Raw genomic sequence first — 144,179 nt, 5'->3', positions numbered from 1 at the left:
AGACTAGGAAAGACATTTCTGCCCTTCATGAGCACAACTCGAGCTCTGCACTTCCATCTAAGGGGTGCAAGCCTCTGATAATTCAAACACATCATCTCAGCGAGAGGAGGACGGCTTTAACGTAATAAACCCGACTCTTTATTGTCATAAAGCATTGGCATTTGTACTGTGTGCTCCGTTTGACATTTCTGGATGACTCAAAGCAAGGCAAGCCAGTGTTTTATCCTGACAGGGAAGGACAAGAACAAATTAAGCATGATAATGACATTTGAGGTATGACTAAATAATGTTTCAGATAGAAAAAAACTCCTGATGAGCAGGATTAACATCATAATGTTAATAATTAATCTCCTTCCACCAAAGTATCATGGAAAAATTCGGGGTAGCAACTAAGGGAACTGATCTGTTTGTTGACTTCACACATCTCACTCACACACGCACTTTAATAAGCTATGCCTTGCGTTTCCATACTCCTCCTACAAGTTTGTGTAAATAAATGACTCGTGGGTCAGTATAAGGTCGCGGGCCTTCGTTTCAGGGTTAAATAACCCACCTCCCGTCCTCGCATGTGTCCAAGCTTTTGTAAATCTCTAACCCCAGGATGCATTACTGGGATTGCTTTATGTAATATCTGCCTGCGCTGTGTGATAAAGCCCATAAAGCACGGCCTGTAATAGAGCGGCTTTGATTTCAGCTGGAATCCAATCTAAATGCAAAAGCAGCTATTAATCATACGGCCTTGTGTAACCGCACACCCAGTAGCCAAATGTAGCACGCATGAACATCAGCACACATTTAGTAGTGAAGGTGAAGTGTAGAGTTCATATATCTTTATCAACAACATACAGTATGCAGTAAACAGTAAACAAGGCCTGAACTGCTGAACAACAATCTGATTTACAGGAATAAAGTACTCTACAAAAAGGTCTGATCTCATTTTAGATATTAATGAATTTATTTTTCGGATGCTCTTCTTTGATATATGCTATAGCAGAAAATTCAATTCATTTTTATTTGCTTAACAATGGACATTGTCTCAAAGCAGCTTTACAGAGATAAATTGTTGATATATCATGTAATCGAGTGTATAAGATCGGTGCCTATATATTTGTTCCATAATTGTAAGTTTGTCACTAATGAACGAGCCAGTGGTGACTGTGGCAAGGAAGAACTCTCTGAGATGGCATGAGAAAGAAACCTTGAGAGGAACCAAACTCTAAGGGAACCTCTCTGTGCTGTTCAGTGATACGAGCTTAAATGCAAAACTGTTCAACCTATCGTCCTGAGCCATTGTCTGAGATTGAGGATATGAATTACACTCCAAATTCTCAAAATTCCTGAGTTGCTCAGAAGCTTCATGGATCTTTAGGCTGTTGAGGTAGAACCATCCCTGCACAGAGTGGTGTCTAATGGAAAATAACTCCATCCAGGGGTAGGACATTAGGATGAATCAGGCTGATTCAAAGAGGAGAAAAGGACAGGAATACCTGTCAACACCTGTTTTTCCCGGGAGTCGCCCTATCCCTAAGCCCTATATTATTTCTCCCAGGAAACTCTTGTAATTTGTATGCCCCAAACCTTGTTATATGAATAGTTACATTAATATTTTATTACAAGGTTGTCCAGTTGCCAGATCTGGTATAAAACGCATTCACCTCACACAATACACAAATTTCATCCTCAACCTGGCAACCCAGTTGTGCTGTTGATATCTATAGTATGCAGGTAGTAGACGCTAAAAGTCAAGCATTAGTGGTAGAAGTTGAAGGAGGCGAGTCTGGTGCTAAAGATTACAGGTGTAAATTCGAAAACAGCTGGGCGGAAAAACTGAATTTGTTATCTCGAAGCCACGTAAACAATGCACACGCCTTTTAAAAAATTACGCAACACAGCAGATTATATCCCCCCACCCCTCGCTCAAAGGTCTCCCTGGTACCTACATGAATTTATGCACATAGGATGGGGCTTTACATAAGTTTAATCCTGCATATTTGTGTTTAAAATGAAAGGGTGGTCTCCTTTCCTTATCTGAAAGCCAAATTGCCAACTCCATATACATAAAGGGATTGTGTGCCTTTAAGAGTATCCTGCATTACATTACAAAGCAATGATGCTATATAGTTATTTGCTCAGCATGTAATAAATCAAATATACACCCCTGCTAATACCACCATCACCATTATATTCCAAACTACTCTACGTCCTGGTCGCAACATGAACAGAACAACTTAGTGTTTCCATTTGCATTGTTGGGGCAGGTAAGCCGAGCCGCACTGCTGAAGTGCAACCCAGTTACCTTAATATTAAAGAGGCTTTGGCGTGTTACACTGCCGCCCCTGACACCCGAGCTGACTGCTCTATTTTCTGCCGCCTCATGCACACGGGCTGCAGTACGTTCTACTGAATAAACATTGGCTAAGAGATAATCTGGTGGGGGGAAGGAAAGGGAGCTTTATCTTCTAAGCTTGGTTAACAGCACAACCTCGGGTCTGCTTTTATTCTGGCAGTGTGCTGAAGCAGCCGGCAGTGATACTGCACACTAAAAGCAAAGCCAATGACGTGTGAAGGTCAGTGGCTCACTCGCTCTGTGAATTATCCTCTTTTTTCTCCGCACGAGACCTGTTGCCCTCAGGCTAGGTGCCAGTCATATAGCCATGTGACATGCCTTAAGAAGAGATAGTGAGATTAGGGCCCAGAGCAGGACGCCTGTGTGTGTGGATGTGTGTGTTCCAGAACAAAGCTAGAAAAAAAGGCAGTTTTATTACAGTAATACACAACTCAATGGGAAAACCCTTTACAAAGAAAGAATTACAAGTGTGTGTGTGCACGGCTGGGTTAATCGGGGGAGTCTGGATCAGGTCAAGGCATGACCAACCTTATAAGACAATGTGCTAAGTGCTCTAAGTTGATTACCCAGCCTATCACTATCAGTTAATTGTACATAATTCCCTCTCCCTCCCTTCATGCTCTGTGCTGTGATAATAGGCTACTTCAGGATTGGATGAGAGAGAGCCTCTAGATCCTTTTCAAGGTTAGAGAGAATGTCCCTGTGCCTGGGAGCTTGGTCCTTTTTGTATCTGATAAGAACAAACACACACACACACTCACACATTTACACTCGTGCAGTGAGCATTTAAAACAACTGACACAAAGTTCAGAGATACTGCTGAAGCATGCGGACTATAAGTACGAACTACCGTTGTCATAAAACTTGTAGAAATTTGGCTCGAATGTTGTTTTCTGTTATTTATCGCAAGATTTGTATATTTGATTCCGTCATGTCGTCTTGTCTTGTACTGTATGTCTTTTAGAAATGCAGAGGTCTATTTAGGAAGGGTGAAAAGGCCTGAGGGATAAGAAGTCTACTCTCTGGGGATGTCACATGACCACATTGTAGTGTATTGCAGCCAAAGTGCACTAATGCCCTGCTCTCTGTACACGTTGACTTTATCAGTTATACTGCTGAGATTGTTATCGATTACGCTGAATTGCATATCATTCTAGCACTGTGTGTTTACTTGTTAATAACTAGGACCTCTAGGTTATAAATCCTGATTGTAAACTTCTTCTGGACACATATCCACTAAACCATCACCAATTTAGTCCCCTACATGCGTGCATGTGCAGCCCAGTCTCACGGATTTCGTGATATATTTATAAAATAGAATCTATTGATTTGTGTTCATAGACACGAATTTCCCTCTTTTTTATGTCACAGAAGACGACTTTCTATGTAATGTAATTTTATAGAAAGTACTTTTAGTGCCTTCGCCAAAGTTTTCTTTCTGCCACTGGATACCACAAACGCTGTATTCTTTGTTTCTTGTTTATTATTGATTTTTTTCATCTTCAAGCACCGTTACTCAACATTTAAACAGAAGATTTTATCCTTGTTTGTATTGCTTTATATTCGGTAAGCTACTTAACCCAGCCATTAGCATTGCACAAGCCAGTGCACTCGTAGTGCCGGTCCTAAGCCCCAGGATAAATGGGGAGGGTTGCGTTAGGAAGGGCATCCAGCGTAAAAACATCAAATCGAACATGCGGATCACGAATACGGATGATCCGCTGTGGCGACCCCTAATAGGAGAAGCCGAAAGAAAGTTTTATTCAGTATACTACTTGGTTTTATAAACCATCGTCAGTGGTTTCTTCGAGTCAAAATACAGTAAATATATTCTCCAGGTTAGTTAAGTAAACTGCGTTAATTTGAGACAGACATTAATTACAGTATAGCCCTAACCCTTACCCTAACCTTAACCGAATTTTTTTTTGCCTTATTCTCTGATAAAAAAGGGAAAAAAAGATTACCTATGGCATTTCTGTCATTACCCATGATCATCTACCTCTGTTGCTATGGAGACTAAGCCAGATGGTGGTGATCGTGCTCAGTGACACGAAAAAAAAGGGGAAATCAATAGATTGAAATTTCATGACTATCACAAAATGCTGTGAGACTGTGTTGGCATGTTCGTGTCTATATAGTCTGATTACAGACCTACTGAGCAACACAAGAACTCTGAGGATGGATTTTGACTGTATTTATTATAGATATAAATACAGTCAAAATCCATCCTCAGAGTTCTTGTCTACTACAATGCCTCAGAACTTACAATTATTAGAAACCAGTGGTGGAAAAAGTACACAAACTACATACTTGAATTAAAGTAGAGATACAAAAGGTCAAATTTTACTCCAGTAAATGTAAAAGTGTCCCTTTAAACATTCACTTGAGTAAAAGTACAAAAGTATTTGCCTTTAATTTTACCTGAGTATCCAAAGTACTATGATTTATTATGGCTATAATGTTTCTATCTTTTATCACAAGATCTTTCGCTTAATCAACTCATGTGAAAAGACTCTAATGTTACTCTCAGCACACCAGTCAATTAATAGAATGATTTGAATGACTCAAACACTGATTGATATCTATTCAAATGATCATGAGCCCAAAACCTTCTTTTCAACTACTTAAAAAAATCGTGCAATTGAGGTCACGGGTGTTGTGGCGAGTTCGAGTCAGGAGTTTCTTCCATCATTTATTCCTCTCCACATGTTCTGCTTGCTGTTGAACTGACGCTGAACTGTTCGTGCTAAGTAGATACGACCAAGCAGCAATCAAAACAGAGTTCAACACAGAGCGTGTGCTCTACCCTGATTTTTGTTTTCGCTTGCTGTGTGTTTGACCAGTTGAGTTTTTATCCAGTCATAAATAAAAAGGAACTACTGATTTTGGCAAAATGTAGTTGAGTAAAAAGGAAGATATTTCACTTTGAAATGTAGCGAAGTAAAAGTAAAATGGAAATATTTCAGTCAAGTACGGAAAAAAGCTGCTTAACTAAAGTAATGAATTACATTTACTTTGTTACTGTCCACCACTGTAAGGAACAAACATCATATGTTATTTATTATTATGGTACCGTATCATCTGTGTAAAGATGCATTGAGACAATGCCCATTGTTAAAATCGCTATACAAATTAAAATGAATTGAATTGAATTACTGCAGAGTTCTAGGCTACTTTTTTGGAAAACTGAGGTACAGGAGTTACTTTCATGGTCATGTTTTTTTTAACTGGCATCCCTTCTAGGGTGTATTTCTGTCCCCTTTCATACCTAATAATAAGAGGGAAAATATATTACTGAGACAATGCAAAGCACTGTGGAAAATGTCTCATTGTTGAAATTGTGTCATTGTTAGAAAGTGCAGATGCTGTAGACACCTTCAGTAAATGTAAAATAAATCTGAAAAGTCTCCTTAACAAAAACTTTAATAATAATAACCTTATCAATAATTTAATTTTTCTTATTAAGAACAGCAATTTTTAAAACTGTATATTGTTACTCTTAGGATATATTGACCACCGTATACAGTATACAGTACATACAGTATACATATACAAGTCCTCTGGAAGACCTATTCCTATAGAAACTATAACATTATTATAAAAGAAAAAATTCATACAAACCTGCAATTTCTTCAACAAATGTGGGAGGTGTGTTGTTTTAGAAAGTGGATACATTTTTCCCAACCAATCAGATTTGAGAATTTAGCATCACAGGGTTCTATATTTCACTAATATTATAAGTGTTTTAGGAATATGTGAACGTTTGGCGCAAAAATGCCACAAGGTTCCCTTATTAAAATTGCTCATTTGAGTTGAATGAACAAGCTAGCTTTGAGTGTCTGAGACAAACCGTACACTGTTCTATTCTGGAATCTTCTCACATTAAGAGATTGTTTAAAGCAGGAAAAAGGAAAGTACAGTACATGTGATATTCTTGTGAGTTTGCCAGCAGGTGCCTGGAAAAGTCTTGCGCCAATCAAAAGTCCTCATCTTGTTAAAGTAGACATTTCTAGGACAGGTATTGTGACATAAAGTACCACACTGTCTTGCAAGACTAGAATCTCATTTGGGGAAGGAATTAGAAAATTATTACTAAATAGAAGTACTTATAGTTTTTACCCAGATGACAAAATGCAAATTCCATGATAAAATTAACACCTTTTTGTGTAGGTTGTAATCATTTTGCAAAAAAAAAAAGATTTCTGAGTCACTGGCTAATTAAAATGCAATTGACATATTGGCTGAGCGTAACAAAGCACACACTTACCGTTCTGGGCAGTTGCCAGCAACTTCCAATATTACTCATTAGTCAGTTTTAAGTAACAGCGTGCACAATAAGTGATGACGTTAGCCGTTTGTCTTTTGTAACACTAAGGGAGACATTAAGCTTTGAGTGACTCCATGCTTCATTTATGTGCCTCCTCTTTTTTTTTAAGCTGTTTGTCTAAAAGCCTGGAGATAAACTCCAAAAATAGAGAAGAGTGGCAACAGAAGGAGTGTGAGTCATCTATATCTATCTGCTCTACTGTTCTCTGGCCTCGTGGTTGTCTTAATGTAATCTCTACACCGAATATAACTGAGAAAATAATCAAATAACACTAACCCAAAACACACAATGTTAATATTTTATGTGTCGTGACCTTTAAAAAAATTGATATTTAAAGGAAAACCATCTGAATATAATATCGTAGAAAAAACATGTACCAGATTATCCAGTTATGAAGCAGTAGTGAAGTAACAAGTCATGATCTTTGCCCCTGTTATTGGTGTGGTAATCTCTTGAGCTGATGCTATGACGTGTCCATTGTGTTACTCTGACAGCAGTGTTACAGTGCATATGCACAACAAAAGCAAAGGATGGCGAGGGACAACCGCTCTATGTGTGTGTGTGTGTGTTTGTGTGTGTGTTGTGTGTGTAGGCATAAGTACAAAAGCAATCCATCTGTTGTTTGGGAGGTGATCGAATGCATATAGTGAAAAGACTCTTACAAGCCTGAGCGTCCTTGTGTATTTTAATAGATGTTTTTCCCAGCTGTTTACAGAAGCATAATGGTTGATGATTTTAACCCTTGCAAGGCCTGGTGTGATCAGGAGTGATGTTTCTCCACTAGGTTTATGTCGTAGTGTTTCCATGTTCATGTACTGTGGTCAAAAACAAGTTCTGATCATGGGATTATAGAACAAAGTTCAGAAGGCAACTAGTTCTGGGAAAGGGCAGTGCAGTGGTTAAAATGTTAGACTTTTGATCAGAGGGTTGTGAATTCAAATCCCAGGACCACTAAGCTGCCACAGCTGGGCCCTTGAGCAAGGCCCTTGAGCAAGGCCCTTGACCCTCAACTGCCCAGTTGTGTAAATGAGATAAAAGTTGCTCTGGATAGAAGCGTCTGCCAAATCCTTGCAAATTGCTTATGTAAATCAACAAAAGTGCCGCTGACCCAGGCTTGGTGTTATTTATACTTACCCATACTTACATTTACAGTGAGGAAAATAAGTATTTGGACACCCTGCTATTTTGCAAGTTCTCCCACTTAGAAATCATGGAGGGGTCTGAAATTGTCATCGTAGGTGCATGTCCACTGTGAGAGACATAATCTAAAAAAAAAAAAAATCCAGAAATCACAATATATGATTTTTAAACTATTTATTTGTATGATACAGCTGCAAATAAGTATTTGAACACCTGTCTATCAGCTAGAATTCTGACCCTCAAAGACCTGTTAGTCTGCCTTTAAAATGTCCACCTTCACTACATTTATTATCCTAAATTAGATGCACCTGTTTGAGGTCGTTAGCTGCATAAAGACACCTGTCCACCCCATACAATCAGTAAGAATCCAACTACTAACATGGCCAAGACCAAAGAGCTGTCCAAAGACACTAGAGACAAAATTGTACACCTCCACAAGGCTGGAAAGGGCTACGGGGAAATTGCCAAGCAGCAGTATATTTTTGCCATCTGTCAGCTGCTTTTATCCAGAGAATTATCTCATATATACACGTGAGCACTAGAGGGCATAGTTTTGAGTTCGAGTCCCAGCATTGACAGCTTGGCAGTGCTAGGCTTTGAACTAACAACCTTCCAATCAAAAATCCGTATGTAACACGTACTTGCCCTCCCCATTTCTCTGTCACATGGAACCACAAAACCAGTGGTGGGCAAAGTACACAAACCATGTACTTGAGTAAAAGTAGAGATAAAGTAGGTAGAATATAACTCTAGTAAAAGTGCTTCCTTTAAACTTTCACTTGAATAAATGTACTTGATTGTCCAAAGTACTATGATTTATTAAGGCTATAATGGTCCTACTGTATTATCATTTTTGTCACAAGACTCTTCCTTAATCAACTCAGTTGACGTGAAAAGACTCCAATGTCCCTCTCAGCACACCGAACCATTAATAGAATGATATTAATGAATGATTTCCCAAAATGTAGTTGAGTAAAAAAGTAAGATATTTGACTTTAAAATGTAGCGAAAAAAAAAAGTAAAAGTCTCCTCAAATGGAAATACTTCAGTATTGAACTCAACATAACCAAAAATCTATAGACAATAAATTCAGCAAATCAAAAACACAGAGGCATAAACTCAAAATGGAAAAAGTAGGACTTCATTGAACATCACATGCATGTTGGCTGCACAAGTATAACTATCACAAGGAAAAGGTAGTTCTTAGGCTGTTATCAATGTAGTTAGCGTAGCAAAAGCAATTTAATGCAAACTGTACTTATATTTTATAACAACATGCTCAAAAATGTAACATTAATGCTGTGCAATGTCAGAATGATCGGCACAGCTATTATTGTAAAGCTCTACCAGCTCTCTAATTTCCACTGATGTGAGCCTTAGCAGAAACAAGTGCTCGATTTTTCGTTTCTGTTTTTAGCTAATTTTGTCGAATTTTTGATCTCGGTGTCATGCTTCCTGATTTGCTGTCATGCGTCTGAATTTGTTTTAGTGTCAATTTTTTAAAAAGTTTTTGTTGTTCGGGTCGTCCGCTTTGTCCATCAGTTTATCCGTGATGTTCTGGGGTATCTACGGAAATAAGCGGTTGCACTATTTCTATGAAACAATCCCAATCTTTGGATCATTTCCAGAATTCGATCAGAAACAATGCCAGAGGTCAAAGCAAGGTCAAAAAAGGGGGGATTTGCAGCAAAAGCATCCCTATTGACATCAATGGTGTACTTGCAAATGTCTATTGAAAATATTTGACCTTGCAATGACCTTTGACATTGTCTCTGATCTGGTTTTGAAATTGATCCAAAGATCAATTAAAGAAAAAAAAGTGATTATTCCAAATAAATACTACCAACATTCAAATTCTGTTGCTTTCTTAGCTTTGCTGTTGGGTTTTTGAATTTGTAATCTGTTGCAATTTCTTTATTGTGTTATTAATTTTGTGTAAAAAATATTGTGCAAATATAGTTTTTTTTTCCAAAGTGCCTTATTCTAACTGATCAGCTTTATTAATGATCTGTGTTGAAAAGTGCTTACAGATGCCAATGTCTTCATCCACAGTGCACAAGGATTTACTGAATGGTTTGATAAGTATGACATTAGTGTAAATCCTATGCTATGACCTTTGAAATCACCAGATGCCAACATGAGAGATATTTACAAGAGTAAATATCCCTGTGCACCCTGTGATTATTAAAACCCCAAACCAGGGAAAACCCACTACAGAGACTGAGTGGTGAACTTAGTGATGGTGGTCTGACACTTTATGATGACAGTATGTTGGTTTTTCCCTTTGTCATATGTTTCTAGACTGAATGATAGGGGCTTGTTGCTAAGGGGACGGGTTTGGTTTGGTTGAGAGGATTAAAATGTCGCTCTGTGATGACTGTCTGGAACTCTCCTCCCACCAGAGTGCTTAAGATCCTCTCCAGAAATTGTTCTTTTGTACCAGGCTCTGAGCTTAGACAAGAGGCTCTGATTCAGACAGTGGGCTGCAGTAGTCTGGTTTTGTCTCAAGAAGCCGAGGTGAGCTCCAGTGTCCCAGCTCTCTGACAGCTGAGCTGAATGCTCTTTGTGTCTCACTGAAGGCCTGGAGTGCTCACAATGTACTGAGGGACAATTTTCCTGGCCTGTGTTCAGCCACCAGGGCTTGTATGCTGCAGTGGACTAGGGCAACATGACTTTGTGCATTTCCTCCCTTTAGGCTTTTCTGCATTTTTTTTCTTTTTTTCTTCTCTCCCACTCTTCCTCTCTGAAAGAATTCGACCTGATTTTATGTGGATATTTCTCTTGAATTGTAATTACAATTGTATCAAGCTCTCAAAGTTCCAGCACATTTGTGTAAGACTTTCACAGTATCATTTCTGGGCCACTGTAGCTGCCTCTAGAAGAGGATTGTGGGCCATGAGAGATTGTGACTGCAAATCAACAAGGGAAATCAGGGTTTAGCAGGATTTGCAACACTATAAATAAGCAAATAATTCGGATCCTGCCATTAGTGAAATGGAACAAATGTCACGTTAGCATTAAAAAAACCTTCCTGATCCTGAACACATATTATGTATTATGTATCTATGAGGTGGATGAAATCTTGCATTGTCCTACATAATCAAAAATGTTTTTACTAACATTTACTTTTATACTTCCATGATGTCAAAGTGCAAGCTACATGCAGGGGGGAAACGTGTTAAACATTAAGCCAAACCGTTTCTCAATAATCTGCCTGGCTAAAAATAGTGTCCATAACTCCTGCGCTTGAGAAACATGGCCATTAAAAGTTGCTGAGGTAAAGAAAAGGATGTTCTGCGACACTGTTCCAAATTTAGCCTCCTGCTCCTCCGGCTCAGCTCCTGCACTAGATCTGTACGAGTAGCATTTTCAACACTGCGACACACAACCGACAAACAGTTATAGAGGCAATCAGGAAAAGCTGCTGAATAAAAAAATATATTTACGCAGAAGGACAGATGCTTCTGGATGGTTAACCTGAGAACCACAATCTGAACTTAAAATAGCAAGATGAGCTAACTGTAAGAGCATCTGTGTTATAATGGTAAAAATGTCAATCAAACGATGTAATATCAGAGCTGTGGCTGGATAAAAGAGATCAACTGCATGTGTTTAGATTTTGATACAAAGCCGAGAGCAGATCATTTGGTAGATTTTTGCAGGTTGGGATTTTGCCCTTTTTGGCTGTTGATATTTTAAAACGTAAAGATATTGGGCTAATTTAATGTGTAGTATATGAACTAGGACACCAGACCACACACACAGAACAATCCAGAGCAACCAATCTCCTTCTGCCATGTTTCCAGGTGGTAACAGGAAACCAGAGGACCCCACATGGACACAGGGAGAACACAAAACACTCCACACTAACTTTAAACCATGCTGTTAAACTGGGATATAGAATAATATGGTACTGTGTGCAAATAAAACAATGATAAAATGCATTATTTATTGAATAATTCTCTGATAATATCCAATTCTATTACAAATACATTTCCAAACAAAATCAGGGAATGATTTGTTGTTTAGTAAATCACTTATTTATCTGTAAAATATGGACCATCATTGCGACGCTAAACACTGCACCAGTGGCAATGATAAGGCAATAGCCAGGTTTCTCATTTTGTTACAGGATGACCAGGAATTCAAAAAAATAAAAATTCAGTTAAATGCTCTTTTAGCTGGAGACAAATAGTTCATGAACCACAAAGGAAAATCACCAGGTGATGCCGACTCAATCCAACGTTTTTGCTTTGGAAAGTGGTGTCGATTGGAGCCTGTTCTATAGGAACACAGTGGGTGGCACCTTAGCAAAACCATCTAATGGAGCACACTTTCTTTGTTCTCTGTCAATCTGGTCATATTATTTTCACAACCTGAAGAAAAACCAATGGAAGCAACCAAAAGCAATACGAATGGTCGTATGATCTGTGTTAATTTAATAATCATTCATTTTCTTTTTTTCTTCTTTTTTTTTGCACAAACTACATTATATAGACAAAAGTTTGTGGACATAATATTTGCATGTGTTTTTGAACATCCCAGTCCCTATTTGCTGTTATAATTCCCTCCACTCTTCTGGGAAGATGTTACACTAGATTTGGTGCCTGTGGATATTTGTGCTCATTCAGACACAGGAGTGATGGTAAAGCTTACGTACTGATGTAGGTGAGATGAGAAGGCCTGGGGTACAGTCACTGTTCACTGTTCACTTTCATCCCAGAGGTGTTCAGTAGGGTTGAGGGGTCAGAGCTCTATATCTCAAGATCTTCCACTCCAACGCATGTAAAGCAAACCTTAATGGCTTTGTGCACGGGGGTATTGTCATGATGGAACACATTTGGGTTAAACAAGGGTGTTAGTAAAGGCAGGTACTGATGTAGAGTGAGGAGGCCTGAGGAGCAGTCAGCGTTCTAATTCAGCATGAGGTCAGAGCTCTGTAGCAGGCCACTCAAGATCTTAAACTACAAGACCTGTGAGTTATTTTAGACAGCAACTTGTCTTTCAAAAATCACATCAACCAAGTTACAAAAACAGCCTTGTTTCACCTTAGAAATATTTCTAAGCTAAGAAACATGTTATCTATATCTGATGCAGAGAAGCTCGTCCATGTGTTCATGACCTCCAGAATAGACTATTGTAATGCATTACTAGGTGGATGTCCTGCATCATTAATAAACAAGCTTCAGTTAGTTCAGAATGCAGCAGCCAGAGTTCTTACAAGGTCAAGAAAATATGATTTATATAACCCCAATCTTATCATCCCTGCACTGGCTTCCTGTTAAGTTTCGAACAGATTACAAACTACCACTTCTTACTTATAAAACACTAAATGGTTTGGCTCCCATGTATCTCTCCAGTCTTTTAACACGCTACAATCCGTCACGTTCCCTGAGATCTCAAAACTCTGGACTTCTAGTAGTTTCTAGAATAGCAAAGTCCACTAAAGGCGGTAGATCATTTTCACGTTTAGCTCCTAAACTTTGGAATAGTCTTCCTGACAGTGTTCGGGGCTCAGACACACTCTCCCAGTTTAAGTGCAGATTAAAAATGTATCTGCTCATCAGGGATAAATACACACCATTCACCTTAACTGTTGATTTCTGTAAAGCTGCTTTGAGACAATGTCTGTTGTGAAAAGCGCTATAGAAATAAACTTGACTTGACTTGACTTGACTTGACTACAACCCATGTAAAGCATACCTTGATGGAGTTTTGCTTTGTGCACAGAGGCACAGAGGTTTGGACACAACTGTGTCCTCAAACAAGGTGGAAAAGATATATGGCTGGAAAAATCAGGTCCCAATATGTTTGTCCATGTAGTATATCATGTATTGAATGGGCTTATTAGTGTATGTAGTTTTCATCCATGCTAAACTTGTGACTATGTTTCTCTTAGCCTACATCTGAGATCATTTAGCTTTGTACACCAAGAGCACCAAATATGTGTTGGCTGATCAAGTACTTAGATCATGGAGACAAATGTGTAGACTTGATTTTTTGGCCAAAATGTTCCTTTTTTTGTATTTTTTCATTTTTTTTTACAGCTGCTAGAAAAGGGGCAGTGGAGATGTGGAGCACCTCATTACTGCTACACTGTCGTCTCTCCACTCTGAGCCTAATGGGATTCAGGTTGCAGAGAGAGAGAAAGAGAGAGAGGGAGGGAGAGAGGGAGAGAGAAGTAAAAACAACCACAGGCCACTTACTAACCTGCATATGAACATACTAGGGCAAAACAGCATACTGCCACAAGGAACTGTGTTGGAGTTGCAGTATTCATAGTTCACCTATCAAGTCAAACCACAGACCGCAGGTTAATAAATATAAAAGTTTACTGTTTTGACATATTATGAGCTACGCCAGCAATTGATTTGACCTTCATAAACAATGTAGAAGTCGTCTTGGTGACAACTGTGAATGTGCCTTTTCTTGACGATATTGCTTTACTAATATCTATTAGTAATATTTAAAATATCTTTCAGCCACGGTATCTTGATCAGGGTGTGAGCAGGAAATACACAATGGATGGGGCGCCATGTCATTTCAAAATACCACTCATTCATACCTGTTTGCACTTTAGAAGATGAACTACGTGCATGATTTTGGGTGGTAGAAGGAAACTTAGGAACCCAAAGGAAGCCTATGTGCACATGGGAAAACTCCACACCGACAGTATCTCTTGCTCAGTACTGAAAAGAGGCTCGATCAGCCTGCACAGAGAATAAACGTGATAAAATGTTGAGATACAAAGAAGTAAATCAAGTGTATGTATGATGCGTGTAAAACGAAAGATCAAGCAACGTTCGCTTTTTTTGTGTGCGTTATGTAAATATATCCTGTTCGGATTGGGCAGTTAGTGAAAGGTCGGCATGGTCGTGTGTTTTGCACTTCGTTTTGGAACCGTTTTATTGTACATCACACAAAGAGCAAATTGATCGAGCAAATGCAGTAATTGCAATGATTACTGACGTGATCGTGAAAGCTGCTCCAGAGAGGAGGCAATCAGTCCACTTGGACGCGCTTTCATTTTGACCACGGTGAAAGTGTGAGTGATGTCCCTGAAATAAACACATGCTCACACTCACACACACAGTTGTGTTTTGTTGACGTCAAGCTAATAAAGCATGAACATAAACAGCGCTGCAGCTTCGTGGAGGAGAACACAAGCTCCACCTATTGGCAAAACATTGCTATAGCAGCAGCAGCAATAATAATAATAATAATAATAATAATAATAATAATAATAATAATAATAATAATAAGGACATTCTAATTATATTTTGTTTTACTGAATGATATTCAGTCCCTTAGTCTCAGCCCCTGCTGGAGTCAAGTTTAAGAGGTGGTTCTGGTTTACTGATTATAAGTTTCAAATATCAGCACTGCAAGCTGCCCCTCTTGGGCCCTTGAGCAAGGCCCTTAACTGTTTGTACCCCAGGGGTGCTGAATCATGGCTGACCCTGCAGTTTGAAATTTAAAATCCTAAGAAGTAGTAACTGAGTGGTTAAGGCGCTAGGTTACTGATGAGAAGGTAGGGGTTCAAGAATCAGTATCGCAAGTCTTGGGCCCTTGAGCAAGGCCCTTAACCGTCTGTGCCTCAGGGGCACTGTATGACTCTGATGAAGCTTCATAACAAGGACAAAAATGACCCCTGAAGTCACATGACCAAGTTGTTCAGGTTTTCTAGTCCAGTTTTCATCATTGCTTTTTATATTGATCAAACGAGGTATTTCGTTTAAATGCTTAAAACTTTAAATGCTCAAAGTATTATTGTCTCATTAGTCATTTGTCGTATGTATGGAGTTTTTGAGAGATTGTGCTTTCTGAAATTCCCCCCCTGTGGGTAAGTAAAGACACTGTTGGGTTACAGAAACACAGCCTGTCCAATGCTGACACCTAGTGGCTGTAAATTTCGTTATTAAAACGTACTGCAATTGTTCTTTTAAAAAACTAGCATGTACTGGCACTGTTATAACCACTGCAGAAATCATGATGGATTTGAAATGAAGTTGGAGTCGATCTATCTAATGTGCCAACATTGCTAACAAATAAAATCCTAACAGGCAAAGCAAACAATTCGACCTCAAAAAACCCAAATGTACTCTGAGGATCTCCACGCTAACAACATTTTTACCAAAACATCAGTGGTTCTCTAAAGTGCAATCTATATAAAATTAAGGCAAACATAGCAGCGTATTCAGAGTCTCCACTCGACGCTTATCCGTGCGCCCAATGCCACATACATATTTACTGTATAGTTTATAATGTGCGGTAATTTTAATTGCTCTGTTTTGCTAAATCGTACTGTAATTTGATAACAAATTACATGATACTACCCCATGCTGGCTGTGGGTCCTGGGTAGGCTAGGTCATGTCTCTACGATATTTTCATGCTGCTATGGACTCATCCAAGCACATCTCCACCATAAGTACATATGTACATATATTTGCCTATTAAGCTGCGCTTATACGTTTGCACTTTTGCTATTATTTGCACTTCTGGTAGATGTTATACTGCATTGCTGTATATACACAGAAAAATCAAGGTACAGGATTGTACCTAAAATAGTACACATGCTTCAGATGCGCCCTATCAGAGAACAGCAATCTGTTTCATAGCATTTCTGCACGCTGAACATCAGTGAAATGCTACGGAAAAATATCAGGATGTCATTTTAATCCAGGACACAAAGGTACATTTCTATTTTAGGGGTGCATAAATGTTCTTTTATAGGTACAAACAATAAGGTACAAAAATGTACCTCTATGAGAAAATGCATGAAATATGAATGTCTAATATCAGAATCGTAATTAAAAAATGATACAAGAGTCAAAACACATATTGCAATTACAAAGTACACTTTATGGACACCTGACTTTTCCAGTCATGTGTAGTTCTTTCCCAAACTGTTACCACAAACATGGAGGTTTACAACTGTATAGGATGTGGTCTCATGACATTTTCCCTTTACTTGAACTATGAGATTCATAGTTGATCCAAACCTGTGACAATGCCTTTGTGTACAAAGCCAGCTCCATGAAGATCTGCTTTACATGGTGTGTAGTGCAATAACCTGAACCTTATTGAACTAGAATGTGAACGCAATTCCTTCTGACTCGTGTAACTTGAGGGTCCATTTTTAGATCCGTTCACTGAGTGATTCAGAAGGATTTAAATCTGTAAATGGATTCGGATTTCTTATCTCTAGTATATACTGTGTAATTAGGAAACAGCTGTGAGGTAAGAATACTCTGTGAGAGAGGGCGACCTCTGGGGGTGAGTAGGTGGAATAAACCTGTCAAAAAATATCCTGTTTGTATTTAAAATGGTGTTTAGTTGTTTAATATTCATATGGGAAATATGAACTTATCTAATTTTTTCTTACCAAATAAACAAGTTACCACTAACCAAAAGAAATCTGGGCTATCCTTCGCATCCATCATTCTTTTAGTGGGTTGGCTTTTCTGTCCAGTGACTTGCTCACATTTATTCTGACTTCTGCTTCAGTTTTATTAGAAAAGTGTTCATATATCGCTATAGCAAAAGGACCAAAAGCGTAAACAGGCCATGCCCCCCAGGCTCAGCCAATCCAAAGTTATCCGAAGGCTAGTTGATCCACACCATGAATATACAAACAGCAAAGTCACTTCTTTATTTATTTATTTTTTTGTTAGGACTGTTTTTCAGTCCATCAATGGGCATCTATACACCATTCATTCCCATAAACCCCTTTACTTTTGTGCAAGGCAAATAATCTTTAATGCAGATGAACCTGGTTTTAGGAGGACAAAAAAAAAGTCACATTCAGAATGATCAAGGATTGCTGTTGTAGCGTTGATGGTTCTTGAATGAATTCTTGAAAGGATTGATCCTTGGTTTACATATAAATCTTTCTTTGAACTATTTACAGAACCGTAGGCAATAAATCACTTTTGAGTTTCGGAAATTACTTTTCAGCAACTGTACCATCATCCTTAACTGTAGATCATGTTTTCCCTGTCTGCTGCAGAACATCATCACTCATAGTACATCACTCATTTATGTAACCCCCCCAAACAACCAAATGTTGTAGTTGAGGAGGTCATCAATAGACACTTGGATTATCAATAAAACTGTTGAACAAATGATTTTAAGTATTTGGGGTTAATGTACAGCAATGAACTTGAAAAAATTTTTAATTTTAACATTTTCTTGCTTATTTTCTCAAACACACACACACACACACACACACACACACACACACACACACAGAGAGAGAGATATAGAGCACAGTGGCTTCTACAGTAAGTGAAAGATAGATATGTCTGCTCTGGACTGCCTGTGTCCTCCGGTGTCTGTGTGGGCTAAATGGGAGGAACAGAAATTGGTGGACAGGAACTGCCAAGCTTAATCCTTAGAACAAGGTTTACATAACCTTACATGCACTCGGCAGATCACAAGAGAAGTACTTCTGGCTCCCATAAAGCAGAGCTGGCAAGGTACACAGACGGCTATAAATTTAATTTTATGATGCCAGCAGGATTTGTTGGTATAATGAATCATTTCAGCTTAACGATATTGGAGAGTTTCAAGTAGAATAGGAAGCGAACATGTTGGATTCACTTGGACGACGGTATTCCCCAGTCCGTTTAACTCTACAATGTTGTACTGACCTGCTCGGCTCATTTTTTTTTTCCAGTTACTTACTAGGAATTAGGAGGTCTGTTTATGTCCTAATATCTCACAGCATGCGATAGATAAAGGCATTCCTTTTTACCTTTTTCTTTCTGACTAGAGTCATGCTTTTTTTTTTTCGGGTTTTTTTGTCTGCCACTCCTCGCCGTAAGGTCACACATTTGCTTTCCACCACCTGCAGTAGCTGTCTTTTGAAGCCCGCCCTTGAAAACTCTACGAAAACCAGCTGGTGGGATGTTCGATCTCCCAAATGTTCAAGCTTTGTATCCAAACATGCTTCCCCCTACATAAGCCTCCACAGCATGACCATCCACTTGGTGTGTGGTGATCTGGTACAATTAAGCAGAGGCTTATTCTGTAAGAAAGCAGCAAATGATACTTGGAATATCATTGTAGTCAAAAACGCAATCAAGGACAAGTGGTCATTATTGAGTCATTATTCCTGAAACTTAAAAATACACCATTATTGCTCGTGCATTTACATTACATGCGTGGCATTTAGCAGGAGCCCTTGTCCAGAGCAATGCAGAAAAATGCTTTAAGTCTCTATTAATGAATTAATCTACAGTGGTACGCTGGATTACAACTTAAGATGCTCATGGCATTATCTCAAGATTGTCTTTGCCATTTTAATTTGATTTTCTTTTGCCATGTGTTTTGATAATGTTCGTAAGAGAATGCGGTACTGTCAGTCTGGATTTGGAGTAATGTATACCCATCATGTATACATCATTATACAGAACTCCCAGAATAACTCAAAAGGCAGGTACTAACAAAGGAAAAGAAAAAAAGAATGATAGTCAAACAATAAGACTTATTTATTTATTCATTCAGTGACATTTTGTACAAATATGATTTCAAAATTAAAAAACGTGAACGTGCTTACAGGAAATGAATGTTTGGCGCGAACAAAATACGTTAAAATAAATAAAAGGGAAACAAAATCACTTCAAGATTGTCCTCGCTGCGAAAATATCCAGCTGTACATCAAAAGGTCGTCGTGGCAGAAATTGCGGGCAGGATGGAAACGCAGATATATCCGAAAGCAAACTTCAGAGTAAATATAATACAAGTGTGCATTTTACGGTATATTACGACCGTTTTTTTTTTTTTTTTGAGACATTGTCATTCACCTCCAGTAATAGTCCTAGAATTTCAGACATGAAACGAAACAGATACCTTGAATGAACCACCTTAAATCGTTATCATTTTGAAGCTGGGGTGCAGTTTGGATGTGGTCTAGCAGATGGGTCTGATTAATGCTTTCCTATGCCTACAAATGTGTTCTTTCACTTTAACCTACGAGGCATTTTAGCAGGTTTCCTATGAAGACGTTGAAAGTTGACACTGTCTCATGGGTGAACAGCTGTGTCTCATACTGTATATACAACCTTGTCAAAGCAAACATCTTAACTGGCCTGGAATTTTGTGGATGTTAGACGACTCACTACTCATACACAAGAGTACAATATATAATCAACAAAGGGAAAAAAAGAAAGAAAAAATTAAATCAGGTATGCGGTAAGTTAAGGAAAAGGATTTAAAAAAAGAAGTAAACAAAAAAAAATGTCATTTTGGAACGGAAGAGTTCTCCAATAGATACTTTGCATAGTTTTTACATTGATAAATGTCATTGTCCGTGTGAGTTTGCAAAAGAATAGCAGTCATCTTGGGCTAAGAGCACTGCCCTATTCCCGGAACTCTTTCAGAATTTCGCATGTGTTTTTGTTGATCACCTCACGCAGCCTGCGGAGTCGCCGTACGCTCAACTGGCTGACGAAACTGTCTGGCTGGAGCACGGCCATTCCGTTTTGCACATCACCCATGATTATGATCTGACCGTCCGAGAGAGTTACATTGGGACACGGGCAGTTCCAGTCCATGTTCTGCAACGTCACCTCCAAGGGTTGGTTCTGCATGAACTTAAGCCCCATCTTCTCATCCTTAAGGATCTCGTCCACGCTGATCTGCGCCCGGCCCGAGCTTTCCTCTTCCGTCAGCTCGGTCATGCGGCCCAGGATCACAAAGTCACTCTTGCAGAAGCTGGACACCATCTTGTGCTGCGATTTGCATGGCTTACAGCGGTGGTTCTTAGGATACGGGCACAAGTCCTCGCATGACTCTTTGGTTTCAAAGTTGTTGTCGTTGCCTCCACAACCCCCGTAGATGAAGGGCTGGCACTGATTGAGAGTGCTGCTGTAGGCCCAGCGTGGTTTGTAGAATTTGCAGGGACCCTGAAGGCTGGGGAGACCACACGGGGCGGGCAGTTCGGCCTGGCAGGACAGCATGCAAGAGTCAAAGCTGTCGAAGTGGTTCTGGTTCTGATTGCAGTTACCGTAGGTGAATGTGAAGCAACTGTTCCTCTTGCTGTCAAAATACCAACTGAGCTCCTCAACACCGCAATTACCTGCATCTGGCTCCTTCTTGCACTCCTCAGCAGGGAAAGAAGACAGGTTCTTTGGTTTCTCCAACTCAAATGGGTCTCTTTGTTTCACAGAGAGTGGAAAATGGGCTTGGATTGAACCCCCTGAGTTTGTAGCTGTGCAGGTGTAAACACCGATATCTTCGAGTTGAGCACTATAGATTACCAGCTGTCCAACATTAGTGACAACCACATTTCCCAGCACGTGATTGGGTTTCATAACAGTGTTCTCTTTTCCCTCCAGTTGCTTCTCCCAGGTGATCTCAGGCTTTGGCCAGCCAGTCACCTCACATAGGAAGCTTGCTGTGTCACCCACAAATACAGACTGCTCTATTGGGCTGCCGCTAATAACCGGGGGCTGCACATCTAACAGAGTGGTGAGCAGTAGGGTGGTCGTCAGGAGGGCAGTCGTTCCTGGAGGTAGAGGACTCGTGTTTACAGGGTGCGACCTGCAGGTCACTACGGACAGCGTGATGCCTTTGGAGCAGGCTTCAGCATCCATGTAGCACTTGTTGTAGTAGGTCATTCCGTCCGACGCACAGGTGAAATGCGGCTCTTTTTCACACCGGTCTCTGCACTTGCACGTAGGCTGCCCGTTCCAGATGTGACACTCGGAGCCCTGCTGGGTGCACAGGAACTTATCGCAGGTCACTTTTTTCGGTATGCCGTCAGCTCCCTTCTTTGCTGTCGCATCCATGTAGCGGGCCGCCACACAGCTCCTGCTCCCACAAACATTCGAGCAGCACTTTTCAAAAGTCTCACATTCCTACAGAGGGAGATTTTAATCAGACATAATAATAATCAGGCATAATCAGACATTGAGGGTTTTGTCCATTATTATTATTAGTAGTAGTAGTGATCGTAGTAGTTGTTGTTGTAGTGGTCCTAGTGGTACATCACATTCTGTGAAAGCATTCCAGTATTTATTCTATCAATACATTTATTATTAAAGCATATTCTTCAAAATACCTACATATATTTTTTTCTACTTCGGTTCTATTTGTGACTGAATGCTTATTAAAAAAAGGACTCATAAGTTATAAATTAACAGCCGCTTATTGTTTAGAACGAACCCTCGAGGAATTTTTTTTTCTAATAATTCTTTAATATTTTTTAATATGACAGTGATTCCACAGTTTGGACCTGGTTATGTCTTAGATTCTCTTAGAACTTCTTATATTGCTCTGCAGTTGTTCTGCATGACTCAAATGTGTTCTAAAGAAATGGATCTGCAAAAGAAGACGTTGGTTTTCTAGAAAAGATCTTAGAAGCACTCACCTGGTCGGACTCGCACTCCCGGGTACAGGTGCTCATTGCGTCCACCCACAGGTTGGGGTTCACATCGTTAGGGCAGAGCCCGGCGTGCGAGAACGCGGCTTTCTGCAAAGCCATGCCTCTGACGCGCAGCATTACCAACTCCCTGACCAAAAACAACCACATCCAGCGACGCATGGCTTTACTGGAGCGTGTTATTCTCGGGAAAATCAGGATCGCTGTGATCTCGGTGCGCCTTCAGCGGTGCCAGATATCCTTGTCAGAACCGGACCTGCTCCAATCAAGCGTGTAGAGAAAAGAAAAGGAAAGAGAAGAAAAGTCCTTGTAGTTCTATTGGGTGGTAACAGAAACCGTTTAGATCCGACGCCGATGCCTGGATCTCTCCTTTTACGCGCACATGACAGTTCTGAATTGCTCCGAGGTTTATTATAGAGGCTTCACAAAACATCTGGCTGTAAGTTGGGGTTGGTACTGGGATACCTGCCTACGTGAGAAACGCGTGGAGCCCGTGTTAACCCTTCAGAGGGAAACCTGAGATGTGTCAAACTCATGCGCAAAGAGCGCATACAGTACAGCACCAATAACACTGCTTTCCTGACTCTGACAGTACATTTCACTCCAAGTTGGTGACTTTTTTGGGGGGTTTGATAGCTATGGATCTGTTCAATAAAGAAGAGGAGGACTGAAGGACTGAAGAAATAAAAGAGAAAAAGCAAGGTGCGCGCATATAACTGCGTTCACAACCCAGGAGAAAACGTATTAGGGGAGACCTGGGTACATTCAAACACTAAATGCTCCATTCAGGTGACACTCACTCTGAACTTGTTTGCATCCTCTGCAGAAAGCATATTTTTCTCATTCTTATTTGATAAATATATAAAAATGTAATAAATATTTTCACTTATAATACGATTGCTCTATCCTCTTTTCTGGACATGGCTTATGTGCATATACTATATTGGGGAAAAAAGTATTGGCACACCTGACTTTTTCAGTTATATGTGGTTCTTTCCCAAGCGTTTACTACAAAGTTGAAGGCGAACAATTTCTTTAGATGCAGTAGTATGACATTTTCCCAATACTTGGACTAGAAGATCCAAACCTGTTCCAGCATGACAGTTCTTCTGTGTACAAAGTAAACACAATAAAGATATGATTTACATGGGATTAGGTATTTATTTTATGTGTAAGCAAACCCCAAAAGGCTAGTTGTTATCAGGTGCATTTAACTTTAACATCATAATGCTGAAAAAACAAATATGTGTAACTATTGCATTTGACATGTACACACCCATTTAAGGATACATTTACTACACGTCTACTAGATTATCAGCATGTTCCTGTATGGATTTTTGCTTGTTTAGCCATAGGAGCATTAGTGAGGTCAGACAGTGGTGCCATGTTAAAAAAAAAAAAAAAAACCTGCTTACAGGAGGTGTAGAGAGTTGGGTGGGGAACAGTTTGTCTGGGAATCACTTCAGTTTGTTCACATCAACCATTTCTAGGCACTTGTGTGCTTCCAGTGTTGGAGTGGATGTTTGGGGAAGGCACATATGATCAAGGTGACGATCAGGTGTCAGCATACTTTCGAACATAAAGTGTATACTTACACTATATGAACAAAAAAAATTAAGACCTCTGACTTTTCCAGCCATATGTGATTTGTGACTAAAATGTTACCACAAAGTTGTAGGCAATGGTGTTAAATGGTGTAGCATTTAAATCTCCCCTTCACTTGAACTAGGAGACACAAACCTGTATGGCAATGAACCTGTGTACAAAGTCAGCTCCATGAAGCTCCATCTGCTTTACATGGGGTAAAGTGAAAGATTTTGTGTGGCCTACTATTGAGCTCTGACCTCAATCCTATAGTGAATTTCGACTAAATGTTCAATGTGATGCTCAAAAAGCAAATACCATACTTATGACCAGGTGTCTGTAAAATTTGGCAATATAGTGTATTTAGAGGTTCTTCCAAACATTGCCCCAAAGCTCTTGAATAGTGATCCAGTGGAACTTAGGAGCATAAACTCTATAAATACAAAAAAATCCTAATTCAGTATATAACAGTATATAAAATATGGAGTGTTATAAAGTCTTGAGAAGCCTGACTTTCCCAGCCATATGTGGTTCTTTCCCAAACTGTTACCACAAAGTTGGAGGCACACATTTGTAAAGGATGTCTTTTACAAACCCGATTCCAAAAAAGTTGGGACACTGAACAAATTTTGAATAAAAACAGAATGCAATGATGTGGAAGTTTCAAATTTTAATATTTTATTCAGAATACAACATAGATGACATATCAAATGTTCAAACTGAGAAAATGTATAATTTTAGTGTGAAAAATAAGTTGATTTTAAATTTAATGGCATCAACACCTCAAAAAAGTAGGGACAAAGCCATGTTTACCACTGTGTTGCATCCACTCTTCTTTTTATAACAGTCTGCAAACGTCTGGGGACTGAGGAGAAGTTGCTCAAGTTTAGGAATAGGAATGTTGTCCCATTCTTGTATAATACAGGCTTTTATCTGCTTAACTGTCTTAGGTCTTCTTTGTCGCATCTTCCTCTTTATGATGCGCCAAATGTTTTCTATGGGTGAAAGATCTGGACTGCAGCCATTTCAGTACCTGGATCCTTCTTCTATGCAGCCATGATGTTGTAATTGATGCAGTATGTGGTCTAGCATTGTCATGTTGGAAAATGCAAGGTCTTCCCTGAAAGAGACGACGTCTGGATGGGGCATATGTTGTTCTAGAACTTATATATACCTTTATATATAAGTTCTTTATAGATACCTTTCAGCATTGATGGTGCCTTTCCAGATGCAAGCCCATACCATCAGAGATGCAGGCTTCTGAACTGAGCGCTAATAACAACTTGGGATGTCCTTATCCTCTTTAGTCCGGATGACAAGGCATCCCAGTTTTCCAAAAATAACTTTAAATTTTGATTCGTCTGACCACAGAACAGTTTTCCACTTTGCCATTTTAAATGAGCCTTGGCCCAGAGAAAACGCCTGTTATTCTGGATGATGTTTGGCTTCTTTTTTTGACCTATGGAGTTTTAGCCGGCCAAGGCAAATGGCATGGTGGATTGTGTTCACCGACAATGTTTTCTGTAGTGTATTCCTGAGCCCATGTTGTGATTTCCATTACAGTAGCATTCCTGTATGTGATGCAGTGCCGTCTAAGGGGCCGAAGATCACGGGCAATAAGTATGGTTTTCCAACCTTGACCCTTATGCACAGAAATTGTTCCAGATTCTCGGAATCTTTGGATGATATTATGCACTGTAGATGATGATGATAACTTCAAACCTTTTGTAATTTTTCTCTGAGAAACTCCTTTCTGTTGTTGCTCCACTATGTTTTGCCGCAGCATTGGGGGAATTGGTGATCCTTTGTCCATCTTGACTTCTGAGAGACACTGCCACTCTGAGAGGCTCTTTTTATACCCAATCATGTTGCCAATTGACCTAATAAGTTACAAATTGGTCCTCCAGCTGTTCCTTATGTGTACATTTAACTTTTCCGGCCTCTTATTGCTACCTGTCCCAACTTTTTTGGAATGTGTAGCTCTCATGAAATCCAAAATGAGCCAATATTTGGCATGACATTTCAAAATGTCTCATTTTCAAAATTTGGTATTTTATCTACAGTAAGGAAAATAAGTATTTGAACACCCTGCTATTTTGCAAGTTCTCCCACTTAGAAATCATGGAGGGGTCTGAAATTGTCATCGTAGGTGCATGTCCACTGTGAGAGACATAATCTAAAAAAAATCCAGAAATCACAATGTATGATTTTTTTAACTATTTATTTGTATGATACAGCTGCAAATAAGTATTTGAACACCTGTCTATCAGCTAGAATTCTGACCCTCAAAGACCTGTAAGTCTGCCTTTAAAATGTCCACCTCCACTACATTTATTATACTAAATTAGATGCACCTGTTTGAGGTCGTTAGCTGCATAAAGACACCTGTCCACCCCATACAATCAGTAAGAATCCAACTACTAACATGGCCAAGACCAAAGAGCTGTCCAAAGACACTAGAGACAAAATTGTACACCTCCACAAGGCTGGAAAGGGCTACGGGAAATTGCCAAGCAGCTTGGTGAAAAAAGGTCCACTGTTGGAGCAATCATTAGAAAATGGAAGAAGCTAAACATGACTGTCAATCTCCCTCGGACTGGGGCTCCATGCAAGATCTCACCTCGTGGGGTCTCAATGATCCTAAGGAAGGTGAGAAATCAGCCCAGAACTACATGGGAGGAGCTGGTCAATGACCTGAAAAGAGCTGGGACCACCGTTTCCAAGGTTACTGTTGGTAATACACTAAGGCGTCATGGTTTGAAATCATGCATGGCACGGAAGGTTCCCTGCTTAAACCAGCACATGTCCAGGCACGTCTTAAGTTTGCCAATGACCATTTGGATGATCCAGAGGAGTCATGGGAGAAAGTCATGTGGTCAGATGAGACCAAAATAGAACTTTTGGGTCATAATTCCACTAAATGTGTTTGGAGGAAGAAGAATGATGAGTACCATCCAAGAACACCATCCCTACTGTGAAGCATGGGGTGGTAGCATCATGCTTTGGGGTGTTTTTCTGCACATGGGACAGGGCGACTGCACTGTATTAAGGAGAGGATGACTGGGGCCATGTATTGGGAGATTTTGGGGAACAACCTCCTTCCCTCAGTTAGAGCATTGAAGATGGGTCGAGGCTGGGTCTTCCAACATGACAATGACCCGAAGCACACAGCCAGGATAACCAAGGAGTGGCTCTGTAAGAAGCATATCAAGGTTCTGGCGTGGCCTAGCCAGTCTCCAGACCTAAACCCAATAGAGAATCTTTGAAGGGAGCTCAAACTCCGTGTTTCTCAGCGACAGGCCAGAAACCTGACTGATCTAGAGAAGATCTGTGTGGAGGAGTGGGCCAAAATCCCTCCTGCAGTGTGTGCAAACCTGGTGAAAAACTACAGGAAACGTTTGACCTCTGTAATTGCAAACAAAGGCTACTGTACCAAATATTAAAATTGACTTTCTCAGATGTTCAATTACTTATTTGCAGCTGTATCATACAAATAAATAGTTTAAAAATCATACATTGTGATTTCTGGATTTTTTCTTTAGATCTCTCACAGTGGACATGCACCTACGATGACAATTTCAGACCCCTCCATGATTTCTATTTGGGAGAACTTGCAAAATAGCAGGGTGTTCAAATACTTATTTTCCTCATTGTATATTCTATTGTGAAAAAAGTATAAGTTTATGAGATTTGTAAATTATTGCATTTCTTTTTTATTCACAATTTGTACAGTGTCCCAACTTTTTTGGAATCGGGTTTGTAAATGCCATAGCGTTAAATTTTCTGCTTCACTTAACCTAGGAGACCCAAACCTATTCCAGCATGACAATGTCTCTGTGCACAAGTCCAGCACCATGAAGATCTGCTTTACATTGGTTGGAGTTGAAGATTTTAAATGGCCTTCAACAGAGACCTGACCTTAACCCTAATGAACACTTTTGGGATGAATTGGAATGTTGACTGCACCCCAGGCCTCCTCACCTCACCTACATCAGTACCTGACTTTACTAACATCCATGTGGCTGAATGAGCACAAGTCTCCACAAGCACACTCCAAAATCTAGTGGAACATCTTCCTAGAGGGGTGGAGGTTATGATAACAGGAAATGGTGACAAAATGTGGAATAGGATGTTCAACAAGCTCATACCAAACTTACAGGCAGGTGTTCTCAAGCCTTTGTCTACTGTATATTGTGCACATTAATGAACTGAGATGAAACGACTGGGCCCACACCCCATCTGAACCCCATCATTAGGAATTTAGTTTGGTCCTAAATTTCACTTTGGATATTTGTTAACATTAAAATAGTATTTGTTCGAAGCAACATTTACCACACAAGTGCAACTAGTGTTATTTTTTATAATTTACTCAAAAATTTAACAGACTCCACTCTTTTTTATAAAAGACAGTGTCTGTGATTTGCACCACATTACAGCAAACTAACACAGATTTATTATGCTTATTTATTATGCATTTTTTCACCAATAGTTCATTTAAAACATTTCAATATTTAAATAAATGTAAAAAGATATTCAGTTAAACAAAACTTTAAATATTTTATGAATTCCATTTAATAAAAATTCATATTATATAATTTTTATTTTATAATTTTTATTTAAATATTCAATTACAGTAGAATTTAATGTGTATTTCTAGAGGGCAAACTTTAGATTTATAAGAATAAAAATTCCTCATCAAAGATTTGGGGTTAATGTGTTATTTTAAAGTTTAATGTTTTATACTAATCTGTTAATAAAACTTTTTAAAGGCATATTTTTAAATAGATGTTTTAAACAGCTTTTAATGAGTACATTTTCTTTAATGTTATTGGATCTACATTCAGATTTCTGAACTGTGCAGAAATTAAAAAATGATTTTGGCCATACAAACAAAAAAAGACCCAATGGTGACTGTAATTTTCGGTGTTAAAGCATTAATGGTCTAGAGTGTTTCTCTAAGGTTGATGGTATAAATGGAATTTTTTTGTCCAAAGTTGGATCCAATTAATTCAGAACAAAAAATGTTGTGCTTGTTATTATTCCTATGAACACTAAAAACCTTTCATTGTCATTGTTTTGCACAAAGGCACACATGCTAAGACCTCAACACAAAAACAGTTGATCACATCAGCTGGTAAGTTGATGGTGGTTGTATGATCACTGTACTGATGCTACTACAAGTGGCTTGATTTTTATTGTAGAATCTGGAAATGTTGCCCTTAAAGGAGCAACCACTTCTTGGTTGGATAATATAAGCCGGATAATTGGTCTGTTATACAGATAGCAGCCAAACAGTTTGAAGAATACCCTAGTATGTGTAATGTACACAGTAGAAAACATACTGAGAGGTCAAATTTGGGTACCTAACATAAGGCATTTTTTCTTGGTTAGGCCACAAGGTTGTTTCATATGTGAAACTGGGCAAATTATTGTTAAGCCACCCCTGTTAGAGAGTTATTTTTCTGTACTGTGGTAAATTTAATTAACAGCCACATACACTACCTTCCAGTGGCCTCAGCATAATGATCTAGTACTATCAGCATTGGTGCATTGGGCATTTAACAGGGCACTTCATTTTTTGCATTAACCATTTATTCCTAACGTCATCAGCCTGTCCACAATTTCAAATGGCTAAACCCACAGGTACAGACTAACTGGGTTACTAGGATTCTCTGGTCGTTTGTGATAATGAGCCTACCCAAGAAGGGAGTTCCCAAGGTGACCAAACTACTGGTAAAAGTAGCAGTTGGTACGTGGGTACCATAGATAGAATATTGTGAGTGAATGATGAACTTTGTGTACCTTGGGCACAATTATTAAAGGATGTATCATATAGAGTAGACCATCGTGGGATACTGCATCCTGCTTCATAGGGTTGACCATTGACTCAAATCAGCATCAGCAAATGGCATAATTTTACAATCACTTCCCAACATTTGGTATATATAATTGCCTGATAGATAAGATGCTCTCTATTAGATTGTCCATTGGTAAGCCCACTTGTGGAGTAAGGATACAGGTGTTCTTCAAAACCTATGTCCTGGTGCTTTATGTACTTAAAAATCATTATTTTGTCAGAGCAGATCCAAATATAATACTGTCAAGTCAAGTCAAGTTTATTTGTATAGCGCTTTTCACAACAGACATTGTCTCAAAGCAGCTTTACAGAAATCAACAGTCAAAGTGAATGGTGTGCATTTATCCCTGATGAGCAGCCATGGCGACTGTGGCAAGGAAAAACTCCCTTAGATGTTATGAGAGAAAAGAAAAAAAAGAAACCTTGAGAGGAACCAGACCTAAAAGGGGAACCCATCGTCATTTGGGTGACATCAAGAGTTTGATCATAAATCTTTCAACAATACAGAACACTGAAGAGTGAGAACTAACATGAGCACTGGAGTATAAGATTATAAGTAATGTTCTTTCTACAGTCTTTGGTATAAAAGTAGGAGCTACTGTGCCCTCTTCTTGAGAAAAGCTTTGTGACCCCGGATATTTGGAGCTTGTTCCCCCTTTTAATGAGACGAGGATGCAATTCTGTGGTATTTGAGGTTTCGTCACAGACCAAACCCAATTGTGACAACCTCAAAGAAACTACATTTGTAGCTTCTTTTAACCATCCAAGCATTTTTTTAGACTCATAGTTGACTATCTAGTAACAACTGTATGTCTGCCACAATGTTTTGGGCTCCTAATGGTGAGGAAGGGCGGTGGTAGCTTAGTGTTTAAGGCATTAGACTAAGGCACTGGACTTGGATTTAAAGGTTGTGGGTTCAAATTCCAGCTACATCAATCTGGCCACCGAGCAGGGCCCTTAACCCCATAATTGTATAAATGTAAGTCGCTCTAGAGAACAGCGTCTGCCAAATGCCACAAATGTAAAAGCAATCATGTGATCTTTAGAATTAGGAATTCGTCACTGTTCATTATTAGACTAAGCACAGTATTTAATGTACCAAGGGTATTTGTGTCCCGGCTAGACTCTACCAGATATGGTTTAGCTGACTGCATGCACCTTGTGAATGCCCTGGGTGGGAGACAGAAGCTGGGCATTATGAGATTGTGACACTGGATTAAATTGCCTGTCCTCAGGTAAACCTTAAAAAGATTTTGAGCCATTCGGATGCATTCGTTGTGAAGTCCAAAGAGTGTGTGTTTAAAAGGGTTAAATACTCATATCTGTTATACAGAATTGGTAGAAAACTATTTGGTGTCCTGGCCTAAGTCTGTCTAGGAAATGTCTCCCAGACCTGATTACAGACATAGATTTTAATGTTGCGTGTTGATCACTTACTGGGCTCGGAATCAGGATCTAATTCCGGGCAGCCAGTGCACCATTTTGTTAAATGCAAATATCTTGGGTTTGTTTGACGTTTTGATGTAGAGCTGGTTATTTGCACTACTGTTAAAATCGGAACTTAACTTTAAATCATAATCATGAGCATGTAAATGCCATATAGCTGCTTCAGTGGGAGCAGAATGAAACATGATTTATATTCAAATGAATGTGCTTTCTCCGGCAATTACATGAGAGACATGTCATTTAGTTAAAAGCAAAGCATTTAACACAAATAAAAAATGTTTCAACATCGAAATAAATCCATGTTGTCATTAGTATTTTGTAGGCAGCTTGAGACTGAGACTTTGACTGGTCTCATTCTTTGAAGTGTATCAGCTCGTATATATTTTAATACATAGTTCTGCAGCTTACAGTCAGCAGTGCTTCTAGAGCACATGAATTTAATCACTTTCTCATGACTGTAGCCCAAGTAATGCAAGAAAGCTGTTGGTATAAAAAAAATAGTTACAACACCCCTGTGTATGATGGAATCCACATTTTTCTAAATGGCCATGTTTCTAAACAAAAATTATCAAATGAACTTCAAAGTAGTTTGAGGTGGAAGGTGCTCCTGGGGGGTTCCACCTCCTGATACTCACCTTCCAGCACTAAGTAGGTTCACATTTACTGTGCCTGTTTTTGTGCCATGGATTAACTTTTCTGCGAACAAATCAAGGAGGAGATTTTTTTTATAATAACTGGAAAACGCACGTTGTCCTCACGTACCCTCTCAGAGAAAAACAACACATACTTTACACATCAAGGGTGTCAAACGAGGACAAAAAGGATTTTTCTGGATTATATTAGAGCACTGTAGCTTTATAATATTGGTGTTTCCTGAACAAAGCGTGTGATATTTTAAAGTAATTTAGAAGTATGATACTTTAAATAAATGATGCGTGACTTGGAACATATATAGAGTTTCCCTTAATACCCTGCAAGTTGCTTATCTCACTGCATGTCTGTTAACCCTGAACTTAACCTAAGATTATACCAAGTGTTCCAATTCATTAAGTTTATTTGTGACAATGAATTGAATGAATTGGTTATGAAGTCAGTGGCAACTATTGATTCATAGTGTGTATCCAGATCATGTGTGTATAGATGTTAATATAAACACTAAATGGACAAAATTTGACCATGAGTTTGGTATGTGCTGTTTGAACATCCCATTTCACATTTAGTCCACATTTGCTTTTATGGTATCCTCCAATCAAGGGGTAAGGTGTTGTAATTGGAAAGTCATGAGTTGTGGTGCTGGGATTTGAACTCATGAGCTTCCAATTACATGGAAATAGTACTGATATAGGATGGGGGTGCAGTCAATTGGTGCAGTAGGACACTCAGGATCCTTCACTCCAACCCATGTAAACTATATGTTCATGGAGCTGTCTTTGTAAACAAGGGCATTGTCATTGTGGAGCAGGTTTGAGTCTTATAATTCAAGTGAAAGGAAAATGTAATGCTACTTCAACCACAGACATCCCATACAACTGTGTGCCTCCAAGCTTGTGGTAAATGTTTGGGAAAGAACCACATATGGCTGGAAATGTCAGGCATCCCAATACTTTTCTGTATTAAATAAAATAATCACACATTACGTACCCCTTCATCAGCTTTAATATCAGAGTAAACACATATAGCCCCAGTAATTCATCCTTAAAAACTACCGCAATTCATAACCTGTTGAGAGCAATGAAATCTTAGTCTAAAAAATATGGTAAATGTTTCTCCTGTTTGAGATAATAATAGAGGGTTATATTCAACCCTCTCCCTCTGGAGAAGTCCCAAGATGAGGACAGCACACCCTGAGGCAAGGATAAAAATCTTTATTGGGATTGTGTGTAAATTGCTGGCGTATAGAGACACAGAAAGTGAGGCATCTCCTTTTTTTTTTTGATTGATTACATAAAGAGCCGTTTTGTATGTCTCTTTTTTTTCACACTTCTTTTTTTTTTGGGTGACAGCTCACCTTATCTGCCCTTTGTTGCAGCAATTTATTCACAATGTGTTGAGTGAGAGATTTCATTTGGCAGTGGAATTTATAAACTGTTGTCATTTCTGACTGATGCAACCTGAGGCAAAAAAAGCGGGCATGCAGGAGTTGGCTGATTATCTCTGAACGATCAAATAGGGTTACAAACACACCTCAAATAGCTACACGCTTTGCGATAATCATTATTTATACACTGTTTTGACTTTGGGCGTAACATCTGAAAGAGCTTTATATATTTAAAAAAAGATTAAACAAGCTAAACAAACTGATTATTGTACTGAGGGGTTTAAGGAACATTTAAAGAACTTACAAGCTAGTAACAAGATAAACTGCAGATACTATAGACTGAGTATAAAATATACTTAACAGGATTTTAAGAAGGTCTAATGGCAAATACACCGATCCCAATCTACCGGTCAATCACAAAGGTAGTGTGGGTACATCGCATGGCATTAAAAAAATAGATATTTATTTATGCATTTTTATAGATCATTTTGACTGTTTTCATTTTATAAGTAGCTCGAATGCTAAAAAAGTGTGTGCACCCCTGGTCAAATATATGTATGCACGTAATTGGATTGTTCTTATGGAGATTTGTGCTCATTCAGCTACAAGGGTGTAAGGGGAAGAGGCCTGGGGGTGCAGTCAGCGTTTCATTTCATCCCAAGGTGTTCAGTAGGGATGAGGTCAAAGCTCTATAGCAGGCCACTCAAGTTCTTCCATTCCAACCAATGTAAAGCATACCTTCATTATGCTGGATTTGTGCACAGAGGCATTGTCATGCTGGAACAGGTTTCAAGTGACGGGAAAAGTAATACTACTGCATCCAAGGAAATTCTATACAATTGTGTGCTTTTAGCTTTGTGGTAACAGTTTGGCGAAGAACCACATATGACTGGAAAAGCCAGGCATTTCAATACTTTATAGTATATATACATATAGTTTATACTGAATTAAGATCAAGTTTGTGACCGTAAGTTCCACTGGTTCACTATTCCAGAGCTTTGGGGCAATGTTTGGAAGAACTCAAACATGTGTCATGTAGACCTTCAGCTGCACACTGCATTCATTCAGTACATGCTTCGGGAAACACAATGCACATATGCATGAAGTTTCTTCTTAACAGGGTTTAGGAGGAAGAATAACAGTTTCTGCACTATGACAAAAACCCTACAGGACCCCAGAAAACCTGTCAGAGTATCTGATTTTTTTTTTTTACTGTGAGTGCTCAGAGAGAAAGAAAAGGAGAGTATTGGATCTGTTTCCACTGCGTTGTGAAATATAACTATGAGAACGGGCAGGACTGGTCAAGAGTGTCTGTTTGAGGTGAATGAGATTGGTTTGAATTCCTTTTGAAGCACAAGGGGAGGGCATCGGGATGTGAAAGACAGCCTGCCACACAGCACTAGGAGGAAATGTGTGTCCAGCTTTCTCAGTATTATGTGTGGGGTCCTAAATCAGAACAGTGTGCTACCAAATAGCATATAAATGTTGAAATCGAATGTTGTTGCACCAAAAGTTTAGTGTACATGTTTATAGCACGTAGACTGTACCCACTTTCTCAGCATGGTTTCATCACATAATTCGCAGCTACACGGACAGCCCCAGGCAGTTTCATGTTTTAGAAGGTTCGGGTGCACAAAAAAACACCATCACATGCCAGGCTTCATTGAAACCTGTTCTGAAAAGTCCACCGGCTCATGTTTGTATAGACATTGGAATGCTGTTCAGATAACAAACGTCTGCTTTGTTTCGTTCTGAGAAATCTTGCTTTGTCACAACTTCTTAATACCTTCCCCCTGTTCGCCTGACACTGCCAGCTGCTTGCAGTGATATGTGTGGGACCAAAGCAGTAGCCAAACTCATGTGTTTCATGTGGTTTGGCTTTTTACATCCTGGCAATTTGGGTCTATTGATCCTTTTGTGTCCATCATCTGTCAAAATAGATGATGGCATGGAACAGCAAGTTTTTATGAAGCTAAGAGAAACAAGCAGACCTAAATTATCCCAACTCTAAACCACAGAACATGAGGTGTCTTGTCTAGAGGGTTCTAGTTTATGCTTGCAGACTTGCCAATGTTTGGGACCCACAAGGAATTACATGGCATTGGGCTGAATTATCATTCAGAGCTCTTTCATGGCTTTGAGAGGTAAAAAATAGCAAACGGTGTACTCGTAAGGAGTTTTGTGGTGCATGCCATTCACTGCAATTAATTTAATTTCGCATTTGACAGATGAAATCAACACTCTCTCCGACTCAATTACGTGAAGACAGAACGGTAGTGCGGTAAAAAGAATCAAAGCTGCTTTGTCACGTATACAGTGTACCTTCAGTTTGAGCTTTGGTTTTGAACACATACAGTCAGCAACATCTTCACTACTGACATTATTATGATTCTACCTGCTCGGCATCAGAACTTTAAAGGCATTTAAGGTAACTGAGGAACAAATGTCATACAACTACATAAACAACATTGCTGCATTCATCTTTCCCTCGATCCTGACTAGTCTCCCAGTTCCTGCATTGAAAAAACATCCCCACAGCAAGATGCTGCCACCACCATGCTTTAATGTAGGGATGGTATGACCAGATGATGAGCGGTGCCTGGATTCCTCCAGACATAACGCTTGCCATTCTGGACACAGAGTTCAATCTTTGTTTCTCATGGTCTGAGAGTCCTTCAGGTGCCTTTTGGCAAAGCCCAGGCAGGCTGTCATGTGCCTTTTACTGAGGAGTGGCTTCCATCTGGCCACACTACCATACAGGCCTGATTGGTGGAGTGCTGCGAAGATGGTTGCTCTCCTGGAAAGTTCTCATCCTCGCTACACAGAGAAACGCTGGAGCTGTTTCAGACTGACCATCAGGTTCTTGGTCATCTCCCTGACTAAGGTCCTTTTCCCGCAATTGCTCAGTTTCCTGCTCTAGGAAGAGTCCTGGTTGTTCCAAACTTTTTAAAAAAACATTTATGGATGATAACAGCCACTGTGCACATTAGGACCTTCAATGCTGCAGAATTTTTCTGTACCCTTTCCCAGATCTGTGCCGTCTTGGGGGTCTACAGACAAGCCCTTGGTCGTCATGGCTTGGTTTATGCTCTGACATGCACTGTTAACTTTGGGACCTTATAAAGACCGGTGTGTGTCTTACCAAATCATGTCTAATCAACTGTATTTACCACAGGTGGACTCCAATCAAGTTGTAGAAACAGCTCCAGGATGATCAGTGGAAACTGTACATGGAAACAGTGTTCTTTTTTATTTTTTATTTTTAATACATTTGCAAAGATTTGTTTCCTGGTGGTCTAGTGGTTAGGATGCAGCGCTCTCACCGCTGCGGCCCGGGTTTGATCCCCGGTCAGGGAACCAACCCCAGCCATTAGGGTTGCACAAGCCAGTGCACTCTTAGTCCCGGCCCCAAGCCCGGATAAATGGGGAGGGTTGCGTTAGGAAGGGCATCCAGTGTAAAAAGGTGCCAAATTGAACATGCGGATCATGAATACAAATGATCCGCTGTGGCGACCCCTAATGGGAGAAGCCAAAAGAAAGTAAATACATTTGCAAAGATTTCAAACAAACTTCTTTCATGTTGTCATTATTGGGAAATGTTTGTAGAATTTTAAGTAGAATATTGAATTGAATCTATTTTGTAATAAGGATGGAACATAATAAAAATGTGAAAAAAGTAAAGTGCTGTGAATACTTTCCGGATGCACTGTATACCAAAGAGAAGGAACTGTTAGACCAGCAACAGGGTCCTGGGCCCAAAGATTCACTGATGAATCTGGCTATGAATAAGCATAGAAATATGAATATAAATAAGGCTGTACAATCTGGTCTGATTATAGAGAAGGGGTCAAAACAACCCCCTGTCCAACCCTGAAAGCACCTACAGATGTGCAGATGACCATAAGAACTGGTTCATGGAACAGTGGGAGAAGGTGGCCTGCTTACCAGGGGAAGAGATGGCACTTTGGTATTCATGGCAACAGTATTCCCAATGTAAAAATAATTAAATGATTTAGGAAATATAATAAGGAGTCCAAGGTGCAGACATGGCATCTGTAGGATGTGCTGGACAAAGAAATCCTATCCAGGGAGACCCCACATCACAATTTGCGGATGGTGAAGTATCTGTCGCTAAAATCTTGGAGCCAGATACCACAGCACACCTTAAGAGGTCTTGTGGGGTTCATTTCTCATTAACTCTGAACTGTGTTACAAGCAGGCCATAATCATAGGCAGGTGGTGTATGGCCATTTGGTTTGTGTGTGTGTTTGTGGGTGTGTTATTTGAAAAAGGATGATCAATAAAATAAAGCACAACAAGAGCACAATTATGAACTTTTCATTTATTATATGATTTCTACACAAACGTGAATTACATAATAAAATATAAAACATATTTTGGATCACTAAGTATTTGCTTCTTAAGTTTATTAAAATCTCTCATAGTGTTTTTCTTATAGTCTAACATATATTTGTTTACTGATGAGAAAATGGACCCCATATGCACTTTTCAGACATTCACAGCATAGTGTTTGCTAAGAGTACAAAGTTGTTTCGAATCTAATCGGCAAAAATCGGTAAACGCTGTTTCTTTAGTTCTGAATCGAAATGGGCCTGGAGCAAACAGTTCAAGGCTGGTTCATACGGTATGAGGTATAAACACGTAGCTGCTAAAGGAAGAAACAGATGATCCCTTTAACTATTTAAATAAAGGCGGCCACGATATTAATGCTTCGCTGCTAAAGTCTAATCAGTCAAAAATATGAATCCAGTCTGGAAACACTTTAAACAAACAACTGCACATCGTATTGAATCTGATTGTCACACAAAAACTTTGGTCACTAAATCATCTTTGGAACTCTCCGATGACGGCAACAACAACAACAACAAAAAAACTAAATAATCGCCATTATTGCTTTTGATTGCAAAACTAACAAAACCCGACGTCGGTAATAAAATATGTTCTGTACATGAAGGAATGGCACTTTTACATCAACAGCATTTTTCCCTATAGCATAAGCCTACAAAAACTTAAATAATAAAGTACAAAAATAGACTGCTTCATTGTGAAAATTCAGTGGCCATATGAACAGTAGAACAGCAGTTCGTATAAAACAACAATAATGCGAAAACCGATTACATGTTCAGCTGGGTAACGAAACAATATGATACATTCACTGTCTCAGGCACTGTTGTGTTTCGGCGGCTTCGAAGGCTCACACCATCCCTGCGTCTTTTGCCATGCCGTAGAAGATTCCTTTCTGTGAAATAAGTTTGCTTGGTGTGTCAAACTCTGCAACCTGTCCCTTATCCAAAACCAGAACTCTGGGAATGAAAAAAAATAAAGTGATTAAAAGCTATTAAGGTTCAAAAATATCTGTCTACTAAAATGCCAAATGAGCTCCCAATTTTTTCTCATTTGGTTCTGCCAGTTCACAGTCAACCCTCCACACATTACAGGACCACCACCAACTTATGAGAGTACGGGGAAACACAAGGGTGCTTCCACTAATTTATGAGACCAGGCCAAGTTCTGTGTGTAATGAGATGTGTAACGTTGTTGGGATGTGTAACAAGATGTGTAAAGGGTTTAATGTTATGGCTAAACAGTGTATATTTAGATGTATGTTCCAGGTACATCTGATGTGCAACCATTAAAAATATTAAACAGTAACACTTATTTCATCTTGTACATTCCAGTGCATTCCATTTTTTTTAGTTTTTCAAAACTGCTTTCTGAAGACGTGCTTCCTTAAAACCATATAATCTATGAGAACACACATTACTGTATAAATGATTTATTTATTGAAAAATACAATCATTATGATGTGTAAATATGCCTTCTACAATGGCTGTGGTTTATAAAAATTTAGTTTTTAGAATTTTGTGATAATTCAATTTATAATTATTAACAGAAGGTTTGCTTGTTTAAAGCACTTCACAAAATTATGCAGAATTATGCGATTTTGCATTTATTATACCAACTCTGAGATAACAGTGTAAATATTGGTGTGGTTCAGGAGACAGTACCACAGACCAGTGTCATTTTTAACTTTCAGTTCAGTACACATGTACTGAATGCAATCCTTTTTACATGCAGATCATAGTTAAAATCTGAGCTCCCTAAGCAACGTATTTAGTGACGGACCACAAGTTTGTTTAGTCTCCACCTTACGCTTTAAGCACATTTTCTAATTATTATTAAACTTGAAAACATACACAACAATGCTGGGGGTATAAAAAAAGAAACTAGAGTTAGTGCAGTTTGACTGTGGCTCCTCACTTCATACCGTAAATAAGATTTGTTTTGCGCATGCACAAAAACGCTAAAGAATCAATAGAGCTAGCATTAACCTCTAGCCAGGAAGTGGCTAGCCGGTAATGCTAGCGCTATAGATTCGTTAGCCTTTTATGAAGAGCTTCAAGAATTTCTCTTAAAAGGAGAAAATCCTGACAATTCCACATATCGAGGGAGTGAATAAATGAAGGATGGAAGGAATGAAGATGTTTGTTAAAGTATGTTAAAATAGAAGTGCAGTAAAACAGTTAAGTACATCAAATCTTTAGAAAATTTTATATTAAATGTAAAACACACACATACACAAAAACACACACTGTATTACCTGTATTTTTATTAAATATTATTTAATTAATTTAGTGTGCCAATTTAATTGATTACCTAATTTAATCAATAGAATAAAAGCGTGTATTGCAATAATTTGATTTATTAAAATTATTATTATTTTTTTTAAATATAATAACATTTATATATTATTTAACCAGGCAGGCATTTTATTGAAAATTGTTTTTAAAAATTTAAACTTTATTAATAGAAATTACAAGCATTTTTATGTTTGGCATTTCTTCCCCCCAATCATACTGAAAGTAAACTGAACTGTGACTTGAAAACCGAGGTACACACCAAACAGCGAATTTTGTGTACCGTTACACCCCATAATATATAATATATATATACACACACACACATACATACATACACACACTCATGTGTACAAGTGATCTATGGCAACAAGTAAACATTCTGTCCTCAAAATTGATGTGTTAGAAGCAGGAAAATGGGTAAGTGTAAGGATTTGAGTGAGTTGGACAATGTGATGGCTAGATGTTAAAATAAACGTGTTTGTGTGTTAATGCAAATTAATTTTACCGACACTAATTTTATACCCGCATGATTAACGCAGCGCGCATTTCTATTTGACTATTTCTAAACAAAAATATGAATAAATAAATATAAAGTGAATTTAAAAAAAAAGTAAGATTAATTTAAAACTTTCAATGCAACACTTTTATTTACGATGTCCTTTCTTTACTCAGATAAAAAAAAAAGTCCATTAAAATTTTTTTTTTAAATCATTGAACATTTGTTTTACTGATGCACCAAATCTCAAATCAAGCACCAAAATCCACCATGATGCACACATCCAGCAATTAAAGCCGTCCGTGTGGAAACATAGCAAAAGTTCAATTTGGTGTCCTGATAATCTACATAATTTAAAACACTATTATTACTTTAATACATTTACATGAATATTTTGTCTTCATGCTCTATGTTTCACTAATAATAAACATGCATTTGCATAAAACAATATTTAAGATATCAATATTTGTACATGGACAGGTTGATTAGAGTATTAAAAACATGAAAAGTATTAATTTAAGGTACAAATAAATATTTTAATCGATTGAAAGCCCTAATTCAGTATATATAAATAACATTTTTATTATATCTTCTCAAGGGGCATAGAAATATACTATACTAATATACTATAAAAATAACACTTGGATATATTTTAGAGTACCGTAATTTCCGGACTATAAAGCGCACCCATATATAAGCTGCACCCACTGAATTTTACAAATATTTTTATTTTTAACATAAATAAGCCGTGTCTACACTAATGTACTTTACACAGCCGTTAACGAAAGACACGTTACACACGGTGTAACGGGTGAAATATGTTGCACTTCCTTTAGGAGCATAGCGGTATTTTGGGAATAGCCTGACACTGCATTTTTCCGCTATTACTGCATGTGTGGAAACCGAGGATTATGTCCTTATTATTTTCTGATGCTGATTTCTAAGTTTCTTTGACTAACCCGTAACGCTGTTGCCAAGAAAAATAAAAAAGCACGAGTTTTGGAAACCTGTCTGTGCTTATATGATTTCTGTTGCAACTGGAGTTAGCGAGCTCTCCCTTCACCCAGACTCAACGCGTTACAACGGCTTGTATCTAACAGTAGCCTACCAAGAAAGTCATTGTTCACTGTCTTCCTCCTTCCTTTTACAACTATTTCTCTTGGGAGTTTATCTTTTGGCATCGTCGTGCATTTAAAAATCACCCAATGGAAGTTTTTTCTCCCGATGCCGTGCAGCTCAGAACACAGGTGAGGTGCGTTTTTCCGTTTCCGTTCGGAAATTTCATTGGTCTAATGTTATGGGGTTCAGTTTTTTGGCTTGAAGTTTGTGAGACCGGGAAACCCCCAGGAAAAATCCATAAATTAGCCGCTTCGTTGTTTAAGCTGCGGGGTTCAAAACGTGGGAAAAAGTAGCGGCTTATAGTCCGGAAAATACGGTAGTCAGGGTGCAGCTTGTATAGCAGTACAGATTTACTGTCTTCTGAAAATAACTCAACATACAGCCATTATTGTCTAAATAGCTGGCAACAAAAGTGCGTACACCCTAAGTGTAAAATTAGGTGCTTTAGGTACAATTCTCTCATTCTGACCACTGGATGTTTAACATGGCACCTCATAGTAAAGACACTCTGAGGATTTGAGAATTAGAATTGTTGCTTTCCATAAAAGATGCCTTGGCTATAAGAAGATCAGTAAAACCCTAAAACTGAGTTACAGTGCAGTTGCCAGGGTCATACAGAGGTTTTCCAAGATGGATTTCATTCAGAACAGACCTCGCAAGGGTCCATCAAATAAATCGAGTCCTTGTGCTGTGCGTCAGGTGCAGAAGCTGCTTCAAAAAACAGAGTGTAGCATTACTGTTTTAGAGGTTGCAGAAGCTGAAGGTTCACGTGCCAGTGCTCAGACCATACGCCTCACACTGCAACAAGTCGGTCTGCAGGCCGTCGTATTAGAAGGAAGCCTCTTCTGAACCTGGCTCACAAGAAAGCCTGCAAACTGTTTGCAAAAGACAACCTGCTCAAGAGCATGAAATACTGGACCTGTGGTCAGATGAGACTAAGATGAACTTGTTTGGCTCAGATGGTGTGCAGCACCCTGGTGTGGAATACCAAGAAAATTGTCTCTTGCCTACAGCCAAGCATGGTGGTGGTAGCATCATGGTACTGGGGAGCTGCAGTTCATTGAGGGAAACATGGATTCCAACATGTACTGTGACATTTTGAAGCAGAACATAATGCCCTCCCCTCAAAAACTGGGCTGAACGGCAGTTTTCCCAACATGAAAACAATCCCAAACACGCCACCAAGATGACAACTGCCTTGCTGATGAAGCTGAAGGTGAGGGAGTGGCCAAGTATGCATCCAGACCTAATCCATTTTAAACACCTGTGGGGCTCCTCAAGTGGAAGGTGGAAAAGCAACATGTGTCTAACATCCAGCAGCTCCGTGATGTCATTATGGAGGCGTAAAAGAGGATCCCAGCAACAACCTGTGCAGCTCTGGTGAATCTGCAGCTCAGTGCTAGATAATAACTCACATTTGTTGCCAGCTATTTTGACAATAATGGTGTATGTTGAGTTGTTTTCAGAGGACAGTAAATCTATTCTCTATATCTGTCTGTATGTACTGTCACAATAATTGAATTTTGTGCTAATGGACCAGATTTTTGACCCAGAGTAGTAAAGGCCAAGCCCAGTCATACCTTGTGTAGTCCATAATGGTGTTGAGTCTGTGAGCGATGGTGAAGACTGTGCAGTCCTCGAACTGTGTGCGAATGGTGGATTGGATGAGATCATCTGTCTCCAAATCAATAGCAGCTGTAGCTTCATCCAGGATGAGGATTCTTGTCTTCCTTAGCAAGGCTCGAGCCAAGCAGACGAGCTGCCTCTGTCCCACACTGCACACACCCAGAACACAGTGGATGTGAGCGCATAGGGATTAACTCTGATATTATAGTCAAGCACTGAAACCTATTAACTGAACCATAATATTTCATCATGCGGTACAGTGTCACATGCTGTTGATGTACCTTAAATTCTCTCCTCCTTCCGAGCATTCCAATTCAAGTTTAGAAGGCTGGTTGCTGACAAACTTATGTAGGTGAGAATGTTTGAGAGCGTTCCACAGTTCGTCATCGCTGTATTTGTCAAAAGGGTCGAGGTTCATCCTCAGTGTCCCCGAGAACAGAACTGGTTCCTATAAATAGCAAATTAGGCAGGGCACATTTAAATCGGGCAGGAAAAAATCTATTATTTGGATTTTGGCACCAACACATTTGCTCATCTCATTTTTATTTGTTTAATTATTCAAAATATTCTGTTCAATCAATAATCAAAAGCGAAGTCTGATTTTTTATTAAATATGGAATTAACAATTATTAAACATCACTTTTTTTTTTGGTCTATGTCAGCTATTGCAGAAAAAATTGTGGGTTCTTCTTGTTTTTTCATGGAGGAATATCAACAAACCTGTCCATCACTAATATATATCGGATGTGGAAGCATTACATTTTGTGCCTTCACTTGAAAAAGGAGACTAAAACTTCTTCCAATGTCCCTGTGCTCAAAGCCAGCTTCATGAAGATACGCTTTACATGGGTTAGAATGGAAGATCTTGAGCAGCCTTTTTTACAGCTCTGAATTAAATATGGTTATTCTTTAGGACTACATCTTTAGGACTAATTGGAATGCTGACTGCACCCCAGGCCTCCTCACCTCACCTACATCAGTACCTGACTTTACTGACACCATCTCCCCAGAAGAGGAAAGGTTATCAAAACTGCAGATTGGTACTAAATGTGGAAATGTTCATGTACTATATTGCCATTAGTCATTAGTATGGTTTGAGCATCGCTTTCCACATTTAATCCCAATTTGCTCTTATAATTCCCTCCACTCTTCTGGGAAGATGTTGCTCTAGAGTTTGTGGAGATTTGTGTTTATCAGCCACAAGGGTGTTCGTAAAAGCAGGTTCTGATGTAGGTGAGGAGGCCTGGGGTGCAGTCAGTGTTAACATTCATCCCAAAGGTGTTCAGTAGGGATGAGATCAGAGTTCTAAGGCTGGAGACTCAAGATCTTCCTCTCCAAACCATGTAAACCATATCTTCACGGAGCTCACTTTGTGCACAGGCGCATTGCCATGCTGGAACAGGTTTGGGTTTCCAAGATCAAGTGACGCAAAACACAAAATTTTATACCGCATCCAAAGACATCCTATATTGTATACCTGCAGGTACTATTAGTTACTAGTTAAAATTATAATTTGTACGGAGATACGAGCGACCTTCGAAACAAATTTCTAAGGCACGAGCAAACCCACGCTGCCGCTTCCCCGCTTTCGGCCGAGGGTAGCATCAGTCGCTTATCTCGTGTCGCTCGTTCGCTCTCGTTGTTCGGTGCAGCAAAAACATAACTTTTTTTAGTTTTATATTTTGATTTCACTAGAAATCTTGAAAAATGTCTCCCAAGAAAATCAGTGATGGTGCTGGGAAAACTAAAGTAAATAGAATTACCATGGAAACCAAGAAGAAAAAGTATGAGCGTGGTGTAGCTCTGTGCATCTCACACTCGCAATCAACCACTACCCCATGGGTAAGTGTTAAATTATGTTTACATTACGGTAATTTGCGGTGTATTTGTTTGTTAAAATAGGCTACAAATACTTTTTAAGTGCAGAAATAAGCGATCGAATGAGGTCTCAGAATTGATTAAATCACTTTTACATTATTTCTTATGGGGAAAACCAGTTCGAACATACGAGCAAATGGACCTACGAGCAATATTCACTAAAGAATTATGCTCGTTCAGCAGGGTTTTACTGTATTGCAAAATTAATTTTTTTTTTTTACTTACACAGTAATTATTCCTCATTTATAGTCTACACCTTTTATTTAGGTCTAAGGAATCCAAAAAGAACTGCCATCCACCAAAGCATAGATGTGTTTTTATCATAAAAAAAAAAAAAAAAATGCCCATATAAATAATAATAATTAAAAAAAAAACATATATATGAAAAAAAATGAAATTACCTCATTCTTATCTAAAAATCATTATTCTCAATACAAAACATTGTTACTCAGGCAAAAAATTCTGTACCTTTGCTTCTTTTTAAATGCTAAAAACCCCATAGTCCTAAAAACTTCATGTAGTATATGAAAAAAAAACTTTATTAATAAAATACATCGATTCATCAATAACTACTCGATTAAAATGCAATCAATCTACAGCAGCGTGTAGTGTACAGTATCTGTGCTTACAACGCTACTATTGTACTGAATACCTAAATCTACAATCAGCATAGAAGGGCAAATGAGGACAGGTGGTTCTCATGGATTGAAGGTGAATTAGCTGAAATAAAAGTGTTTTTAAAAGTGAATTAGGGTCACAAGAGCAAGAATGAATGCAGAAAATAAAAGACAAACAGGAATATATTAACGATCTGGACGTGAATTTGCAGCAAATTAGCTACAGTTGTGTTTGGAGTCAAGCATGCTAATTAGCCACTGTTAAACATTTCAAGATGTTTTGTGAGTTGAAAGCTGCTTTGGATCGTACATTTTTTTGCCAGTATGAAATATTTTTGGCAATCACACCAAAATCTTTTTTTTTTTTGGCGGACACATTAAAACCTGACTTGAGAGAAATATTAATATAACAATAAATCTTCAACAATAAATGTTCAAAGCTGGGTTTAAGTAAAAACAGCTTGCGTGAGGGTGGGTAAGGGAGAGAAAGTGTTTGACCTGGGGGATGATGGTGAGTTTGGATCGTAGGTCGTGCAGGCCGATCTCGGCAATCTTCACTCCATCGATTGTAATTTCCCCTTCTGCCGCCTCCAGGAGCCGGAACAGACACAGTGTCATGGAGGACTTCCCCGCTCCAGTCCTACCCACAATGCCAATCTGCAAACACACACACACACACACACACACACACACAAAAGATATAAAGCGGTCACTACGCACAATTAAGTGCACAGCTAAATAAATTCTGCAAAAGCAATACTGAGTATCTGCACTGCCTGAATTCACTCCTGACCTTTTCTCCTCCTTTCACCTGGAGAGAAATGTTCTTCAGAACCAAGTCGAGTCCCTCTCGATACCTCACACTGTAGTTATTAAACTCCACTTTGCCCTCAGGAGGCCAGTCTGATGGAGGCTTTTTGTCCACCTCCCACGGTGCCTATAAAAAAAAAAAGCTATTTATTCAGCGATATGGATTCTTTTGTGTTTTATTTACAGCTTCAAGAATTTCTCTTAAAAAGGAAAAATTCCTGACAATTCCGCATATCGATGGAGTGAATGGATGAATGAAGGATAGGAGGAATTAATTCGTTTATGAACAAATAAATTGAATGAATAAATAGATTACCTTGTGTGTAACAAATGTAAACTATATCATTTAATATTTGCATTTATTTCATTTTATTTAATTGATTTAGTTTGTGCCTATTTAATCAATGACTCAATTTAATCAATATATTAAAATTGCATTAATTTGATTTATTCAAATTTTTATATATTTCTTTGTTTTTCTTTAGGTTTTTTTTTTTTATTTAACCAAGCAGGCATTTTATTTAAAATTATATAAAAAAAAGTAAACTGGTGATGTTTTACTTCTCCAAGCTGAAAGAAGAACTAATCATCACTCCTGTAAATGAATTAAAGATGCACTATTCCTTTTTTTATTCCTGCCCAGTCGTATGGCATCAGTATGAGGCTCGAATGGTCTCTATAAGATGATATAACTGTCTGCTATTTATACAATGCATTGAATCGGTCGTGATCCAGGTCTAAAAAGTAGCTGTGTTGACAACACTGACCTCAGGTGGTGTCTCGGAGTACTCCTTCACTCTCTCTACTGCGACAATGTTGCTTTCAAGCTCAGAGGTCATTCTCACCATCCAGTTCAGGGACATCGTGACCTATTGGATATGGAACGTGAAAATCGGTCACGGTGATGTGTTTTTACACAGCTGTAAAATCACTGCAGCACTAACGTCTTGAGTATGATTCATTTATTATCTTCGGGTTAGAAAGGCATTGCTGCAGAACTGATGACTGAGAACTAATGTGAATAAGTGTCTGTGTGAAATAAAAATATTTTCACGTTCAAATATTTATACACGTTTCTAATAGTCTGAAACAAATGCATGCTGTTTCACAATATCACAATATTTTTAACAATGTTTTCTACAACTGCGTTGGACATTTTTAACATTTGTGTCAACAATGATGCTGCACACTAGGGTTGCAAAGGGGTGGAAACTTTCCATGGGAACTTCACCTGGGGAATTTGGGAAATATTCCAAGTAGGAATCTTACTAGTAATTGATAAGAATTTGTGGGAATTAATTGGAAATTTGGGTAAATGTATGAAAACTGAATCATATACAAACATAAATATAAACATTTTGTTTGGTCATAAGGTGACATGCATGCAAACTGATACAGATTTTTATCATATATTATATATATTTAATTAAATTGTTAGTATAATTTAATAATTTAAATTATATATTTAGTTGCGCTATAGCTTACACACAGCACAATGTAGGTAATATTTATGTTATTTTTGTGAAAAACATGATTATGGTTTGGAGAAACGCACATGTAGGGGGTGATCCCGCAATTTAAGTTCACTGATATAGGCTAACCTGCAATTTTGTATATTCCCAGTTTATTCCCCTTTAATTCACGTTAATTCCCACGGAAAGTTTCCAGTCTTGAAAATTCCTGAAATTTGCAACCCTACTGCACGTTTATAAAGCAACATGTATGTGCTTACCAGAGGTGGAAAGTAACGGATTGCATTTACTCAATATAATGTAAATGAGTAGTTTCTTTGTGTACTTATACTTTTAAAGTAGTTTTCATAATCAGAAATTGTACTTTTACATGTTTTTTCCACTGCATTCTTAACTATATAAATAATAAATTAATTAAAATAATGCAATTTTTTTTCCTGCAAAAGAGCATAACTCGCATCAGAGTTAAATCAAGCATTGAAGTGTTTTTTATTTTAAATATAATATTTTTGCACTTTCATTTGTAATGTTCTTTCAGTCGAAAACAACTAGTTAATTGATAATTGATTACTGAAACTATCAGCTATTGGCAAAAATCGTTACGAGAGCGGCCTCTAGAGGCGAATCACTGATTCCACGGGCTGTGAGAGTATGTGCTGCATGGAGAGCGCTATATTATACGTGTTATTCACAATTTATTTATTATAATATGATTTATATTAATGAATATATTCTGATTTATTTCCTTTAGCACATTTTCATGGTTCAGTAGTGGGTTTTTTTTTGGTAATAAAGTACAATACTATTTTGCATGGAGTGTTTTTTTTTTATTTATTCGGTATTCATTAAAAAAAAGTCATCAGTTGAATCAGTTTTTTAATTTGTAAAGGTGTTCCTTCAGTTGAAAACAACTAGTTAGAGATTTATATTTTATTGTCCTTTTTGAACTACACTAGAATCCCCCACCCCTTACTGTTAAAAAAAAAAAAAAAAGGGGGACTGTGTAAATTTTACTATGAGTAAATGTCACATGAGCTACTTTTTACTTGAGTAGATTTTTACCCTGGTAACTTGTACTTAAGTATGATTTCATTGAAGTAACAGTTACTTCTAGTGAGTAAAATGTTTTTTTACTCTTTCCACCTCTGGTGCTCACACTGGTGCGTCCACAATATGTTCAGGACGTCTCCTATTTATTACAAAACCCTCTTTAGAGGACTATTTGGTTACACTACCTGCAGGGCGTACGTGATGGAGAGCCCCACCAGCCCTTCATTTAGGCTGTCCTTCCTGATCACGGCGAACAGGGCGGCAACAGCACGATGCAGTTTCCGATAAACTCTATCCGTACCCCCAACCACCTGAACCCATCAAAACACACCGCTGTCATTAAACATCAACACAGAATGGTTTTATATGAATGGTGGGACAAGCACCACTGGTGGTCTTGCCAAAAACATTACTGAGAGTCAAGAGAAAATTTGGCAAGACTCACGCCGAACATCTGCACACAATCATGCATGCAGAAGGAGCGAGGCCAGACCTACCTGTTGGAAACAATACCGGGGTAGTAACTCTTTTGGTTCTCGTCCACTTTCACATCGTTCATGAGCACGAACGAGGTGTTGAGCCCATAAGCACGGATCACGCTAGTGCCGGTGATGGTCTCCGAAAAATGTGAGTAAATAGGGGACCTACTGATCGACTCCAGCCTCTTTAGCTGCCGCGAGGACGCTACATAAAATCTCTACACAGGAGATGAGGAGGAGAGACACCGACAGCAGGTTTAACAGATATAACTACAATATAAAGCAAAAATGAACTACAGCACACATTGTAATGGGGTTAGGATTCCAATAACACCACATGAATCAGGCATATACACTGTTACTAATGCAAACTATTTAAATGTAAAATTTGTCTTCTATGGATTGGCACACGCTTGTATCCAGAGTGGCTTACGTTTATCTCTTTCATACAACTAAGCAGCTATGGGGTTAAGGGCCCTTCTCAAGGACCGAGAAGTGGCAGCTTGGTGACTGGATCCCCAAACTATGGTCTAAAAATGTCATTTAAAAGTCGAAAATTTAAGTTGTTTTAATCATTTCATATCTGTATGTGATAATAAAGGTTATATTTTAAACTAAAATTTCCTTTAGTTATTAATAGAGGTCAAAGCACTGATAATTGATTGCTGAAACTATCGGCTTTTGGCAAAAATTATTACGAGAGCGGCCTCTAGAGGCGAATCACTGATTCCACGTGCTGCACGGAGAGCGCTATATTAAATTTGTTATTCATAATTTATTCATTATAATGTTATTTATTAATTAATATATTCATATTTATTTCCTTGCACATTTTCATGGTTCAGTAGTGTTTTTTTTTTTTTTTCTGTAATAAAGTTCAATACTATTTAGCATGAAGTGTTTGTTTTATTCAGTATCCATTTGAACAGTTTGATTAATCGGTTATCGGCAAGTAAGATTCGACCTAGCTTTCGGCAAAATCCAATATCGGTCGATCTCTAGTTATTAGCGTAGCCTAATTTGTTAGCTTTACCCACCAATCATATGGATAAGTAAGTAAATGTTTTGATTTAAATACAATAAATATGAAAAAAATGTCATTATGATAGTTATAATGCTCTGTGAATAGGTTATATATCTCTTGCAATGTAATACTCATTTGTCTGTATGGTGCATAACAAAATAATAAACTAATAAACTAAATAATAAAATCTCCACAATAATATTTATAGCCACTATGGACAATGTAATTTTCTGTTACAGACTGACCCCCTATTAAAGAAAGCAGAAATTACGTGGCCCTCACAGAAAAAGGTTTGAAAATCCATAAAATAGAGCTTTTTTTCCTTTTTTCTAAAACATCACTAAATAACAGACTAAGGATCAGCACTGAAATCTCTGTGGATGCTTACTGGAATCCTCACCCATTATCAAAGAATGTAGTCCAAATGCATAATATCATTATTATTGTGCATCGACATGAATGTACAACAAAGACATAAAACCCACTTAGAACCTTCAAATCAATAAAAAAAAAAAAAAACCACAGATTTAGAAATCAGGATTATTTCCGTCTCATGCAATGCTGAAGCCAAACCAAAAGCAACATGTGGGGAAAAAAAGGAAAAGAACCGCAAAGGAAGCTGCAGTAAGTCATGTGAATGAAGTATGGGGTTTGCAGATTATAGAACTTTTATACTGTACAAGAGGCACATTTACAGTAAAAATGCTTTACACACTCATCAGGAAGGGTATTGACCCCCTACTACACGTGTCCTTCACTGTCTCATGGCCCCTTTGTATAGCATTAAAGGTGTTATGATTGGTGGTCAGTCTGGATTAGGATTAATATCACTACGTTCTGTTACACAGGATCACATTTACTACAATGTTAGGCTCTTGAAATGAATAATAAATGTGACTAGCGCTTTCTGATCCGAACCACCCCTGAATGCCAGGCAGAATGGGGAAAAAAAGCCTATTTGAGATGCTTTTAGTGCGATTGTAATGATAGAACACTGGGGTTAAATATAAAGAATTAAAATTAGTCTGGATAAAAGACATTAACGGAATGAACCAACTGAAATCACACCTTTAAAAAAAAAAAAAAAAAAAGGACCTCCCAAAGCAGACTACTCCTACAAACAGCTGTTCTTTATGCACAATCGTTCAGATTATTCATAATGTAAATCAGCAAATTGGTACCAGTATTTTAGACATCAGCAACGCTTTAGGAATCAATTCGTTCGAAAGAGGTTTTTGGTGTATTAGTATGCACCTGTTCCAGTTGGATAAAGAACAACTGATGATGAACACCTCCCCAAATTCTAACAGAAACAACCATACTACTACTCCGAGAATGGCAGGGTGACTACGCATACTTAAACAGTAAACATATTGACACACGTTAGCATGCTGCATTAATGAGTTAATGTTTCCTATTTACCTGGACCCACCAATAGAACAGCGTTAATGGCACTATGACTATGAAGAACATAGGGGTGAGGGCAGAGCATATGACCAGCACAGTGACTGTGTACCAGAAAGTGCGCATCCAGATATCAATATTTTCTGGAATCAGACAGTCTATTGTGTCCACGTCTTTGCTGAAGCGATTCAACAAGCGCCCTGAGGGGTTGGATTCGAAAAAGGACTGCGGCGACCTCAGAACAGCGCTGAGCATGTGGAGGTGGGTGAAGTTGGCAGCCTTCAGCATAGCGTACACCCGACTCAGTAAAGAGTTAGCCAGAATCAGCACACCTGTGTGGAGTGGAGGGAAGATTAATTCAGCTGAACAATGGACTCACACACTCATTTGGTCTATCCCGGAGACTACAAAACCTACAGGTTCACACAGAGGTTGTTCACACACTCAGGTGTTCGGGTTCTCAGAAACGCAAGGTTTTGTCCAAAAACTCGTGTTAATGCTACAAAGGATAAATAATGACACTTGGCCATGTTTCAGGGGGTTTTAGGTCAGTTGATCAAATGTGCCAGAGAGATCTGTAAGAAGTGTGTGAAGTGTAACGTGAAAATTGTGTCTTTATCCATGGCAAAATAAGGTCTAAAGCTAAAGATGGAATGGAAAACTAATAAAAAAAAAACTATGGTCAGTCCATGCGAGCTGATCTTCGGTATCTCAAATGAGTCTATTGTTCAATTCCAACTATCGATTGTATTCCCTATGGAAGTTTGTTTCTGCCACCTACCATTTATTTTGCCTAATTGCGACTTTATTTCTCGCAATTTTGACTTTTTTCTCTGCACTCTGAATTCATTTCTCAAGATTCTGACAGTTTTTCTTGTGATTCGGACTTTTTTCTCGCGATTCTGACTTTATTTCTCGGCAATCTGACTTTATTTCCCGTAATTTTGACTTGTTTCTCAAGATTCATTTTTTTCCCCCCTCACACTTCTTACTTTATTTCTTGCAATATATATTTATTTTTTGCAATTCCGACCCTATGTCTCGCAATTTTGAGTTCTCTACAGGGATCGGAGGCTTAGTTTCATACCATGCAATTCTTCCATTAACAAAAAGATCTCACGGTTTGTAAAACCATGGCTAAAATTGTCCTATATGATTTGTATTTTATGCCCGATTGGCTAAAAAAAAAAATTCAGAATTGTAAGAAAAAAGTAATAATTACAAGAAATTGTCAGAATTGCAAGAAACAAAGTCAGACTTGCGAGAATATATCAGAATTGTGAGAAATTCAGTCAAAAATAAAGTTTTTCAACATGGTATTTTCTATTTCATTAAAAATAAGAGAGCGAGAGCGAGAGAGAGCGAGAGAGAGAGAGAGAGAGAGAGAGAGAGAGAGAGAGAGAGAGAGAGAGAGAGAGAGAGAGAAGAACAAAAATGAACATGTAATGTCACCCTATGGCCACCAGGGTTCAGTAACACATCAGAAATCCTCTGGCTGGGTAAACACATCCAAATCCCGAGGGGAGGATTACAATAAAATGCATACGCGTGTGTGTGTGTGTGTGTGTGTGTGTGTGTGTGTGTGTGTGTGTGTGTGTGTGTGTGTGTGTGTGTGTGAGAGAGAGAGAGAGAGAGAGAGAGCGAGAAAGAGTACATGCAAACAGTTTAAGGCAGGAAGTAGGCAGGGGAGCTGTTTGTGTGCAAAAAGGAAATGAACAACTCTTCGGTTAGAGAGGGGGAGGAGATATAGTGCTTATGAGAGAGAAAGAAAAACGAGAATAAGAGATTGCGTGAAGTGAAAGGAAAAACAGAGGAGGAGAAAGGAAAGGGAAAGAGAAATCACAGCTAGAACCTTCTTTGCCAGCGGCTTTGCTTGCATGCTAGAGCACAAAACACTTTCAATTCTGTAAAGTAGGAAAATATTATTGAAGACTCCTGCAGCTTGGCAGTATCTTTTTGGGAAACACAATACCTGCACAAAGAAGTAAATTAGAGCCAATGGGCCAATGACCACAGCAAAGATGGGGGTGCTGTAAATGATAACAATCAGTGTGGAGAGGGAGATAAAAAAAGTCCCCAGGAACATGAGGATCGTGGAGGGCAAGGACTCATCGATCACGTAAATATCTTTGGAGAAGCGGTTGATGATGCGCCCTATGGGAGTGGTATCAAAGAAAGACTGCGGGGTGTGAAATTTGTTGTCCAGTAGACCCTGGTGCAGCTTGCGGGCAGCCTGAATTTTCCCCATGGCCAGAGTAAAGGAAGAGAACATGACCAGGAGGCCTGCCATAAAAAGAGGAAAGAGGATGAGAGAGTTGCTACACTATGCAGACCTGTAGGGAAAAGGAGGTTATGGAGCATGTACTGTATGGAGAAAGAGAAAGAAAAAAATCAATAAGAAATTTAGGTAATTAGGTTGAATACGGGTTATTAGAGATTACAGAGCAGGAACATTAGGCAAAGAACAATCTCTGGGGGGAAAAAAAATAATATATATATATATATATATATATATATATATATATATATATATATATATATATTTTTTTATAATACATATATACGTATGAAGTGTGCATTTCAAAGTTGTCCAACTGTAGTAATACTGAGGTGAGTGAAGTGCTATAGTTCCTAATTAATTAGTATTTCTCAATTGTATTTTTTTTTTACGACTACTCTGTGGTGGAAAAAAGTGATGAAGCTCTTCCGTTTACAAAAATACAGTTATTCAGATATTATCCTCAAATATTATTATCCTCATTATCTGTAGAATAACATAATTCATTGGTTGTGAATCTAAAAAGTTTTTCCAGGTTGCTGGAGCAGCTGAGAAGGTCATTATACAGTACAAGAGCGGCCTCTAGAGGTGAATCACTGACACCACGCGCTGTTTGATTTTACATGGGACTGCGTGCTGCACGGAGAGAGCATCGTGTAAAAAGAGTGCTTTATTTACAATTTATTATTCATCATTTATTAATATATAATATATTCATTAATTGATAAATTCCTATGTATTTAATACAGAACCTTTTTATGAATCTTTTTTTTAATGTTATGTTTGTTTTTTATACAGTATTCATTTTGAAAACATATAATTTAAATAATCGGTTATCGTACGAGTACAAGTATGATCCAACCTAGCTATCGTTATCGATAAAATTCTTGATCGGTCGACCTCTATCTCAAAGAAGAATAAAAGTGTGTACATGGGCGTCAATAACAGAAATCCCACACAGGATTTTACTCCTGTCAACCAAGGTCAGGATTCTCCAGTGAGGCTACAGTGAAAAATCTGCAGCTGAAGAATCTGCAGTGTGTTGCACTGAGATGCTTTTCTGCTCACCATAGGTGTAAAAAGTGGCTATTTCAGTTAACATAACCTTGCTGTCACATTGAACCAGTCTGACCATTCTTCTTTGAACTCTCTTAAGATCAACAGTTTCTAAAATTCTAAAACAAGCCTGTCTGGCATCAATAAATATGCCATGGTCAAAGCCATTCACATACCATTTTCCAGCATTCCGATGTTTGATGGGAATATTAACCAAATCTCCTGAACTGTATCTGCATAATTTAATGCATTGTTCTGCTGCCACTTGATTGGCTGATATGATCATTGCATGTATGAGTACAAACTGGTGTTCCTTATGAAATGATTGGTGAGTGAGTATCTAAATAATACAATTTGTTTTATACTACTACTACTACTACTACTACTACTACTACTACTACTACTAATAATAATAATAATAATAAAATACAATTTTATTTATCCTATAATCTTCAGTAACTTTATCCTAGTGGATTTGGAGCCTATCATGGCAATTTGGTGTTGTCAATCCGAATACATGCATGTTTTTGAGATGGGAGGAAACCTAAAAACCCAGAGGTAACAGGTACATGGAGAGAGCATGCAAACACTAGTGTGCTGCCCTTTTAAAACCATGCAAAGATCTTCTTCACAAAAATTACTTATAAATGATTTCAAACTGAATATGTACTCACTATACTGCCTAATGTTCTACATGGAACGCACCTGCATTTGAAAATAAGCACCACTGACATTTGTAACCATTCGTGCCATACCTTGTGTAAAACCCAGTGCTGCATACACCCCAGCTCTCATCGGTACATTTTCTTCTCTTGTGCTCTCCTGGGTGTCATTAGTCCACGCAGTGAGCCAAATGTTGGCTCCGATAGAAGCTGCACTCTGAGCGGCATACAGAAAGCAGATGAAAATGGACATCAAGGGCCCCACCGCTTTCACGTACTCCCAGTAAACCTTGAGTTTCACCTAAATAAATGCAGCAGGTGGAACAGTATACATATATTAGAGTTGAGGAAAACCAAACAGTGACCTGTCTGCAAATGAACAGGGCCTCTTTTTTCTAATAAATACATGTTCCTCCTCATCCTATGTACATCGTAAATCCAGAATGCATAACAAAATGACAGTATCAAGTTCAGAGAGTAAAACAAGAGATAAGAAAAGCTGAAAAGCACCAACCCGTCCTGTCTCGGCAGTCTCAGCGTGGATCAGCTTCTCCAATTTAGATTCCTTCTTCTCTTGCAATGGCTCCCCATGCCTCTTCTCGCTGAAGCGGCGCTTGCGTACCGATTTCGTCCTTTGGTTCTCCATATCGTTAGACATAATGCTGATCTGCCTGTGAGAGCAGAATATTTGGCCATTTCTGAGAACATCTACCAAACTATTTTAAAAACAGCATGTTTATAGCAGAGGAATGGATAACCATTAATAGTCCAATTCCTAAAATGTGAGGTTTTAAAGCTAAGAAAGGAATAAAGAGGATAAACAGAAAGATGCATTAAGGCATAGACACTCGAGGTTGACCGATCCACCGATTTTGCCGGTAATTCGGCATCTATAGTTAAAACTATCTGGAACTATTGGCAAAAATCCATACCTATAGTTTTTCCGGGTTGCGTTGTACAGTACGAGAGAGGCCTCTAAAGGCGAATCACTGACACCACGTGCTGTTTAGTTGAATTTTTATTCATTTTTTATTTTATTTATTTGGAGTGTTCAGTTTCTTTTATTTTCCTTAATATTTATAAATATAATAAATATATTTACATTTATTTAATTCAGCACATTTTCATGAATCTATACTTTTTTATTTTTGTAATAAAGTTAAGTACTTTTTTACATGAAGAGTTGTGTTTTTTTAAATACAGTATCTATTTTAATTACTACCGGTTGATTAATCGGTTATCGGCAAGTTCCATTCTACCCAGCTATTGGTAAAATAGGTAAATTGGTCAACCTTTATTAGACTCTACCTCATAAACTGTCTTCGAGCCTCATTGACTGCAGGTTCGTTGTCCACCATATCGGTGTGGTTACTGAGAGCATCATCAGGGAATAACTCTTCCTCGTCAATCAACAACTCTGCAACAAACAGATACATGTTCAAACAAGAAGAATTAACTCACTTTTCCCAAAAAGAAAATTAGCTGTACACATATCAAAGAGATTGCAGCATTATATCAGATCTTGCTGTTAACCATATAAGCTGAAAGGTCCAGGTCCAGGTAATAGAACGGGTCTAGCTCTAAAGGAACTGCACAGAAGTCATTTATGATGGTGCATATGTCATGGCTTGTCCAATGTCCCACATTTCTTACTCATAACCTTTAGTTGCTCTATTTCATAATGGTTTGTCTCGAATTATAGATTAATACACAATAAAAAATAAGAGCACTACATACACATTATTTGCTTTGAGAATGTTATTTGAGAAGTATAGAGAAGGTCAGAGGGAGTTGCCTTGTGTGTTTGTGGATTTAGAGAAAGCGTACGACAGGGTGCCGAGAGAAAAGTTGCGGTATCGTATGAGGAAGTCAAGTGTGTCAGAGAAGTATGTGAGGGTGGTGCAGGACATGTATGAGGACAGTGTGACAGCAGTGAAGTGTGCAGTAGGAGTCTGGTGTAAGATCTAGGGATGATTGTATCAAGTTAGAATACAGTGGTGATGGACAGGATGACGGACGAGGTCAAACCGGAGTCTCCATGGACTATGATGTTTGCTGATGATATTGTAATTTGTGGTGAGAGTAGGGAGTAGGTTGAGAAGAGCCTGGAGAGCTGGAGGTATGCGCTGGAGAGAAGAGGAATGAAAGTCAGTAGGAGTAAGACAGAGTACATTTGTGTGAATAAAAGGGAGGGCAGTGGAGTAGTGTGGTTGCAGGGAGAAGAGGTGGTGGAGATTGAGGAGTTCAGGTACCTGGGGTCAACAGTGCAAAGTAATGGAGAGTGTGTTAGAGAAGTGAAGAAAAGAGTGCAGGCAGGGTGGAGAAGAGTGATAGCAGGAGTGATTTGTGATAGAAGAATATCTGTAAGAGTGAAAGGGAAAGTTTATAGGACTGTGGTGAGACCTGAGATGTTGAATGGTTTAGAGACACTGGCATTGAGTAAAAGACAGGAGGTGGAGCTGGAGGTAGCAGAGCTAAAGATGTTGAGGTTTTCGTTAAGAGTGACGAGGATGGACAGAATTAGAAAGGAGTTTATTAGAGGGACAGCACATGTAGGACGTTTTCGAGACAAAGTGAGAGAGGCCGATTGAGATGGTTTGGACATGTGCAGCGGAGGGACTGAACTGAAACACACAAACCAGTGAAATGGTGGTGAGAGAAAAAGGGAAATAAATCTTAAAATAATTATTTCCCTCTGTTTATCCACTGCAAATAAACCGGTAGTTGTGTTTGAGGCACTGTGTTTTCCCTCATTTGTTTATCTCAGTATTTACTTGTTATCTACACTATAAGGACAGAAGTACTGGGACACCTGACTTTTTCCACCATATGTGGTTCGTCCTTAAACTGTTACCACAAAGTTGGAGGCACACAATTGTATAAAATGTGCCTGGATGCTGTAGCATGAAATTTTTAGGAGACCCAAACTTGTTCTAGCATGACAATGTACCCAAAACAAGCTCCATGAAGATATGGTCTACATGGGTTGGAGTGGATGATCTGTAGTGACCTTCTGTAAAACACTGACCTCAACCTTACAGAACACTTTTGGGATGAATTGGAGCGCTGACTGCACCTGAGGCCTCCTTACAACACCTACATCTGGCTTTACTTATACCCTTGTGAACAAATTTCCATAAGCAAACTCTAAAATCTAGTGGAACATTTTCCCAGAAAAAAATTGAGATTATTTTAACAAGTGAATGGAGCCAAAACTTATTTAAATGTCCTGTGGCTTGTATACCCGTCACTTCATCATCCTCCATTATGTCCTCTAGCGAGTAGTTTCTCAGGAACTCAGCAAAGGTCCCATTCTCATTCAGCAAGTCCTGGTAAGAGCCCATCTCTGATACCTTTCCCTCCACCAGCACAACGATATTATCCACCTGGGGCAGGAAGCTGATGCTGTGGGTCACCAGGATCCGTGTCTGCACCATGAAACACATTTAGACTCAGTCACACTCGCTCAGAACATCGGGAGCACAATGACATCGGCACAGACTGTAAAAGCCTCTATTTCGCTATGTACTGAATGCCGCCACAGGTATGTGCTGATCAGTTAACAGCAGTGTTTATCTGGCACAAAATAAATTGTTGGACTCACTATTCCTGTTTGAAAAGTTAAGCTGCCAACATCCTGCCATTGTATGCTGGTGAACAACTCAACGCATTGGAATATGCGAGATTATTTTTAGCCATGTAGAACACAAACATTGTGTCCCCGACGTAGCTTTGATGCTACATAAATGATGTCATCCACTTAAGTACATTGAGCCGGGGACACTACAAACATTACCCGTCATTTGTCATTGCCTAGAATTTACATTTACGCCATTTGGCAGACGCCCTTACAATGATCTCATTCATACAATTGAGCAGGACCTTGTTCAAGAGCCAAACAGTGGCAGCTTAGTGGTGGTGTGTCTGGAACTCGTGACCTTTTGTTCAGAAGTCCAACATCATAACCACTGAGCTACCCCTTCACATAAAAAAGAGGGAGCAGGCTCTGCTCTAAAGTCGTCTTGATAATTACCTTTTGACGGAGTGCTCCCTCTGGCCCAATGACATTGTCGAAGATGTGCTTGGCGACATGGGCATCCACAGCAGACAGAGGGTCATCTAGGAGGTAAACATCTGCCTCGCTGTACAGAGCTCTGGCCACACTCACCCTTTGCCTTTGACCTCCAGACAGATTAATTCCCTATACAAAGACAACACATGAAGACTTAAATACTCAAGATGCTTAACATAAGACGCTCAGGTGCTACACTGCGTAGTTCATAGCTATAAAGTCTAAAAAGTTATTTAAAAAGTCATGAAATTTACATTCCTAACTCAGACAAAAAGTCTGTACCTTCTCTCCTATTTCTGTCTGGTCACCTCCAGGAAGTACTTCCAGATCAGGCGTTAGGGCGCAGGCATCCAGCACACGTCGGTACTTATCCTCTACATATGGCTTGCCGAACAGGATGTTGTCTCTCAGTGTGGCATTCTGGATCCATGCCTGTTGTGGCACATAAGCCACTGAACCCTAACATCAGAGGAATGTTCAATCATTGAGTCTAGGATATCATGTCAGGTTGGACAGTAAACCGGACATTAGGAGTACATCTAATATAAGATATGAGAAGAATCCACTCACTTTGATGGAGATCTGTCCATCAAGCTTCTCCATTTCTCCTAGCAGAGCTGACATGAGAGATGTTTTTCCACATCCCACATGTCCCACCACTGCTAACACTGAGCCCTGGGGTACCATCACGTTAATGCTGGAACACAGGATACAGATATGTATATAACATTTAGGGTTACAAAGGGACGGGCAATTTCCAGTAAATTTCCATAAACTTTCCGAAAACTTTCCACGGGAGCTTCATCGGGGGAAATTTGGAAACATTCCAAGTTGGAATATGCCATCAAGTTGGAAACGTACCAGGAATTTATGGAAATTTATGGGAATTAAGTAGAAGCACAAGGACGTTTTAAACATAAACTCATAATATTTATGTAATTTACGCAAATACTCTCCAAGCTGGACATTTTTTGACATTTTTTACCTCAATTCCATGTTGTACTTTGTACTTCCTTTTGCACATTAAAATATATTTGCCCATCGGAATGATTTCGCATTATTTTTTAAATACCACCTTATCATTATATAACATATTTTCTTATATCATTTTCCTGAAATTTCTTAGAATTTGGCAACCCTAATAACAATACATCAGTTTCAATACCAAATAAGGGATTAGTATAATAAACTATATGGAATTTCATTTTAACAAAGACAACTGCTTTATGTAATTAAATCTTTATGAAGTTTCATTAAACTACAAATAATCAAACATTATATGGCCAAAGGTTTGTAGACACCTGACCCATACAAAAACTGTTGCCAAAAAGGTCAATTCAAAAAAAGTTTTTTTGCATAACCCTTTCAACAAAGGACATTCATTTAACAACAAAATTGATTTACTGTAAAAAATTGCCGTAATAGATGTATTTTGAAATCAATTTCTTCCTGTTGAGCCAACCAGAAGTGTTGATGTTAAGGAAAAACTTGGCAGGAACCAGATTCAAAATTTGTCCCATCCTCATCTAAAAGACACGGGATACTGCTATGATCAGTTACATCCTTCTATAACTCTATACTATAGTCAAAATGTGTAATTGTGTAAAAGCTTGTGAGCAACTTATAAGTATCAGCCTCTGAGGGATTTCTGAATTGGTTACAGTTAACTAAAAAGCCACTGTAATTAAGTTATTAACTGTTCACTGAGAGAGACATGAGTGCCGAACTGTTTATTGTCTTTGTATTCTGTGGCTTTACGATTTTCCTTTCCTGAAAAAAATGTCCATGAAGACGTTTGGCGATGATGGAGCGGTAAGAACTTGCACTCCAACCTCCACAAAGCCCTGACTTCAACCCCAATGAACACCTATGGCACCACGTATGGGACACCAGTCCTTCTCGTCCATCATCAGTATGGGCAAATCTATGCTCTAAAATCTCATTAGATTACACATTAACCTTTCTTAAAAATTAGGAGGATGTAGGAACATCAAAAGAGAGTTTAAAGAGAGATTAATATCCATGGTTTTTAGATAGGTTGTTTAAGCCTATATAGGCATAATGGTCAGGTGTCCACACACTTTTGGTAGTATGGTGTATAAGACCTATCCATGAAATGAAACATAATGCAATAAGTTCAGGTTACTTTTTTTTTACCAATCTGGAATTTTTAGATGCCTTTTTATTTTGTTTACTGTCACGCTTTTAAATGTTTTTTTTTTTTTTTTTTTTTACAGCACCATTCAGATTGTTATCGAAGCAGCAAGCTGATGTGTTGCAAAAGAAATCAGTTGATCTGTTTTCCTGTGTGTTCTCTAAAAGTGCCTCAACAGCATTAGGCTGCCTAAAACAGTTTTGCACTCTGTGGTTGAATAGTAGCAGTACTGTTAATGCTTGGAAAGAGCTTCACATTTGCATTATATTCTTTCCAGAAAAAATGTTTTTTTACACATATAGTGGCTTTTTGTACACTATATGGACATAAGTTTGTGGACACCTGACCATAGGATTTTTTCAGCATCCCATTCCACATTTAATCCCCATTTTCTCTTATAATAACCTCCACTCTTTCTGGGAAGAAGTAGATCATTGTAGAGATTGGTGCTCATTCAGCCACAAGGGTGTTAATAAAGTCAGGTACTGATGTAGGTGAGGTGACGAGGCCTGTGGTGCAATACGCACTCCAGTTCATTCCAAAAGGTGTTCAATAGGGTTGAGGTTAGAGCCACTCAAGATCTTTCACGCCAACCATGTAAACTAAATGTTCATGGAACTGGCTTTGTGCACTGTCATGTTGAAACCGGTTTGGGTCTCCTAGTTCAAGTGAAGGAACTTACACGTCCTATACGATACAATGCCTCTAACTTTAGGTTAAAATCTGGAAAAGTCAGGTGTCCCAATACTTATGTATTTCAAGTAATCAACTCCATTGCTTTTTTTGTATTAAGATATTATAAATGTACTAGTAAAAAATAATTATGTATAATGTTTTTAAAATACCAAATTATTTACAACTAAAGTCCTTAATCAGCTCTTTAGGTATAGTGTGTTGTATGATAATTTTGTGTTGTTTTAACACCTCTGTGCATTTTTAGGCAAATGAACATCCTTACTTCTGAAGTGTGGGCGGATCTTTTTTGGCCCATGAGAATTTCCCATTCACGACGGTTACAGCATATTCTGGAAGTGCGATTAAGAATGAACATTTATGACTCATGTAAGCAACACAAGTTAAACACAAAAGCTGAAAAAATCTGATGTGTCATGATTACACCGTACCCGAGGCAGCAGGCTTTTTATCCACGCTGTCTGGGTCCAGCTCATCATGACTCAGGAATTGCTGAATGCGCTTGAGAGACACGCTAGCCTGTGTGCCGGACGGGAAAAAAGAAAACAATCTGTGTATGGAAATGTTTTCTAAATGCTTAATAAGGACATGTTATATCTGGGCCCTGAGTGAAAAACCTGTCTATTCCAATAACTAATCATACACAGTGCAAACTAGTCTTATTGGGGTTACAAATACAAATAATGTACAGCAAATTGTTAAGCTTGCATAAGAAGATTGTGTCATAAACTGCCTATGATACCCAAAAATATGTACTCACTTGCAGAACACTGCTTACGACCTGTGGAAGCATGTTCAGCGGAAATCGCAGGATGTTGAACAGAGCAAGCGAGACAAAGGCCTTGTCGGCATCTAAGACGTTGCTTTTGTCGACAGTCACATACACGGCAAACGTTGTCAATGCAACCTGAGGAAACATTCGAGCAATGTCAGTTAGACCTCACTTATCTCCTCCACACAGCCTTGAAACAGGACACTGATATTACTGAGGCTTTCTAGGAATTTTCCAGAACAGATTTTTTTTTTTCTATTAAAATGATCTGAAAATTAACTTCAAAACACCCACATCTCACTATGTAATGACACTGTGAAAACAGACCGAAATAAAAACTCACTAACTAATGACTTCAATTGTCATTGAATCACAAGCTTATTTACTGGTACGTACCATCAAAGGCAAAGGTTTCTACTACCTATAAATGGGCAAACATTAACATAAGGTGTTAAACAAATCAAAGCTATTTAAATTGCCTAAACACTTTCCTGGTAGAGCTTGCACACACACACACACACACACACACACACACACACACACACACACACACACACACACACACACACACACGGCATCTACTAAACCAGCTTAATGAGGGAGCCAAAATATTTTACAATTCCATAACAGCTTGTGCGCATGTCGACTTCTTGTCCTACGAGAAAACTATTTGCTGGGGGAAATAAATGGTCAAAATTGTGTTTTGGCAAAGAATTATTGCTTTTTTTTAATCATAATATCTATAAAATCACAATATATAATATTGATGTAACATAAATCTACAAAAATACTGTATACACTGTATCTAATGTGTCCGACTGTTTTAGTTCAGCTATTGACAAAAATCCATTCCGAGCTTTTCCGGCTTCCGGTCCGCTGTCATAACGAAAGCTCTTGCGATCAGCACGATTGTTTTGCACGTGAGACTGCACGCTGCACGGAGAGCGCAATATTATATTTATTGTTTATCATTTAGCCAATTTTCATGATTTATTTCTTTTTTTTATGTTTGTAATAAAGTTCAGTACTATTTTACATGAAGTGATTGTTTGTTTTCCAGTATCTATTTAAAAAACGGGTGATTAATTGGTTATTGGCAAGAACAATCCAGCCTAGCTATCGTTAACGGTAAAATCTGACCTCTAGAAAAAAAAAATTGAATTATATATTTATATATATACTGTCCCTAGAACAATTCCCCCAATCACCATCACCAAATGACACAAAACAAGAAGAATTTGAGCAAAAGTCAGACTTCAAGCATTATACATGAAAGGATACAATTATTCTTTCTGCCAAAACTGAAAATCTTACAGCTATTCAATATAAACAATGTTTATTGGCTTTACCAGTTGCACTCATTTACCATTAATTCCTGTATGCACATTGGTACAAAAGCTTTTCAAACCACAGTATACAATACTTAAGTACATATTGTGTAAAGTATGTAATTTCAGTTTTCTAGAATATTTTCTCATTAATATTTTTCAAGTGATTGCATTCTTTTATATTATATATATATATATATAATAACTGAACTTTCCCACTCACCAGAAAGGGGGCACTGGTCCAGGCCATGATAGACAGGGCGCTAAGGTAGCCAGTCTTGCGCAGCACGTTCAGTTCCTTTTGCCGAATTTGTAAGACCTTCTCCTTAAAAGAGGGTTCCCAGGCATAGAGCTTGAGGACTTTTATGCCGTTCAGGATTTCGTTCATCAGCTTGATGCGGGCGTCTTTGTACTTCATCTGCTCCACCTAGACGCCATGAAACAACTCAAATGAACAACTGATGAACAACGGCAATTTCAAAAAACTGCTAAATGTAATATCAGAGGCATCCAGTATTGATTCTCCATCTTGTCTTTTTTGCACATAGTTTTCTCCAGATTCTTTAAAACTTTTAATAATAAGATATTTAACTGTTTTGCAATTTTAGGCTGAGAAACATTCTGAAATTTGTGGACACACTCTTTCACAGATTGGTGAAGCTCTGCCAATCTTTACTTCTGAAAGACTCTCTAAGATACACTATGTATAATCTGTCATCTTACTGACTTGTCAATTAACTTCATTAGTTGCAAAATGTTTCTCCAACTGTTTAATGTTAATAACACTTACTTTTTCCAGACTTTTGACTTTTTGTGGGATAAACACACATCGTTCATTTTAATTCTTAAATTCTGTAAAGCTGCTTTGAGACAATGTCCTTTGTGAAAAGCGCTATAAAAGAAAACTTGAACTTTTGTTGCCTTTTTTTGACATGTTGAAACCATCAAATTTAAAATGACCTTGTGTTTTTCTCTAAATGGTACATTTACCCATGGCATTCTGTTTTTTATTTCCATTTTACACAGTGTCCCATCTTTTTTGGAATTGGCGTTGTAAGTGCATACTCATAGAATGTCTAAAAAAAAAACTCATTAGATGCACGCTCCTTTTCTTTAGCACTGTATTTGCAGTTAAAATGCGATGCTGAGCCGTTTACATACCCGTCTGAATTTGAAAATGAAGTTTTAGTAACGAATTTCCTTTCAATTTCAGGAAACAAAATATTAATCTCGACATGAAGAAAAAAGAAGAGACCTGGTACGCTCTGGTTTTCATGGCAATCACAGCATTAAAGGGAATCAGAAGAACCATAACAGCAATGCCTGCCAGGACAGAGGGGCCCAGAGTCTACGAGATAAAGGGGGAAAGGGAAAAAAAAAAAGAAAAACAAAATCAAGATATAAAAAAGCTCAGTAAGTAAGTTTTGGTGTCTTATCTAGCAAAATCTGAAATGTGGTACTTGTGCACTTTTTATAGGTAACCACTTTTCATTTATTGCATAACACAGTATGTTGAAAAGTGCATGAATTATGCTGCTCCAGTGACACACAACCATCCTCATAAACAGTGCAAAACTATAACAAACTATATGTAACTTTAAAGCTAGACATCCAGGGTTACCTTCTCTCCAGTCTCTGTTCAGCTTTTTGTTCAACCTGTTAACTGTAGTGTAAAAAATGTTGAGATGGTAGAATTACTGACCTGCCAGAGAAAGAAGAGAGCCAGTATGATCTGCAGTGGTGCAGACCACAGCATGTTCAGGAACGTGGTGAGGTCCATAAAGCGCTGAGCATCCACAGACATCAAGTTAACAATCTCTCCAACGGTGGAAGAGCGCTTCGCTTCGTTAGTAATGACCAGAGACTGCACAAAGAGCAGAACAACAACATGGTAAAATGTAGAGTTGGGATGTAGAATTAGGCTGAATTAGCATGCTTAAATGACATGGATTTTAAGAATCAGGAACATGCCAGAATGTGGAAACACAGTCACTTTTAGCTCAAATTTATGGGAGAAAATAAAGATTTTTTTTTACTTTTTTGATATGTCCAAAAACAAACTGCTACATCTTACTAGTGATGGAATCGTTTGAATGAATGCACTTCAATTTAGTTAACTATCTAGAAGTTACACTTTTCTCCATCAACACACTGCACTTTGCAAGCACACTGGGGATTTATTTTGTCTAGAGAGCTAGGTCATGGATTTATCATTTGTCTAGACCTGACATAAAGCCCTCTCCGATAGTACTGGAACAGCAAGGACAATTCTCATACACTTACAGCATTTGGGTTTGAGATCAAAGGATGAAAATGAGACAAACGCTGACAATTTCAATTTTGTTGTTAAACAACTTAGGACATGCCGTCTCATATTCATGATGATCTCAAATCCAAAAGTCTTCACTCTATTTTAATGAAAGCAAAAGACCTGGCCTCGGCGTTCCAATACTTTTGGAGGGGACGGCATTCTAACCAATAATTCAAAATAATTAAATAAGTCATATATAAATCTGATCATGCACCAGAAACCTGTAAGACAATAATCCACGATATAGATAGGATAGAAAGTTATATTTTTTCATATTGTTAAAATCTTTAGCAGTTTTGTGCAATGATGATAATTAATTACACGTGCAAAAACCTTTATAACTATTATTGCAGTCTGACTTTCTGCCATCTGTTTGGCATTGCTCCTACAAATATTTGTTTATGCAGCTACACATCATTTACTAAATGTATAAATTAATATGTATATTCATTAAAATTGTCTTATTTTTTTTTATTTTAATCTTACAACAATTTCCATAAATGTTCGATCCCATCTACACTAATTTCACAATAATCATTACTCCAACAACTTCTTATTACATTCAGTTTCGGTATTGTAATCGTGCGTGTTGTAATCGTCAGGGTACTTACAATGTGCCGTTATTTCTTACTGAATAACATATACTGTATGTAACTGAACCCAAACCATTCAAATATTTTCCTTTCTCTTCTGGACTCGATCCAATAAGTAATGTTAAGTTCTCCAAAATTTATATTTATTAAAAAACTTGTATTTGTATACTGCTTTGAAGAAGTAGATTACTAATATAAATTAATAATTCGACCACCATATTATCTTTTTATCTGTCTGTAAACATAGTTTATAAATCAGAGGCACACCTTAGCGTAACTGCGCTAACCCCATCCCACATTACTGGGTAAAAGTGCACTGAAGCACATCAAACGATCCACACCTTTTCCTGCGCCCACACAGGGACAGGTTTCTTTTTCATTACTCATACATTCATCACAGCTTTCAAATGCAGTCTGACCTGATGGATGAGAGCGGCTAAAGCTCAGATCAACTTTAAGCACCGGCTGACGTTTTTATGTTTTTGAAATTAGAGGCTTTGTGCTAGGCTTGAGCTATTACACCGAAACACTTGTCAGAATAAGTTGTGTAAAAATGCGGGTCCGCAAGAATTTTTGTGCTAGTTCATAATCATTATCTGACAGCAGGGTGTATGTGCAGATGTGTATGGTGTTCATGTACCTTTCTGTAAATTGCCCCTATGATAGCGGTGCGCAGCCTCATGCCTGTAACAAAGCAGTACTGGAAATGCTGATGTAGGATGAGTGTCTGTAATAGGGCACAGCCAAACATGCAGAAGGCCAGCGCAAAGCCCCACCAAGAAGGCACATCCTTCTTTTTGGCGAACTTAATTAGCAACCTGACAGTCACAAAGAGAAACATGTTCAGCTGAATCTTAATCCACTGTATCTATTGCATATGGGGAATTAGGACTAAATTATATTTTAATATGCCATCTTATGCTAAGCAAGGTTTATGCTAAGCAAATTTATTTACACATACAATAATCAATAATAAAAAATGCATAGGCAATTATTGAAAAAAAAGTGTTAAAATATTTGCTGTACAATTCAAGAAAAAAGATGATGTCATGTTCTTGCAATCTTCAAACTGTCTATGTTAGATGTAGCCCCAGATGCCCAGTTTGGTCTTCTGCTGTTGTTTGCCTCAGGGCTTGACATGCTCTGTACTGAGATGTTTTTCTGCTCAGTATCACTGTAAAGTGTGGTTATTCGAGTTTCTATAGTTTTCCTGTCAGCTCAAACCAGCCTGACCAATCTAGCCTGACCTCTCTCATACAGTAGTACATCTGCTCACTGGTTATTTTTCCCTCATATTTTTCCCTATAAATGTTGGGCACCATTGGTTTTTGAACATGTTTTGAAATCCCAAAATTCAATATGATTCGATTTCATTCAAATATATTCAAATCAATTCAAATGTTTTTGCATTATTATTGTATAGCACATAGACAATGAACATTGTTTCAAAGGAGTTCTACAGAATTAGATAAATATAACTTTTACATGTCTAAAATTAGTGGCGATAGTGGGAAGAAACCTTCAGAGGAACCAGATACAAAGAGAACCAATCCTCATCTGAGTGACACTGAATGTTCATTCATTATAGTTCCATCATTGTTGTGGTTAACTCTTCACTGATGGATGCTCTAATGCAAAAACCTTTTATGAAAAGCATTTTAGCACTGTTTATTTATATAAATTACAGTCCAAATCCATTTCCATGAATGTTAAATGTAACCCTTCACAGTAACTTTATGGATCTTAGACTTAGAACCATCTTCAGCAGGAAGGACTGGTAGGACATCAAGATGAATAAAGCAGGTCCAGAAAGAAGAAACTGACAAGATGACCGGTACCTCGACACAGGGGTGAAAGGAGGGGTTAAATGAGCCTGTTTAACAAAAATAATTATGCAACAATCAAATGATCACATATTCCCCCATTTTGGTGATGAACATTTCATCAAGCAAAGGCCTAATGGAATAAATGTGGGTATACAGGCAGTTGTAATATCATGAATTCAAATGTTAAAAACAGCCATGATTTTAAGCAAGTTTTCACACTGGAGTGAAACAGATTAAATCCAGTACGTGTGCTTTCAGTGTGTTTTCCATGTGCCATCACTTTTGTGGTTAGTATGTTTAGCTTAACTATGATGGTACAAGACAAGCAGCTGTCATTTTTCCCTCTGAAAAAAGTCCCATTTTTTGGACCACAGAGCTTAATTTGTATAATAAAATGTCGGCTATTTAAGCTTTGAACCCTCCATGCTTAATACATGGAAATCTAGCCTAGCGCTTTCATAAACAAAGACAGAAAAACACAGCCTGTCTGTGGTTTCATCACATACACAGGGAAGTCAGAGCACCTGAAAAACAGCTAAACAAGGAAATGTGGTGGGATAAAAACAAATTAGCATTTGGCCTTTGCTTTGCAAATTACTCTAAAGAAAGTAACCACAGCGGAGGACAAGCAAGCATTGTGCTTGTTCTGACTATCTAATCGGCATATGCCGCTCTGTATTTGTCAATCAAATAAGCTTATGCGTGTGCTTGTTATATTGCATACATGAAGGTCATGCTCTAAAAGTAGGTTGATTCAATACCAAGAACTCCATGTGGGTTTTTAAGGTTCCACACAATAGCCAATCGTGTTTAAATACTTCTATCTGCAACTGCAACATCTGTTCCCTCCAAACTGGCCTTTTTTATGCCACTTCATTAGTCACCATTGATATAACACTAATATCGATTTAAGTAGATAGCAGCGTCGCAGGAAACCCAGCAACGCTACAGAACTGCTGACAGCTGCTGATAAATAACTCTAAGATAAGGCTGATCAAACACCATTTATCACGTTCTGCCTCTCAGCAAGTAGCTGTAACTCATGACACGCCACTCGCTTCCCTGTCGTAAATTATCGACCATCTGTGTCTTGTCCCTGCTTTGCACCTGAGCAGCTGAGGGTTGATGAACACGATGGTATCGTGTAGCAGCTTAAAGGCTGAGCCGATGAGGAAGTAGGGCCCGAAGGCTCGGATCAGGGCGTACAGGAATGACGGCTGCCGAGACTCCTTCTTCTTGGAGAGCAGCACTTCCACCTCCTCAGGATTTTTTACATCCGCATGGTTGCTTTCCGCCTCGTCTTTAGAGTACACGGCCTGTCCATTTATTTCCTTTGTAGACCTGTCGGAGTTATTAACAGAACAGTGGTCATGAGATGCTTTCGATTAAAACTGCTGAGCTTGTCATTGTCCTCGGCTTGTTTTTTTTGCTGAACATAAGCATTTTCTGTGGGAAAACGGAGTAAATTTTATGCAATTTCCTTTGGAACTGTCTTAATAACTGGGCAGATTAAAATAACATGAGATCTTGAACACTACATGGGAAAAAACACTTTGGTTAATGTATGGTATAAACAAGTGGGTCTTGACACCAAAAATGTATTGTGTACACAATATATCTACTGATTTAAAATCGGAAATATTCAGCTGCATATCTAAAGGTTGGAGGAGAATTGCAAAGAGATTGTAAAAGCTGGTGGCCTGATAAAGCATAACATAAAATCAATATTCGAAATGTTTGCAAAAGGAGAACCTAACGACTCTTAGAAGAGAACAGGAAGCTTCGGCTATAAAAGAGAAAGAGGAACATTGCAAAAGCTATTTGGGTTCAAGTTGATTGCGTTTCCAGTGCAGCAAATTTGATTTTAAAGCCTGGCATAAACTAGGCATATTCTAAGGTCATGGCTAAACAATAATAAAAAAGACACCAAATCAAGTGCCAAGAATCAAACAGGAAAGCTCCTAAAGGAGTTATGTTTACTCATGCAGATCTAAGCCAATCACATTAGTGGGAAAAATCCCTAGTCTCTCAAATCTGAAGTGAGACAGCATTCACAGAGGCTTCTGCTTTCACTGTACTGTCTCCCAGCAGCAATGCCACTTTCTCAATATTGGAATAGTTGTCAGAATACATGTGTTAATGATACATATATTTACAACCTTCAACTTTTACTGAATTTGTACTGTATTGGAACGTAAATGGATTTTTAACATGCAATACAGTGTATTTATTAGCAAGCCAGAAATCTGTAGAACAATATTAAATTGTATTTATAGTTGAAATCTCTCTATCAGCTTTGTCAATCTTTATAGTTTTCGCTCAAGAATCAGGCCATTGTGGTCCTGACCTTGTCAGGCCAATCTAACCTTTTCAGGTTCTTGGTTTTAAAGTTGGCAGCCCAACTTTAAGGTGAACCTCAAGTCTAGAAATCTGGCTAACATAAGCTTTTTTTCTTCTAGGACCTCCCTATGCTTAGTTCATTTGCTTATGCAAGTCCTTGGAGAAAAAGCACCCCCACCCCCCAACATAATAATGCTACCACCACCATGCTTCACTGCATGGATGCGGTTTTTAGGATGATTAGAAGTGTTTGTTAAATGTAGCTTTTTTCCTAATGCAACATAAGCTTTTTTTCCACGTTTGCTGAATCTCCAGAAATTCATATGGCTTATTTAAGTAATGATTTCATTTCTAATACGCTTCCATTAAACCTGCTTGGTAGAGAATCTAGACTGTGGTTGTCCCAGGAACAATTGTACTGTATTATGTGGTGTAAAAACCTGTACTTTTTATTTAAAAACTATTTTGGAAACCATACTTATCCCTTCCCTAATACACACAGTATTCTTCTAATGAGAAATTCCAGTCCAAAGATTTAACACAATGTAGACGGAATATAGTAGATCTTTATCTACAGAAGTGACTCTCAATGGCATCCACTGTACGAAAAATCAGCACTGGGCCTCAACATACCTTTGTAATTTAGACTTCTCCACTTCCCATTCCTTGAGGAGTTTGGGTACCACCACTTTCGAGCTGTCATCTTCATTCAAGGACCACAGGTCTTTGTTTTCCAGGGGAGATTTATAGCCTTTTATTGCCATTCTGGGAAACAGAAAAACACAGACTCACACATTCACTAAGTGTAAAGTTCAGATAAATATGTTAGATAAATATAAATTCAGATAAATATGTTTTACACCAGTACTGGAACAAAACACAGTGAAGGTATCTGAACAACAAGTTATATTTAAGTTCAATGTAAAGCTCTTGTATTTTAGGTGTAATATTCACTGTTGGTCACTTAGCTGACAATATACTAGCTGGGTGCTAATAAAGTTTGTGGGCAACTATTTTGGATACTGGCATAAAGAAATTAAGGACACTGGAATAAAGGCAGGCTTCTATGTACTACTTTTATACCACCTGTATAATCTTCTTGCTCAAAGACCATGGTTAGGTGGGTAACGGTTAATATTTAGCCCAACCTCTGCAAAAACATCATACATTGTTTGCAAATGATTTCTTTATTTAATCTGCAACAGTGTTGCCCAGTATTGATACAGTAAACGATTACAGTGGTAGTGACCGTAACATTTTCTGTAATTAAATCGGACCGTTTTATCTGTGTCTATAGCAAACAACATAGGAAAATGAAAGCATTTGCATTTCCATTCCCACACCACACTGGTGTAAAACCTATGGCCCTGAATAAACATGGATACTACCTTGTGAACCACCAGAAGGTCATTCTTGACAAGAAGCCAGCAGACAATTCTGGACATGGATTCTAGAAAAGAAATAAAACGAGACACTTCATAGACACTGTGAATTACTGAACATGCCACCTGAAACCACACTGTACAAATCCCCCACCCACTCCCTCTCTTCCCACAGCCACACTTACAGGATCTGTGATTACATTAGAGAAGAGCGGAGGCTTCTCGTTGAAACAAGACAGGATGAGCTCCACCACCGTGAGGCTAAAATACATGTAGAAGGTTGTGAAGCGCAGTTTGTCTTTAACCTCATCCTGGATTGAAAAACAAACAAAAAAAAAGAATAAGAAAGAATCTCTCATTACATCTCAATTACCATCATTTCAAACACATACATCTTCCCGCTCTTCACATTACACAATGCCTGATCTTCCTCTTTATCTTAATTTCTAATAATCGCTGAGATTTCTTTTCATTCAAGACCAAATGCAATGGATCGCCTGATGCAACAAATGAAGGTATTAATAAAGGCACTTTCACATACTAAACCTTAACCAAAAGAGAATTCTATAAAGAATTGACCTTAAGAGCGTGAGATGTGTTGCGAACGTGTTTATGTTTGCACAAGTAAAAATGTTTATTTAAGTAAGAATGTAAAAAATGTTGCAGGGTGTATGCTGCACATAGCTCCAGGACCACGGTGGTTTCCAAAAGCACTATAAAGTTTGCTTTCATGCAGTTTTTCTCCATCTTTCATTGCATTAAGGACAGCTTTTTAAAGTAACCAATGTACAGCAATTATCATACATCACTGCATTTCATTAAAAAAAACACACAAGATAGAAACACTGATTATGAGAAACTCTGATCAAATACAACAGGAAAAAACATGTCCAAAGACTTTTAACTCTCCACATTGCTCTTTCTATTGTAGAAAGTAATAAAAAAACATAGACAAAGCAACTTATTCAATTGACAGGGGCTTTGTAAATTGTAAAATTTGTAAATTGTAGTTGAAATTCTGGTCCATAAGCTTATATAAACTGGCACCTTATAACACTATAGAAGTGGCAGGCGTGCATTTCAGGACGAGGCTTTTTGTGGTGTCCTACCTGAATCAATCCACCTCCTAATACCATCATTATGACAACACGGCTATAGAAACCATCAATGTTATAAAGAAACGCAGTATAACACCGCTGCATCACAGACATGTATTTCATACCGTGGGAATGAACGGCATCTCTAAAGCAAGAAACCCTATTAACACATTTCAACAAGTCTCCTTACACTGTAGCCACAGCTGCATACATCATCTCCAGCACAAGCATCAATAATAAATAACATGACCCCTGGTTTTGCGTGCATTTTTGTGCATTTTTATCTGTGCAGTGCGTTTTTTTTCCTGCCGATTTGAAATGAAAGCAAATTGTGTGTTTTTGTGCAAATTCTACCAGAAATAAAACGCAACATATAATATATAAATGGTTCCTGAAAAAGTTTAACAACTATTTTGAACGACTTTTCCTCACAATGTCCACCTTTTCTCAAAAGTTCATCTTGTAAATGCTTTGTATTTCTGCGAACAAATCAATTTCTTCTTCTGTCATCTATTGTGGAATCAAAAAACAGCTTTTAAATCCACAAGAAATCCACAAGTGCTTGTGCAGTTTGCTACAGATACGGTTTGTGAGCTCTGTATAGTGAGCTCTCTGATCATCCAATCAAAGGATGTAAAAATGGCGACGTTATTGGACGCCTGCTGGATGGCCTCAGAGTGCGAACTCAAAATCTGAAAAATGGATTGTAAGATACTGGGCACCCACAGTGTTCACTGTGAAGGGCTTACGGCAGATACCTTGACCCTGGCAACATGTGAAGTGATGTCTGATTGGACAGGAACTCTAACGTACACTTATACTCGGTTGCACACCTGAGAGCGTCGCTATGAAATGAAGAGAATAGCTTTTGAGAATAATTTGACATAAATTCATAGACAAGCGCAAGTCAGTGATTTTGATAGAGCCAGCAGAGTAGGCATTGTTAGCCATGACGGCCAGCCACTGCAATATATACAGCACATATATCTTTTTAAATAGATTTATTTTAAGCTGCAAGTGTGCTTTAGATGCTGAAAAAAAACGAAATTGGTACAAACCACCTGGCGGGCCTGAAGGATCTTCGAGCGGAAAGGCACAATGGCGCACAGCACAGAGATCGTCCAAAATATAAAAAGCACTCCCGAAGACTGCACCCCTTTCAGACGCTCATACTGGATAAGAAAGGTGGCTAATAGCTGTCAGAAAGAGAGAGGGAAAGTAGTGTTAGACAGAGTCACATACAGATATTTATGTATTGGATTCAGATGGGTTTTGTATTGATATACTGATATACTATTGAACAGAATACACTTCATATTGGTCACTTTGATAAGAAAATCTGTACACTTGTACAAGCCAATCAATCTTGTCACACAAGAGGTCAAGAGACTCAGTTAATGTCCACATCAAACGTCAGAATGGAGACAGTTATCCTGACATTCTTATTAATGCCCAAATGTTTGGTTTTAGTATTTCAGCAACTGCTGAGTATCAGGATTATGAGCAAAAATTATTTGTTGAAGCAAGTAGTCAGATTGATTGAGTCAAAATGAAGTCCAAAGTAACTGAAAAAGAACATCATGCCGAACCTTGAACTCTACTTGCTACAACAGTAAAAGACCACATCAAATAAGAACAGGAATCTGACACTACAATGGACCTTGTCTCACTTGCTCGCATTTTTTCCACAATCCGATGTTTGATGTTAATGCTACTCAAAAAGCTTGACCTGCATTTCCATGCCTTTTTATTCATCTCATTGCTGCAACAAGATTGTAAATTTGCCTATTGTACATTTTGGTTTGTTTCTGCAGATTCTGATTCATCAAATGCCAGCAGCATTACAATGTTTCTATAATTACCATAGTCACACCAAGTACTAATGGAGTGACAAAGTATATCGGAGGTTTCTTAAGGTCCTGGTGCAATTCGCTGAACGATGTGAAGAGGTCTGCCCAACACACGATCCATAAAATAATGCCAAAAATCTGCACACAGAAAAAAAAAAATTACACACAATCTGTTCATAAACGAAGAGTATATATATATATAAATAAACCTCGATATTCGCAGGGGGTTACGTTCTATGAAACAATTGAGAGGCTTTGACTCTCCTTTTGATGGTTCCTTTTTAAAGGGGAATTGTACTGTAAACTCAACAAAAATTGTGAATGACATCATAAATGTTTTATTTTCTACTTCAAATGAATAATACAATAATAAAAATTGTTTTTCAAACATTTTTATGTAATTTATTAGTACAAACTCTGTTCTGAAATGTTACTCCGAGCCCTTTTTGCTGCAATCTAATCAAAAGACTTGAAAATGCGGGTGTTTTGGACGCCTGCAAAATGTCCTCGAAGTGGCAGACTCAAAATCTGTTTAGTTAAAGCAACATCCAAACAAATTTTAGCAGTCACATCAAGTGTTGCCGGAGTCAAAGGTATCTATAAGCACTTAACAATGAACATCGCAGGCCCCTGTATCTTAAAATCCATGTGCTGTTCATTGTGAAGGGCTTGTTGATACTTTCGACCGCAACACGTGATGTGACTGCTGAAATCTGTTTGCATAGAAACTCTAACCTAAACTTACACTCAGTTGCACCACTCCTAGAAGCAGCTCAGCCAAAATATATATATATATATATATATATATATATATATATATATATATATATATATATATATATATATATATATTTAAAAGAATTATACAGTATAATTATAGAGAAAAAGAGACATTGGGAAACCAAAAACTAGACTTCTGTAGTATTGAATATACTGTAGTCTAGAAAGTGTTTTGAAACATTGAAGGAAGGAAGTCTAAAAGATTTTGCAATGCTCTACTAACATATCCTTCCTAATTCCTCCTAGTTTTTGCAGAGACCAGCAAGATTTTACCAGCTTACCGTTTTTATTCTGTTTAATACAGACATCATAATGTAGTCTCTCTTGTTCAGCTTGAGATAAGTGAAGTAAAAAGGGAAGACAAGCCACAGGTAAATGCAGGGGATCCATGGGAGCACGGAGAGCTGAAAGCACTCTGTTAGGTCAGGGTTGCTATGGTAGAGGGTCAGATTCAGGTCCTGAAAAAAAAAAAAAAAAAACAGCTCATTTACACAGATTGTACCTGCATTGGTATACATACATACTGTACATCAGCAATAGATGAACTGTATATGGAGGAGATATTTAATGAGAAATCGGTATATAAATCGATATTCCCTGAACTAATGTCACTTTCTGAGAGTTTTATGTCTGTTGGTTATTTTAGGCGAAAACTGGAATTGCGTATTCACAAAATTCCAAAGATGAGATGCGGAGAAAGTCTGCTTACACAAATGCTTAAAGCAGTGGTTCTTAACCTTGTTGGAGGTACTGACCCCCACCAGTTTTATATGCGCATCCACCGAACCCTTCTTAAGCAGGGCGTGTCATCACAAATCATATGAGTCTGTGTGTGTCTTGACCTCCTCCGAACCCCTGAGACTGACTCACCGAACCCCTGGGGTTCGATCGAACCCAGGTTAAGAACCACTGGCTTAAAGTAATTTTCTGGGTGGCTTGTTTGGAATATTAATATCACCTACATGCTGAGGTTTGCTAGATGTGCAGCTTCATGCTATGTACTATTGAGATCTACTGTCTTGTCCAGTCGATTTCCGGAAGAAATATTCACTTCCAACCTTGCATAGCTAACTAAAGAGACAATCTTTAACTACTTTCCTATTCTTCTATTTGGTGCAATGAGGGTTTCAAAGGAAAATTAAATTAGAGCTGTAGGTCACTGTGTATCACAAACTCATCTTAGAGCAAAGTTTGGATTACATCATTTGCATTTACCTGTTTATGTTAGTGTGTTAGTATTTATGATATTACATTTACACCAATATTACTTCCACTGAAACATTGTACAGGGATTAAAATTTTACTAAATTCCTATTCAAGACCACAGAAATGTCCATTTGTAATTTTGAGACTCAACACGTCAATGCCGCAGCTTTCAATACCCTGGAATCTAATAGAGGTTAACAGATGCTGCTCTGTGCGTGAGAAGAATGTCCTCATCTCCCTTCTGTTGATTAGTGCAATAATAGGTAATCACAGGCGTCTGTCTGCTCTAGTAAACAGTCTACAGCAGTTAGCCCTCTATTCTACTTCTTTTTGCAATCTAATATAGAGTGAATGCATGCTGGAGAAAATGGCCAGATTGTTGCCTTAAAGAAAATCATAGCAACATACAGAATATGTGCTGTTACGGTCTGTTAGAAAGGAACCATCTCCCTACATCTAATCCTACATTTAAGGGATCAGTATACTGACCTTCAAAAATGTCAAGAAACCATAGTAATTTTAAGGTGTGTTGACATTTGCACATTTGCCTCACCTAGCTGTCTAGCAGACAGGTAACATATTGAAGTAATAGGATGTGAGAAGTTTGATCTCGCTGTGCCATTCGGTAGCTACCTAGCAATTTGATAAAAAAAAAAAAAAAAAACTCTATTTGATGAAATATACCGTATTTATCGGACTATAAGCTGCTACTTTTTTCCCACGTTTTGAACCCCGTGGCTTAAACAACGAAGCGGCTTATTTATGGATTTTTCCTGGGTTTTTCCCGGTTTCGCAAACTTCAAGCCAAAAAACTGAGCATCAAAACATTAGACCAATGAAATTTCGAACGGAAACGAAAAAATGCACCTCACCTGTGTTCTGAGCTGCACGGCATCGGGAAAAAAACGTTTTTTTAAACGCACGACGATGCCAAAAGAAAAACTCTCGAAAGAAATAGTTGTGAAAGGAAGGAGGAAGACGGTGAATAATGACTTACTTAGTAGGCTACTGTTTAGATACAAGCCATTGTAACGTGTTGAGTCATGGTTAAGGGAGAGCTTGCTAATTCCAGTTGCAACAGAAATCATATGAGCACAGACAGGTTTTCAAAACTTGTGCTTTTTTATTATTCTTGGCAACAGCGTTACGGGTTAGTCAGAAAAACTTAGAAATGAGCATCAGAAAATAATAAGGACATATTCCTCGGTCTTGCACACATGCAGTAATAGCGGAAAAATGCGGCGGTAGCCTATTCCCAAAATGCCGCTTTGCTCTTAAAGGAGCCACAACATATTTCACCGGTACACCGTGTAATAGACACTGTCTTTCATTAAAGCCTGTGTAAAGTTCATTAAGTTCAGTGTAGACATTATGTAGGCTTATTTATGTTCAAAATAAAAATCTTTGTCAAATTCAGTGGGTGCGGCTTATATATGGGTTCGCTTTATAGTCCGGAAATTACGGTACACTAGTTTGTGGACACCTGAACAGACAAACAGTCATATCAGTCAAAACTGCAGCATACCATCTCTATACATTACTTCCTCATTTGCAAATGATAATATTTAGCATGTTATACCAATAGATTAATATGGGCTTTTTGAACATCCAAACTCCATATTTAGTCTTCAGTTGCTGTTATAAAACCTCCACTATTCTAGAAAGATGTTCCAATAGATTTTTGGAGTGTATCTGTGGAGATTTGTGCTCATTCAGCAACAAGGGTGTTGGTAAAGTCAAGTACTGATGTAGGTAAGGTGAGGAGGCCTGGGATGCAGTCAGCATTCCAATTAATCCATAAGGTTTTGAGGTTAGAGCTCTATAGCAGGCCACTGAAAATCTTCTATTCAATCCAATTCAAGGCATATCTTCCTGAAGCTCGCTTTGTGCACAGGATCAGGTGGATCAGGTTTGGGTTCAAAGTTTAGGTGAAGAAAAAATGTCACGGTACCACATCCAGAGGCATCCTATACAAATTTGTGCCTCCAAATTTGTAGTAACAGTGTGGGAGAAAATCATATGACTGGAAACTCCAGATGTCACAAGTTAGTTTGGTTCCTATAGTGTTAAACTTTGTCAGAATACCTGCATATTCTTCAGCCACAGCAACAGCCGACTGCTTTTCCCAGACTGCCATTCACATGTTCTGGCTTTTGTTTGTTGTTTTCCTTCATGACTGGCATAACTACAGAGCAATTGAACAGGGTGGGGGTTGGCGTGTGTGAGACAGATGTTCATTCAATGCTTTTTTAGTTAGTAAAATTTATTCATTTAAAAGGAGACTGAAATAAAAGATGGCATCCAGAGCCCAAATATAAAAACAGCCAGCAAGCACTTGCTAGCATGTAGCGTAAAGTCAACCTGAGCTGAATTGTGCCCTCTCTGTAGTGGCAGAAGATAAACACAGCTGCCTGGCTTGCTCTCAGTCTGTCAGCGCAGCACTAAGCATGAACACATGCAAATTAACTGACATGGCCTTCCAGTGTAGCCTGAATTTTCCCAAGAGCCGTTCCTGTCAGCCTTGGCCGAGCGAAATTTGTCTACTCTTCGTAAATATGTTGTTTTAGCATTCGGAGAAAATCAGGAGAGATTTGTACGTCGAATCCGAAGAAACAACAATTTATACAAACATGTAAACATTTACATAGTGGGTGGAATATTTCACTAAGAGTTTGTACGGAAACAAGCTGCATCTATCCCCCCCCTCTGCAGATTTCCTGAGTAAACCATACGCCAACTGCTGCTATGACACTGCTGGGGTTAAAGATAGCTTTGCCTGATCTAACCATGTGCTACACTCATGTCTGTCTTCTTTTATGTTGGCAGCCAGATGGCCCAATATCTGTCTTCAAAAATTGATGATGGATAAGCTGTGGCAATTTATCCACTTGTACAGTGCAAGCAGTGACGAGACGAACTATAATCAAAAAGACCACTTTGGTATGGTTAATGCCAATATATTATAGTATCTTTTTACATTTACATTACCTCCTCATTTGCAACTGATAATGTTTAGTCTCTTCAATTGTACCTTCCAGAAAACATCTCACTTCACTTCATTAGCAGAACCAGACAACATGAGCCGATTCGTTATCAGTCTTATTGAGGAAGTGCAGCGTGATTACAACTTTGCATAATGAACGATTAATGCAGGTGCAAGCCATGTCTTTGTGAAACTATTAAAAAGCTTCAGGAAGTCCATGTTTCGTATTCCATCGTAATATTACCAATCAATGATTTACGCCAATAAACTAATCAGTGTGATAATTAAACAAATACGAGTTTGACAAGTTTTTAGATATCTATAAAGGAAAACAATGAAACAACTCATCAGGAAGTCATGTTGTAAAAGTAATATCTGCTATCATGTCATTAAGAATATCTCCAGGTGCACGAAATGTGCCAAGTATTTTGCATACAGAGCAGGATATCATTTAGAAAATATGCTGTATGGCATTTCGAAAAGATTGAACCACTACTGTTGATGAAATGAAAATGATTTGAAAACTTTTGAAATGGGGAAATGAGGCAGGACATTTACAGACACACAACAAACACAAAAAGCAGCTGAAATACCACATAGAATACAGAATCATTTTGTTTTTTATATACAGTAATCCCTTGTTCATCGCAGTGGTTACGTTCCAAAACCGCAAAAAACCCTGATAAACAGACACCACCCCAAAAATGCTATTTTCTGTATACAGTACTGTACTGTATTAACATTTTAATTAATTAATTAATACTGTATTAACATTAATAATTATATTTTTATTAATACAATTCATTGTTTTTTTGTTTACGTTTTTTGGTCTATCGTTCTATCCACGAGAGACCGGGAAAATCAGCTAATTAGTAATGCAGCGCTCCCACCGCTGCGACCCGGGTTCGATTCCCGGTCAGGGAACCATCCCCAGCCACTCTCAGTGCCGGTCCCAAGCCCGGATAAATTGGGGAGGGTTGCGTTAGGAAGGGCATCCAGCGTAAAAACGTGTGCCAAATCAAACGTGCGGAGGATCCGCTGTGGCGACCCCTAACGGGAGAAGCCGAAAGAAAGTTTTTTAGTAATGTGGCAAATGCAACTCCGTGATAAACCTGGGGCACGATATTCGACCCGTGGTAAAGTGGGCAAATACTGTATATGGAACAACACTTTACCATACGTCTTTAATTTCATTCAAGCTTAAGTGGAAAAAAACTTTTTAACAAATGGCCTAGTATAATAAACTCCTATCAGCAGCCCCATAACGTCACATACAATAAGTCGTTTGGTAGTTACTTTATTTTGAATACTTTTAAACATGTTAATTGACGCTAAAGTAAAAGAAATGTAAAAATTGTATCTTTATTTGATCAGTAAGGTTGATGTGCTTGATAGGCCAGAGGTAGAATTCGCCATCAAGTTGTATATCAATACCATCATCCGACTCAAGCCAAAGGCACAAGCTATGGCGCAAACCTTTTCAGCCTTTTCATGGCATTTTATCCTAGCCACATTATGTTCCAACAATACAGCATGGCACTTGGTAGGAACTTTGGTTCCCTGGTGGTCTAGTGGTTCGGATGCGGCGCTCTCACCGCTGCGGCCCGGGTTTGATCCCCGGTCAGGGAACCAACCCCAGCCATTAGGGTTGCACAAGCCTTAGTGCCGGTCCCAAACCCGGATAAATGGGGAGGGTTGCGTTATGAAGGGCATCCAGCGTAAAAACATCTGCCAATTCAAACATGCGGATGGTCCGCTGTGGCGACCCCTAAAAAAGAAACTTGGTAGAAACTTTCTTTGTGGAAATTGAGAGAAAGGATTACAAAAAATGACACATTCAACACAAATGAGACTACCTAAATAACACATACGTAAACACAAGACGGAAGCTGGACCCATGCTTACCAATCATGTAAATAAGACAATATTTTTGCCGTAAAGTTGCATAAACTGAACTACGTCTACATTTTTCCATGTTATTATTAACAAAAAAAGAAGCTGCAACATCGGAACCAGGTATTCGGAGATTTGAACAAAATAAACTACAATATGAAGGATTTTGATGGTCCAGCTTAAAAAAACTCTATCTTATTTTTTCTCATGGTCTAAACTTTTCTGCTACTTTTCTTCCTGGGCATCTGCATCCATACACCCCTCCCTTACACCCTGCATGCAATGCCAGGAAATCTCTAAGGGTGTCAAGTCAAGTCAAGAAGCTTTTATTGTCATTGCAACCATATATAGGTGATGCAGTACGCAGTGAAATGAGACGTTCTTCAAGGCAACAAGCTGACTATTTTCTCCAGCGTGCATTCATGCTATATTAGATTGCAGAAAGAAGAAGAGAGGGCTAACTGCTGAAATGAAACTGGTGCTACATAAAATAACATAGAGCTACATAACAGAACACAGAGCTAACGACTAAAGTAAGTTGTCCTAGCCACATAAAGTGCATCATGTGCAATCTGGTGCAACCAGTACAAGATGATCAGAAAAAATACCAATCAGATTTCCAATTCGGCCCCAAGGTGTTGAGGTCAGAGCTCTATAGCAGGCCACTCCAGATCTTTCACTCCAACCAGTGTAAAGCATAAAGCTCTTTATGGAGCTGGCGCTGTTGTCATGCTGGAAAAGGTTCGAGTCTGATTGATTCTGCTGCATCAAAAAGACGGCATATACAATTGTGTGATTCCAACTTTGTGTTAACAGTTTGGGGAATACCCATAATCGTCTGAAAGGTGTCCCAATGCTTTTGTCCATATAATGTATGTCAAGGATAAAGATCTCATGTCATTCATTTGTATGAGTGTATGGCGATCACACTGCAAAAAGGGACACTAAAAAAAACTACACAATTATGCGTTAGGCTTGTGTGATTTACTTTTCCTTGCTCATGATTTAATCACTAGATATCATGATGTCGATGTGATTCTCATTGACCTCACACTGTAACACCAGGGACGACCGAAACACAGATAAGCTACAAGCTACAAGCAAATCAAGGACAAGCTACACAGGAGCACGGAGTCATTTATACCGTGAATCCAAATCAAACATGCGCCCACCAACATACTGGCTGTGAATGCTTTCTGTAGCGGCAAACTGCTCCTGCTGAGCCACCTGGATGCTAGCCAAACTCACAGCTGGCTTTGTGTTCATGCACATGCGTGTGATAGAGAGAGAGAGAGTGAGAGATAGAGAGGAAGAGAGGGAGGGAAACAGACTCTTGTGCCCTCCTGCGTAATCTAATCCTGCAGGAACAGCCAGGCGGTAGTGGGTGTAATCGCTAAACCTGTGGTTGCGGTAGAGAATATGGCATGCGTAAACCTATGACACATGGTTTGTTTTTTCCCGCATGACGTTTTCTCGAACAGTGCTCGACCTTGTTCATGTACATTTGCATCGTGCTAGGAAAGAACACAGAAGTGAGCTTGCAGGTTATTTAATATCTTTCCTGTTATGTCACATCGTATGTTGTATTATACTCCATAATGCTCATGCCAGAAATGCCAGACAGCCATTGCTAGGTTCACAATTTATTATGATTCAAGTGGATAAAAAGGCATTTGCAGTTCACCTCCACTACATATAAACTCCATCTAAGTATATCTTATAGTTACACATAAAACCCTGACCGATAGGTGAGCCCTTCATGCTGTTTGTTTAAGATATAATCTCCCACTGCAGTTCGGGAACGTATGTTTGCGCTCGCCAGGAGCCGCACTCCAGGATCAACCGTGAGAAAATAAAAGAGAAAACGTTTGTAATTCCAAACCGTTGCACTCTATGACACTGTACACACATGCGCTCCAAGCACAAAGGCCTTTTCTCATATGGATTTCCCGTCTGATCCCTGAAACAAAAGTATACATTGTTTTCACCGGACCAATGTGAAAACTTAATTAGGACAGAATTGGCAAGACTAACTAGAACGTTAAATTTAACAGGCTTTATAGTTCACATAATTAATTGCCAAAGCAATGGCGACTAAAACACTTAAAACAATAATAAAAAAATAAAAACAGGATATGATGTGAATGAACAAATCTCAAATTATATATATTATATATACATACATACATACACACACACATATAATAGACACACAAATATATAAAATATACTCACACAGACAGACAGACAGACAGACAGACAGACAGACAGACAGACAGACAGACAGACAGACAGACAGACAGACAGACAGACAGATAGATAGATAGATAGATAGATAGATAGATAGATAGATAGATAGATAGATAGATAGATAGACAGACCACATATATAATAATCTAGTCTTTTGGAAAGATTTTCTAGAGAGTGCTTATGGACATTTGCTCTCATTCAGCAACAAGTTAGTTAGTAAAATCAGGTGATGTGAGGAGGCCTGGGGGCAATCAGAGTTTCAAATAATCCCAAAAGTGTTTAATCAGGTTGAGGTCAGAGCTCTATAGCAGGCCACTCAAGAGCTTTCACTCCGCCCCATATAAACCATATCTTCGTGAAAATGGCTTTGTGCATGTCACCTAGTTCGAGTGAAGGGTAAATTTCATTTTACCAGCAACCGAAAACAATTGTGTGCCTCCAACTTTGTGGTAACAGTTTGGGGAAGAACAACATATTACTGGAAAAGTCAGCTGTCGCAATCCTTTTGTCCAAATAGTGTATTTCTACTTCCTTAAAGTTGAGGTGTCAGACTATTCTCTGGTCTGAAACATTATTAATCATATAGTAAATGTTATTCAATGCAAAGTTCTCCAAGTCTGGTTTTGTTTTCCTGACCACATCAGGTTCCTTGTTGCTTTTTTTAGTCGCTACAGTGATGTACTGGCTTTGCCTGACAATTATATGAGTAACAACAAATGAAGAAGTGAAAGTAAATGGGTTGGAATGATGACCAAAAGGCAGGGGATATTGTCTCTGATTATATAAAAAGTACTTTAAAATTTCAGGCTATTTCACTGAGATCTTTAGATTCATGTTTACACCAACTGTAGTCTCACGACATCAGGTGTACACACTGTGATATACAATAAAAAGGTTGCATGTGACACCTGTACCGCTGCTCATCTAATCAGCCAATGTGCAGTGCATTGAATCCTACATATAAAAGGTCAAGCTTCAGGTAATTTTCCTTTCTTTCTAAAAAAAAAAAAAAAAAAAGTACCTGATATGTATACAAAAACATACTTACTTTTGACAACCATGTTAAGCAGAAAAGCATCTCAAAACACATCACTTCAAACACTGTCCTATTTCAGTCATCCTGTGCACTTTCTAGCTACAGCTTCCTGTTTTTGTTTTCTGTGTGCTTTTCTGTTTACCGTGGCTGAAAACAGTAGTTGCACCAGGCTGAGAAGACTCTGCTATAGGTAAGCAGCTTAATGTAAAGAAGCAACTGGGGGAGCGATTATTAGAAAATGGAAGACACACAAGACCACTGATACTCTCCCTCGACCTGGGGCTCCACGCAAGATCTCACCCCGTGGGGTCAAAATGATCACAAGAACGGTGAGCAAAAATCCCAGAACCACACGGGGGACCTAGTGAATGACCTGCAGAGAGCTGGGACCAACGTAACAAAGGCTACCATCAGTAACACACTACGCCGCCAGGGGCTCAAATCCTGCAGTGCCAGACGTGTCCCCCTGCTTAACCCAGTAGATGTCCGGGCCCGTCTGAAGTTTGCTAGAGAGCATTTGGATGATCCAGAAGAGGATTGGGAGAAGGTCATGTGGTCAGATGAAACCAAAATAGAACTTTTTGGTAAAAACTCAACTTGTGTTTGGAGGAAAAAGAATGCTGAGTTGCATCCAAAAAACCATACCTACTGTGAAGCATGGGGGTGGAAACATCATGCTTTGGAGCTGTTTTTCTGCAAAGGGACCAGGACGACGGCTCTGTCTAAAGTAAAGAATGAATGGGGCCATGTATCGTGAGATTTTGAGTAAAAACCTCCTTCTAGGACAGCAAGGGCATTGAAGATGAAACGTGGCTGGGTCTTTCAGCATGACAATGATCCCAAACACACCGCCCGAGCAACAAAGTAGTGGCTTCGTAAGAAGCATTTTAAGGTCCTGGAGTGGCCTAGCCAGTCTCCAGATCTTAACCCCATAGAAAATCTTTGGAGAGAGTTGAAAATCCGACAGCCCCAAAACATCACTGCTCTAGAGGAGATCTGCATTGAAGGATGGGCCAAACTACCAGCAAAAGTGTGTAAAAACCTTGTGGAGATTTACAGAAAACGTTTGATCTCTGTCATTGCCAACAAAGTGTATAAAACAAGTATTGAGATGAACTTTTGTTTTTGACCAAATACCATAATTTGTAAATAAATTCTTCTAAATCAGACAATGTGATTTTCTGGATCTTTTTTTCTCATTTTGTCTCTCATAGTTGAAGTGTACCTATGATGAAAATTACAGGCTTTTCTCATCTTTTTATATATTTATAAAAAAAAATGTATTATTATTATTTATATATTTTCATCCCTATTTTACACTTAGTTATACATTTTACTTTTATACTTCTTATTTCATTTTATTTTTATATTCTTTTTGTATTTACATGTTGGACAGTCATAAAAAGCATTCCACTACATGTTGTGCTCTGTATGAATGTGTATGTGACAAAAATGTTGAATTAAAAAACCTCTTCCTTGGTGTTTTTTACAGTATTCAGTATAAATCAAAGAGCTTTTTATGCATTAAAATCCCAGGAGATCAGCAAGTTGGGAAATATGCCAGTAGCCAGATGAATATTTCTTTCCCTATTCTGAAAAAGCAAAAACAAAAAGACGTCTGAACCTTGAACCTTTTGACCGGAATCTGCTCTGCTTTGTGCACTGTGCATTTATGTAACCAAGGACAATCATTTCACATTTTAATATATGAATCACCCTGCTTCATTTTAATGCTGTTGATTCATATTTAAGACAAATATTGAAATCAGCTATGTGATTTAAGATCATTCATTTCAGTGTACTCTACATTAAAAGTCTGTTTTTTAACCATCTACAGTCTAAAAAGCCTGAACCTTTTTGGATTATTGGCACGTAATTACAATTTGTAATTACCCTTTTTCTTTCAGTTCATAGTAAATATTGCCCTCAAGCATAAACAACTGAAGATTTTCTTCAGTGACCACATCTTGACTCGTGAAATCAAAAGAAGTGGAGCACATAAAGTACCTTCTGATTTTCATCTCGGTTTCAAAATGACTCAGGTTGTTGCATTCTTGCAAGATGCATTCCTGGGTTTCAGATTTGTTTATGTGAACTCAATTTATATGAGATGAGCAGAGATTTTGCTACAGTGATGTTTCCCAGCTGTGAGAGATTCACTGTGCAAGATGTTATTCGAAATAGATGAAGTGGTAACATGGTGGTTAAGATGTCGGGTTTCTGATCAGAAGATTCTGAGTTCAAATCCCAGCACTGCCATAGTTGTATAAATGAGATCATTCTTATGGTGTCTATAATGTGCTATAAATTAAAAAAAAAACATCACAGCATTATAAGAAAGGTATCATGTTATAGATAACTGACCACTTAAGAAGACACTTTTCGTATTTACAAATGTATTTTGTCACGCTTGCACTGTAGCTGCATTTTCTTGTCGCTATTTTCTGTCACGTGGCTCTGTCACAAACAAGCTACGAATGTCGAAAGTGAGAGGTTTTGATGGTCTGGCGTTAGCACACACACAATGTCTGGTAGGTAATTAGCACTTGTACATATCTCTCTCTTTTCTCTGTCTCTCGTTTTTCTTTGACAGTTGTTGGTCTCGGTCTTGTTTTGCTCAGGTGTATGTTTTTCATGTTCTGGTGCTACTTGGTGTTTCCTTTGTGTTCATTAATTCAGATTTAAACACGAATAATTTACACTGTAATCTGAGGACAATTCTACTGAACAAAATTAGGGTGGCCTATTCATTAAGGCACACCTGTGCAATAATCATGCTGTCTAATCAGCATCTTGATATGCCACACCTGTGAGGTGGACGGATTATCTCGGCAAAGGAGAAGTGCTCACTAACACAGATTTAGACAGATTTGTGCACAATATCTGAGAGAAATAGGCGTTTTGAGTACATAGAAAAAGTCTTAGCTCGTAAAAAATGGTGGCAAAAACAAAAGTTATAATTTTGTTCAGTGTAATTGAGAATAACTGCCTGATATGTTTATATGCATAAGTTGCTTGAGCTCTACATACCGTAATGTTCAGTGTGAAAGGTGATAATCTCCTCCAGATTAAGTGGCTAAACCCCCTTACACTCATGATTAATTAGAGCAGCACCACACCATGCTGAGGTTTGGTGTCAGGACAAATATACTGTTGGTTGTTGCTCAAATCTTGACCCATTTGTGCCCATCTATCAAATGCATTATTAATATTAAAGCCAATGTCTTCTACATTTATCAAGTTTATTTGTATAGCGCTTTTCACAACAGACATTGTCTCAAAGCAGATTTATAGAAATCAACAGTTAAGTTGAACAATGTGTATTTATCCCTGATGAGCAGCCATGGCGAGTGTAGCAAGGAAAAACTCCCTTAGATGTAATGAGGAAGAAACCTTGAGAGGAACCAGACTCAAAAGGGAACCCATCCTCATTTGGGTGATAAAGAGTTTGATCATAAATCTTTCAACAATACAGAACACTGGAGAGTGAGAACTAACATGAGCACTGGAGTATAAGATTATAAGTAATTATATGTAGATTTGTAAGTAAGTTAAGTGCAAGAATAAAAATAAATCTGTTGTATTCTTCTCCGAAACAATATCTTTTGAACAAGATACACTATAAAAACAAATGTTTGTAGACACCCGACCATTCGTATGATCTTACTGAACATCCCGTTCCACATTTAGTCCCCATTTGCTGTTATAATTACCTCCACTCTTCTGGGAAGATGTTTCACTATATTTTCTGAGCTGTTCAGGATGTGCTTCGAAATAGGAGAAATAGAAGCTCATTGGTTAAAAATATCTTGAAAGGTTTCAAATCTCCTGCTATAGAGCTCTGAGCTCATCCCTATTGGATGAATTGGAACACTGACTGCACCCCAGACCTCCTCACCTCACCAACATCACTACCTGGTTTTACTAATGCCTTTGTTTCTGAATGGGCACAAATCTCCCAGAGCACCCGCCAAATTCTGGTGGAAAATCTTCCCAGATGAGTGGAGGTTATTATAACAGGACTAAATGGAAAACTGGACGTTTAACAATGGGTCAGTTTTTTTAATGAAATTTTTATAATTAAATGTTTTGTTCCATAGACTTTTCTTTAACAACCACAACTGCCCAAATAAAGCTGCCGTGAACTCCATCTGCCAAACCACTCACACTCTCTAACATTGCAGCTCAAGCTACTGATCAAATTACTCACACACACATAAAAAGAGACTCCCATCCTCAAATTCTCTACAAGTGCAACGCTCTTCATGACCCCTACATGATCAATATCTTGCCGACATGTTGTTCTTGCCACTGTTTTTGTATCTTTCTTCCCCTTCTAGATTCCGTTTGCAATTGAAATAAAAAGAAACACTTTCACTTGAAAACACTTCCTGCTCTTCACATGGCATCTCTAATAATGTTATCAGTCATCAGAAAAAAAGCAGTCATGCTAGATTTCTACAAGTGAACCAAATATCAGCTATCTGCAAATACGGGCGGCAGCCAGATACATGCACGCAACCCAGTGGCATTGCAAACGATGCAGGTGTTCTTTAAGTGATTTTATATTCTTTAAGCTGTAATGTATAAAAACAGGATGCCAATTGCAGAGTTATAATTCTCTTTAAATGATCTCTTCATGTTCAATTTTTTCCCAAAAAGGTCACACAGTGATTTCTTCGAGGGTCAGAGTTCACTGTGATTTAAACTTCTTCAGCATTTGAATAGAATAGCCTTTATTTGTCACATATACGTTACAGCACGGTGAAATTCGTTCTTCGCATATCCCAGTTTGCTCAGGGGCTGGGGTCAGAGCGCAGGGTCGGCCATGATGCGGCTGATCCCGGAGCACAGAGGATTTAGGGCCTTGCTCAAGGGCCCAAGAGTGGCAGCTTGGCGATACCGGGGCTTGAACCCCCGACCTTCCGATCAGTAACCCAGCACCTTAACCACTGAGCTACCACTCCCCCAGATTCCCCTCAGATTCCCCTCAGATTTGGAATCTAAGGGGAATAACAATTAAATCTCAAAAACTGTTTTTCGTTTTTTTCTTTTCCCCCCCCTAACATATGTCTCATATGTTAATCTGCATTAGTTGCATGTGTTCTACATACTGTACATTCTACAATGTTCAGTATGTAAGGCTTGTGATAATCTCCAGATTAAGTGGCTAAACCCCCTTGCTACAGCACTATATCAGATTTCATCACGTTCCAAGCTTGGGGCCAGAACATATATACTGTAGGTTGTTGCTCGGAACCTGACGCATTTGTGCGACGTATCAAATACGTAATCAATATTAAATCCGATGACTTCTATATTTTTGGTTTCGTTCACCAGGTACATTTTCTTAAGCAAAAAGAACAACAAAATGAGTTGTTATATTTCTTATATTCTTCTTCTATACAATATTTTTTAAACAAAATTCATTTTATAACAAAGGTTTGTGGACACCTGACCATTCATACTCTATGTGCCCTATAGGAGGACACTCAAGATCTTCCAACCATTTGAACCATGTCTTCATAGAGCTGGCTTTTTACGCTCAGCTACATTGCTTACTGAGCTTTTCACATTGTCTAAACTTCTCTTTCTGACCATCTCTATCTGTACATCCCTCTGTCACATCCTGCATGTGATGCCACTTACTAGGAATTTCCTGTTGATCAGAAATACAAGACAGTCAGCGAAGCAAATCATCCCAAAGATGTTTAATAGGGTTTAGGGTCCGAGATCTATAGCAGGATACTCAAGATCTTCCATTCTAAACCATGAAATCTCAACTGAGCTCGCTTTATGCACAGGGGCATTGTCATGTGGGAACAGGTTTGGGTCTCCAAGTTCAAATGAAGAAAAAATTTCCTGCTACTACTTCCAATGACACCAATATAGGATATATATAGTGTGTCTCCAATTTTGTAATAACAGCTTGGAAAAGAACCGAGATGCCCATATTGGGCATTGATTTTAATATGGAAATCTGCTTGATAATCGTAATTCTATTCTGAATTACTCCATACAGCTCTTTCTTTTTTTTCTGTCTGTCTCTTTTAAATAATTCAGGGAAGTGTGGCTGCCTGCTCCATGAGCCGATCATCGGGGACGTTTCAGGACATAGTGCCTCGAGAGAACAAAACGGGAAAGAAAGCAACCGAAAACATTCAAGAAAAGGAGTATGAAGTGTCCTGTTACAGTGAACGGATTATAAAACAGTATGGGAGAAGTGTGACGGCTGTGGGAAGGAAATCTTTTCGATGCTAAACATTTACGAGCTCCCAGCTCTTTCTCATGAACCACACATACAGAAAGATAGTCTTCCTGAGGAATTTTTTGCTATGTTATTAAGTTCTTAGTTCACACATAGTATAACATAAATACTTGCTATGGCCATGTAACCTATTTGTAGAGCCCTGGTCAAAAGCACCTAAAAAAACAAGTAATTGTGATAATCAACAATCAAAGCATGCACTGAGGAGGTGGTTTATACGATCACCTCTTTATTAAAGACTCTGTTTACTGATGAGTCATCGTTACTACAGATGTCCCCAACCGGCGTATGTCTGCAAAAATTGGCACATCCGAACATTACAGAAAGCCAGAAGAAAAAATAAACATTTTGCAATCTTCCATTGGTAACAGCCTGTGAAATGCCAAGACATGATCTAGACGGTGATGTGTGCTGTTTTTACATGCCTTCGAAATGCTGATTCATTTCTGCAAAGCTCAACACGGTACGTTCAAGAGATTAGTCGGAGTAAATCATTAGATTTTCAGGAGTTGATTCTAATGCATGAGCAAACACAGTTTAACTGATAAACCGAGAACTCGATTCTATATATCTCGCCTTGGGTCGAATTGATGGAGTATTTCCAAAGACCACAATTTGTACCCATTTGTACTCATTTCAAGCGTAAAATATCCTTGTTCTGTTCAAGTCAAGTTTATTTCTATTGCGCTTTCCACAACCTGACATTGTCTCAAAGCAGCTTTACAGATATCAACAGTTAAGGTGAACGCTGTGTGTTTATCCCTGATGAGCAGCCGTGGTGACTGTGGCAAGGAAAAACTTCCTTAGATGTCATGAGGAAAAAACCTTGAGAGGAACCAGACTCAAAAGGGAACCCATCCTCATTTGGGTGATATCAAGAGTGTGATTATAGTTTTTAAACAATACAGAACACTGGAGAGTGAGAACTAACATGAGCACTGGAGTGTAAGATTATGAGTAATGTCCTTTCTACAGTCTTTTACAGTCATTTGTGGTTATGAAACTAGGAGCTACTGAGCAATTCATAAAATAGCTCAACATTTGCAATCATCACAGATCCAACTCCAGCTTCTCCATGCCAGAGCCTTTGAACACTCAAAGAGGTCCAATGTCAAAACTCTACACATGAAGAGGGATCCAATTGGCACTGGTACGTCTCTAGATGGTACGGAAAGTTTGCGAGTTCGGCATCTATTTCGCTCTTTTACAATAAAATACGAAGCCTACGATCTTAAAGCATAGATAGACAATCTAGAAATATGTTTAAATTGGTTTATTGTAAATATATAGTAAGAAATAACAAACTAACCTTGACTACACAATATGGACAGAATTGGTATGTGATTGGTAAGTCCCTTTCCACATTTACTTCCCATTTTCTCCACTGTTCCACTCGATTTTGGAGTGTGCTTGTGGAGATTTGAACTCATTCAGCCAAAAGGGTGTTCATCCCAAAGGTATTCAATAGGGTTGAGGTCAGATCTCTGTAGCAATAGATCTTCCACTCCAACCCATAGGTTCATGGAGCTGTGTTTGTGCACAGGTGTATTGTCATGCTGGAACAGGTTTGGGTCTTCTAGTTGAAGTGAAGGGGAAAATGTCATGCTACAGCATCCAAAGACTTTGTGGTAACAGTTTGGGGGGGAACCAGTCAGGTGTACCAATACTTTTGTCTATATTTTTATTATTTAAGATATTTTAGGTTAGATGTGCTGTTGGAAGTATGAGGAACATAATCACACTGATTTGAGCGCTCGTGTGTGAGCCGAGCATGACGAGCAATCGCCCTTAACACTCTCATTAACTCCCGCTCTTAAAACTTTCCTCTCTTTTTCTCCTTTCACACAGTTCCCTTACTCACAGTAATCTCCCCGACCCAAAACATTTCAAACCTTAAGAACCCGGCTTTCCCACAAAGCAACCGTTCTTCAGCAACATGAACAGTTCAAATGTCCGTCGATATTAAATCACTCTTATCCACGAGCGAAAGCTCTGCTCCAAAGTGAACGTGGACGATAGAAGTTGCCCGAAGGCGGAGCGAAACGCAGCCAGGCGCATTGTTGAGTGCACATCTGTCTTCCCCTCCTCCATCCTCTTTCGTTCAGCCTGACGGTGTAGCACACGGCGTTTAAATACACAGGCTTACGGAGTGCACGAGGGAAATCTAACACCCATGACGCTGAAGCTAAGCTCCTGAATTACAAATCGTGCCCGAAAGAACTTCAACCTTTGAACACCATTTTGAACTTTCAAGTTTTTCTTGTCTGCCAACCCGAACCCTTCGCTGATTAGCTGTCGAACAAAGGACATCGAACATTCCAGGATAGATCTAAAATCACTAAATAAGTGGCTTGAGAGCTCAGGTTGCACCTTGCACCTCGAGCAAAACCCCTAATTGCCCAAAGCTCTTAGACGTTCTTCTCCCTCACCTAAAGTCACTCTTTACCATTGTGGAAATGCCTTAGATCATTATAATGGGGTTCATGTATAAGCAGTGACATTAAGACCTGTATATTATTACTCACAGTGAAAGTGGTAGCTCAGTGGTTAAGGCTTTGATCAGAGAGTCAGGGGTTTGAGCCCTAGTATCGCCAACCTGCCACTGAGCAAAGCCCTTAACCCTCAGTGCTCCATGGGCACTGTATTATTACTGACCCTTGTATCAGTGGTTAAGATGTTGGACTTATGATCAGAAGATTGTGAGTTCAAATCCCACCACCACTAGTTGTGGGTTAAGCAAGGCCTTACCCACAACTGTTGAGTTGTTTTACTGAGATAATTATAATTACTCTGGATAAGAGTGTGCCAAATGGCATAAATGTAAACTCTGTGAGGGAAAATGTGTGGGATGCATACAGTATTTCCAATTGCTGTCTCACCTCTTGCTAGCCAAAATCCTATGAATTAAAATTTAATTGTGACTGTCTTTCAGCAGGACAAAGGTTACTTAAACCAACTTTTACCTACATCACAAGCTCCTAACCTGCATATGCATAATTTATTCTGTATCGTTCCGCTCCAACACGATTGGCCGATTGCATGACTGCATAAATAGGTAATGAAGTGAACGTGAGTGAATTGAATTGTCCCAATATTCAGGGCCGTTTTTTTAACCAAGTAGAAAAGAAAACAACAGGCATATAAGAAATCTACAAGCTTGAAAAGAAATATGTTTACTGAGCTTTGTAGGTTTAATGGAATCTTATAGTAAGATAGTATAAGTATATTCTATCTATCCATCCATCCATCCAGCTATCTATCTGTACCACCAACAGCGAAGCTGATATTCAATCTTCAGTGAAAAATGAAAATAAATGTAACTCAACACCATTTTGGCAATGTCCCATATTGAGCATTATTTCTACAGGGTTCTGGTTTTACCATCCTGACATATTATATAAAGAAATTATATGCGACACAGCTGTAAAGAGGATTGCGAATTGTGTTGTGTATGATTTCTTTAAATCGGTAATTCACAGGACTGCGGGTACAATGATGAGGAAATCAATGAAATTATGAAATTATGATTCTGCCTTTTATCATTGATGTGATTAGAGAAGACTTTGGGACTCACTGGAGAAGACTGGCAAGTTCTAACATCTGTACTGGGCATACATTTTGGCTTTTTTTAATAAAATATCCAATGTCCATTTCTAAGATGGCTGTACAGGCATACCTATGAGTAAAAACATAACCTTCTGAAAGATATATTTTCACATACACACATTTATATTTATGGCATTTTGGCAGACACCCTTATCCAGATCGATGGTGACTTTAACTTCCAAACAAGCTTGGATATGTGAAGAAAAGAGTGAATGAATATCTCATGTATATGCGACAAATGACATAAACTGAAGGTCTCGATTATGACGACCTAATTAAATATGTAAAAATGTTTTCGAATTAAATGTGTACATTTTTCAAGCCAAACTTCAAGCAAACTGCTGAGAAAAATCCTATCATCTCTTTTACATCTTTTCCCAAACCTGTATGATTGTACACAGCCAGTTCTGGAAGTCTATTAGGTTGATATGGTTGAGATGAATGGAGATTGCATGAACTTTCATTTCAGGCTCAAAGTGAGAAAAAAGGCAAGCAGGCAGCCATGTCACTTTCTTCTAGATGAAAGTTTAAGTGGTTACATGGATGCTGGAAGTAAGTTTCAAAAGAAAAGTTCAAAACAAGCAGTGTTATTTTGTACTTTCTGTTGTAGCAACAAACATCTCAATTCCCACTGGCGGTTCTCCATCAGGCTCCAGAAGCCTTTATGCCATAGAAACAACGCAGCTTGTTAAAGGGAAAGTGGACTCTGTAATGGATCTTAGCACTGAGTCTTTCTGGTCGTGAGAAGGTATAAACACTCACCCAGAAGGGACGATCAGAGCCGCACAAAACCTCCATCTGGGCGCTGCTCCTCAAACCCCCTCGGTTCCTCGGGTGGAATGGACGCTGCTTCGGGTTTGCTCAAGTTCTACTGATCGACCAGATAGGCATGTATATAATAACACACTCACACTCACACTCACACACGCTTAGTCACACTTCCTTTCTCACACACTCGATGGATCAGCGGTGCGAGAGATGGATAGTGCAGGAGAAAGTCTTGGCACCCCACCCCCTTTCTCCACGCTATCGCCGAGCAGGAAAAGTCATCCGGAGGTTGTCAAGACACGCAGGTCTCTGCCCACAGCCCGCCCCTTTGTGTAAACACACTCACACACACACACACACACACACAGTACAGTACGTGCGCCACCCAGATTCGAACCTCAAGCACTAATGCATATATTTTTTCTGTTTGTTTGTTTGTTTGTTTTCATTTTTATTTTTACCCACACACACACACACACACACGCTTGCTCTTTCACAAACTACCTCCTAAACACATGGACATGCACTCACTCTTTTACACACCACATCCATAAACCCATACATTCCTCAGACCTTCAGCACAGGGATAAATGGTAAAAGGTGGTTGGTGGGTGCCAGAGGTGGGAGGTAATGAAGAACAAATACTTTATTACTGTGCTTAAGTAGATTTCCAGTATCAGTATTTAACTTTTTTTACTTTCACTCTTTTCTGTACACAAACATCTACTTCTTACATGTTCAAAAACATGCTCGTTACTTTAGTTTTTGGTGACGATCGATGTTTTTTTCTTCTCACTTCGCGCCATTTTCAGTCAATCAACCTACTTCCTGTCATTGCGGTTTTATTTTTTCAATCTATCACTGGTGTATCGTTTCCTGGATCTCACACACCACAGATGTAGACTAGTTTGTGAAGAGAGCAGACAGAAAGCAACAAGAAGTTTGGGGTTAACGTGGATGAGACAGAGGGAGTTTTAAACATGACTAAGAACATTCCTGATCATCATCATCTTTTCTCTGCTTGTGTTCTATATGACGGATGATGTTCAGCCTGGATACATTCGTTAGAAAACAACATTTGTTTTGTACTAATATATTAAATAAGGCTGTCAAAATGCTAATTCATTTTAACGGCACTACTGATCCGCCAAGTCTCAAATCAGCCAAAATGCGGCACGATGCGACCCTCTGGGGGTCGACAAAAGCGTTTCGTCGCACTTATTTTCCTCATAACGCCAAAACGAAACTTTTTTGATCGTATTGATAAGAGCAATATATCAATCTGTAAAGGGTCTACTTTTATTTGTATACACTCATAATAACAAAAACGCTGTTCTTCTGTAAAATAAAGAAAACAGACAGGGGGCGCACTTTGCCGTCTCGTGAAACTAAAACAAGTAGTAGTAATGGCTACTTTTTACTTAGGTACATGTCAGAGGCTTTACTTTACTACAGAACTTCTATACTTTACTCTTAATTAAAAAATTATAGTCGGTATTTCGAAATTTATCAGAATATTTAAAAAATATGATTATCTGTACTGCTACTTAGGTAAAGGATGTGTATATTTTTGCCACCTCTGATTGTAGCTTAGTAGATAAGGCTTTGGGTTACTGGTCAGGGTTCAAGCCTTGGGATCCCCTGCGCTCTGACCCCAGCTTCTTACACCGCTGGAATATGTGAAGAAATTTCCCCTGTGTGATCAATAACGTATTCTAAGCAAAATTTTAATGTCCAATTGCAACACTTAGAAATGGAAAGTATGACAATATCATGATTTAGTCATTCCTCATCGAATAACATTTTTAGGACACCATCCTGGTACAACATGGTATATAGGGTATATTTGTAGATCTGTCCTGATTCCCCGTCCTCGTTCTTTGTCCTGGTTCTCCGTTCTGGTTCTCTAGGGCCAAGGCTTTATTCACCACCATGGTGTTGCAGATCAGTAGAGACAAGTCTTGTGATCATCTGTCTGTCATATGCAAGGTAGCATCAAAACAATGGTTTAAAACTGGATATCTGGACAAAGAAGTGTGTGCATTTATCTCAAATGAGCTAAATCTGACAATGCATTCATTCTGATATGTTATATACAGTAACACTCTATACAGGGACTTATTGAATATGGTGGAAACCTCAGATAATCTAACAAAAAAAATTATCGTATGGGAAGGGACATTTACTTAGAAAGACATTTGTAGAGGTGGTCAGTGTGAAAGCAGGAATGTCTTTGAGACAGAGGGCTTTGGGATTTTTAAGCATCAGTATAAGATGTAAAAAAAAAAAAAAACAAAGGGAAAAATAACGAATATACATTTTAGCTAGTGAAAACAGGACTTGTTTCATAGGATATCCACACATGAAATATTTCTGCAAATTAAATCAAACCTATGACTTGACCATACTTTAATAGCTGAAAAAATTGTTTCTGTGGTTTTTCCAAAGGAGCAAACCCACTTACACGTCTCTTACCCTCGTCCATAAACACATGTTGGACTCCTCCAGTAGTGGATCTCCCTTATAGAGCAAAGACATGCATTAACATACAATAACTCCTCTCCGCCAACATCCATTAACATACACACACACACACACACACACACACACACACACACACACACACATGACACCCAAACTTACAGATTCTTTATCTTACTATAAACATATGCACATACTTCCTAATGCTATTAAAACTCAAATCTGTTCACACACAGATACATGATGGAGGAAAACCTCTGAAATTTGTGCAACAGTTCAAATATGCTGAGCAACACATTATATTACATTACATTTGTTATTTTTTTTACAAACTTAAATTATAGGATTTAACAATAGGATATACACAAACAGACTCAGACACACTCACACACACATTACTTTGCTATCGTAAATGCATAAAACATGTAATGATAGAAACAATCCTGTGCTCTCTTCTAGTCACAGTACAATTTATTTTCTGAATATAATCTCATCATTAGGCCACTTGGTTAAATCCACCATTCTGAAACAAACAATAGAAACCACCATAGAAAATCTAATTCCACTACAAATACTATCACAAATCATCACCTGTAAAGACTACTAAATGGTTTGAATAATATAGTGTTTGTTTACATCATTAAATGATTATGATCAAACCAAAGAAACCATTGTAGAAGAATGTGTATGCTTAGTCCTAATTAGTTACAATCCAAATCCTAAATAATGTCCTGAAAAGTGAATGATATGCTTCTCGGGTGTTAAATACCACAGTGAATACGATTTAGCTGGAACTGGGATGACAATCAGTGAGGGGAATGATAACTGTGAATAAAACTGAGTGGAAATGAAACCAACAGATAAGCAAATCTGTATTGAAACAGCAAGGCTGCCCTCTCCTGGTGCTGTTAAAGTGTATTAAAAGCTTGAGTTAGCTGGGGTTTGGGTTGGTTGAGGTAAAAAAAGGGTTTTCTCTTCAATTGCAGACCATTCTGTGAAGCTGGGGATGGTTCCTCATCAACAGCCTATAGATCCATGAGGTTTCTGAGTAACTCAAGGACTTCGAGAATAGATTTGGACTGTAATTCATATCAACAGTCTACTACAGGGGTCACCAACCAGGTCACCCGCAAGGACCACATGAGTCGCCCGTGGCCTTTTCTAAAAATAGCTCACCATAGCGCCACTTATCAGTGAGCTGCATCTATTTTTTTTGTGTTGCTATTCTTATTCTATCACACTTGCATTGGTGCATAGGTTGGTGACCCCTGGTCTACTACAATGACTCAGGACCACAGTTTGCATGAAAAGTTTAGCATTTCAAGTCAAGAGGCTTTTATTGTAATTTCTACTATACACAGTGGTACACAGTACACTGTAAAAATGAGACAACGTTTCTCCAGAACCCTGGTGCTACACTAAACAACATAGAGCTACAACACACTACATAAAGCTACATTTAAAAACATATCACTGAACTGCACACTGAAAAGATAATGAAACTGTATTCCAAAGTGGGAAAAAAAATCATTATCCTTAGTCTCTTTAAAGATGAGTACGAACACCTCTCTACACTTTTCAGATTAAAAGCTTCTTCATTTACATCTCTGATCAAAAAGTAATTGTTGATACTTCTTCTTAGCTATATCCTGCTCAAGGTCATGATACAGTAGATTGGGAGATGATCCCATTGGGAGCACTGGGAACAAAGCAGGGCAATTCTCCTGGCAGGACATCATGAACATCATGAACATCATGGATTGCACAACTGTGCTGTCTGATAGTATTTGGTTTACTGTCATGTGAACATCCTCTGCAAATGCAGTTATTGTTATTACCACTAATCAAATTGGGATGGTGGAACATTGTTCTGCTCTCAGTGTGCAGTAACATGAAAAACAGCCCTGTCCATTAGAGTGATCATGAATCTCAAGGAAACATTTCTCTAAACATTTCTGTATCTAACTTGTGATCTTCAGCAATCTTTTATGTCTTTTGATTCACTTTGTGTTGAGTTTTTAGATGTTAGATTGAAATAGTGGCCCAGCATTTCTCAAATCAATCTTAATGTTTGCAAACCAGTAAGTGCATTTCTCAAACCAATGTGTACAAGCAGCAAAACACATTGGATTTCTTGCAACAAAAGCCTGTCTTCTTCTTGTTTCGGCTGCTTCCATTAGGGGTCGCCACAGCGGATAATCCGTCTCCATACCCCCCTGTCCTCTACATCTGCCTGTACTTTTCTTAAAATCTTTAGTTCATCTCTCAAATGTAAGTATTTGTGTCAATGAACATCTCATTCTAATCAGAATTAAAAGTCCTTTTGTCATTGTTTAAAACAAGATCATTAAAATGTTTAGTCATGTTGTCAGTATGATGCTGCACAATTTCAGTATTTATTGATAGAAACTACGGTTTGGATTACACTGATTGAAAATGCACATTTTCAATTCTTCTGTATGGCATCTATGAATTTCAACAGCATAAATGTATTTATTTGATGGCATATTTGATTTATATTGATTGCAAGAGACCAGACAGGATTTACACTTGCAGCCCCAGACCATGATGCAACCACCACCATGCTTGACTGTAGGCAAGACACAATTTTCTTGGTACTTCTCACCAAGGTGTCAGCACACATACTCCATATTCTCATCAGACCACAGGACATGGTTCCAGTATTTCATGTTCTTGGACAGGTTGTCTTCAGCAAACAGTTTGCAGGCTTTCTTGTGAGCCAGTTTCAGGAGAGGCTTCCTTCTGGAACGGCGGCCATGTTAACCGATTTGTTGCAGTGTACGGCTTATGGTCTGTGCACTGACAAGTAAACCTTCTGCTTCTGCAACCTCTAAAGCGATGCTGCAGCACTCATGTATCTGTTTTTTGAAGCAGTTTTTGCACCTGACGCACAACATGAGGACCCGACTTCTTTGATAGGCCTTTGTGAGGTCTGTTCTGAGTGGAACCCATCTTGGAAAACCTCTGTATGACCCCGAACACTGTACTGTAACTCAGTTTCAGGGTGTTACTAATCTTCTTATAGCTAAGGCTTCTTCGTGGAGAGCAACAATTCTAATTCTCAAACCCTTCAGAGAGTCTTTGCTATGAGGTGCCATGTTGAACATCCAATGTTCAGAATGAGAGACTTGTATTCAAAGCACCACATTTTAACTGCTCTAATACAAGATAGACACATTTGTATGGTTCTGTCAAGCAGACAAAAACATGAGCATGATGAATAGGACTTGTGGCTTTGCATGGTTACATGACATACAGCTGTTATCACTTAGGGTGTACTTAGTTTTGTTGCCAGTTATCTTGACAATAATGGCTGTATGTTGAGTTATTTTCAGAGGACAGTAAATCTGTACTGCTACACAAGCTGCACATTTACTAAAATATATCTAAGTTTCATTTCTGCAGTATTGTCCCTTGAGAAGATACTAAAATGGTTGCTAAAATGTGAGGGGTGTACTTACTTTTTAAAGTTATGAATTGAATAAAACTTTATATTCGTAATTTATTATTAATATTCATTACTATCAAGCTGCTTTTTAATTATGTTAATTGGTTATAAGTGCTACACAAATTATGTTGATCTGTATTGATAGTTTCCTGAGACTACACGTGCCTGTGTTGGTAAGGACAGACAGACAGACAGACAGACAGACAGACAGACAGACAGACAGACAGACAGACAGACAGACAGACAGATAGATAGATAGATAGATAGATAGATAGATAGATAGATAGATAGATAGATAGATAGATAGATAGATAATAGCTGCATAAAGACACCTGTCCACCCCATACAATCAGTAAGAATCAACTACTAACATGGCCAAGACCAAAGAGCTGTCCAAAGAAACTAGAGACAAAATTGTACACCTCCACAAGGCTGGAAAGGGCTACAGGGAAATTGCCAAGCAGCTTGGTGAAAAAAAGGTCCACTGTTGGAGCAATCATTAGAAAATGGAAGAAGCTAAACATGACTGTCAATCTCCCTCGGACTGGGGCTCCATGCAAGATCTCACCTCGTGGGGTCTCAATGATCCTAAGGAAGTTGAGAAATCAGCCCAGAACTACACGGGAGGAGCTGGTCAATGACCTGAAAAGAGCTGGGACCACCGTTTCCAAGGTTACTGTTGGTAATACACTAAGACGTCATAGTTTAAAATCATGCATGGCACGGAAGGTTCCCCTGCTTAAACCAGCACATGTCCAGGCACGTCTTAAGTTTGCCAATGACCATTTGGATGATCCAGAGGAGTCATAGGAGAAAGTCATGTGGTCAGATGAGACCAAAATAGAACTTTTGGGTCATAATTCCTCTAAACGTGTTTGGAGGAAGAAGAATGATAAGTACCATCCCAAGAACACCATCCCTACTGTGAAGCATGGGGGTGGTAGCATCATGCTTTGGGGGTGTTTTTCTGAACATGGGACAGGGCGACTGCACTGTATTAAGGAGAGGATGACCGGGGCCATGTATTGCGAGATTTTGGGGAACAACCTCCTTCTCCTTCCAACATGACAATGACCCGAAGCACATAGCCAGGATAACCAAGGAGTGGCTCTGTAAGAAGCATATCAAGGTTCTGGCATGGCCTAGCCAGTCTCCAGACCTAAACCCAATAGAGAATCTTTGGAGGGAGCTCAAACTCTGTGTTTCTCAGCGACAGGCCAGAAACCTGACTGATCTAGAGAAGATCTGTGTGGAGGAGTGGGCTAAAATCCCTCCTGCAGTGTGTGCAAACCTGGTAAAAAACTACAGGAAACGTTTGACCTCTGTAATTGCAAACAAAGGCTACTGTACCAAATATTAACATTGACTTTCTCAGGTGTTCAAATACTTATTTGCAGCTGTATCATACAAATAAATAGTTTAAAAATCATTTTTAGATTATGTCTCTCACAGTGGACACCTACGATGACAATTTCAGACCTCTCCATGATTTCTAAGTGGGAGAACTTGCAAAATAGCAGGGTGTTCAAATACTTATTTTCCTCACTGTAGATAGATAGATGGATGGATGGATGAATGTATGGATGTATGGATGGATGTTTCTTTTTTCCTGGAATAATTCTGGCCACCAGATGGAGTCACAAGAGTGTTTAAGGTTGGTTGAACTGTTAGAAGGTTAAACTGGATATGATTTGATGTTAATATAAAAATATTTCATCCAAGTCGCATGGTTTTTAACAATTTTTTGGGGGGTTAAATTTCAAGTTTTATATTGTTTGGTTTCCAATTTCAAGTATTTATTCATCCAAAATGCAGCAATTACCATAGCATGTCCTGATATAAACAAACAAACAAATACATTTAATGTTTCTTGATAATTTTGGCTGACAGGAGTCATGAAGTCCTGTGCTGGTGTGGATCATGTACCTCTGTGCAGTTTTATTTGAAAATTGGGTGGTTTTTCTAAGCATTTTAAAGAAACTTTCCCGTTCATCAAGGAATCAGTTGAACAGATTTCAGGGAATCACCTGACAGTCATACTTATGCTTTTTTCCCCCCTTGGTTTTAAAAGTGGCTTTATTTACATAATGCTGAATTTCTTATTAACCTTTATATTTAGGGCTTTTGGCAGACAGCCTTATCCAAAGAGACTTATATATAGATTTACAACTGATGCCAGGAGTGGCGTCTTGGTAGTGCTGGAATTTTAACTCACAATTGTCCAATCAGAACTCCAATGTCTTAACCACATGATTACAACTTTCCCACAAATAGCCCACTTCCACATACAAACATGTTTCTGTAAAATTGAGGTTAACCTAGTTATTACAGTTTTTCTCAGTTGCTTCTGAGAGTTTCTCAGACCAGAAATGAAATTTTCAAAACTACTTGGTCAACCTCCACATCATTTATTAACTTGTGCACATCATAAAAACAATTCTTGTTGCTTTGATCAAAATGCTTCGGGACATTCATTTAATCGATTGTGTACAATTGTCTGCTGTTTCCTACATTATCAGTTGTTTATGTCATGCTGATCAAAATACTGAATACACCTGAATGGTCTCAACCCCCAAAACATCTCATCATCAGTTCAAGGCACAAGTCATTGAATGCAAAATGGTTAAACCAGTTGTCAGAATCTGTCAAGCTTAAATTTCTATTAAACTTTTTTAACTTTTTAAATGTGACTTGAATTGATGAATTGTCCAGATGAATCTTGAATGTCACTAATGAAGGCGAGTGAACGGCATCAGATCAACTAATGATCAACTAGTTCTCTAAAACAGGTCAAAGGTGAATACCTTCAATTGACGATAGAGCAAAACACAGAATTACAATTTCTAATAATAAATAAACAACCAAGAAATGAATGAACACTCGTACAGTACAGTAAAAGTGTCAATCCTGACAATATGACCAAATATATTGATGATCTTGTTTGTGAACAATAACAAAAGGACTTCTTATTCTGATGCCAATGATCTGTTCATTGACACAAATACTACATTTGAGAGATGAACTAAGGATTTTGAGAAAAGTACAGGCTTTTGCAAGAAATGCAATGTTTTGTGCTGCTTGTACACATTGTTTTGAGAAATGCACTTACTGGTTTGCAAATATTAAGGATAATATAATAATCAAAATAACAATAACAACAATAATTCTAATTGAATATCTAAGACTTCTTACAATTTTTTTTATTTGATTTTTGAAACTTATTTCTAAAAATTATTAATGACAACAACATTAAAGGTGCATTAAGTAAAATTATTTCTTTTTCTCTTTCCAAGATTTCCAAGTCTCCTATGGTTAAATACGGTTTGACATTTGAAAGATCCCACTAATCACAGATGTCCATGAAATAACGTATAACAATTTAGTTTGCCAAACAAATTTTTGTAAAAACAAAACAAATTATCCATGAAATCCGTTATTTGTTTATATAAGGATTTGACTATTGCACCTTTAAAAGATGCAATGACAAGCAAGTAACCATGGACCCTCCCTTTAGCTTCATCATCATCATCATCATCTTCTGAAACAGGTTGCCAGATAATTCATTAATACCTCCTCTATAGGGGTTCGTCATTAAAGCTGCTTGAATTGCAAAGTAATTTGGTTATTTTGCTATAATCTTAGTAAATCGATTTGGTTTGTGATAACGGTTCTCGGGTATGCCATTAAAGCTCCTATGATGTACAGGTTACTGATTTGAGAAGGGTTGTTATTGGGATGAGGGGTAACATTTTGGGAGAATCTGGCAACCCTGTCTATAGCGCTAACCAGTGCGGGGCTTTAAAAAGACCAAACGCGGGCAAGTCAGAGGTAGAGGGAGAAGTGGAGTCGCTTCTCCAGACCTCGTTTCCTCTGGGGTTTCCTTCAAATGCAAAGTTTTGATAATGAACAATTATTGAATTGTTTTTTTATTATGCGCATTAGTGCGTCAGTGGCGCAGAGCTCTGTTTTTTCCAGTCTAAAGGATGACTTTGGTGCGCCTTTAGAGCGCTTTCTGATGAATGACGATGACGTGGACTGAGCGGACCTTAAGGAGAACAGGAACCGCACCTCCGTCACCTGCAGCCGCACCGATCAGCGCAGCCAAGAGGAGCCTTTCCAAACTCAGCCGCAAACACAGCAATGGCTCTGTCCAGTAAGTCCAGATTTATTTGTATAGCTCTTTGCACAATAGACAATTGTCCCAAAGAAGTCCAATAGATAAATAGATTATCCATATGAATCACAAGTTCAACCCCTGGGAAGTGGTAGATAAGTGGTTTATGCTTTGGTTACTGAGGTTGGGAGTTCAAGCCCCAGTATTGCCACTCTTGGGGCCCTTAATCGAGGCCCTTAACCATTTGTGCTCCAGGGGCCCTGTATCATGGCTGACCCTGTGCTCTGGGATATGTGAAAAAATAATTTCACTCTGCTGTAATGTACCTGGGACAAGTATAAAGCATTTTTTTACCTCATAAGTTTATTTCTAATGAACGAGCCCGTGGTGATAGTGGCGAAACTCCCTGAGATGCTTTAAGGAAGAAACCTTGAGAGAAAAATCAGGGGTCACCACAGCGGATCATCCGCATGTTTGATTTGGCACGTTTTTACGCTGGATGCCCTTCCTAACACAACCCTCCCCATTTATACGGGCTTGGGACCGGCACTAAGAGTGGCTGGGGTTGGTTCCCTGACCGGGGATTGACCACTAGACCACCAAACCTTGAGGGATACCAAAAAAAAAAAAAAATCCTCATCTGGGTGGCATCGAATGCCCATTCATTATGCACCAATCAGGCATCACCTTATGGCCACCAATCAGGCACAACATTATGACCACCTGCCTAATATTGTGTTGGTCCCCTTTTTTCTGCCAAAACAGTCCTGCATTAAATTCCTCAGCAATTTGAGCTACAGGAGCTCATCTGTTGAATCAGACCACACGGACCACCCTTCGCTCCCCACATGGAGATGCTCTGACCCAGACGTCTAGCCAACACAATTTGTCAAACTTGCTCAAATCCTTACGCTCGCCCATTTTTCCTGCTTCTGAAACATCAAATTTGAGGACAAAATGTTTACTTGCTGCCTCAAATATCCCACCTACTAACAGGTGCCATGATGAAGAGATATTCGGTGTTATTCACTTCACCGGTCATAATGTTATAATGTCAAAATGATATTCCTGATCCGTGTAGTTCCATCATTTTTTTGTTAGTAATGGGTCCCTAAAAGCTATACCCACCATCTTACAGGGTACATCAAGACTCTTTCAAGTTCTGGCATCAAGGTGGTGGAATGATCTTCCCCTAGATGTCCGAAACCTGCCTAACTTCAAACGATGGGTGAAGATATATCTCGTCCTGAAACACTTCAACTAGCACTTATTTTCCCTGTTTGTTTTTTTGTCTTTATCTATTAAAAAAGTGTGCTATCGTTCCTTCCAACAGAGTTTCAGGCAAGTTTGCAACCGAGTGAACCAGGGCTGATTTATTCATTGATAGAGACTTCAAAGACTTTTGTACACCGCTCTGAATAAATGCCATAAATGTAATGTAATGCAAATGTAGAACTGTTCATACAGATAACATTCCTAAGCCAGTGATTTGGATTATACCGATTACAATCCAAATCCAATCTCATAGTTCATAGTTTAACACTGGTACATGAGTATTCAGTTATAGTGTCAAAGGTCTGCACAAAAAAAGGTACCAAACTGTTGATCCCCTTGTTGCTGAAGTTGTACCATTCAGAGTATTATCTACTCTACAGTACCTTTAGTATAAATCCTTCACATGGAATTGGGAAATTGGGATTACAGCTTTCCAAAATACAGGGCCAAGTGGACCACTTTAGTACTCTAGCACGGATCAGTACTAAAATCTATCCAGGTAAAATCGAGTACCACCTCCACCATATGACTTTGTACCATACTTTCTGAGAGTATCTGCTGCTCCAGATGCCTGATGTACAGTATGGACTGTATAGGAATTCGTTGACCAGACAAAGACATGTCTATGAACGCTAATGGAGACAGAGCTTAGATCTGCAGTTCTACAATATGTAGTTACTTGGCATCTGGAATTTTCCTAGTGGGATGCTGTATTTTTTTCTGGGTGGGCCGCTAGTTTTATTTCCCCTTTTCTCGTTAAAGCATGCTGAGGCACAGGGGCTCACACATGAACACATGTACACTGTACAGCAGACAGACGGCAGGGCCATACTACTCAGAAACTCTACTTATGATGAATCAGGTTGATGTATGATGTCTGATTTCTCAAAAAAATGGAAGCTTGAAGAAATGTCATTTTTATTCCATTGGCTGTTCGCTTACCAATGAAGTCAATGCTTTTGTGATTGACGTGTAAAATAAGAAGAGCTGTATACTTTTTTTTTCACATAGTTTTCATTTGTTTGCTGAGGTTTATGAGGTAAAGAAACAGCGCTACACTATATTGGCAAAAGTTTGCGGACACCTGGTCATAAGTATATGTGCTTTTTGAGCATCGCATCCCACATTTAGTCATCATTTGCTCTAATAATTTCCTTTACTCTTCTGAGAAGATGTTCCTCTAGATTTTTGACTGTTCCTGTGGACATTTCATCCTACGACATCCAATGATGTCCTATACAAATGTGTGCCTCCAACTTTGTCAGGTGTCCCAATACTTTTATATAGTGTCCATAATACAATTTGTAGGACTGATTTAGATTTCCAGTTCACTTCTGCTTGGATGTGTAATGAAGCTTTACATTTATTGTATGATTTCCTCAAAGGAAATGTCAAGAAAATATACATTATATGCATAATTTAAGCAGAAATACCAAATAGTCATTAATCACTCTTCCTGTGTTGGATTATACAAGTAGATTAAAATAAATACATTATGGATTGAAGGTTTGGGAATGCCGAAGCACACGTTTTTTAGAATTTGATGACTAAATGTCTTCAGCATAAATGTAGCATTTGGCTTGAGCGCTCATGGATATCACAGGAAGTATTTTCTAAAACTATTTTTTGAATATGGCATGCCGTTCATGCTATCCATGTGTTGAAAGGAGGCCTTTGTGCAAAAATGAGCAATTTACAGTACAGAGTTTGCACATATTCATGTCCAATTTTCAGCCGAATATCTCATTTATTCCTGTCCATGTTCATAGCAGACCAAAGCACTGGTTCATAATCACTGTGCCAATTGAAAAGGAGGCTAATATAGTGACAATGTGGTTCTATACTTTCGAGTTGTGTCAACCCTATTTTCCTATTTTTTCCCCAGATCCAGAGCGTCAGTTGGCACTGCCATATCTGCAGAGGGTGTGGGCTTCAGGCAACCAGCCAAGAGCAGAATCCGCCGACATCAACACCGCCTTTCCTCTGTGTTTACCCGTGGTGTGCTCTCGGCTCGTGGGGACACGACGACAACTGGAGAAGAACCATCGGTAACAGACGATCCCTCTGAGCTGTCAAGTCACATAACAGCACCAGGTATCCTGAAGGTTTTTGGCACGGAGATCTGCGAAGGTGCCAACTATAAAAGTGTCCTGGCAACAACCCATTCCAGTGCCAAAGAACTGGTGAAAGAAGCACTTGAGAGGTGGGGATACCGGAGCTTCCTGTGCTTATTTTGGTCGATTCTACTGAAATAATGATATTTTTATTACTTAATTATGTCACATGAAACGCCGATACACATTCCCGTTTTCTTGGCACTGCATCTTTCCAACTTAATACTACAAATACTATAAAATACTATAAATTATGATTACCTGTAGGTCTTGACTTGCAGAAATCCTAGTGCTAATTTGGATGAGCAATCAGATACTGTGCAGTTAGTGGACACGTATCTGATTTCCAAAGAAAGACTGTCGTTTGTGCATGAGGTTTTTGTATGTGTTCAAGGACCAAAGGTACAGTCTGAAATTTGTGGTCTGAAATGTAATACCAATCCAATCCAGTATAAAAATGTAAGTCTGACATACTGTATGTGAATGAAAACCTTTTTAATTAGTCATAAATATTTGTATTATTCCTATGTAAGAAATGGTGATATTTTGCAGTGGTGGACGAAGTACACGAACCATGTACTTGAGTTAAAGTAGAGATACACTCTGTAAATATTACTCAAGTAAAAGTAAAAGTGCTCCCTTTATACGTTCACTTGGGTAAAAGTACACAAGTATTTGTCTTTAAATGTTTCCAGAATACTTTGATCTATTTTGACTTTAACGTTCTTGTTATCATTTTTGTCATAAGACTCTTTGCTTGATCAACTCTTTATGTGAAAAAGACTCTAATGTTACTCTCAGCACAACAATCTATTATTAGAATGAAATTTATGAGTCAAACACTGATTGATATCTATTTAAATGATTACAAACCCAAAACCTTATTATTAACTACTTAAAAAAAAAATCATGAAATGAGGCCACGGCTGTTGTGGCGAGTTCGAATCAGGAGTTTCTTTCATCATTTATTCCTTTCAAAATCTTCTGCTTACTGTTAAACCCATGATGAACTGTATGTTGGTGATCAGTAGATACCACAGAGCGCCAATCAAAACATTTGTAAAACAGAGCGTGGGCCCTGATTGGTGGGTTTTTACGTTTGTATCCACTCGTTCTGTAGTTGAGAAAAAAAACACGATATTTGACTTTGAAATGTACTGAAGTTCAAGTAAAAGTTTTCTCAAATAGAAATACTTCAGTAAAGTGCAAATACGTGAAAAAGCTACGAATTACGAATTACATTTATTTCATTATTTTGGCTTGAGATGAATTCAGCTATTGACCCATTTGCATGAACAGCACCCTCTGTTTTTACAGCTATAGATAAAATGCTTGACATTGCATACTCATTAAGGCAAATCAACAAAACATGCTTATGTACCCGTGTGAAAGAGCTGCCCTTTATACACCATGTCAGTCAATAAATAAAAAATATATATTTATAATAATGATTGCTATACACAGAAACTATCAGTTCTCCAGGCCATAACTGCACATAATAATGCATCAGGATGCACAGTGGTTGTTTAGTGGTACAGTGTCTTTAAAAGTGGTTTCAGAAACGAATCCCAAGCCATCCAGAATACCACTGGTTGGCCTTTTAGAAGGACTGTGAACCTTTAACTGCTCATTCAGGCTAGAATTAGATCCTGGTTTCCTTGTAAGTCACATCGCCATTTCTTAAAGAGCAGAAAATGATTAGAAAAGTAACATAAAAGTGTGATAGAGTATACCAGAGCCCTGAAGCCATTTTCCTCCATTTTCCTTGGCAAATCTTTATGCTTTTTCTTTCAAAAACATAATAATCCCGATAATCCCTGTTTGTGCCCTTGGGTTGAAAGCAGAGAAGTGCATGCAAGTACTTGATAAAAAAGGAGAATGCATAAAGTGTACGCTTTATTCCACAGGTCTGTGCAAAGTTCAGAATGGGATTTACACCGATGTCAAATTTAGAGCTGTTAAACTATAGGTTTTAACATAATACTGTTAAAAGTGTGTGGAAAAAAATTCAAAAATCACCATGAAACAGTCTTTGTGCACATGGGCAGATGTTTCGGTCGAGTTAAAGTGAATGTCTAAATGCCAAATGTGTTAGAGATGGGGGGAAATTTGAGCAGAAATGAATTCCTTCAATGAAATGCAAACCCCAAATGCTAACCACTAGGATGCTGAGTCGGGTTTTTAGAAAATGGGGTTCTTTCACTTTTCTCCCATTCCACAGCTAGACTCAGTGCTGGATAAATGTTTTTATATCCTGGTGAGGACCTAATGTGTACAAAAAATGCTAGGTTTGTTTCACAGGTTTGACCTTTTTTGTAGGCAATTGATTCAAGGTTTTAATACAAACGCCAAAAAAAAAAAAAAAAGAATGCACTATATTTTGAGACAAACAGTAAGGCAAATGTTTATATATTTAAGAATGTGTTTGTATCGGTCCCTACACTACTACTGTACATAGAAAACCAGCAATCAGACTGAAGCATGGAAGTGTTCTCTAAACCCCCTGAATGTTAATTTGTTTCATATGTGTTCCATTAATCCTGAAGCTCAAACCATCAAACCAGGAATCCTGCAGCTGTGAAGCAGCAATGCCTCCCCCTGCACCACTACGCTGTTCTAGATAATAATCTTATTACCTAATAAATAAGTTCCAGATCAAGATTTTACACCGTTTTCCTCATATCCTGAATATCTGGCACAAAGACCTTTTCCTTTTGTTGCGTTTGAACAGATACTCTCTGAACAAGGCCGATGCCGATGCCTATGTCCTGTGTGATGTGATCGGCTGCATCAGGGAGCGAGAATGGAGGAGCGAGTGTGTGCGTGTGGTGGGAGACAACGAGCGTCCGCTGCTCCTGCAGTCACTTTGGAAGCCCAAAGAAGGCTACGCTCGGCGCTTTGAAATTCAAAGCAGAGTCAGTGCCGAAGAGAAGATCTCCAGAGACAAAGATACAGTGACTGCAGGTACTAAACAAATATGTCCTCAAAAATATTTATCAATTTTTGCATCCTTTAAAACGGTATGTAGAAGGAAAGTTGTAGCTCAGTTTTTAAAACGATTGAAAGGTAATGAGTTCAAATTCCTGCCACTGCTGGGCCCTTAAACAAGCGCTCAACCCTCATCTGCTCAGTTAACTACTGTATGAATAAAATAACCCAAGTGGCAGATTAGTCTAATCTCCTAAAGGGAAACAGGAAACAAAGCATGTAGTGGAAATCTATCAATGATGCTGGTTACGTGTCTTTTTATTGCATAGTAAGACATTTTTCAGTCTTCACATTCAGTCTATTTTCATTTTGAGACATTGTTACTGATTATGGCCGGTTGCCTTTATTTATTTCTATGTAAATGAAATATTAACCAAATCCAGTTAATACAAAGACTAACAATAGAATTGTCTTGTAAAAATGGCTCATTTCCAATCTATGACTGACAAACCAAAGCAAACCAAAATGTCCACTATGGAGTCAAGGCAGAATTCAAAGTCCTATCTAGGGCTCTGTTTTTAATTTGAACTTGGATTTTGTCAAATTATTCTTGTCACTTTTCATGTATAGAGTCGCATAGGTCCAATATTAAATTTAGTACATCTGTGAGATTGGTGTGAAGTGGAAGTACAATGAAGATGAAGACAAATATTTGAATTATAGAGCTCACTGTAAAATTATAAACTCTAGAAAGGCTTCTGCAATCTACAGTAGGGTTTCTAATAAACACAACTTTATATAGCTTTATAACATCTCAAATAAGCATATCTTCTGTCAGACATACACTAAATGGACAAAGGTTTGTGGACACATAAAAACAGAGATGGCAAAAGTACACACATCCTTCACTCAAGTAGAAGTTCACATACTCATGTTTTAAAAGACTACTTTTTTTTAACTTAAGTTGAAGTAAAGAAGTTTGGGCTCTGACATGTTTGGGCTCTGACCGGCTTTGATCAGGTGATCAGGAACGTGTCTGTTCTCGGTCATGTTACATCGCTGACTCCCTGTGTCTCATCTACGTTAACCCTGTGCTTCTTGTTGCCTTCTGCCTTGCTTGTTGTTAGCGTTATAGCCTAGCCTACGTCTGTGGTGCGTAAGAGACAGGAAATGATACACCAGCGGTAGATTAAAAAAGCTGAAAACGGCGAACAATGAGAAGAAAAAATATTTATCATGTTACCGAATAGATTAAAACTAAAGTAACGAGCCTGTTACCGTACAGACATTTGTGTAAAAAATGCAATGAGTGAAAGTTAAAAGTTGTCTGAAAAATAAATAGTAAAGTAAAGCACAGTAGCAAAGTATTTGTACTTTGTAATTAACCTTTACTCTTCTGGGAAGATGTGCAGATTTGTGTTAATCAGCCACAAGAATGTTTGTAAAGTCAGTTAATGATGTAGGTGAGGTGAGGAGGCCTGGGGTGCAGTCAGCATTCACATTTATCCTGAAGGTGTTCAGTAGGATTAAGGTCAGAGCTTTGAAGCAGGCCACACAAGATCTTACACTCCAGTTCACTTTGTGCACGGGGGCATTGCCATACTGGAAGAGGTTTGGGTCTCCTAGTTCAAGTGAATGCTAAATTGTATTATACCACATCCAGGCTATACAATTGTGTGCCTCCGGCGTTGTGGTAACAGTTTAGAGAAGAGTCACATATGGCAGGAAAGGTTCAGGTGTCTGCAAACATTTGTCAGTATAGTGTAGCTTTCTAACATCTCACATGGACATATCTGTTGTAATGACAGAATAAATAGATAAATGTTTGTGAACCAATAACAATAAGATTGGCAATTTGAACATTTCATTCCACCACATTCAGTCCCCATTTGATGTTATAGTTTCCTCCACTCTTCTGGGAAGATGTTCCATTAGATATTGGGGTGTGCTTGAGAAGATTTGTCCTCATTCATCAACAAGGGTGTTAGTAAAGTCAGGTACTGATGTAGGTGAGGTGAGGAGGCCCAAGATCTTCCACTCCAGCGCCATTGTCATGGGGAAACAAGTTTGAGGGAAGAGATGCATCCAAATAGATCCTATACAATTGAGTGTATCAAACTTGTGGTAACAGTTTGGGGAAGAACCACATATGGCTGGAAAAGTCAGGTTTCCCGATACATTTCTCCATATAGTGTACATCATGTACAATCACATTTTGTTGTTTTTGCTTTCTAGGGATCAACGCTCAAGCTCGTAAACTGCAGAAGACGCGCTCACGGGGCAGATCGGTGGTGTTTGGGGGGAGTGGGCATGGCATCCTCACAGACATCGGCCTGAGCCTGTGTAGGAGTCTCAGTGAAGCAGATCTCAGGTCCTCCCCTGAGCCCCAGCAAAGCCTTAAGAGCCAATCAGGCGGGGAAGACCCTAAGGCTTACAAAGAGCTTCCCTGTGAGTCTGGCAGAAAAGAAGAGCTGGGGAGCAGCGATGACAACTGCACACAGTATTCCATTCATCCGCCCGTGCACTTCCCTTACTTCCTGCTACTTCAGGGCTACAGTTACAGACAGGTAGTGCAGACAGGCAAATCTGCCCCACCTCTCATACACCTCCTCCTGCTCACTTACTTGCTTCCCCCCACCACTGCCTCATCCAACATAAGTTCTACTGTTTTTTTTTTGTGTGGAATTCCTGATGTGAAGATTTTTTTCTATCTCTAAGCAGTGTATACATTTCTCCAGACAGCTAACACTGTATCAGTTTCCTGTCTGTGCCTGTCTTAAACATGTTTCTGTGCTTCAGTTGTTTCTTTGATGCCATTTCTTTAGAGATGCTGATTTTTTTTCAATCAGCTCACTGGCTATTAAAAAGGTTCGCACTTAGCGTGTAACGTAAGTGTACTATGGAACGTTTTATTCCATCACTGTCTCGATTCCACTGGAAAAGCACACAAAGAGATTCAGCGTGCCAGGCAGAAAGGAAAATCTGAAAAGAAAAATAGCTGTGTGTGCAGAATCCGGGCTGCATATAAACACAAGGCAGGAAGCAGAGTGCCGAATGTTGGGTGTCCAGAGGGTGGACACATTTCCTGACAGATTAGCTTTGTCTGTTGAGTGATTAGTACACCACGCCATTTACTATAGATGATGTGTGGTTGGGAAAAACAAAAAAAACAAAGCAGTTCAAAGGTAACACACAAATGTAGCAATAAAATCACGACTTTCTTTTCCAGTTACTCATCACCCTTTATACACTATATATACAGAAGTATTGGGACACCTGCCTTTTCCAACTATATGTGGTTTAATTCCAAAAAAAACGTTACCACAAAGTTGAAGGCACACAATTTTCTTTGTGCACAAAGCCAGCTGCATTAAAAAAAATTGGTTTGAGTGGAAGATTGTGAATGACCTGATATAGAGCTCTGACCTCATCGATACAGTATTGGGATGAATTTGAACACTGACTGAACCCCAAGTCTTGTTACCCTACATCAGTACCTGGCTTCACTAACACCCTTGTTGCAGAATGAACACAACTCTTCACAAGCACACTCTAAAATCTAGTAAACATCTTCCCAGAATAGTGGAGGTTTTTATAACAGCAAATAGGACTGAAAGCACATATTTTATAGTCAGGTGTCCACAAACGTTTGTATATACAGTTGTACTGTTGTATAGGCTTTTTCTTATGTTTGTACCACGTTTTGTGGTTTGCTTATTAATTTATTTTATAAATGGTCTAGTGGTTAGGATGTGGCGCTCTCACCGCTGCAGCCCGGGTTCGATCCCCGGTCAGGGAACCAACCCCAGCCACTCTTAGTGCCGGTCCCAATCCCGGATAATTGGGGAGGGTTACGTTAGGAAGGGCATCCAGCGTAAAAACATGTGCCAAATCAAACATGCGGATGATCCGCTGTGGCGACCCCTAACGGGAGAAGCCGAAAGAAAGTTTTTAGTCTGATCGTTGTTTCTGTAACAGCACTGCTTGGACATGAATACGCTTGTTCGAACATGTAATGATTTCCATTATACCCAACAAGCACAATGGAACTCTATCTATCTAATGATGCTGTTTAAGTGTGTCTTTATTGGATAGTATGGTATTTTCTCCATTCTCAGTCTGGTTTACGTCCATTTTGAGACAGGCTGCAGTTTTAGCACCTTGTTGCTGATTATTTCTTTATTTTTTTCCATGTAAATTAAATATTAACCAAACCGAACCAAAATGTCCACTATGGACATATGGACACTAAACTTCTCATCCAAGAGCTGTAATCACTTTTCATGTGGTATAGAGTCACATAGGTCCAGTATCCAAATTAGCACATCTGTAAGATTGGTGTGAAGATGATGTACAATGAAGATGAAGACAAATGTATTCCTTTATTTGAATTATAGAGTTAACTATAAGTGCTGAAATAATCATGGCCTTTTTTTTTTTTTTACATTTATTTTATTTCTAGGATTTATATGCACATATGATTAATTTTGGTATGTGACTGTGAGAGGAAGATGAATAACAGATGGACATAAAGTTCCTGGCTCTGTTTCTCTATTGACCGATGGAAAAAAAGACATTTATGTCATGGGCATTTGACAGTCATGCAAAACACGATTTCTGGTGCTGTCATGCTCCACCTGTTTTTGTTACACCACCATGAGTGCACGTCTGCCATCAGGATAATTGTTTTTTTTTTCCATACAAAAAACATAAAGACAGAAAGTTTTTAAGTTTTAAAAGGGAAATTTCAGCATATATAAATTAATCAATTAATGCATTGCTCAAGCATGCCAATCCATACACAGTAATTAGCCTGAAATTAATAAAAAAAAACTGTAAATGTTTTTTTTAAACAAATTACTACAGTCTTTAATGAGGAACCATGTATAAAGTGGTTTTATATTTTTTTATTAGCTTTATTTCTATAAAATCAGGAGACAAATCTTTAAATATTAAATGTAACTCATATCAATTGAGCTCAGATTTCAGTTATTCTGCATCAACCCTCGTTTTTCTGATCTTATTCTCAGGACTTCATCATCTACTCTCTAAATAGAAACTGCACAGTTTTTGGCTGCAATTCTGAAGCAGTTAAAGAGCAGCCTGCTGTGGATGTGACTCTTTGGGCTCCTGATATCCAGCCACAGCACTGCTGCATTCAGAGACTCCAGGTCACGACTTCTGACCCTCAACAAGATGGCAGGAAAAGACCAGGAGTCACCATCCTGAAGCCCTTCCATGGAGCTCTGGTCAAGAGGAACGGAGCTGTCGTCAACCAAGAGGTGGAGCTTCATTCGGGGGACGTCATAGGCTTGGGCGAGGCTTACCTCTTCATGTTTAAGGATCCCAACACAGACATTTTGGGAAACTCTCCTACTGGATCTCTTTCAGTGCTGCCTGACTCACCAGAACCACATCCTCCAACATCATTTCCTCTTTATCAGACACTTATGCTGTCTACATCCAAGGGCTCAGGAACACCCTGTGCTCCAGAAAGCACCTTGCCCTGTCTGAGGGACACGAACGGACAAGAGCTTGTTCTCTATTTTGATGTGGAGCACAAAGCACAGGTCCTGGAGGAGATATTTAAACAGTTCAGAGACCGTGAAGACCTGCACAAACTCACCCCATCTTTCCTGATGTGTTTATGCCTCCAGCAATCAGCCACACACTTTCCTATGACAGACCTGCGACAACTACTGCTACATTTAGCCAGTGAGGTTCAAGTAACTGTATTGGTAAGGTCAGGTTGTCAATAGAAAGTAGATTGTATGCAATTCTTTTGACGTCTTTATGGAAGTGTTCTTGTTTTTTTTTTTTTTTTTTACAGGAAAGGGCCAAGGAGCTTGCAGATATTCACTCTCAAATGTAGGTCTTTTCTTCACAGTTTTTGGATCTAACATGCACTGACTACACTTTTAATACATTTTGAACTTTCAATGGCCCTTTTTAGCAGTGATTCACTTTCATAGCTTGAAATATTCCCATTTAAAACAGGAGAAAAGAGTGATGGAACGTAAAAAATCTATTTGAAATGTGTAGATTTCTTTGTATATTACATTAAGCGTTCAGAATGTGAAAGAACACATCAGAATGTGATTTTATTTAGATTCATTGCAATTAAAAGAAAAAATAGTCCAAATTTATTTCACCGCCCGGACCCTCATTCACCCATCAAATCTTGTCCAGTACAGTGGTCAGGGTCATACAGAGGTTTTCCAAGACGGGTTCCACTCAGAACAGACCTCTCAAGGGTCCATCAAAGATGTCGAGTTCTCATGCTGTGCGTCAGGTGCAGAAGCTGCTTCAAAAAACACCCGCATGAGTGCTGCAGCATTGCTTTAGATAGTAGACCATATGCCGCACATTGCAACAAGTCTGTTTGCAGGCCGTGGCACCAGAAGGAGCTTCTGTCCCCAAGACAATTCTTTTACACTTGGCAATAAAACCCATTCTGACTCTGATTTTGATACCATAAATGTTTTTTTCTTTTTTTTTTAAAGCCCCATGTATCAGAGACTCATTTAACAAAAGCAAGAAAATAAAACTAAATAAAAAATATTGACCAATTTACCATGATTCACTATTCACTATGATTATACTCTGCTTAAAGACATTTTGCAGTGTTTATGTTTTAGATTGCTTGGTGCTGTGGATAATTTAAAAACCCTAAAAAAGTCTTTCAAGACAAGAATTGCTGTACATCCAGGAATCTGATGAATATTCATAGATATGATAATGAGAAGTCTGGGCTAAAACTAAAAACAGAAATCCAGAAAGCTTAACTAAGGAACTAAAAAAGTGCTGTGGTTTTATTATCAAAAATAATTATATTGATGCGTTTTATGATGCATTTCAGATTTCATGCCTGAAATATATAAAAGTGTATATTCATTTCACAGGGAAAACATTGACCAAGTGGAGCTTCAACCAGAGAACCTTCTGAGAAGCCTGCAGCCGCTTGTCCTTTGGATGGCCAACTCTATCGAGCTCCTTCATTTTATCCATCAATCAGTCCCTTCCTTGTTGCATGGGATTTCACGAATGGAGGAGGAAGAGGAAGAAGATTGCATGGGTAATTATTTTACACGCATGTACAATAATAAAAAAGCATCGTTAATGAAATTCTTCATTGCTGACCAATAATCTCTGATTCTGAAAGCTGTGTTGGAGCTGCGTTTGTCTACAGTGCGTCCTGCCTGCGAGGAGGCCATGACGGTCCTGGAGGAGGTCATTATGTTTACTTTCCAGCAGTCTGTCTATTACCTCACCAAGGTCAGTGTGTGTTCTGTTTTGGTGTGAAGTGCTTGGTAAATAACCCCCTGCCACTCCGGCTTCTGTGTATAATAGCCGCCTGTTTGTATCACACAGGACCTCACACAGTTTTTTGCAGGCACTGAGAGCGGTTTAGAAAAATAATTCTGGGTTAACTTTAGCGTCAAACACCGTGTGAGTTTGTTTTGCATCTCTCCGGCTGGAATGAATGAGAAATTATCACGGAGCCGAGGTTCAGATTGGAGGGCAGCAGCGTTAAAGCAGTAGCATTGTGTATTGAATAAATGTGACGCATTCATATAGAACTAAGTAATTCATCATTTTAGAGATTTTTTTGGACTGCTTATTATTTTGATATGTTTTGAGAAATCACAATTTTGAGAAGTAAAAAATTTTGCTCACGTAAACAAATTTACTCATTCAGATATTTAGCATTTTTTTGTAGCACTAAAATTTTAAGTATTTATTTATTTTGCTCACTGTCTAATATTATATATATATATATATATATATATATATATATATATATATATATATATATATATATATATATATCTCAATTTACACTGATATATTGTATATAAAATGTTAAGTTTTGTGGAATTCTACAAATATTGTAAGCCTAAGAAGCATAGTATTGCATTGAATTATTAACTGCAATCAGGTTATAAGTTCATATTATATACTTTTGCCATAATTTTAAAATGCTGAACTGCAGCATGAGTATAAAATGCACTTTTCCATTAAACAATGTAGTAGTCAAGCGGAAGAACGTGCCGGAAACCAAGTGCAACAAACAAAGGTTTTAATGAAAAGCAAAAAGGCAGAGGGCAGAAAACAGCAAACCAAACAGAAAATTCACCGCCCGGACCCTCATTCACCCATCAAATCTTGTCCAGTACAGTGGTCAGGGTCATACAGAGGTTTTCCAAGACGGGTTCCACTCAGAACAGACCTCTCAAGGGTCCATCAAAGATGTCGAGTTCTCATGCTGTGCGTCAGGTGCAGAAGCTGCTTCAAAAAACACCCGCATGAGTGCTGCAGCATTGCTTTAGATAGTAGACCATATGCCGCACATTGCAACAAGTCTGTTTGCAGGCCGTGGCACCAGAAGGAGCTTCTGTCCCCAAGACAATTCTTTTACACTTGGCAATAAAACCCATTCTGACTCTGATTTTGATACCATAAATGTTTTTTTCTTTTTTTTTTAAAGCCCCATGTATCAGAGACTCATTTAACAAAAGCAAGAAAATAAAACTAAATAAAAAATATTGACCAATTTACCATGATTCACTATTCACTATGATTATACTCTGCTTAAAGACATTTTGCAGTGTTTATGTTTTAGATTGCTTGGTGCTGTGGATAATTTAAAAACCCTAAAAAAGTCTTTCAAGACAAGAATTGCTGTACATCCAGGAATCTGATGAATATTCATAGATATGATAATGAGAAGTCTGGGCTAAAACTAAAAACAGAAAATCCAGAAAGCTTAACTAAGGAACTAAAAAAGTGCTGTGGTTTTATTATCCAAAATAATAATATTGATGCGTTTTATGATGCATTTCAGATTTCATGCTTGAAATATATAAAAGTGTATATTCATTTCACAGGGAAAACATTGACCAAGTGGAGCTTCAACCAGAGAACCTTCTGAGAAGCCTGCAGCCGCTTGTCCTTTGGATGGCCAACTCTATCGAGCTCCTTCATTTTATCCATCAATCAGTCCCTTCCTTGTTGCATGGGATTTCACGAATGGAGGAGGAAGAGGAAGAAGATTGCATGGGTAATTATTTTACACGCATGTACAATAATAAAAAAGCATCGTTAATGAAATTCTTCATTGCTGACCAATAATCTCTGATTCTGAAAGCTGTGTTGGAGCTGCGTTTGTCTACAGTGCGTCCTGCCTGCGAGGAGGCCATGACGGTCCTGGAGGAGGTCATTATGTTTACTTTCCAGCAGTCTGTCTATTACCTCACCAAGGTCAGTGTGTGTTCTGTTTTGGTGTGAAGTGCTTGGTAACAACCCCTGCCACTCCGGCTTCTGTGTATAATAGCCGCCTGTTTGTATCACACAGGACCTCACACAGTTTTTTGCAGGCACTGAGAGCGGTTTAGAAAAATAATTCTGGGTTAACTTTAGCGTCAAACACCGTGTGAGTTTGTTTTGCATCTCTCCGGCTGGAATGAATGAGAAATTATCACGGAGCCGAGGTTCAGATTGGAGGGCAGCAGCGTTAAAGCAGTAGCATTGTGTATTGAATAAATGTGACGCATTCATATAGAACTAAGTAATTCATCATTTTAGAGATTTTTTTGGACTGCTTATTATTTTGATATGTTTTGAGAAATCACAATTTTGAGAAGTAAAAAATTTTGCTCACGTAAACAAATTTACTCATTCAGATATTTAGCATTTTTTTGTAGCACTAAAATTTTAAGTATTTATTTATTTTGCTCACTGTCTAATATTATATATATATATATATATATATATATATATATATATATATATATATATATATATATATCTCAATTTACACTGATATATTGTATATAAAATGTTAAGTTTTGTGGAATTCTACAAATATTGTAAGCCTAAGAAGCATAGTATTGCATTGAATTATTAACTGCAATCAGGTTATAAGTTCATATTATATACTTTTGCCATAATTTTAAAATGCTGAACTGCAGCATGAGTATAAAATGCACTTTTCCATTAAACAATGTAGTAGTCAAGCGGAAGAACGTGCCGGAAACCGAAGTGCAACAAACAAAGGTTTTAATGAAAAGCAAAAAGGCAGAGGGCAGAAAACAGCAAACCAAACAGAAAATCCAGGTTTGACTAAACCAGGTGAATGCAAAAGAGCAGCAATTCCGTAGAACTTATAAAGTCTAGCAAACAACAGTAATCCAACACTGAACTGGGTATCCGTAGCTTGGGTAGTCCGACAAGGTTCTTTAGCATAAACTGTAGAACAGACAATGAGCTGGTGGGGGAACGGAGGTAATATAGGGTGGCAGGTTGATGAGTGCCAGGTGCAGGTGGTTATTAGGATGGAGAGCTACTTGGAGTGATAGGTGGGTTTGGTGAAGGTGTGGCTGGTGGATCCCTGACAGTAGTACATTGAGCAGCAAATATAAAATATATACTATATGGACAAAAGTTGCTGCCTGACTATATATATATATATATATATATATATATATATATATATATATATATATATATATATTACAGACCAAAAGTTTGGACACACCTTCTCATTCAAAGAGTTTTCTTTATTTTCATGACTATGAAAATTGTAGATCCACACTGAAGGCATCTAAACTATGAAATAACACGTGGAATTATATATGGAATTATATACATAACAAAAAAGTGTGAAACAACTGAAAAATGTCATATTCTAGGTTCTTCAAAGTAGCCACCTTTTGCCTTGATTACTGCTTTGCACACTCTTGGCATTCTCTTGATGAGCTTCAAGAGGTAGTCACCTGAAATGGTCTTCCAACAGTCTTGAAGGAGTTCCCCGAGAGATGCTTGGCACTTGTTGGCCCTTTTGCCTTCACTCTGCGGTCCAGCTCACCCCTAAACCATCTCGATTGGGTTCAGGTCCGGTGACTGTGGAGGCCAGGTCATCTGGCGCAGCACCCCATCACTCTCCTTCTTGGTCAAATAGCCCTTGATGCCTTCAGTGTGACTCTACAATTTTCATAGTCATGAAAATAAAGAAAACTCTTTGAATGAGAAGGTGTGTCCAAACTTTTGGTCTGTACTGTATATATATTTGGTATGTGCTTTTTTGAACAAGCAGTTCCACATTTAGTCCTAATTTCCTGTTCTAATATCCTCCACTCTTCTGTGAAGATGTTCCACTAGATTTTGGAGTTTGATTGTGGAGATTTGTGATCATTCAATGTAAGTAAAGTCAGGTTTTGATGTAGGTAAGGTGAGGAGGCCTGTGGGGCAGTCAGCATTACAATTCATCCCAAAAGTGTTTAATATGGTTGAGGTCAGAGCTCTAAAGCAGCCCATGCAAGATCTTTCACTCCAAAACACATGTAAAGCATTTCTTCATGGAGCTGTTTTTGTACCATGTTATACTTAAAATTTCCAGCATGATCCACGGATCTCCTAATTCAACTTAATGGAAAACTCCTTTCTTCTGTGTCTAAAGACTTTTTTGTGTTGTGTTTTGGGAAGAACTATACATGGATGGAAACGCCAAATGTTCCACATATTTTAGCAACACTTTCTTTGATCATGTGCAAATATGTAAAAACATATGGAAATATTTCAAAGTTAAAGGCAATATGTCATTTCTCAAATGTGAAAATAATGAGAATTCTGAACGTGTTTTGTAAAACGGTGGATTAACCGATTTCCATTACATAAATCCAAGACTGTATGGATCTAATTGACTTGCTTTTAGATATTTTCTTTAAGTATACAGTTTTAAATTCTTTAAAAGGTCCAGCATTTTGTTTATGAGGAAAGACAAGAACCTTGTAAAAGTCTATTTTAGTCTTGTTATGTTGTAATAAAGTACTTGTTTGACGCGCCTTAAAATAAAGGAAGACGTGGTGTATCCTGAACAGGACATTCTCTAGGTCACACATATCCAGACACTAAGTAAATTCACTAGGCATTTATGTAGTCACTGTTTATATTGGCAGACTCAGTTAGACATAGACATGGTTAGTTTCCTTTCTTTCAGTGCATTTCTAATAATGTATTCCTGGTTTGTATTCATTACTAGGCCTGGCTGCGGCGTACTGGTTAAATTAGCGAAGTATGTGTCCCATTCGACGTCAAAAAGTCTTCCTTTTTAATTACTTCAGGATTTGCAGTTGAACTGTTCATTGTGGCTAGTGGAAGGTGGGCAATTCTCCAACTTTCTTACAGCCTTGAAGCATTAGAAAATCCTTTCCTAATGTTTATTCCGCCTCCTACTTTTATTAAATACAGTTACGAAAACCTTCAAAACAAAGTATTTAAATTCTGAATTACTGTTACTATTGAGAATAGACATTTGTGTCACAATAATTTGAGCGTCAAATTAAATAAAATCCTATCATTTGCCTTTGGAAATATGACCTGACTCTGGGGGGTAAACAGGGACTTTATAAAGAGTACCTGCCTGTGTTCATTGCTAAAAAAAAACTTGTCTTTTGATTGTCCAGAATAACTTTGGCACAACCTTCATTCGGAAACTTGTCCAAGTCCCCTTTTGAAATTTCCTTCAGGTCTTCTGTCTCTGGGAAAATCTGAAATCCTCTTTGGTTTCTGGGACATTTCAGCTCGTTTTTTGCTCTTGAAATCGATGTGCCATGGGAAGATTTCCAGAGTGTGAGATAGACTTGGTCTGAGAGAAGTGTACTTGGATTTGGAACATTGCTCTCATCAGAGAATTCCTTCTACTAAATCATGAACTTGGCAGAGCATTGTGCACCAAATGCACTGTGGAATCAAAATCCTTTGGCCATTTTGGCCGCCTATTTAACCCTGTATGTTGGATTAATCCGTAGCTTGGTGCAGCAACGTTGCAGCATCTCAAAATCAGGATGCAGGGGTGTTACAGTTTTCTGTAATAGGAAAAACACCACACATCGTATCTAGTATCTGTTTTGCCATAGGTTTTGTCCATATTATATTATTAGTAGGAAATTTGAACGACAGCACACAATTTATAGCTGAAATAACATTTGTCTAATTTGTAGGCCTTTCTATCTAGCAGAAAAAGGAAGCAGCTGCTGGTTGGCTTAGGAAAATAAAAGCATGGTATGTTTTTGGGTTTGCAGTTCCCACACGAAAGAACGCAATCATTGTGGGGTTTCGGAAAAAATAGTCCGGTCTAAAAAGAAACAGACACTCTGTGCATTTTGCATTATAGAACTAATAAATATACATACCTACTCCTGATGAATAGCTGCCAAACCGCTACAAACTATTACCTTTTTTTGTACTTTTGGGATGAACAATTTCTTCATTATTTATTGCCAAAGCACCAATCATTTGCATATATGATGGAAACAACTGCCAAGTACAGACTGGATACAACTGCCCATGGATTGAACAAAGGCAGCGTTGTCATGTCTGGGCACACACAAAGACATGTTGAGTTGGAGAAAGTGGGGGCAGCACACAGGCCTGAGTAAAAAGCTTGTTTTTTTAAATTTTATTACCAACCCTCTCTGAGAAACATCTTCTCGCCTTCTGATAGAAATTGTAAAAGCCGGCATGTAGTAGACAAACAAATATATGACATCTAAGATGTATACCACAGTGTTACTGAATTGATATTAATTTGCTGTTTTTTAATGTTATTGTGCCAAACACTTCACATGAATAGATTCAAATGTTGATATGGTGACATTTTCTGTCAGGAGACATCAGCATTTTGGGAGGGAGAGACAGGTGTTCAAATACTTAATTGCAGCTGTATCATACAAATAAATAGTTTAAAAATCATATATTGTGATTTCTGGATTTTTTTTTTCTTTAGATTATGTCTCTCACAGTGGACATGCTCCTACGATGACAATTTCAGACCCCTCCATGATTTCTAAGTGGGAGAACTTGCAAAATAGCAGGGTGTTCAAATACTTATTTTCCTTACTGTAATTAATTATAGATGCATGAAATGTAAGACATGCTGCTCTTTAGAAATACACATTGCTAGTGTGGGCGGATTGGTGTGGTGTGAAGGGAAATAATGCATTGTTCAAAGCTGAATAATAAAATAATTTATATAATGTAATAATCATTGCGGGCCGCATTATATTTGTCATGAAATGCGAGGATACGTGAATGCTAGCGCAGATATTTTGATTAAGATTGCAAACATACAAAAAGTGAGACGAAATGAGTAGCAACATCAGCCATGGAGAACTGTGAGATACAAGTAAGAAAAAAAAAAAAGTGGGGCTAAAATAAAGTGTAACACCAGTTTATTTCTGTTGCTTATGGGTAATGTAATCCAGAGTCTCATATGCATAATCCTACAACACCACAACACCAATCTAGGCTAGGTTCTAGGTTATTTTGGACCAACACCTACCAACTAGATTCATCTCATCTTAACTGGATTAGAAAAGGTATGAACAATTCTTTCCTCACTTCTGAACAACAAATCTTTGCTTTGTATAAATCGTGCTCGTGACAGCTCGTCAATGATTATACACTTTCCTTTGGTAAAGAAGAACAAAAACAAAAATCCTTTTTGACAGGCTACACTCAGTTGTGTGTGTCCTTACATGTTCATACAGAGTTGAGCTGAAACTACAAAAAAATTGATATTAGAATGCAGTAATACAGCCATACATTGCTAGAAACACACTAATACTAATCTTGGAGCCAGTGATAGATAAAGCTACCTAAATGCGAAACTTGAGCAAAACAGTGCTTGATTATTTGACTCATACTGAATGTAGGCTTAAAGTTGCACTAGTCCTCAACACTAAGACACATGTTAACACACTGCATTAACCAAGATCAACACAACATTCTCTTCAACATGCCAGAATAAAATAAAGCTCAAACAAGTCGGTAAAAAATAAAGACAAATTAGTAAAGCAATCATTCAAAAACAATCTTTCGGTTAACAAATAAAATTGCAGTATCATGTCACAAAGTAAAAGAATCATTACGTCAAGTCAAGTTTATTTCTATAGCACTTTTCACAACAGACATTGTCTCAAAGCAACTTTACAGAATGTTAGGAGTTAAAGTGTGCTTTAGAATTCAATGCACAAATAAAATTTAAATAAATAATTTAGATCAAATAAAACCAGATATTCAGAGATGACTGTGATATGATGCACCTCTCAGTCTCAGAGAGCGGCAATATTTTTATTTTATTTCAACAAAAGCTGGTTCTTAATGTTTTTTGGAATTTATTCTCCCGCTTTTTGGACTGAAAATTAGGCAATCAGTGCTAAAAAAGCGGTGCAGGTAGAGGAATTTTCAATGAAGTTATAGTGGAATAAAATGCAAATATATTAAATCATACATGTAGTCGAGTAGAGAGTAAATGTCACTTATATCTTTGAAAGTCAGTAAAACTAGAAAGTAGCCAAAAAATGACTTAAGTACAATAACAAAGTACATTTATTCAAATGTTTACACCCTGTTCATGAGGGTCAGTAATAGCGACAAGTCGTTCATGAACGATTCGTTCATTCTGGATGAGTCTTTAATGTGACTCAGAAGAACTCAAGTCACTTCAGTGTGTAAAGTAGTCTCAAAAAGTGATTCGTTCATTTTCTACTAGAATGAGCAAAGCATCGCAAGATCTCCATAGGTTATGTACAGGAAACAGATTCGAGTAGTTAATCTCTTCTAGTCCGAGTCATTCGTTCTTTTATCACGTGACTCTCAAAGATGCTATGAATTAAAGGATTAAAGAAACGAAATGAACTAAATGACTCAAAAAAAAGATTTGTTCATTTTGATGAACGAGATACAAAGTCACTAAAATGATCCGATCTTCCCGTAACTAGTCATTTAAGTCATTACATTTAGCAGGACGTATTAGAAACGTATCTGTAGTATGGAGCTTGAACTCAGTTACGACTATCAGAAATTAATTTTTGTATTGATTTCCAGTTGATGACATGTTTTTGTGGTTTTAAAATGCTTCACTGTAGCTCAGTACATTTGAAAGTATGATGTATAATGAAGACCATGAAGAATGTTGCAACTGTGACACCTTAGGTTATATAAAACCTCCTAAAAATAGCTTTAGGTAAGATTTGTCCATGCCTCATATGAAATATGGATCCTTGTATCCTGGGATGACTGTATACCCACTTTTTGATGTGTGTCAGGATGAAGGGAGGAATAAAAGAGAAAAGGAAGGTTGTTAGATGTAACAGATTTTGTTGTTGCATGTTGGAGTCTCTCTGGTTAATTTGCTCATAAGGGCCACTAACCAGATCAAGCTTATCACACATTCGTTTTTAACGTTTTTGGCTATGCAGGTTCCAGAAGACCTTCTTATCTCTGTCTAGGAGGAAAGAGGAAGCCCTGAGGTTCTGCAAATCTCATTGATAAGGATTAGACATGGTACACTTTGCTTTGCACGATGGAATTTCCGTTGTGTTCTGTTCTTGGTGCGTCAGGTGACTACACTCGATATTGTAACTGTGCACCTAAAACTTTTTAGATAATCACAGCCATATAAACAATTTTTACATTTTCTCATATATTGTTTTTACATTTTGTAAAATAAAAACATACACTTAAACAAAAAAAGTTAAAAAGATTAGGACTGGGATTTAAAATTGATCGTGTACTTTTTTATTCTAAACAAAAAAGAAGAAATTAGATTAATCCCCTGGGTCAGTAACACATTTGGTTGCAATTACAGTCTTCTGGAACATATTTCCTCAGTTTTGTACAAGTCTATACTCCTCACTATATAGGAATTAATGTCAACTTTAATGTCATGGGTTTCCTTTTGGTGGTTTCCCTCCCACCTCCTAAAAACTGGATGTAAAAGGAATGGCTTGGCAGAATTGAGTGTGGGAAAGTGTATATGAATGGGGTTCAGGGTGTAATCCTGCGTCACAACCAGTGTTCCTGGGATAAGCTTTGGCTCCTGATTAGGATAAAGTGGTTACTGAAGATGAATGGAAAAATTTTGGGGGTACTGTTGAGATGTAATATAAGATGAGTACTGTTTTAGAGATGTACCAGTGCCAGTTTGAAAAAAATCAAACGTTCTACATACACCAATCATGCATAACATTATGACCATCTGCCTAATATTGAGTTGTTCCCCCTTTTTGCTGCCAAAACAGTCCTGACCCTTCAAGCATTAACAACATTAACTTCTTCAGCAATTTGAGCTACAGTAGTAGAGCCTGACCACTGCAAAATTGGAACCCCCTACAAGAGCAGCACTTATAGAGATGCTCTGACCCAGTGGTCTTTTCAAACACTTCCTTACACTTGCCCATTTTCCTGCTTCTAACACGTCAACTTTGAGGACAAAATGTTCATTTGCTGCCTAATGTATCCCACACACTAACCGGTGCCAGCATGAAGAGATAATCAGGGTTTTTCACTTTACTGCTCATAATGTTATAATGTCATGATGTTATGCCTGTTTAGTGGATGCTGTTTCTTCTTATCATTGAACATTTAAAGGTTTTGGCAGGGAGGATTTGGTGTCAAATTGATTGCTCAGGAGCTCCAGGTTCCACAACTCCAACAGACTGTATTAGACTGTAGAAAGCACATTGCTCATACTCACACACTCCAGTGCTCATGATACTTTCACTCTCCAGTGTTTGTATTGTTTTATGATTTATATATTTTTGTTACGCTCTTGGTTCACTAATATTAAAAATGTTTGTTCTAAGATTCCTGCTTTGAGACATTGTCCATTGTGAATTGTTGACACCAATGGGGAGAGTTTTTTTTTTTTTTTGCTGAAATCCTGAAAACCTGCTTTAGACATCATTTGAAGATCTTATGTATATTATTTTCCTCTTACACAGCTCCTGTACCCAGTCCTCCCCAGCCTGTTAGACACTAACCCCTTTTCGGGGAATGGCCAAGTTCAGATCTCTAATGAAGTTGCTGGTGTGTTGGATATCTTTAAGAAGACACTGAATCTCATGAAAGACTACCGTGTACACCCAAAGATTTCCAGGCAGCTCTTCACATACCTCTTCTTCTTTATCAACGCCTTCCTTTTCAACCTGCTCATGGAGAGAGGTAAAAGTCTTTCTTTCAGTGCAGATGGTCTCTAAATACTGAGACTAGTCTCTGTCTATCTTTATGCAAACTTTGCGTTTTTTCTCTGTCACTCTTTACAAGTCTTTACTGTTTCAGATTTTTTTAAGACATCATTTCCAATGTTCCAAATATGTAAACAAACTGTTTTTCTGAGATTTGTTCATCCTGACACCTGCATGATGTTTGTCTGAAGGATCAGGGGGGAGCTTTTATCACTGGTCCTGTGGAGTTCAGATTCGTGCAAATTTGGATGTGCTGATAGACTGGGCTTACACAGCAGGCCTCGGAGAACTGGCACAAAATCACCTCCACAAACTCTCCTCTGCTGTCAATCTGCTGGCCACCACTCGAGAACATCTGCTGCAGGTCAGAGACCCTTTCTCTCTCCTAAGCGTGTGTGAATAATTTTTGAATCAGGTGATTATACACAGTGCAGTAGACTGATTAAGCTTTATTATGAAGAAAACTAAAAGAAAGAATAAAATATACAGTACAAATTAATACAAATAAGTATGCATTGGCTTACATTGCCAGTAGTAACCAATTTGGGACACGTGACCAAGTAATGAAGTGATTTATGTGTATGTACAGATAAAAATTTATCTTTATAATGACACACTATATGGTCAAAAAGTTGTGGATACCTTTCCAAAAGATTAGTACATGCCTTTTGAACATTGTTCCAATTTGCTGTTATAATAACATCCACACTTCTGGGAAGATGTTCCACTAGATTTTGGAGTGTGCTTGTGGCTATAAATGCTTATTCAGCTACAAGGCTGTTAGTAATGTTAGGTACTGATGTAGGTGAGGTAAGGAGGCCTGGGTATTCCAATTTATTTATTTCCAATTTATTCCAACAGTGTTTAGGGTTGAAGTCAGAGCTCTATAACAGGCCACACAAGATTTTCCACTCCAAGCAATGTAACGCATATTTCCATGGAGCTGGCTTTGTGAACAGGGGCATTGTCATGCTGAAACAGTTTTAGGTCTTGCAGTTCAAATGAAGGAACAACTAGCACATTCAAAGATAGCCTTTAAAATTGTGTCTCCAAATTTGTAGTAACAGTCTGGTGAAGAAGCACATATCGCTGGAAAAATCAAGCGTCCCAATATTTTTTTCCATATAGTATAGTATACTACAGATGTTCTTTGTGTATGGCACTATAAATACAGATTTCCTTAGATTTCATTAAATAAGAATATGAAATATTATGATTGATTCCAACTTGAGTGCGTTTTTGAAATTAAAATTAGACAGTGTTGCTTTGGACCCTCCTGTACAACCCAGCTGATGATCCTAAATTCAAACAGAAGCATTTTTTCAGACTTCGAAACACTTTCCCCTTCACTGCGGTGCAACTTATTGAGTGCACACAACCCCCCTGTAGTGTCGTCATCTGAATCCAGGTTTTTATTGACCGTCTTTCAACATTATCCATATAGACATTAGGAATTAGTGTTGTCGTCAGAAATAATTAACAGAGAGTATTAACCATTAAAGGATTACGACTGGGGAACACAAAGGGTCATTCAGTCCGACAGATAAAGATGACATGGCGGATAAGCCTTGCCTACATGTATCAAATACGTTTTTTCCCCTTAATTCTGTAGCATGGTTCATTGTTTGCGTGTGAATGTAACCATTCATGCAGAACAGCACTACATTCTATACTCTCTAAATGCTGTGGCTCCCTCTGGGGTGTGTGTGTGTGTGTGTGTGTGTGTGTGTGTGTGTGTGTGTGTGTGTGTATGGGGGCAACTCAGGAATTGGTAGATGAAGATTCTGGTCAGACTTTAAGTGTAACTCTTAAAGCAAATGCTATTTGCAGATAAATCATTTACACGTTTTGCCACTCTTACAGACCTTCATATCCAATGCCAGATGCACACTGTGAGATTGTTGCTTGTCAGACTGTACGAACACGATCCCTATGTCACACTGTAGGATCTCAGTCGTCAAAATGTCAGACTCTACGACAAGCAAAAACTGACTCACACAAGAAAAAGACTTATCCAAAGTTTTACGCCAACAATCACGTTCAGACCCGTGTTCTCTCTAGCCCTGAGCTAAAGTTTTGGGTGTCCTTAAATACCGGTAGTCACGGGAAAAATGAGAAGATGGCCGCCAACACAGAAGTGCGCGCCTTGGAACCGGAAATGCCCGTCGTGAAAACGGAAGTGGGCACATGTGCCCGGAAAATCCTGACAGTACCCCCTCCACGACCGTATCTAGACAGCCTTGTTTTGTCAGATGTCTCGGGAGTAAGTGGCGGCAGACTGAAGAGAAGAGGACTCGCAACCCGCCCTGGGCGGGTGGAGGGGTCTGGCGAAGGGAAATACTGGAGAGGCACAAAAATCCTGTGGCACGAGAAAAGTCGGGTGCCAACGGCGGACATCGTCGGACTTGAGGCGAACGAGCCTCCAGGTGGCTGCCCCAAGCACTGGACGGAGCAACGCCCGGAGCAACCCCCTCTGCAGAGGTCTAAAGTGGAGCGACCTTGGAGAAACCTGGGGGTGAAACAATGGAGTCAGCAAGGATTGGGCGCAGATCGGCTCCCTCGCCGGGACCCTGGAGCGGAGCGGCGCCCTCGCCGGGACTCTGGAGCGGGATTATATTATGGTGCAGTTTAAACTGATTAATCATCAGCAGGATTAGTGAGTCTTAAGAGGTCTGCAAAGTATTTTCTAATCTAGTGGCCACTGAAGTTTGAGTTAAAAAAAAATCTAGCCCTCGAACGATATTCTTTATCTTCAACAGTTTACTGAGTGCATGTGCCAGGACTGAACATTGTTGTCTATGCATCAAGATGCCAATCGCATCTGCCTCAGTTATGGAGGCCGGTGGTCTCTAATCCACAGTAATCTCATGAATGTCCATGTGAGACAATCCTCAATAGCAGTGAGTGGTTTCCAGTTAATGAGAACTTCATTCAGAATTAGGGAATCAGTATGGATCAGGAAAGCAGAAGGGGTTGAAAGCTTGAAAGAGAGATAGAGAGAGAGAGAGAGAGAGAGAGAGAGAGAGAGAGAGAGAGAGAAAGAAAAACAACAGATAATTAGGAATGCTCATTGGCATGTAATGGTTAAAAGCATAGTGCCAGCCAGGAAAATTGCAATATTGGATTTGGTTCTGGTTTCTTCATATCAGCGTTTTTTTTTTCCATGACAGAAATAAACTCTGCTCTCAGATAAAAACAAATTTGCTCACCTCCACCCTTTTACTTTGAAAATTACCTCCCGCAGACAGATTTTGACAGAAAGGATGCGCCTTACAAAATTACAAACTGTGCCTCATTCGCTTAAGTAACTCCATGTGTTTCTCGGTTCAGGCATCCTGGGGTTCTTTGAGGACAGAGTTTTCCTCACTTCGCCCTGCTCAGCTTCACCATGTGCTGAGGGAGTACAACCTACACCGGCCCTGCCCCTCTGCATGGACGCCCTGCAGTGCAGACGCCGACGCTGCATGCCAAACTGGTGAGAAGCGTACACGCTGACCTTGATATATGGTAGGGAAATTACTCTGCAGAAGCAGATTTGTTGTCAGACTGACATAGTGAACATCAAGAACTTTTCTGGGTCAGTGTTTCAAGTAAAAATTCAGTCTGTGGCTCAATTGTTCACATGCGATCACTCTCTATATGCTTATTCTGTCCTCCAGGTGATATTCTGGAGAACTTTGACGAACACCCGCCTCTCGTCCTGCCCAACGATGGTTTTCAGCTGAACTTAAAAAAGCCTATTGAAGATATAAGCCTCATTAGAGAACTCGTGCAGCTTCAGGCAGTCATCAAGACATTTAATGTTGGTACATCGACTACACAGTGTGCTCAGGTAAACAGTCATATTTATTCATAACAACAGCGCACTCTAGATTTATTGCTAACATTAGGGGTGTCCCTGACTGAGGATTTACATAGTTAAATTGTCAATTCTTGTCGACTGATCGTGAACCAAATCGTGTGTGTGTGTGTGTGTGTTGGGGGCAACACCAGACAGTCAAGTGGGTACAAAGCCCACAGAAACAACTTTTTGATAAAGCCATAAAAACCGTCAACCAAAATGGCATGATCCCCGTATACTAACACCTTTGTGAAGATTTGACTGTGAGTTCGGTAGTCGAATGAGGCTCCACCTATCAGAGCACCAAATCTTTGACTATTCGGGGGTCACACCTACTACCCACCATAAAAATAATATTGCAAATGTTTTGCTAGTTTGCTTGTTAGTACATATTCTTAGGGATTTCAAGTCATTTTGCCACAACAAACATGAAAAGCATATTTAATATTAAAAAACAAAATTGTAATAAAATTTTCAGTATAAAAAACTGTACTTTATCCTGATTAGAACAAAACAAAGACCTGCAGGAGCCAAATCTGGCAAATAGGGTGGACATGGAAGTGAGACCTTGTGGATCGTTCTCGGACGATCATCATGCATATGTTTTCAAATGGTTCCGACATTTTCAGGGGTTGAGCTTGTCTTCCTGATCTCTTGTCGTCTTCCAGTGATGTTCTTCCTGCTCAAAACACCTCGAACGACTCGTTGCAGTCAATAATGACGGTCAATAAAGTCTAAATTGCTGATTGTAATTGCAACACTTTTTTAATTATTTATTTATTTTTAGCTCATCAGGCCTTATAGAGAAATATGATTACAAACACATAGCTGCTGTTTGTTCATCTATGCACATAATCAGTGGCCTTTAAATCCTAATTCCCTTTCAGACTTAGGATCAATCACTAAACCTGCCCTGACTATAACCCACTGACTGTTTTTGCAATTGAAACCTTCTTATTATCTGTTGTGTAGTGTGAATTTCCCGAACTCCTGGAAGCCAAATGTACCAAAACAAAGGTTCTTCCAAAAGCCCTAATGGAACAAGGACACGCCCCATTGATGCTGCCTAAGAACTGCGATTCTTCCACTTGTTCTTCAGTATCAGGAGACGAGGGAACCTGTGAAGTTCTACTAACCCCAAAAGTAAAAGCTCTGGAGCTACAGGACAGAGAGGTGAACCACAATGGAGGAGCGAAGCGCTCAATGCGTAAAAGCTCGTGCTTGCTCACGCCACCGAACACACCACTGAGCTCAGAGCGGATGAAACCAGAAACCGAACACCAACATATGAAAATCCACCATCACACTTGTCAGTGCTGTGATAGAACAAAGCAAGAAAAAGGTGAGATACAAAGCTGCGAAAACTAAACTAATTGGATACATCTGGTAAAGCTTGAGATGAATAATTCAGCAGTAATGAATGTTGCATTGATAAAAAAGGGTTAAATCTGGTTGAATCTGCAGGTGGATGTGGAAGACACAATGAAGCCGGCGATGATGAAGTGTTTATGGTGAAGCTGCTGAAGGGCCCTGAAGGACTAGGACTGTCTCTAGTGGATGGCGTGGTGAGAACTTTGGTAGATCATTTTCTGAGAGGAACATCTTTAACTTAGTTCCTTTTAAAGGATTTTTCGCTGAAACAACTTTACCCATCGTCTTCTTCGTCAAGAATTAGCAAGCTATTTGCATCTACAAGCTAATTACATCTTCTCAATCACCTAGCTGTTTCAGTGTCCCACAGATATGCATTCATTCAGAGTTTGGGGCATTTAGCATAGCCAAATCACCTAATGTTATGTTTATGGGAAGAATGAGAAAACCAGAGAACTTTAGGGAAATGTACATGGACACATGGTACATTAAACACTACTAAGCGCTGCACTGGCAGTAATCCCAGCTCACATATGACTCAGAATTCACAAATGCTTTATGCTACGCTACTATGTCACCTTACCTCAATATCTTTACACCTGTGTTTGGATGATGCTAAAGAGCCATATATCATTAGTTTTCAGCTTGTTTTGCTTCTGACTAAACATTCATTTTTTTTAATTGACTGGCCAAGTTTAAACAGAATTCTGCAGCTACTTGAGCTTCTTGTGAGGATTTTGTCCAGTTTATGTTGCAATCAGAGAAATGAAACCTTTGTCAACCCCGCCCTCACTCCCAGTTTGTTTGAAAAAGCAGCACTTTGTTATTTGTTATGTAAAGTGCGCCCCCTCATGGCATACTACAGACCTTTTTTAATGGATCTGCTAATTATTTGATATAATTAAATGTTTATATTTTATATAAAATTAAACAATACAATACTAAAATTTAGCTGCATAAAAATAACATAATTGACTGAAATGTTCAAACGAGACGACCAGATTCCTTAGATGTTCTACACAACATAGAAACTCTGGATTGAATCTGTGAAATAATATCCAATTTATTCTGTTTTTATTCAGGAAACTCCAATGAAGACGAATGGGATTTATGTTAAATCTGTGATCCCAGGGTCTCCAGCAGCTCTAAATCAGAGGCTGAGGCCAGGCGATCGTCTTCTGGCGATCAATGGCGACGGATTGGTCGGCTTGGACTACCACACGTGAGTGGGTTTAGACAAATATATACGTTTAAAGCAAAATAAACACTACATGGACAAAAACTTTGCGGACACCTGATACAAAGATCAGCATGTGCTTTTTGTTTCCATTTCCCGTTATAATAACCTCCACTCTTCCGGGAAGATGTTCCACTAGATTTTGAGGTGTGTTTAAAGAGATTTGTGCTTAATCATCCATGAGGGTATTTGTACAGTCAGGTATTGTCACCAGGATAAAGGTGAGGTGAGGAGGCCTGGGGTGCAGTCAGGGTTCCAATTCATCCCAAATGTGTTCAAAAGGGTTCAGATCAGAGCTCTAAAACAACCCACTCAAGATCTTCCACTCAAACCCATATATTCTTGTAGATCTTTTTGAATGGAAGAGGTTTGGGTCTTTTAGTTGTAGTGAAGGAAAATGTAATGCTTCCACATTCAAGGACATCCAATACAACTGTGTGCCTCCAACTTTGTGGTTACAGTTGGAAGAACTACATATGGCTGGAAAAGTCAGGTGTCCAAATACTTTTTGTCCATCTAGTGTATGATTTAAATAATTAACATGAAGAATTATACATCACTGTAGAGCCTAACACAGTGGTTTATATTTTATTTCATACCTAGTGGCAGGGATCTCATCCAGAAGGCAGGAGACCTAGCACAGTTGCTAGTTGCCCGGACTGTAAGAACTCAGGAAGACCTGACACACCAGTGCACTTTGACACAGTTCTGGGAAAATGCAAAGATTTGATTCATCGTTTTAAGCCATTTTTTTTTTTTACAATGTTTATTACATAACTGTTCTTTTTCTATCATTTTTACATCAATTTCTGTGATCTTTTTGTTTCACATATTCGTGGCAAAAATGCTTTTGTAATTGATCATTGTGCTTAAAAACACATTTCATTTGGAAACAAAAATTAAAACAGTAAACTGGCATGAAACATTTCTTAATTCTTGTTGCTGTTTTTATGGTTGTAGAAGTTGAACACTTTTAATCACTGTTCCACGTTCTTTTCCTCATTCAGACTCAAGATGTATAGTATGAGGGGGAGATGATTCAGGATTAGCATGAGCAGGAACGACAGAAAATTAAAGAAATAGAGAGTCAAAAAACGAATGTATTTAGAAGAAAGTGCCATCGCTTATTGCCTTCTTATTCATTTTAGAAGCCCAGAGTAACAACTCTACACATACAGTACATCCAGAAAGTATTCACAGTGCTTCACTTTTTCCACATTTTGTTATATTACAGACTTTTTCCAAAATGAGTTAAATTCATTATTTTCCTCAAAATTCTACAAACAAAACCCAACAATCGAAAATCAAAAATAGAAATCTTTGCACATTTATTAAAAAAAATCACATCTACATGAGTCTTCACAGCCATGACACTCAAAATTCAGCTCAGGTGAATCCTGTTTCCACTAATCATGCTTGAGATGTTTCTACAACTTGACTTGAGTCCACCTGTGGTAAATTCAGTTGATTGGACATGATTTGGAAAGGCACACACACCTGTCTATAGATTATCCACAGTTAACAGTATATATCAGAGCACAAACCAAGATATGAAGTCCAAAGAAATTGTCTGTAGACCTCTAAACCAGTATTGTACTGAGGTGCTGATCTAGGAAAGGGTAGAGAGTCATTCTGCAGCATTGAAGGTCCCAATGAGGGCATAGACGTTTGGAACCACCAGGAATGCTCCTAGAGTGAGCCACCCGGTCAAACTGAGTGATCGGGGGAGAAGGGATTTAGTCAGGGAGGTGACCAAGAACACGATAGTCACTCTAAAAGAACTCCAACATTTCTCTGTGGAGAGAGAAGAACCTTCCAGAAGAACAACTATCTTTGCAGCACTGGGAGACTAGTCAGGATCAAGAGGTAGAAGAATTAAGCAAGAATTGGACCTCTGGGGGCGACGATTCATCTTCCAACAGGACAATGAGCCTAAGCACATAGAAGATAAAAAATGGAGTGGCTACTCGACAACTCTGTGAATGTCCTTGAGTGGCCCGGTCAAACCCAGACTTGAACCCAATTGAACATGGGTGATGGCATCACAGGAGAAAATGGCTGTGCACCGATGATCACCTTCCAACCTGATGGAACTTGGGAGGTTCTGCAAAGAAGAATGGGAGAAACTGCTCAAAAATAGGTGTGCCAAGCTTGTTGCCTTTCCCCCCTGTTTTTTTCCCTCCTCTTGTAATATGACATGGCAATATTAAAGGTCACTAGGGGCCACAGGTTTTTGTCTACATCCCCCATGTCCCAGGAGTCTATGTACCTAGAATTAGTCTATATACTATATAATTAATATAATAATAATCATCATCATCACCATCATTATGAAAATAATAATATACCTTAACATTTAATAAGTATATTAATCTTTTAGTGGCCATAACACCAAAGCATTAGTTTGGTTAGAACACAGATACCCAAACTAAGGCTTATGGGTCAAAGTAGGTCCCTTTTAATCTTCGTCACTCATAGTCAGAATGTAAAGAAAAGTTAAAGAAATGTTATTTTATTTTAACTGATTTCTGATGTCTCTCTTTCTTTCACTAGACTAAAAGAGTCAACTCTTGCTGGAACCGAATCAAATCCATTTGACTCATTGAAAAGACTTTGTTTTAATCCCCGGTTGGAGCTGAAAACAGTACAAAGATCAGAGGTGGCAAAAGTACACACATCCTTCACTTAAGTAGAAGAACAGATAATCATGTTTTAACATACTCAGGTAAAAGTTGAAGTACTGATTATACTTTTTTACTCAAGTTTAAGTTTGGGCTCTGACATGTACTTAAGTAAAAAATGTAGTCATTATTACTACCTGTTTTTGTGTCACGCTGGTAACTGGACGTCACGTCATATTAATATTAGGGCTGTCAATCAATTAAAATATTTAATCGCGATTAATCGCACTGCTTTTTAAACTGCGCGATTAATCGCACGTTTTTATCTGTTCTAAATGTACTTTAAATGAATACTTTCCAATTTTTTTAAGACTTTAATCAACATGGGCATTGACAAATATCGATGCTTATGTAATGTACGTTTAATATTTGTGAAACCAAACTGAAGATAGAGCATGAAGGCAAAATATTCTTGTAAACGTTTTAAAGTAATGATGGTGTTTTAAATTACGTAAATTATCAGGACACCAAACAGAACCTTTGCTATGTTTCCACACGGATGGTTAATTAGGTGATACTGGAGAAACTGTTCAGAATCAGAAAATATTTGTGTGGTGAATTGGTTTATATATATAGTTTTCTATACATATATTTATTATGTATGTGAGGCAAATATTCAAGTCAAGTCAAATCAAGAGGCTTTTATTGTCATTTCTACTATACACAGTGATAAACAGTACACAGTAAAAATGAGACAATGTTCCTCCAGAACCCTGGTGCTACACTACACAACAACATAGAGCTACAACACACTACATAAAGCTACATAACATAAAAAAAAATTCATTAGGATTCAGGTTGTTTTATTTATGTGTCTGTGGAGAGAGATGAGGATTTTGGTGCTGATTTGAGAGTTGGTGCATCAGTAAAACAAATGTTTACTGATTAAAAATAATTTTTCGTTTATTTATTTATTATATTTGAATAAAGAAAGGTCGTCGTGAATAAACGTGTGTTGCGCTCAAGGTTTTGATTTCGCCTCTTTTAGATTTATTTATTAAAATTTTTTATAAAAATGGTCAAACAGAAATGCGCGCTGCATTAACTGTGCATTAATAAAACTTAATTACAAATGCGTGTTAATTTTATTTTTTACAAAAAGTTTGGTGGGTCATTTTCTCAGTGACCGCTTCAAGTTGGTTCTTAGGAGGCTGATCCCTCTTCATTGTCCTGTATGAAGAGAGACAAGAAGAGAAATATGGGATGGGTTTCTATGAGAAAATATAAATTTTCTGCACTCGCGATCTTGTGTCTCTTTGGTTTCGCTATTTTTGTTGACCCTAAGCACATTTTTTCTTTGATTGTTTGCTTTGTGGAGACGATGCCTTGTTCAAGACAAGAATATTATGTGTGGGCCGTAGACCATTAAATTTCTAGACTTTGTTACGGGCCAATTAAAAATGGATGGCAGGCTGCAGTTGGTCCCCGGGTCGTAGTTTGGACACCCCTGGTTTACAGCCGTGAGCAGGAAATAGTAAATGCACATCCACATTAAACTGTGTCGGCATGTAGAGCTTACATTGTGATTTTTTTTCAACAAAGCCTTTTCTCTCTGATCTGTGTTATAAATGTCATTTTTTTATGATTCTGATCATTTTTATTGTCTAAATCACAGATGTGTAGAGTTCGGTATGGAACAATTGTGCAATCCTGTTTAAACTAAACTAAGTATAAGTATACAGTCAACCCCCGATAATTCACGGTTCGGAACTCGCGGTTTCGGAAAAAACGCGGGTTCTCATTTGGAACCAAACTAACAGCAAGTTGCGGATTATTATAAAATTCACAGGAATCCCAAGCGGGACCGAATGTTCAGGAACGCTAGGAATAACATTTTAAACTATGTCTTTGATCAAATACTGTATACGCTATTGCGTTTATAAAGTGAAAATGTCTAGATGAATTTACTAAGGTACCATAGGGGCTGCGGGGGGTACGTCCAAAAATCACCGATTTTCAAAACTCCAGGGTTCTTAGAATGTAACCCCCGTGAGTTCTGGTGGAACACTGTATTTTGCTATTTGTAGACCACATATTTGGACATCATTGACTTCCATAGTCTAGTGGAACTTATTTCACGTCTGTGTAAAAGATATGTAGGCTTATCGATTAAATTATAATAAAAGGTACTGAACCATGTAAAAGAGACAGCCATTACACTGCCTCATGGGCATGTGCAAGAGCCCAAGTACTGATTGTATAACATTTAGTAACACAATCAAACCAAGTTATTAACAGTTTGGTTTCATCACTTTAGGGTTGACATGTGTGTAAATTTTGCTGTATTTGTTCACTGCTTTACCCACCTTTCACCTCGATGTGGAAAGAGTACTGAAATATTCTACTCAAGTAAAAGTCCTGTTATATTGATGGAAGTCTACCAGTAAAATTATGGGTTTAAAAATCTGTCAGATTTTTACTTTTTACTTTCACTCATTACATTTTTACACAAATATCTGTACTTTCTACTTCTTACATTTTCAAAACAGACTCATTACTTTAGTTTTAATCTATTAATTTGGTAAAATGTGAATATCTTTTCTTTTTCTACGCACTGATTTCAGCCCATTAACCGATTTACTCGATGTGGAAAGAGTACTGAAATATTCTCCTCAAGTAAAAGTCCTGTTATATTGATGAAAGTCTACCAAAAAAATTCCGGGTTTAAAAATGTACTTGTATAAACATAAACAGTAGCTCATTTAAGTTCACAATGTACTCAGAGAAAACGTCACTTGGTTACATATTTAAAAGGAAGGGGACGTGGGGTCTTAAAAAGGACATGGGGATCTAAATATTAAACATGCTGGTTTAGAATTTAAATACCACATTTACAATTTAAAGTGCAATAACATTATAGGGGAAAACATGTCTATGGGATTTATTTACCACCAAAAGTATTGCGGTCATGAATCGAAAAATACCAAGCTAAAATAAAAAATATTAAAGATAGATAGATAGATAGATAGATAGATAGATAGATAGATAGATAGATAGATAGATAGATAGATAGATAGATAGATAGATAGATAGATAGATAGATAGATAGATAGATAGATAGATAGATAACAAAGGAGTGGCTACTGAACAACTCTGTGAATGTCCTTGAGTGGTCCAGCCAGAGCCCAGACTTGAACCCAGTTGAACATGACTGATGACATCACAGGCGAAAATGGCTGTGCACAGATGCTCCACATCCAACCTGATGGAACTTGAGAGGTTCTGCAAAGAAGAATAGGAGAAACTGCTCAAAAATAGGTGTGCCAAGCTTGTAGCATCATACTTGAGCATCACACTTGCATCAAAAAGAGGCTGAAATTGGTGCGAAAGGTCCTTCAACAAAGTATTGAGCAAAGGCTGTGACATTAAAAAAAAAATAAAAATTCATTTTTGATTTTTAATAAATTTGCAAAGATTCCAAACACACTTCTTTCACGTTGCCATTATGGGGAATTGTTTGTAAAATTTTGAGGAAAATAATGAATTTAATTTATTTTGGGATAAAACTATAACGTAACAAAATGTGGAAAAAGTGAAACGCTGTGAATATTTTCTGGGTGCATTTTGTGCCTGGACAATAAGTGGTTCTATGAGTTTGAAGCGTACGTTTGTACACCCTAACTGCTGTTTTCAATGTACCATCATTTATGTTTTAGGATGGTTATATACAG

At 38.4% G+C, this 144,179-nt stretch overlaps 3 protein-coding genes and 1 long non-coding RNA gene across 5 annotated transcripts; 2 read left to right on the top strand and 2 right to left on the bottom strand.

The window, feature by feature from the left end:
- Positions 1 to 19,322: 19,322 nt before the first annotated feature.
- Positions 19,323 to 22,695, bottom strand: wfikkn2b (WAP, follistatin/kazal, immunoglobulin, kunitz and netrin domain containing 2b). The gene is made up of 2 exons (XM_046854224.1): positions 22,190 to 22,695; positions 19,323 to 21,677 (listed from the first exon to the last, which is right to left on the bottom strand). The coding sequence occupies exons 1-2, from the start codon at positions 22,361 to 22,363 to the stop codon at positions 20,178 to 20,180; spliced, it is 1,674 nt and encodes a 557-aa protein (XP_046710180.1). The 5' UTR covers positions 22,364 to 22,695; the 3' UTR covers positions 19,323 to 20,177.
- Positions 22,696 to 37,453: 14,758 nt separating this feature from the next.
- On the bottom strand, positions 37,454 to 97,259 carry abcc3 (ATP-binding cassette, sub-family C (CFTR/MRP), member 3). The gene is given in 32 exon segments (XM_046853032.1): positions 37,454 to 38,450; positions 42,984 to 43,178; positions 43,311 to 43,477; positions 46,023 to 46,181; positions 46,318 to 46,461; positions 47,102 to 47,203; positions 49,042 to 49,121; positions 49,124 to 49,167; positions 49,354 to 49,553; positions 53,736 to 54,046; positions 55,853 to 56,060; positions 56,274 to 56,430; positions 57,068 to 57,176; positions 59,004 to 59,187; positions 59,793 to 59,960; positions 60,114 to 60,290; positions 60,402 to 60,528; positions 62,945 to 63,011; positions 63,111 to 63,198; positions 63,440 to 63,586; positions 65,003 to 65,206; positions 66,035 to 66,127; positions 66,482 to 66,643; positions 68,324 to 68,501; positions 70,617 to 70,850; positions 72,483 to 72,614; positions 73,238 to 73,299; positions 73,417 to 73,542; positions 75,387 to 75,524; positions 76,191 to 76,316; positions 77,240 to 77,416; positions 96,963 to 97,259. Coding segments are annotated over 32 exon segments (4,611 nt in total). The 5' UTR covers positions 96,999 to 97,259; the 3' UTR covers positions 37,454 to 38,341.
- Positions 49,560 to 51,653, top strand: LOC124388428. The gene is made up of 2 exons (XR_006926413.1): positions 49,560 to 49,759; positions 49,809 to 51,653. It is a non-coding gene; the product is annotated as an uncharacterized LOC124388428 (long non-coding RNA).
- A 9,481-nt stretch (positions 97,260 to 106,740) lies between the features above and the next one.
- Positions 106,741 to 138,750, top strand: si:ch211-176g6.2 (ras-associating and dilute domain-containing protein). Of its 2 annotated transcripts, none has more exons than XM_046854609.1 (16): positions 106,741 to 107,071; positions 110,193 to 110,510; positions 113,153 to 113,385; positions 115,585 to 115,916; positions 118,380 to 119,087; positions 119,180 to 119,217; positions 120,252 to 120,424; positions 120,512 to 120,624; positions 131,136 to 131,355; positions 131,570 to 131,742; positions 134,709 to 134,853; positions 135,038 to 135,210; positions 136,192 to 136,561; positions 136,684 to 136,784; positions 137,673 to 137,812; positions 138,431 to 138,750. In XM_046854609.1, the coding sequence occupies exons 1-16, from the start codon at positions 106,938 to 106,940 to the stop codon at positions 138,555 to 138,557; spliced, it is 3,498 nt and encodes a 1,165-aa protein (XP_046710565.1). In that variant the 5' UTR covers positions 106,741 to 106,937; the 3' UTR covers positions 138,558 to 138,750. The 2 variants fall into 2 exon arrangements, with proteins under 2 accessions (XP_046710565.1, XP_046710566.1); XM_046854610.1 differs by lacking the exon at positions 106,741 to 107,071 and adding an exon at positions 108,187 to 108,260.
- Positions 138,751 to 144,179: the final 5,429 nt, after the last annotated feature.

This window comes from Silurus meridionalis, chromosome 7, assembly GCF_014805685.1.
Source record: "Silurus meridionalis isolate SWU-2019-XX chromosome 7, ASM1480568v1, whole genome shotgun sequence".
NCBI classification, from domain to species: domain Eukaryota; kingdom Metazoa; phylum Chordata; class Actinopteri; order Siluriformes; family Siluridae; genus Silurus; species Silurus meridionalis.
Note: the sequence above shows the minus strand (reverse complement) of the source record. Positions and strands in the feature narration are given on the sequence as shown.

Bases quoted from the DNA above. Each gene is read 5' to 3' on its own strand.
- wfikkn2b (XM_046854224.1), bottom strand. From the start codon at position 22,363: ATGCGTCGCTGGATGTGGTTGTTTTTGGTCAGGGAGTTGGTAATGCTG. The intron at 21,678-22,189 runs GTGAGTGCTTCT...CTCCCTCTGTAG, and splicing joins GGGAGTGCGAGTCCGACCAG to GAATGTGAGACTTTTGAAAA.
- si:ch211-176g6.2 (XM_046854609.1), top strand. From the start codon at position 106,938: ATGACGATGACGTGGACTGAGCGGACCTTAAGGAGAACAGGAACCGCA. The intron at 131,743-134,708 runs GTCAGAGACCCT...TTCTCGGTTCAG, and splicing joins CTCGAGAACATCTGCTGCAG to GCATCCTGGGGTTCTTTGAG. The intron at 136,562-136,683 runs GTGAGATACAAA...TTGAATCTGCAG, and splicing joins TAGAACAAAGCAAGAAAAAG to GTGGATGTGGAAGACACAAT.